This window comes from Lithobates pipiens, unplaced genomic scaffold (assembly GCF_037356315.1).
Source record: "Lithobates pipiens isolate NorthernLeopardFrog02 unplaced genomic scaffold, aLitPip1_a1.2 Scaffold_1, whole genome shotgun sequence".
NCBI classification, from domain to species: Eukaryota; Metazoa; Chordata; class Amphibia; order Anura; family Ranidae; genus Lithobates; species Lithobates pipiens.
This window is the reverse complement of record NW_027507685.1, coordinates 78,272,084-78,407,609: the sequence shown is the minus strand read 5'-3', so window position 1 is coordinate 78,407,609 and position 135,526 is coordinate 78,272,084. Positions and strand designations below refer to the sequence as shown.

General features: G+C 47.2%; 1 protein-coding gene and 1 long non-coding RNA gene across 2 annotated transcripts in view; both read right to left on the bottom strand.

Moving 5' to 3' along the window:
* Positions 1 to 35,221: 35,221 nt before the first annotated feature.
* Positions 35,222 to 93,854, bottom strand: LOC143988231 (uncharacterized). Its single transcript, XR_013276796.1, has 3 exons — positions 93,796 to 93,854; positions 88,424 to 88,504; positions 35,222 to 35,374 (listed from the first exon to the last, which is right to left on the bottom strand). It is a non-coding gene; the product is annotated as an uncharacterized LOC143988231 (long non-coding RNA).
* Positions 93,855 to 129,538: 35,684 nt separating this feature from the next.
* ABHD16A (abhydrolase domain containing 16A, phospholipase) overlaps positions 129,539 to 135,526 on the bottom strand; it is a gene marked incomplete in the record, with an annotated part of 96,222 nt that continues 90,234 nt past the window's right edge. The window contains 1 exon segment of the mRNA XM_077460436.1: positions 129,539 to 131,795. Coding sequence (XP_077316562.1) covers positions 131,712 to 131,795 — 84 coding nt within the window.

Genomic DNA, 135,526 nt, shown 5'->3' with positions numbered 1-135,526 from the left:
ACTGTGGGTGCAGATTCCAAAGTCCCAGGCCTTCACTGCCTAATTCCTTGACTTTTTCAATCAGCCCATGTCAGTTCTGGAAAGTGTCTCTCACTAGGTCCTTGGACACATAGCAAGTTTATGGAGAAGCACTACTGGGTTGCACTCCCTTTGCTCACTCACAATCGACAGTCCATGTTTCCCGCAGAAGGTCAATTCCCAGTTTCCTCAATCCGCTTTACTCCTACTTCCTCCTCCGCATGGTCCGGTGCATCCCCGGTTGGGACGCCGGTCCACATAGCGACGTCTGCTCAGGCTATCCAGCGCTGGGGTCTCTGAAGCCCCAGACTTCAAGCCTGCTTCTGCTGCACTCTCTAAATCTTGGGTTCTCTCCTCCTCCCCAGAAGCATGTGACCTCCAACTTGTATGCAAGTCCTGCCCCTACCAATACAATTTAATGATTGGTCCAGAGCTCTCCACATAATCTGCCTGCCACTCAGGTCCCAAATCCTGCCTCCCTTCCAGAACATTTCCACTGGAAGAATGAGGTGACTTCCTTGAGCCAGCGTATAGGTGGCCACACCCCCCTCTATTATAATACTGCCATCTCCCAAAGCAGGCCTGGAAAAAAATGCAAGGCCCTGGCTAAATTTACCTATCGCTAAAAACAAGAACACACCAAGCACCCACCTGAATGGGGTGGGCACTACACTTTTAATGCTGGCGGACATTCGGACACTTTTTGGGGACGAATACAGTGATCAGTGCTAAAAAGAAACAAAAAACTATACGCTGTACTAATAAAACTGGCTGGGAAGGGGTTAACATCAGGGATGATCAAAAGGGTTAATTGCGTGCCTAGCCTGTGTTTTTCTACAGTGTGGGGGGTGCTTTTACTAAGGGAAGATATGGATCCATGTCCCCGCTTTGCAGAGACACAGGAACTCGTGCCTTCCTTCCTGTCGGAACATTGATCTGCCTTGTTTACATAGGCAGACCACTGTTCTGCCACTCTGCTGGATGATCACGGGTGTGCACGGACATGGAGTCTGCGGGAAACCCTCCGTTGGGCTCCCGCTATGTGTGATCACAGTGGGAAAAAGCTACTGCTGGCAGCGCACATGCGTGCCCCCCTGACCTGGAAGAGACGGTTCAGTAAAACAGTAAAACTGCAACAGGACGGCCCTTAAATAGTAAAAGAAGTTTTCCCGATATGGATATTTATACATAGTTACATTGGTCCAGCTTAGACCAAGAGAATTATGCATATTTCATACCCATGGAATCCCCCTGGAAGCTGCAAATCACTGCTACTCCTTTGATCTCCAATTTCGTCTAAGTCCTGTGCCAAGCAGCTGCCCTGTTTCTTGCATTGTAAACAAAAAAGGTTGGTGTCACTGCCTCGCCTCTCAGCATACTCCAATCAGAGAAAACTTTGCATCCTTTAATAAAATGCAAAGCAATCTCTGAATGGAGCCTGTGCCGTGCAGGTAACACTTGTGTTCACAATGCAGCAGGGCAGCGGCTCAACACGGGACCCAGAAACAAGTGGAGATCACTGTATTAGTGATGCCTACTAGAATGACCTCCAGCTTCTAGAGGGATCCCACAGGTATGGTATATGTATATGCATAGTTACATAAGTCCAGGCCGTACTTTAAAAAACAAACAAAAAAAAAACAATTACTAGAATTCTTCTTTAATCTATTCTTTTGTCCCTGGAAGTCAGCACTCTCCTTTTCACCCAAATGCTCCAGGTTGTGGATGGGCCTTCAGCATCCTCACTTAGTCCCTGTTTACATTGGCGCGATTTTACATGCGATTCGCCACCAATTGGTGCTACGCTGACTTTGTGGCGCCACACCGATTACCAAAAGTAGGTACTGCACTACTTATGGCAAGTTTGGGGGCGATTTCAATATACATCGGTGAAAGAACCCACACAGATGTCTTTCAAATCATCCCCAAACTCAAACTGAAATGCGGCTTTGAATTTGTGCAAGTTCAGCTGAACACGATTTCAAACCCGCGTTCAGTGTGAACGTACCCTAAAAGCAGAAGGAAGGAAAAAAAATCAGCAGAAAATCTGATAGTGTGTATGGGGCTTAAGTATTGGATTACATTATCGCGGGTCTGCAGGCTGCATTTGTGTGGGCACAGAAGCTTATTAATTTGAATGGGCTGCTGTGCCTGCGTCTCATGAAGGAAAAAGGTTCTTGCACGATTTGGAAAATGCAGCTGGTCCTGCAACAGGGCCGGACAGGGAATAAAAACCAGCCCTGGAAAAAATGTCATACCAGCCCCACAGCATAACATCATTTTTTTGTTCATGAAAGGGAAAACCATACATTTTAAAGCACATTTGATGAAGAGCGAATTATATATAGATATGAAATCACATAGGGATATATATATATATATATATATATATATATATATATAAGGAACTCAGAACGTGGGGGGGGGGGGGGGAGGACCACCTTCCACAGACAGAATACACTAAGGCCCACCAAATGCAGCTTTACTCTGCCCATGAATGCAGTCTCACTGTGCCCACAAATGTGGCCTCACCGTGCCCACCATTGCAGCCTTACTGTGCCCATTGCAGCCTCACTGTGTCCATCAAATGCAGCTTTACTGTGCCGTGAATGCAGTCTCACTGTGCCCATGAATGCAGCCCCTCCTGTGACCCATGTCCCAGTCTGCAGTCCCTGTCTGTGGGAAGGTGTGTTGTTGATGCTCGGTACGGTACTGTTAGAAGTTTTTGAGTTAATTAATATTTTAAGTGATAAAAGTTTCTGAAAATATATGTAAGTTATATGTACGGTAATAAGTATTGGTCTCTGAAGGTCACAGAACAACACCGAGTACAGAGAGGAGTGGTTTTGCTGAGTAGGTACTTCTATTTTTGAGTTACTATGTCAAGACAATGGGTGGAGTTATGCTACTTATCTTTAGACTGAACCATATTAGGTATATATGCAAATATGGGTGTTATTAGGATATGCTGACATAACATCATGAAAGAGTATAAGAATGGAATGGATTATGGAGAGTGAGGAAAGAGGTGGGAAGAGAAAGAACTCACAGTTTGGAGAATGTAGATCAGATGTTCCTTTCCTCTTTCTGAGACTATAACGATGCCATATGTTACCAGATGTCAGTCTTGTCTTTGCTTATCTTTCTGAACAATAAACCAACTATTGTTGAAGTATTGAACGAAGGATTCTTCAATTTCTACTCCTGAAAGTACGTTGGAAATGCGGCCTTGGATGAAGACATACATATTTCCGCTACACACCCTTTAGGAGAAGGGATACTGATTCACATATTACACAAAGACTTTGCTATTCATTAAGAAATGCCCCTGTGAGTATAGTAGAATGCTAGAGTAAAATGTATTTTACTAGGAATTGTTGTGTATGTAGAGTTTTTTTACTTACTACTCTACCTACACACTTTCTTTCAGGTACCTTGCATGCCAGCAGGATATCCATGACGGGCAGCAGCAGGCAGGGTCTGTTCTCGTTTTGGATGGGAATGGTGCTCCTTCCAGAGGATCTGTTTGGTGTGAGATGGAGTGGTCCCTGGCCAACTGCACCTTCAGCCGTCCCCATTTTACGGCCCCAGTCAGCCTGTCCTCTGGTCCTGGGGAAGTGGAGAGCACTGGGTGGGAGCTGGAGAGAAGGGGGAGCAGAAAGTACTGGCTAGGTTGGAGAACACATGGGTGGGGGCAAAGAGCAGGGGGTAGTGGAGATCACAGGGGTGGGGAGCAGAGAGCGCTGGGGGGGAAACCTGAGAGTACTGGGGGGCCAAAAAGAACAGGGGTGGAGAGCATGGTAGGCTGAGAGCACTGAGGGGGCTAAGAGTGTGGGGTGGTGAAGAGCACTGGGGGGGGGCAGAAAATCAGGGGTGGAGAGCATGGGGGCTGGAGAGTACTGGGGGGTACGAAGAGTAGGGGGGAGAGCTTGAGAGCACCAGTGGGGGCCAGAAAGAACAGGGGGAAAAGCACAGGGGAATGGAGAGCATTATGGAAGGTGGAGATCATTGGCAGGGTTGGAGAGCACATGGGGGGGGGGCAAAATGCAGTGGGGAGTGGAGAGTGCTGGAGGGAGCCAAAAAGAACAGGAGTGGAGAGCACGGGAGGGAGGTAGAGAGCACTGGCGCGGGGGGGGGCTGGAGAGCGATGGGTGGCGCTTGAGAGCACCAGGGGGCCAGAAAGAACAGGGTTAGGGAGAATGGAGGGCTGGAGAGCACTGGGGCGGGGGCTGGAGAGTGATGCGGAGAGCTGGAGAGCACTGGGGGGGTGAGAAAGAACGGGGGGAGAGCACTGGGGGGGAAAGAATGGGGGGAGAGCACTGGGGGGGAAAGAATGGGGGGAGAGCACTGAGGGGGGAAAGAACGGGGGGAGAGCACTGGGGGGGAAAGAATGGGGGGAGAGCACTGAGGGGGGAAAGAACGGGGGAGAGCACTGGGGGGGGAAAGAACGGGGGGAGAGCACTGGGGGGGGGGAAAGAATGGGGGGAGAGCACTGGGGGGGGGAAAGAATGGGGGGAGAGCACTGGGGGGGGGAAGAATGGGGGGAGAGCACTGGGGGGGGGGGGGGGGAAGAACGGGGGGAGAGCACTGGGGGGGAGTGAAGAGCACTGGGGGGAAGAAAAGGGGGAAGCACTGGGGGGAAGAACAGGGGGGAGAGCACTGGGGGGGAAGAACAGGGGGAAGAGCACTGGGGGGGGAAAGAAAAGGGGCGAGAGCACTGGGGGAGGGGAAATCTCACGGTATCCCAGTCCGGCCCTGTCCTGCAATGTACTGTACATGAATATGTCAATGTAAACATATGTAAAAATATCTATAACTGAAATTCCTCTTTAAAAAAAAAATTTTTTAATGAAGAATTCCAGGTATAGATATTTTTACATAGTTGCATTGATCCAGCTTGGACCAATGTAACTATAAATATAGCATACCTGTGGGATCCATTAAAGTCTATGATACTCGAACGTTCAAAATCAAAAGTGCTAATTTTAAAAGTCTAATATGCAAGATATTGTCCTAAAAAGGGTTTGGGGACCCGCCTCCTGCCCCTGGGGACATGGATCAATTTTTTTTTAAACTGCCATTTTTTCGGGAGCACTGATTTTAATGATGATTAAAGTGAAAAAGAAAAAGGGAAATATTCCTTTAAATATCGTGTCTGGGGGGTGTCTAAAATATGCCTGTGAAGTGGCAAATGTTTCACGTGTTTAGAACAGTCCCTGCACAAAATGACATTTAACGGGAAAAAAAGTCATTTAAAACTGCTTGCGGTTTTAATGTAATGTCTGGTTCCGGCAATACGGATGAAAATCATTGAGAAAAATAGCATGGGTAGCCCCCCTGCCCATTACTAGCCCCTTTGGGTCTTGTATGGATACTAAGATTATATTATATTTTTTTGCCGTCCGTCTTTTTTCATCTCCCTTCCTGTTGTCTCCTTCCGTTTGCAAGTAGGAGACGTTTGTAAGTTGGATGTTTGAAAGTAGGGGCCTGCCCTATATGCTCTGCAGAAACGTGGGCCTGAGGTGTTGGTGTTGCCACAACACTGTAAGCCCTCAAAATGACTCTTGGTGGACGCTGGAGCGCCCTGCTGTGAACGATTATATCAAGAATTGTAATTACATGCCATTGTTGAACAGTGGTAGAAAAATTGGGCCTTTGGTGGTAGTGATGGACGAACTTCCGACGGGACGTTTCATGCAGTAGCACTTTTGTTTGCAGGCTTGTTAGGCTTGCGGTTCCAGGGATGTTTCTGTCCTTCCGGACCCATCTTGTCGGGGGACGTTTAGCCAAAGCTCCGGGCAGACGAAAAAGCCATTTGTGCGTGGAAAAAGAGGACCCTTGCCTACGGCGTGGCTCCTTAGCTTTCCTGGCCTGTGGGAGCAAACCAGCATTTTAACCAAATCAGGCGCCTCAGCACCACTGCTGACACTGAAGCCCTGGATAACAGAGGAAGAGTATCCAGGGCTGCGTCACAAATGTACTTAAGGCCTTGCACTAGTTGGTCTGCTAGTTCCACGCAGACAGGAGAAGCCTGTTGCCCCCCCCCAACTCGCGGTGCAACAGTTTTGCCCACTCAGTTAGTGTTTGCGACACAAGTGCGGATGCCAGTACTGGTTGCACGGTGGACCTCACCACCGTAAACAAGGAACGAGACACTGCCTCGGCCTTCCTGTTCGTGGAATCCTTAAATGCAGGAGTCCCCTCTACCGGGATCGTAGTTACTTTATTTAACCTGGATACTGGGAGTCCACGACTGGAGGAGCCGACAACTTCTTGAAAAGGCTCTCTTCAAAGGGACAACGCGCCGCCATGGATTTGGGGACCGAAAAGGTCCGTTGCGGGCGACCTCATTCCTTGTAAATTAACTTGTCAAAATAAGTCAGATGCGGGAACACCTTAGGTGAACGTGCTGGCTTACGGGACCCAAAAGGGGCCGCTACCTCAGCGGAGGAATCTGCTGGCTCCTAAATCTTCAGGGTATCATGCACAGCTGTGATAAGTGCTCCAACAAGAGCTTTGTCGCGCATGGACCCGGACGAGGACTCATCCTCACTGTGCGAACGGTCCTGGTCAGCGTCGTCCGACAAGACAGAACAGGGGTCACCAGCCTCAGTAGGGCCCGGGTCTACGTCAGAGCTTTCCCCAGAGGACGGGGGGGGGGGCAGGGGCCACTTTTGTGCACCTTTTTGCCCACGTACCACCTCCATCTTGGCTACGAACGAATTGAGGCCTGCCATGAAGGTGTCCAGGGGCACCGCGCAGTCTGCAGGCGACCCGATTGCAATTGCTTGGATTTTCGGGGAAGAAACACCAGTTTCTGAAGCCATGCTGATCCTACCCTGTCTGCCACCTGAAGGGGACTTAGGACAGTGACAGTCCCACCCTCCTTACTGCTGCTGGCTGAGGGACTCTTTCCCGCAGGACTCACCACCCTGAGGGGTTCTGCGCTATCCAGCAGGTAGTGCCTGTAGTCGCTGTTGGCTCCCAGGTGTAGAGGAAACAGTACTGTGTCGGTGGAAGCAGCTGCTAATGATGCTGAAACTGCTCTGAAGTAGTGATGTACGAACTTCCAATGGAATGTTTCGCGAACGCGAACCACAAGCGTGGCCAAAAGTTTGCGAACCGCAAAGTTCGCGGCAGACCCCATTGACTTTAATGGCAGGTGAACCTTAAAAACCTACAGGTCATATTTTCAGCCACAAAATACTTACTAGCTGTGCACACATAGTCCCACCACATGGACACTGACATAACAAAAGTATTAAGTGAATCTGGGATCGACAACTACAAGCATTCTTTTTTTATCTGTGAAATTTTGACAATTTAGGAGCGCATGAAGGCCATGGAGGAGAGGCAAGGTCAGGGCAGGCTATGAAGGGGGTGCAGGAGATGATCAGTGCCACGGTCAGGGCAGCGCAGTCCTGTGCCAGTGTGCCAACCTGTGCTTGAGCCCCTCCCTCTGCCCGGCCCTTACCCCCACCTATGCAGGGCTTCACTGCGGTGGTCCGGAGGTGCCAGTCCAGTGCTGATCCTCAGCCATGGTGCTGGCACTGCCTGCTGATTGGCTTCTCCGCTGCTATCTCCCTCACTGTCTGAAACCAGCACCGTGATAGAGACTGAGCACTGACACCAGCACCGTGATAGGGAGCACTGACACCAGCACCGAGATAGAGAGCACTGACACCAGCACCGTCATAGAGAGCACTGGCACCAGCACTGTGATAGAGAGCACTGACACCACACCAGCACCGTAATAGAGAGCACTGAGACCACACCAGCACCGAGATAGAGGGCACTGAGACCACACCAGCACCGAGATAGAAAGCACTGACACCACACCAGCACCGAGATAGAGAGAGAGCACTGACACCAGCACTGATACCAGCAACTCTCTGCGGGACCCAAAAATATGACACTGCTCAACCTCTTCAAACAGGAGGGTACGGGCATATAGTACGGTGTGCTTTTTTTGTACAAGGAAGTGAGCCAAAGGTAGAAAAAAGGTCCGTGTGCTTGATTAAATACATAGTTTATAGAGTTATGCGTATACACGGTCTACTGGTCACATGTGTTGAATTCCTCTGAGATCCATGCCTCATTCATTTTTATAAATGTGAGGTAGTCAACACTGTCGTGAGCTAGGCGAGTGCGCTTATCGGTCACGATCCCCCCTGCTACGCTGAACGTCCTTTCAGACAGGACACTGGACGAGGGGCAAGCCAACAGTTCCATTGCAAATTGGGCAAGCTCTGACAAGAGGTCAAGCCTGCCCACCCAGTAGTCCAGGGGTTCATCACTTCTCAGAGCGTCCACATCGGCCATTAACCCGATGTAGTCGGACACCTGTCGGTCTAGGCATTCCCTGATGCTGGATCCGGATGAGACCTGTCGATGGGTCGGCTGAAAGAATGACCTCATATCAGAAGTCACCAACACATCTTCAAACCGCCCTCTTCTAGCAGGTCTTGTTGGATTGGTACCCGCAACTCTCTCTCTGGGAGTGGGAATTCCTCCTCTGCCAGCGCACGCAAAAGCAGAATGCAGCATTTCTCGAAGCAAAGCCTGGAAGTGCTCCATTCTGACAGCCCTCTGTTACTGTGGTAACATTTCCACCATTTTGTGTTTGTATCGGGGGGTCTAAGTACGTTGCCACCCAGTACTGGTCCTTGACCTTTATTCTTTTTATACAGGGGTCCCTATTAAAACACTGGAGCATGAAGGCCCCCATTTGCACTAAACTGGAAGCGGTGTGGTGGCCTGGCTCCTGCTCATCATCCAGGATAATGTTGTCCTCCTCGTTCTCCTCTCCCCATCCACGCACAATAACAGGGATCCCAGAAAAGTTTGAAGCATGCTCTTCTTGCTCCTCCTCATCCACCCCGACACCATCCTCCTCTGACTCCTCTTCAGACTCCTGTTGTTGACTTGTCTCAGATAGAGTAGCCCCCCGGGGAATTCATCCAGCATTGCAACTTCCTCATCTTCCTGCTCCTGCTCCTCCACGGCTTGATCAATGACACAACGCAATGCATGCTCTATAAAGAAGGCATACGGTACCATGTCACTGATGGCGCCATGGCTGCAACTGACCAGTTTGGTGATCTCATCAAATGGCTGCAGAAGTCTGCATGCGTCGCGCATGAGCAGCCACTGGCGTGGTGAGAAAAAAAAACAAGCTCCCAGTACCCGCTCTGCCGCAGAGTTCGCACAGGTAGTCGTTAACTGCACGTTTCTGCTGGAGCAGCCTATCAAGCATATAGAAGGTTGAGTTCCATCGCGTCGGGCAATTGCAAATAAGACGTCTGAGCGGCAGATTGTGTCGCCGCTGAATGTCAGCAAGGCGAGCCATGGCCGTGTAAGATCTTCTGAAATGGACCGAGATTTTCCTTGCATGCTGCAAGATGTCCTGGACCCCAGAGTATTGGACAACGAATCGCTGCACGACCAAGTTTAAGACGTGTGCTATGCATGGCACGTGTAATTTTGCCCTGTTTCAATGCGCTAAGCAGATTGGCACCGTTGTCACACACCACTTTACCAACTGTCAAATTGAGCGGTGTTAGCCACTGATCTGCCTGTGAACGCAAAGCTGAAAGGAATGTAGGGCCAGTGTGGCTCTTGGCTTCCAGGCACAACAGACGCAGCACAGCATGGCAATGTCTCACCTGGCATGTCGAATAGGTTCAGGGGAGCTTGGGTGGCACAGCGGAAGAGACGTTATCAGCGGAAAAGGAGGAGTCAGCCGAGGAGGAGAGGGAGGAGGATGGAGTAGGAGGAGAAGAAGAGGCAGGCCTGCATGCAATCCGTGGCGGTAAAGCCAAATCTACACGGGCGCCATGGGTTACATGCTTGATGGCCGTCAGAAGGTTCGCCCAGTGGGCAGTAAAAGTTATATACCTTCCCTGCCCATGTTTGCTAGACCACGTGTCTGTGGTCAGATGTATCTTGGCACTGACACTGTGTGCCAGAGATACATTCACTTGCCGCTGAACATGGCCATATAGCTCTGGGATGCCCTTGTGTGAGAAATACTTCCTTCCTGGAACCTTCCATTGTGGTGTTCCAATGGCCACAAATTTTCGAAAGGCGATGGCAGCTCATGTGCCTTCTTAAGGCGGTCGTCCCTAGGTGAGTGTTGGGCTTACCGCGACTTATGCGTTGACTGCAAAGATTGCAGATGGCAACACTATTGTCAGCAGCGTCACCTTCCCCACCGCTATAATTAGAGATTAGGCAGCAACAGCGGGGACCAACCTCCTCCTTGGGCTGCTCTGGGTACTGTCATCAGACTGCTGAGGGGCAGTTGTTGCTACCTCCTCTTCCTGATCCAATGCCAAGAATGGCTGCGCATCGGAAATTTCTTGTGATGGATCGTAAAATAATTCCTGTGACTCAAGCAGAAGGTATATGGTGGTGGTGTTGGTGGTAGTGTCTTTGGGGGTGCACACAGCAGAGAGTGAAGAGGGTGCAAATCAAGAGGATGAGGAGGGTGCAGAAGAGTAAGGCTGAGTGAGCCACTCAACCAAGTCTGGTGCGTCCTTTGACGTAATCGCACGCACCTTCTGCAATTTGCCACTTTGGCTCAAGTCTGTTGCTCCTGCCCTATCCCTACTACCCCTGCGGAAGGGCCTGCCTCTTCCTCTGCCTGTCATTTTTTTTAAATGACCCTGTGACAAAAGTCTCTAGAGAAGTGCAATATGTGTGTGGAAGAAGGTATATAACACCCCGCTTCAATCTGTAGTTTTTGGGGGCCACTGGTCTATCACACCAGTTATAATACTTTTTTTTTTTTTAATTACCTTTGTCACTCTTTGTAGTATCGCTGCAGAACCACTCAGCAGTCACAATGCTGCACAGTGGAAATGCACTATACTATGCTTTCTATATGTGCAAGTATTTTATACGTGCATTACACCCCTATATACTGCACACCAAATAGTACACCTATACCAGTCCTTAAAAGGACCTTTGTGGACCTAGTAGCTAGTGATTTGCAGACTGTCCCTCAGTCCCTACACTGATAAAAGACAGCTGCAGAATCGGTCAGCAGTCAAGTATAATAGGCTTTCTATATTTGAAAGAAAGTATATTATACGTGTACAACCCTATATACTGTACACCTATACCAGTCCTTAAAAGGACCTTTGTGGACCTAATAGTAATAGCTAGTGATTAAACTGACTGTCCCTGCTCCACACAGTGTCCTGTCCCTACACTGACAAAAGACAGCTGCAGAATCGGTCAGCAGTGCAATCAGCAGCACAGCAGTCAGCAGCAGTGCACCAGAACCCTATATACTGTACACCTATACCAGTCCTTAAAAGGACTTTTGTGGACCTAATAGCTAGTGATTTGTGTGACTACAGTCTGTCCCTGCTCCACACAGCAACCTCTCCCTACAATGACAAAAGACAGAATGTAAAATGGCCGCCAGATCAGGTCTATTTATAAGTTAGGGGGAATGTCCAATTGTCCATATGCTGAAATGTTTCAATTAGCTGTCCTGTACCCTATGATGGATGTGTCGTCATGGGTCAAAGTTCTTTCACAATGTAAACGCATATGTCCGCCATGCGAACAGTGCCAGAAGTCCGCCGGTTTGACGAATCGAGAACACGCAAAATTTGCCGCGAATCACAAGGCCATCCCTATTTGGTCGTTGTGGTGGTGGTCCCACAACACTAAGTCCTCACAGTTACTCTCGGTGGCCGCAGGAACAGGCTCTGCTGTGAAATATTATATCAAGAACTGTAATTACATGCACCTATTAAACAGGTGCTCAAAAATTGGGCCGTAGGCGCTGGTGCCACGACACTGCAACCTCTCCCAGATACTCTAGTTGGAGTGCAGGAATGAGCCCTGCTGTAAAGCATTGCATCAAAAAATTTAATTACATGCCCCTGTTAAACAGGGGCTGAAAAATTGGGCCTTAGCCACTGGTGCTGGTCCACAACACTGCAACCCCTCACAGATACTCTAGTTGGAATGCAGGAATGAGCCCTGCTGCAAAGCATTGCATCAAATAGTTTAATTACATGCCCCTGTTAAACAGGGGCTGAAAAAAATGGGCCCAGAACCAAAAATGTTCTTCCAAGCTATCAGCAGGATCATTGAGGAGGAAGAGGATAGTCAGTCAACATAACAGGACAGTCACTCAGCATCAGCATAGGCAGTCTTGAAGGGATGTGACATTTAAAAAAAAAATATTCGGTTACATCAGCTTTAGGTGCTTGGTGATTCATCTTTATGAAGGTTAGTTGATCAACCGAGTCGGTGGACAGGCGCACCCTGTGATCGGTTACAAAGCCTCCAGCAGCACTGAAGGTGCGTTCCAAAAGAACGCTGGATGCAGGACAGGCCAGTAGCTCAATTGCATACTGTGCAAGCTCTGGCCAGTGATCCATCCTCAAGACCCAGTAAGCCAGAGGATTTTCGGTGGGAAAGGTGTCCAAGTCTGACCTTGCCCCTAGGTATTCCTGCACCATGTAAATCAGACACTGGCGATGGTTGCTGGAACCGATCATACCTTGGGGCTGTGGACTAAATAATTGTCTGAACGCATCGTTCAGACACCCACCTTCTCCACCGCTCGGCTCCTTCTGTGACTGACCAAAGCCTCAGCAACACGTTGTCCAGGACCAGGAATTTGTAACCTCCCAGTCTCTGGGAACGCGTTGCACAGACCTTTCTGCAAGGCCTCCCAGAGATGTCTTATCTTTTGCTCCCTCTGCGACGGCAAGATGAGGTCCGCAACCTTATCCTTGTACCGTGGATTAAGGAGAGTGGCCAGCCAGTAATGGTCCCTCTCCTTGATCCGAAGAATACGAGGATCCTTCCTCAGGCTTTGCAGGATCAGGGAGGCCATGCAGCGTAGTTTAGCTGAGGCATTCGGTCCGGAGTCCTCTGGGTCACTAAGGACAACATGATCCGCAGCCACCTCCTCCCAGCCACGTACAAGTCCACGGGTTTCTTGGGACTCTAAATCATCCCTAAAAGACTGCTGCTGCTGATGCTGATGCTGAGTGCCAGACTCCACCTCCACCGCTGACACAATCCTCCTCCTCCTCTTCCTGTGTGATGGGTGGGACAGCAGGAACACTGTCTGGATAAAGGGGGCCTTGAGAGGCAAGGAAGTCCTCCTCTTCCTGCCTCAGTTCTGCCTCAAGTGCCCTGTCCATTATTCCACGCAGCGTATGCTCCAACAGGTGGACAAGAGGTACAGTGTCACTGATGCATGCACTGTCACTGCTCACCATCCTCGTGGCCTCCTGTGGTGACAGGACAGTGCATGCATCCCTGATCATGCTCCACTGGTGTGGTGAAAAAAAAACGAGCTCCCTTGACCCTGTCCTGGTGCCATAGTCGCACAGGTACTCATTGATGGCCCTCTGTTGCATGTGCAGCCGCTGCAGCATGGCCAACGTTGAGTTCCACCTGGTGGGCATGTCACATATAAGGTGGTTCTCTGGCAGGTTCAACTCCTTTTGGAGCTCAGCCAGCCAAGCACTGGCATTATATGATTGGCGGAAATGCACACAGACTTTTCTGGCCTGCTTCAGGACATCCTGTAAGCCCGGGTACCTGCCCAAGAACCGCTGCACCACCAGGTTAAGGACATGAGCCACATGGGGCACATGGGTCAGTTGTCCCTGTCGGAGGGCGAAGAGGAGGTTGGTGCTGTTGTCACAAACCACCATTCCTGGCTTAAGCTGGTATGGCGTCAACAACCTCTCGGCCTGCCCCTGCAGAGCTGACAAAATATCTGCCCCAGTGTGGCTCCTGTCCCCCAAACAAACCAGCACAAGCACAGCGTGGCATCTTTTTGCCTGCGTACTTGCATAGCCCCTTGAACGCCTACGTATCACCGCTGGTTCCAAGGACAAAGCACTGGAAGAGGCCATGGAGGAAGAAAAAGAGGAGGGGGTGGAGGAGAGAGGTGTGTCACAACCAGTAGTAGCATTTTGGAGGCGTGGTGGCGGAACAACCTCCAACACTACTGCACCTTGTCCTGCATCCTTCCCAGCTGCCAGAAGAGTGACCCAATGGGCCATGAAATATAGGTAACGTCCCTGTCCATGCCTGCTGGACCATGAGTCAACAGTAATAACCATCTGACCGCCCTGTCCAGCGATGCATGGACATTGCCTTCCACATGCCAGTAGAGAGCCGGAATTGCCTTCCGTGACAAAAAGTGGCGTTTGGGAACCTGCCACTGAGGAACCGCACATTGCACAAACTCACGGAAGGGGGCCGAGTCTACCAACTGAAAAGGCAGCAGTTTAAGTGCTAGCAATTTAGCCAAGCTAGCATTCAACCGCTGGGCATGTGGATGGCTGGGAGTGAACTTCTTTCGATAGTCCAGAAGCTGGGGCAGGGAAATTTGCCTGCTACAATCGGACGTGGGTGTACTGCTAGCAGAGTGCCTGCAAGTACTTGGCTTTGACACACCCAATTCTACACCTTCATTCCTCTCAGTGCAGGTTTCAGAGAGGGCTGAAGGTCTAGTGGGGTTGGAGATCCCAGCTGATGAGGAGCAAGGAGAGGTCCACTTTGTTCTTTGGTGTGGGTTTTTGAGGTAAGCTTGCCAACGAGCTGCATGGAAGGTCAACATATGTCTGGTCAAGCATGTGGTGCCAGAGCGGCTGATGTTTTGGTCACGCGAGATACACTTGAGACATATGTTGCAAATAGCAGCGGTGCGATCTGATGCACTCGTCTCAAAACAGGCCCACACCAAAGAACCTTTGGAATAACGGGCAGAGGCAGCGCCCTGCATAAGCGGAGCTCTGCGGTGTGATTTAGTGGGTGTGCTGCCCTTAAGCTGGCCCCTGGAGGGCATCCTGCCTCATTGGAGATGTGCCTCCTCCTCCTCTCTCCTACCAGGCACCCACGTGGAGTCAGTGACCTCATCATCCCCTCCCTCTGCATCACTGGAGCAAACCTGGCAGTATGCTGCAGCTGATGGAACATGACTGCCAGATTGCTGTCCTTCTTGAGCATCCCCTCTCTCTGCGCTCAGACTACTGCCTTCCTCTAGCTGGGTATCATCATCAGAGCCTTCAAAACGCTTGGCATCCTCCTGGAGCATGTACCCAACACTGTGCTGTTTGAGCAGCACAGTGTTGGGTACATGTTGGGTACATTGAGGGGGACTCCTCAGGAGGACATGGTGGGTCTAGGGAAGGAGTGACTGATGGCATTGAGACGAAGGAAGAGGACGCGTTGGCAGCTGCTTTGCTAGTCCCCTGAGCCTGGGTGAGAGAGGATGAGGAGGGCTTGGTCGTCCACTCTACCAAGTCTTCGGCATGATGCGGCTCAACACGTCCAGCTGCCGAAAATAAGGACAAGCATGTCCCGTGGCCACGTGCTGATAATGATGCACCGCGTCCATGACCAGCACTGTTTTCTCTAGACACAGAGCCTGCTTGCCCTCTTTTATTGGCTCGTGACTGTCTGCCTATCCTTGTTGGCCTTCCAGACATAGTAATGGTCTGCAAGGAGATGGGAAAACCAGCAATTGGAGCAGCTTTAGGTGCACACTGAGCAGATGACACCGACTGTAATTACTGCAGCTGCCTGCCTGTGTTACAGAAACAGAACAGCACCAGCAATAAGGGGTAGTTTCAGGTGTATACTGTGCAGGAGGCACACTGCACCCACTGTAAATGCTGCAGATGCCTGTATTACAGAAACAGAAAACCAGCAATAAGGGGTAGCTTTAGGTGTATACTGTGCAGGAGGCACACAACACCCACTGAACAAGTGCTAGGTTCCCAAGCAACAAAGACACTTTCCCTGTCTATCGTGCTCTTTCCCTGACTGCCGCAACACACTACCCAAGGCCGCCGCGCTGGCAGCCTTATATAGTGTGGGGCGTGTACTAAACCCCCTTGAGGAGGCCTGTGGCCAATTATGGCTCTCCTCGCTGCCGATGCTGTGATTGGCCAAGCATGCAGAGTCACAGTGCTTGCTTGGCCAATCATGAGCCAGCAATGTACTGCTATGGCGGAGTGCATTGTGGGCCGTGAGCGCCATACAAATATGGCGCGAATGGCCCACAAAGTTCTGTATTCGCCGAAGAGTCGAAGATGTGTTCGACTCAAACACCAAGCTCATCCCTACCTGTTCCAGCAACATATGGATTGGGGACAGTATCAGAGAAGACAGGATCAAACCATTTTACACAATACAGAGGATTAACCCCTTAGGTTCCACAGTGAATATAACAAGCATGCTTTACTGCTTATATAGTATAGTACTTTGGTTAGGTAGAAAAGGGAAATCTGTGGTTTTGGAGCCTTCAATTTAAATCAGTGATGTGACAAACTGCAAGACTTCTGCTGAATGGCAGAGGTACTAGAATGATTATTGTGGGTACACACTCGCGAGGAGCTCGCTGTGCTAACTATGCGATGTTAGTACAGCGTTTTGCCCCGCTGTGCTATATGTTTTAGACAGGGAAGTGCCCCCCCCCCCCCCCGCCAGAACATACCGGTGTGTTTGCAGTCATTGGTTGCCAGGGTTCATCAGATGCCAATCGGTTGCTGGTTTTCTAGCATGCCTGTTCAACAGGAACTGGCCATTCAGCCTGCTTCTTTTTGGACAGGCTGATGTACACACGGGCCCAATGTTGTCAGTTTCTGTTGACCTGGCTGATATTCAGCCCATGTATACCAGGATTTACTAAAGCTATGTAATATGAGGGTTCACCTCCATTCAATCTGTAGCAAATCAGGCAGGCCTGGAAACATTGTATTGTAGAGCTAAAGGAGATTGTGCAATTAGATTGTAATGTACATGGGAAGAAAGCTGCATGGAGTGTGGATCTTTGGGCCTGGTGGATAGGTATTAAACAATATTACCAACCCTGAACTGGATTTTTAAGATGTAAAAGAATGTAGACAATGTGGGGGAGATTTACTAAACCTGGTGCCGCTGTGCATAGTAACCAATCATTTTCCAGGTTTTAGTTCATATCGGCACAATCTGAAAAAGCGATTTGACAGGGCAGATCAGGAGCCTGTTGCTGGCTACTTTGCCGCGCCAATTTCCAAAAGTTGTTCCTGTACCACTTTTGGTGACTTCGGGTGCGAATTCAATAGACACACAGATGTCTTTGAAGTCTCCCCCAAAGTAGGACTGAAATATGTTTTTTAAATTGTGTGAGTTTAGATGAACTTGCACAATTTCAAAGCCAGGCTTATTGTCAAAGCTTTATTGAACAAGCTGAAGTTAGAAGCCGATTACTATGCATAGCCACACCAGATTCTGTGTGCATCAGTTTTGGTAAATCTCCCTCTGAGAGACTTGATTATGTTATATACATTTATAAACTGCTGAATATTAAAGACTAGGTTTATCTTTAAAGAAAAAAAAAATTATTGTGCAGGAAAAATTGTTTTTTTTTATTTTTTTTTCCCTTTTACACTGTAGCCTGCAAAGCTTTGCCGATGCAATGCCAGGGCAGACTATCACCAAGCTTTCTCCAGCTCCTACTCATGCAGAGGCACATGTTTTAAGTTGCAAAGCTGAAGGAAGTGTGATTACTGCACTGGTTATTCCATTAACTACAAGTCCGTCTGCCATGGTGGGAGATGGGATTTGTTGTTCATCCATTCATAGATTTCTAAATTAATGATGCGGCTGTATGGGCAGAGCCTGACACAACCGCACCAATTTCAAAAATGATGTCGGCTGTGGCGGAGAAGAACCCTGCTTTACATTGGGGATGCTCTAGGTTTGGGGGATACGATCAGCAAGCAGCATCTTACATCCTAACATGTTGAAAAAGGTGGAGCTGGCCTTTAAAGCTATCCAAAAAAACTAAAATATATATATTGTAGCTTGTAACAGTATTACAGTAACACGCTTCCTGTCCTAGGGTGGCTACACTAATTCCTCCACTCTACCTATGGAGGGACAGCATGGTCAACCTAGGTTGGTCTCCTGATTTGGACTACAAACACATCTCTTTATCTCCATTAGGGTTGAGCTTCGAGTTCGAGTCAAACTCATGTTCGGCGAACAGTGGACAATTTGGGGTGTTTGCGGCAAAATTCGAAAAGCCACAGAACACCCTGTACAAGTCTATGGGAGAAATCTAAAGTGCTAATTTTAAAGGCTAATATGCAAGTCACTGTCCTAAAAAGTGTTTGGGGACCTGGGTCCTGCCCCAGGGGACATGTATCAATGCAAAAAAAGTTTTAAAAACGTCAGTTTTTTCGGGAGCAGTGATTTTAATAATGATTAAAGTGAAACAATAAAAGTGTCATATTCCTTTAAATTTCTCTTTCAAATAACATTTTATTTGAGTCTTATCAAGCAGTACATGTCATGTATTTCAATGCAACATTGGTGAAACCAAAAAGTTAACGAGAAGTTAGCAAACAATTAGGGCATATCGGCCTGTGAAACAGGGCCACCTGGAGCAGGTACTAACCAGGTCATGTATTGCCGTCCGCAGGCATTAGGATCATCCTCAAGAGTGAATAGAAAGTAGAGATCAACCAACATTAAACAGATCCTCAAAACACTTTTTCTAGTGAAGAGTTACTAGCGGAGACAGCAGGTATCAATTTAAAGTGCCATATACTTGTACATAACATTATCAAACATGTATTCCTGGGAGAAGTTTAGGTTTAGAAGGAGAGAGAGTGACGTGAGAAAAGAGCAAGAAGCTGGGAAAAGATAGGGATACGAAAGGGGTGATAGAAAGAAAAGAAGAGGGGAAAGGGGGGAGTAGGGGAGGGTAGTCACCGTGAACACTCCGCAATTCCGCAGGTCCGGCCTTCCCTGAGGTTCCAGAGACCCCACACCACGTCGTGCGCCTCCAACCGGTCCTGTATCCTTGCGGTCATCTTTTCCATGAGTTCCACGTCCCTGATTCTGGCGTGTAATGCACCCGGGGCAGGGGCTTGCGTCTTTTTCCGCTGCCGTCAGGATGTGTCGAGATAGTTTTTGCATGGATTTAGACAGTTTGGGAAAGGGGAGACCCAGTAGGAAAGTTTTGGGAGTGAAGTCTAACGGATGGTCCAGGATATTGGTCAAGAGACGTTGAACCTCCGTCCAGAAGGGAACTATACGGGGACACTGCCAATAGATGTGTAGGAGGGTGCCCTTGTGTTCCCAGCAGCGCCAGCACCTGTCCGTTGCAGAGGGGTAGATGGCATGAAGAACGTCCGGGGTCATATACCAGAAGAATAATATTTTGTATGTGTTTCCCCGATAAAGTGTGCACATGGAGCTTTTGGATGCCTGTGACCATATCCTCCGCCATTGTTCCTCCGTGAGCACCTCACCCAGTGCCTCCTCCCACTTAAGCATGTATGCATGTTTGCCTTTGGAACCCATAGGGAATACATTAAGTATTTTGTAGATATCGGAGATCATCCCTCTCTGGGCCGTGCGTGCTAGAATAATGTTTTCAAACGAGGTAGGCGTAGAGAATCGTAGGTCGGAGGAAATGGTCTGGGCAAAGTGACGGATTTGCAAATAGCTATAGAATCCCTGACGGGGGAGGTCGTATTTGGCTTGGAGGTCAGCGAAAGACAGAAGTCTTCGCGATCTGGGGTCCACGAGGGCCCCCAGATGGAAGAGGCTCCGGGAGGACCAGGGGTGCGACATCTGGTGGGATAAGCTATCTGGCACCTGGGGATTGCTTATGAAGGAGGTCAGGGGCGATTTATCCGCCGTCAGGCCAAACTCTTTAGAGAGCTTACGCCAGAGGCGTTGCAGATGGGACATGGATCCCAACAGTCGAGACTGGGGGACCAACGTCGCCGCACTCCAGAGCATGCTATTAGGGTGAATTGGGGCCAACCATAGTATTTCAACTTCTGACCAGCGGTTGTGAGGTCTTTGGGTATACCAGGAGGCGACTGCGCGGAGTTGGGCCGCCTGGTGGTATTTAACCAGATCAGGGAACGCTAAACCCCCATCCGACCGGGAGGCAGTCATAACAGATCTAGGTATTCTGTGCCGCTTGTAGTTCCATGTAAATTGGAGTAGGTCGCCTTGTAGTTTCTTCAAGTGTGATGAAGGCACGGGGACGGGGAGGGTCTGGAAAAGGTAGAGGAGTTTCGGGAGAATTGTCATTTTCACAGAGGCTATTCTACCAAGGAGAGAGATTTGGTGTTTCCGCCACTGTAGGAGAAGTTGCCTAATCTCTCCGTAAAGGGGTGGGTAGTTTGCCTGGTACAGGGAGGCGAAGGATGGGGTAATGTTTATCCCCAGATATCTAAGGGATGTAAGTTTCCAATTGTAGGGAAAGTTGGATCGTAGATGGTCCACCTCCCGAGGCGGGATGTTAATTGGGAGGGCCTCCGACTTTGAGGCGTTAATTTTATAGCCCGATATTGCACTATAACGATCTAGCTCCATATGTAAGTTGGGTAGGGATATCCCGGGTTGGGTCAGGGTGAGGATAACATCGTCTGCAAATAACAAAATCCTAAATTCCCTACCCCGGACCGGGATACCCCTGATAGCCTGGTTCCGCCGGATGGATGCCGCCAGGGGTTCTATACAGAGGGCAAACAGTAGGGGTGACAAAGGGCAGCCCTGACGTGTGCCATTGGAGATAGAAAAGGTCAAAGAGGTGGCAAAGGGGGTCCTCACCTGAGAGGATGGGTTGGAGTAAAGATGGTGTATGGCCCGCAAAAAGGGCCCCCCTATCCCAATCTGGGTCAGCGTGGCGAACAGGAAGGGCCACCCCAATCTATCAAAGGCCTTCTCCGCATCCAGGCTCAGAAGCAAGGACGCCAACCCCTCCCTGCTCGGCATGTCGACCAGGTCTATTACCCTCCTAGTGTTGTCCCCCGCCTGGCGGAGGGGGACAAAGCCCACCTGATCCCTATGAATCAGGGATGGCAAGATCCTATTAAGACGCAAGGATAGCAGTTTAGTAAAAAATTTTAAGTCTGCGTTCAGGAGCGCTATGGGCCTATAATTGGCGCAGAGGCTGGGATCCTTATCTGGCTTAGGGATCAGGGTAAGGAAGGAGCGTTGCATATCCGAGGGGACGGGGGTATCCTGTAGGAAAGCAGGAGGGGCAGAAAGGCTTTATAATATTCGTAGGGCAGGCCATCCGGACCCGGGGATTTGTGCGCAGGGAGGGATTTAATGGTCAGTTCCACCTCCTCTTCCGTGATGGGCACGTTTAGAGATACCAAGTCTGACTCTCTGATACGAGGGATATCACTGTCGGCGAGGTACTGCTGCATACGATTCGAGAGCTCTGCCGATACAGGAACGCTGGGGATGTCAGGGCTGTTATAAAGTTCCGCGTAGAAGCCCGCAAACGTATCAACTATATCTTTGGGGTGGGAGACAAGCTCATTACGTTTATTTTTGACCTGGTGTGGGGCTGACAGGAGGGTTTTGTCCCTGAGTTTCCTAGCTAAGAGAAAGTGTGCCTTATTACCCTTATCATAGTACGTCTGTTTAATCCGCAGTAGGGCTTTCTCGACTCGACGGAGTGCCAAGTCTCCTAGTGCCGCGCGTAGGTTAGTGATTTTTCTGAGGAGTGGCAGGGACAGAGACGTCTGCAGTTTCTGTTCTAATTGTCTGAGCTCCCTTTCCAGTCGTAATTTAGTGGCCGCTACATCCCTTTTCATGGCTGAGGAAAGTGCTATGCACTTACCCCGTATAACCGCCTTGTGGGCCTCCCACAAAGTGGGGATCGTGACATCCGGGGTCATATTTTCTGTAAAGTAGTGGCTGAGGGTCAAGACTAATTCCGAGTGGGAGGGGAGGTGTTGTAGGAGGAAGGTGTTCAGCTTCCAATTATAGGGCCGAGTTGCCGGGGAGCCCAAGGCCAGGGTAAGCATGATCGGGGCATGATCCAACAGGAGATCGGCAGGATAGACGCACTACGTATCGCTCTCAGTGTAGCGTTATTAGTGAAGAAATAGTCTATGCGGAAGTGTATTCGGTAGGGGGCCGAATAGTACGTATATTGCCGATCCCCCGGATGGAGAGCTCGCCAGGCGTCAAATAATGCATGACGTCGGGTAAGTTGCCGAAAGAGTTTCGAGTCCCTGAGGACCCTGATTGAAGGCACACGGGTGGCCGCCATCAGGCGATCCGCCGTAGCCGAATGAGCCAGGTTAAAGTCCCCTCCCACCACCAGGTAACCGGGATCGGTTTTAAAAAGACATGTGAAGACTTTGGAGAGGAAGCTATGCTGACGGACATTTGGGGCATACAGAGTACACAGGGTAATCGGTTGCGACTGCCACACCCCTTTAAGTATCAGGAAGCCCCCCTGAGGGTCGCTGTAGTGGTCAGTGTAGGTAAACGGTGCCCCATGTCGGATCAGGATAGCCACCCCCGCTCTTTTATGGGACCCCGAAGATTGGTATACAAGCGGAAAATTTCTGGAGGCGAAGGCAAAGGATCCCCCTTTATCAAAGTGCGTCTCTTGTACTAGAACAATATGCGCCCCTGATTGTTTAAACTCCCGTAGTGCCAGATGCCGTTTCCTATTTGAATTTAGGCCATGGACGTTCATGGATAGGATCTTGGCCATCAGTCAAGTCGTGAGGGGGGGAGGGGGGGGGGGAATAAGTGTGCAGGCTGAATCTTACCCGGTATCGACGTCCATGAAGACCGCCAGGAGTCAGGAGCGGGTGTGCTCCAGCCGGAGGGTCCGGCCGCTGCGTTTCCGGAACCTGTAGATTGCGGAGTAATGACTTAAGAAAAAGGAGAGGGGAGAAGAGGAGGGGAGAGAAGAGAGAAGAGAGAGATAGGTTAGAACAACAACATCGAGATCGTAAGGCAAACTTGGATCCGTTATCGGACCAGATATAATACAACAATGGACCCTGAGTAAGTGGATCACTTGGGTCTACTCGGATTCCCAGGGGGCCACCCGGCCCGCGCAAAACGCGTGAGCCGGGTGGCCGCATGGGAGTCCCGGTCTCCTCATTTAGCACCCAAAGGTGAGTAGAGGAGTACGGTCTAACTAAAAATAAAGAAAAAAGGAGGAACAAGCGTATAAATCGTAACAATAACTACAAGGAGGAGCCTAGGGCCCCAGGCACACCACTCGTGTACCCGGGGGGGGGGGGGGGAGCAAAAAGGGGGGGGTCGCGAGAGCGAGGGGAAAGCTCACTCTCCCGAGTCTTCCAAATGCCAGCCTAAAAGTAGAAAATCAGTAGTGAGGCACCATGGGGGGAGGGGGGAAATAGGAACAAACAAGAACAGATAACAACGGGGACCAGTGCTAGTGTAGTGTCCAGGGACTAGACCGCCGACCGGTCAAAGAAACAGCGGACCTTCATCTCCGCCGCCAGTCGGGCCGGGAGGGCCAACTAGCAGTAAAAAAGAGTCACAAGAAAAACAAAACAAAAAGATGGAGGGCTGGGCGTTTCAGCCAGGGTTCTGTCTGTTAGGTTTTTTCGGTGCGTCCTGATGTCTGGGTCGTTGGCGGGAAGGAACCTTCTGCCACAACGTCGGAGGTGCAGGCTAAGTAGCCACGAGGTCCCAATCGGGGATCTGGGGGGGGGCGGATGCCCAAGTCCTCACAGAAGGCCTGTAGATCCTCAGGGTACTTCAGAGTGGCCGATTTGCCTTGATGTTTGGCAGTAAGGCTAAACGGAAAACCCCAGCGATAGGGAACGTGGGCGTCTTGCAGGATGCGGAGCAATGGTTGGAGAAGTCTGCGTTTCTGCAGGGTCATCCAGGAGAGATCTGGAAAGAGTTGCACGGAATGGTCCTGGAAGGTCACCACGCGGGCCAGACGGGCCTGCCGCTCGATGTCCTCCTTGAGGTGAAATGAGGTAACTCTGCAGATAATGTCCCTGGGGCCGGTATTGGCATTTTTGGGGCACAAGGCCCTATGAGCTCTGTCCATCTCGATAAACTTGGTGGTGGGTTCCCCAAGGAGGGTGTTAAAAATCTCCTACAAAATAATCTGCACATCCTCCGGGCCATCGGATTCCGGGACCCCCCGCACCCTTATGTTATGCCTACGCCCCCTGTTATCCAAGTCTTCCACATGACGTTGCATATCTCTCAGTAACAGATGATGATCCGCCCCCTGTGTTTGGGCCCAGTGGACCGCTATCTTAGTCTCCTGGATCTCCTCTTCGGCCATCTCCACCCGGTCCGCAAGATGCTTGACACCAGAGTGGAGCATTTGTATTTCTGCTCTGCATGTGGACTTGACGTCTTCAATCAATTGCTTAAAGTCATCTTTGGTAGGGATTGCTTGCAAATACAACTGCCACTGTGGGTGTAGCGGCGGGGGGTATGTTTCCTCAATAGCCCTCTGATCCGGGTGAGGGCGGGGGGGCAATGGTCTGGGGCCTGCGGGCCCATCAACATGCGTGGGGGAAGTAGTCCCAGGAGCGGAGTCCCACACCCCTGCCCATTCTGATGTCGGGGCCCGGGAAGGGGACCTGTGCCGCCCCTCTCCATGATAAGGGGAGGCTGTGGGGTCCCCAGAGTAAGAAGAACAGGTCGGGGATCCCCCTTGGTATTGTGGGGGGCTGGAAGCCCTCGGAAAGGTCAGTCTTTGGGCCTTGGGTGGCGGAGACTCTGGGATGGAATCTTACCGGGGTATACCCTTTCCTCCAGGCCTCTGGTACACCCAGGATGAGGGCTCCCCAGGGGGGGGAGGGCAGGGAAGTCCCCAGCGTCCAGAGGGGGGGAGATCCCAACGACACGGAGGATATGAAGGGGTCTGGGGCCGTCTGGAGCAGCCTGGTGTCAGATGGAGAGGGGACCCCCCCCCCCGAACTCCTCGGGCCCAGTTCCCTCGCCTCTCGGTCCAGTCCATCTCCAAATAGAGCCCTTTTGTCGGTCACAAGCGGACGGGAGGGGGACTGGTGTGGCAGGTGGTGTGGATGCTGGGTAGGTTGGGGGAGAGCGTCCGTGCATGACAGCTGCGGTGGTGGCAGCGTGGGTAGGCCTCAGGCCTAGCTGGGCGGTATGGCTGATGGCCGGAGCTGGGGGTGGACTCACCGCGCCGGAGGTCACCGGAGCCGAGGACGTCTGCTGCGCTGCCCCTTTGTGTTCGGGTCCTCGGCGGCTTTAGTGGGCACCGCGATCCGGGGATGCGGCCCGTGACGGCGTGGTGGTGGAGGTCGGCGCCATTTTAGGAGGCTCGCCGGCCGGGAGCTCCGTCGCCTGGAAGAACGAGCGGAGGTCCGTGGCGGAGCTCGGCGGAGCTGCGGAAGGTCCCCTGGATGTCGAGGAGCGGGTGGCTCTCGATTTCCCCATCTGATGGTGTTGGATTGTCCCCTTAGGTGCCCTGTATCGGCGGCTGGCTGGAGAGCACGGGAGCTAGGCGTCCATCAGGGTCGGCTTCCGGTCGCGCCCCCCATTCCTTTAAATTTCATACCTGGGGGGTGTCTATAGTACGCCTGTAAAGGGGTGCATGTTTCCCGTGCTTAGAACTGTCCCTGCACAAAAAGTGTCATTTCTGCAGGGAAAAAAAAGTCATTTAAAATCAGTTGCGGCTATAATGAATTGTCGGCTCCCGTAATACAGAAAACACTCATTGAAAGTCATTGATAATAATAAAAAAAGCGTGGGGTTCCCCCAAATTCAATTACCAGGCCCTTCAGGTCTGGTATGGATATTAAGGGGAACCCCGCGTCAAATTTCCCCCCAAAAAATCCATACCAGACCCTTTATCCAAGCACGCACCCTGGCAGGCCGCAGGAAAAGAGGAGGGGACGAGAGAGCGCCCCCCCCCCTCCTGAACCGTACCAGGCCACATGTCCTCAACATTGGGAGGATGCTTTGGGCCTCATCCCCACAACCCTGGCCGGTGGTTGTGGGGGTCTGCGGGCGGGGGGGCTTATCAGAATCTTGAAGCCCCCTTTAACAAGGGGACCCCCAGATCCCCCTGTTTGAAATGGTAAGGAGGTACTTCCTACCATTTCACAAAGAAAGTGTAAAAAATAGTTAAATAAAACAAACACACTTTTGAAAAAGTCCTTTATTAAAAATGAAAAAAAATAAAAAATTATTCCAGCGGTGGTAATCCACTCTTGCTATCCAGCAACGGATGATCATCTCTCCGGGGTCCAGCGATGGCTGATCTGATCCAGCGACGGGTGATCTCTCCGTCCGGCACAGAAATCAGAATTTTAACATTTAACTTTAACAAAGGGACCCCCAGATCCCGACCCCCCCTGTTTGAAATGGTGAGGGGGTACAAAAGTACCCCTACCATTTCACAAAGAAAGTGTAAAAAATAGTTAAATAAGACAAACACACTTTTGAAAAAGTCCTTTATTAAAAAAAAAAAATAGAAAGATTTCAGCGGTGGTAATCCACTCTTGCTATCCAGCGAAGGATGATCATCACTCCGGGGTCCAGCGATGGCTGATCTGATCCAGCGACGGGTGATCTCTCCCTCCGTCCAGCGCAGTGCAGTCCATCCATCCTTCCTCTATCTCTGCTGGTGGAGACACTGCGGGATCCCGGCAGCTTGACATTTCTTATATGATTAGGACGGGGCCACCCGTCACCTGAGCCTGACTTCCCCAATGACGTGTGGCTGACCCCGCCCCCCTCTGATAGAAACATGCGTTACATCAGAGGGGGGCAGGGTCACCCATACGTCATTGGGGAAGCCAGGCTTCCCCACAAGCATTAAAGGGGAGCGGGGTCAGGTGACGGGTGGCCCCACCCTCCTCATATAGGAAACGTCAGGGTGCCAGGATCCCGCAGTGTCTGCTGCCTTGCCCGCAGACCCCAACAACTTTCAATGAGTGTTCTCTGTATTACGGGAGCTGACAATTCATTATAGCCGCGAGTGATTTTAAATGACTTTTTTCCTGCAGAAATGACACTTTGTGCAGGGACAGTTCTAAGCACGGGAAAAATGCACCCCTTTACAGGCATACTATAGAAACCCCCCAGGTACGAAATTTAAAGGAATATTACACTTTTATTATTTCACTTTAATCATTATTAAAATCACTGCTCCCGAAAAAACGGCTGTTTTTAAAACTTTTTTTTATTTTATTGTATTTTTTATTGAAAATAGAAAGATAACAAGAATACAGTATCTTACACTTGTACAAGTGTACATAGAAACAGTAAGTTTGACATATGAGACAAATCAAAAACAAGGGAAGGGGGGGGGGGGAGAAGGGTGGAAGGGAGAAGAGAGAAAGAAAAAAAAAAAAAGAAGGAAAGGGGGGGGGGGGGAAGGAGGGTGGGGCATAATAGTTCAGCATATTTATTATGTCTTCAAAAGATTATCAGTTATTTGCAGTACAGATCCGTAAATGCCACTTTCAAATAACCAAGTCTCAGTGAGCCGGGGGCGTGGGAATTTCTTCCTTTCAGAATTATATGACATGGTTTGGTCGATTTATTTGAGCATTTAAACTCATCGTAAGAGGGCGTGGAGTAGTAATCTGAATTACGCAGCAGTATTCAGTTTGGAGCGGTTCCACAGATCCCAAATCTTAGAGAACTGGGGCATAGTATCGTGGACTATGGCTGTAAGCTTTTCCATACGGCTAATATGTTCTAAGTTCTGCAAAACCTGGGTGAGATCGGGCGGAATATGAGATAACCACCGTGTAGGGATGGCTCTTTTAGCCGCTAGTAAAATGAAGGTAGCGAGCTTCTGAGCATGTTTAGAAAGTCCAGGAATCGGTAACCCTAATAGGAAGTACAGAGGATCTAGTGGGAGGGAAATCTCAAACAAGTCTTGGATGAAAGATTGTATTGTCAGCCAGAATGGGCTAATCAATAGGCATTCCCAGAAAATATGAAAATGAGAACCTGTATCTCCTCGGCATCTCCAACAGACCGCAGGGGCCGTGGGGTCATATTTATGTAGAATTTCAGGCGTTCTATACCAGAAAAGCAATATCTTATAAGCCGTTTCCTTCTGTTCTACACAACGCGACGTCTGAGAGACAGCTGCCCATATTCTCTGCCACTGTGGGAGCAATAATGGATGTTTTAGCATTTGTGACCACTTCCGCATATAGGAATGGGAAGATTCTGTAATGGGTACCGATTCCTGGAGTATTCAGTATATGTCAGAGATTAAATGGGCCTGGTATGGGCCTTGAGCGCATAAAAGTTCAAATGGGGTTGGCTTGTCGAGACTTAGGGTGGGGGATTTATAAGCAAAATAATGTCTGATTTGGAGATAGGAGTGAAAAAGTTGTTTGGGAATCTGGTGCTGTTTCTGCAATTCCGCGAACGATAGAAGTTTCCTGGTGAGAGGATGCACCATGTTGCAGAGCTGAAAAATACCAGCTTGGGACCAAGGAATAATCCTATCATAAGCCAGGTTGTCTGGCATATCTGGGTTAAACAAAATGTTTATCAAAGGAGGGCATTGGGAGGCTAGAGAGAACAACTTTAAGCATTTCCTCCAGACATCCAGGGAGAATAACATCGGGGCTAGACAAATGCTGCGAAGTGGGCCCATGGAGGTTTTTTTTTTTTTTTAACCAGAGTAAAGTTTATTGAGCATACATGAAAAGAAAAAGGTTACATAGCAATACTCGAACAAAAAAAGGGGGTAGGCGCAACAAGCGCCAAGCACCATAAAGAAAGACACAGTCCATGTCCAGCAGGATAGACTAGAAAATACAGTGTACACAATAGCATGACCACAGATAATATACATAAACATATAACAGAGTCCCTAGGCGAATGTATTAAAGGGGAATACTGCCACCAACAGCACATAGCGCCTATCCCGTGCAGCTATGAGGACTATTCATCCATCCATCCCAAATTTTGTGAAATTTCATAGGGCAACCTCGGTTGGCATAAATGAGTTTTTTATAGGGTAGAGTTTGGTTAACAGCTCTCTTCCACTGCTGGAGCGTTGGGGGATCAGGTCTAAGCCACAATCTGGCTATCTGCATCCTAGCAGCGAAGAGGGTCTCCTGTAAGAATATTCTAAGATATTTACTTTCATCTTGAAGGGGAAGGAGACCAAGTATACATTGTCGTGGGCAGAGCGTGAGGGGGGGACCCCATATGGTCATGTAGGAACTGGATTATCTGAGCCCAATACCTTTGGATGGGGGGGCAAGTCCAAATGAGGTGATAGAATGTACTGGCCAGATCACCACAACGGGGACATACAGGGTCAAATCCTTGTCTGTACTTAGATAACCGCCCAGGGGTGACGTAGGCCCGGTGAAGCACGTACAAGTGCGTCAACCTATCCGACATTTTTGGGGACACCTCCGTCGATACCGACAGAACCTCTTCCCACTGCTCATCCTCCAACTGGCCTACATCGACCTCCCATTTAGGTTTGAGACTATATGCGTGGGTCGTAACCCGAGGAGTGAGGAGTTGTGCATAAATAGTGGAAGTAAGCTTATAAGAATCATCGCCCAAGACCAGGCTCGCCAGGGGGGTGCACACCAGGAGCGGAGGCGAATTCCCAAATTGAGCCTGCAAGGCGTGGCGGACCTGTAGATAGCGGAAAAACACCTGGTTCGGGAGGTCAAACTCGTCTTTAAGTGCCTGGAAGGTCTTAATACCCTGAGGTGTGTAGAAGTGAGATAAATAGATAACCCCCTTACATATCCACAGTTTATAATCCGGGATCCCCAGCAACTCCGGGATATCAAAGTTATCCCAGAGAGGCGTATGTGCATGCAGAGGGGGTGCCCCGGACCTAGACCACACCACACTCCACAATCGGCAGTGGTGCGCAATCATGGTACGCTTGCAGTTCGTGACAGGGCTAGCTCTATGTTTGCAAAAAAGTATTTGGAAGGGGTGCGCAATGACATCCGCCACCGAGGTACACACCAGGAGGGAGTACCTCAGCTTGTCATGCGTGTTCAAGTAGTAAAAATGAGAGAGCTGGGAGGCCAAGTAGTACGTTTCTAGGTCGGGAAGCGCAGCGCCGCCAAGACGGACCGGACACTTGAGAGTCTGCCAGGCCAGCTTATGCCTGGAAGAGCCCCACACAAAGGAGTTAAGGATCGATTCCATATCACGGAACAATCGCGACGGTATACGGATTGGGGCATGCCAAAAAACGTAGAGGAGTTTGGGGAGGAGAATCATTTTGAAAAGACCCAAGCGGCCCATGACCCCGAGGGGGAGCCTGGACCACACCTGGGTCTTCCGCTTCAGAAGGTGGAAGAGGGGCTCGACGTTAAGATTAATGTAGTCCGCGAGGGAACGAGTGCAGTGAATGCCGAGGTACTTGATGCGGTCCGTGCGCTCGAGAGGCAAGGAGGCCTGCGTACGCGTGGGGGCGGTGAAGTCAATAGGGAGAATTTGTGATTTAGACCAATTAATGCGGAGGCCCGAAAAAGCCCCAAAACGACCCACCACCTCCAAAACCGCCGCCAAGGAGGGGCCGGCATCCTCCAGATATAGCATCATGTCATCCGCATAGAGGCTGAGCACCTCCGATAGCTGGCCCCTGCGGAGACCGTGGACATCCGGGTGTGCTCTAATGGCCAGAGCCAAGGGCTCCACCGCCAACGCGTACAGCATGGGCGAGATGGGGCAACCCTGGCGCGTGCCCCTCGTCAAGGGAAAGGGACTAGAGATCTGACCATTGACAAGGACTCGGGCAGTGGGGGCCTGGTAGAGAAGCTGTATCCAGCGCACAAACCTAGGGCCGAAGCCATAACTTTGTAAGCACTCCCACAGGTACCCCCACTCCACCGAGTCGAATGCCTTTGCGGCATCCAGACTAACAACCACCCTAGTACCTACGTTGTCATGGGAAGCTTGTAGATTCATAAACAGTCTACGTAAGTTGAAAGCCGTGTTTTTGCGGGGCATAAAGCCGGTCTGATCAGTGTGTATGAGCTGGAGGATCACCTTATTAAGTCTGAGGGCGAGGATTTTGGCCAAAATCTTCACGTCCAACTGCAGGAGCGAGATGGGGCGATAGGATTCAGGGTAGAGAGGGTCCTTGCCAGGCTTAGGAATGAGGACAAGCAGCGCTTCATTCATGGAGCGGGGTAGTACACCAGTGTCAAAAATGTGTGCATACAGCAGGCGGAGCTTAGGGAGTAGGGTCTCCTGAAACTGATTATAAAACTCCCGAGGGAGGCCGTCTGACCCCGGGGCCTTAGAAGGTGGCAGGCATGCTATAGCCTCCGCTATGCAGTCCTCGGTAATGGGAGCCTCCAGAAGCTCCACCTGCGAGTCAGTAAGGACAGGGAAATCCACCGTCTGCAGCAGGGCACGCAAGTCGTCCAAGGAGCCAGAGGCCTCAGAAGTGTACAGGTCAGCAAAAAAGCGCCGAAACTCCTGAGCTACCTCCCCCGGATCCGACAGCGTGACTCCCGCCGCAGACATAAGCTGGACCACAACCGGGGGGCCGTGATCCAGGCGAGCCAAATAGGCCAGCAAACCACCTGCCCTCTCCCCATATTCATAGACTTTCTGTTTGGTGAAAAAAACCTTTCTCCCCGCTCTTTCCAGGTGTAATTGATCGGTGAGCCTAGACTGCAGCCGTAGTTTAGTGGAGTTGGACGGGGTGGGATGCGCCAAAAACGCGCCCTCCAGCTCCACCAGCAACTGCTCAGCTTGCTGAACAGCAAGCCCCGAGGATTTCTTAAACTGGCTAATGCGCAGGGACATAAACATACGGGCATGCAATTTAAAAGCCTCCCAAATCATCCCGAATGGTGCAGAGTCCGCATTTGTCTGAAAATAGTGAACCCATTCCCTCTGGACGGCCTCCAAATCGGGGAGAGCCGTCAGCCAGAACGGGTTCAACCTCCACAAGCGGGAAGCCGGCGCGGAGGGCAGGCGAAGCCGAGCCCAGCACGGCGAATGATCAGACAAGACCCTAGTCCCAATCCCCGCATCCAAAAGACACGGAAGCAGGGTAGGGGAGAACAGGATCAGGTCTATCCTGGACATTGCATCATGCGCTGGCGTGAAACAGGAATACTCCCTGCGGGGGGGGGTGCTTATACCTCCAAACGTCCGTCAGAGCAAACTCGGCTAAAAAATTGCCGAATCTAGTCCGATCCGGGAGAGAGGAGGGGGCGTGGGAACGGGTGAGTCTGTCCATGGCAGGGGACACTACGGAGTTAAAGTCACCCAGCCATAACGACGGCAACGTGGGATGCCGCAACATAAAATCAACACCGTGTTGGAGGGCCTCAAACTGGAAGGGTGGGGGAATATAAAAAGCTAATAGCAAAAATTCAAGACCCCCTGCCGTGATGTGCAGAAATAAATAGCGACCCCGTCTGTCAGAGTGTAAATCGTGAAGGCAGAACTGAACTGACTTGGCTACGAGGACAGCTACACCGCTGGAGTTATTAGTAAAGGGGGCATGATACATCCACCCCACCCAAGGTTTCTTAAGGGATAGCTGTAACTGACCCGTGATATGCGTCTCAGTAAGTACCATGATGTCAGCCCGCATCTGTTTGAGGTGGGAGAGCACCGCAACCCTCTTAGATTTCTCCCTCAGGCCACGCACATTCCACATGACTACCTTAAGGGTCGCCATAACAATTGGAAGGTGCAATACAGGTATAAGGAGACAAATGGTGGCCATAGAGACCCAGCAACCCCCGTCAGGGAGCCCCAGCGAGGGAAAGCAGACAGGGCAAACACGCCACCACCACCCCGCGCAGGGGCTACCCCCTCAACACACACCAAGGGCAGGGACAATCTCCGCAGTATTGGAGGCAGGGGGGCGAGCAGCAGGACAATTGGCAGACATGGATCAGAAGACACAAACATAAAAAAAGCATGGTGCATAAACTGTAAACAAAAACAAAAACAGATAAAACAGAGCAGAACAGTGCCCACACTGAACCGGCAAGGCAGGCAGAACACACAGTAGCCCACTAACCACAGGGGAACTGAGGCCGGCCAGGGAAACACATCTTGAGGTAACATGAGGGGCCATGCCCAGCCATCCCGGTCTGCAGGAGAAAAATCCAGAACCGCAGAACGAGAAAGGCCAGACACACTCCCAGGCGGGGGAAGGGGCGAACAAGAGTCAGCTGTGCTGTGCAGCCAGGTAGGGGGACACGGCCTGGAAAAGTCTCAGTCAAAACCGGTGTCCATTTTCCCGGCTGCCAAAGTATCTAGGGAACGGTGGGACCCATGTGTAGCAAAACAAAAAGGGAGAACATGCGATTGAAGCAGGGGCATGCAGATGTTGATCAGGGGGGCACAGGAGCATGAAAGAGGCAAACAGGGATCAAGAAAAAGGGATGGGGCCAGCAAAACAGGGGAGGGTGGCAGAAGTATAAAGTTACTCACTACATGGGGTGAAGCCGGCCATCATAAGTAAGCATCACAGGCAGGGCCAAGTCACGCAGAGGCCATCAATCAGGCAGGGGCATCATCCGGGCGCTGTTCCAGCCAGGCAAGGGCAGCCGAGGGATCTTCAAAAAAGTGAACTTTGCCATTGCGCACTACTCGGAGCCGTGCAGGGAACATCATAGCATACACCAGGTGGCGGACGCGGAGCTGGCGTTTGACTTCCGTGAATTTTGCCCTCTTCTTCTGGATCTCTGCGGAAAAGTCCGGGAACACCGCGATACGCTTATCTTCATAAGGGATGTTACCTTTTTCTCTGGTAAGGCGTAGAACCGCGTCCCGGTCACGGTAATTAAGCATCTTCGCGATGAAAGTGCGCGGTGGAGCACCAGGAGGCGGGGGTCTCGATGCCAGGCGGTGGGCACGCTCGACCGCAAAGGTAAGTGAGAAGGCCTCGCGACCAAAGTTGGTGATCAATAGGCGCTCTAGGAATGTTGGGGGGTCATTGCCTTCTGCCTTCTCAGGTAGCCCCACAAAGCGTAGGTTGGAACGTCTCATCCTGTTCTCGAGCTCGTCCTGCTTAGCCAGGACAGTGGAGAGCTGATGCTGCATTCTTTCGGCGGATATTTGGAGGGGGGGGATGTCATCCTCCACCTGGCCCAGCCTGTGCTCCGTCTCCCCGACCCTCTCACGCAGCTTATGCAGATCCTGACGAATGAGGGAGATGTCGACTTTCACCTCCTCAATCCTGGAGGTGAGAGAAGTGCGGCAGAGGGTTACAGCCTCAAGGATTCGTGCCGTGTCGCCTGTAGGAGGATTGTCGGCAGCCGGGCCCGGAGCGACGCCATCTTCCTCCACGAGGTCCGGAGCATCAGCACGGAACCTTCCCAGCTTCGCGAGGGCCCCCTGGGACGGCGGCGACATTCGGGCACACGGTGCTCCCGAAGGAGATATCGCTGTTCACAGGGTGAAGGAACCGATGGGGTCCGCAAGGATGGAAGTACGGATAGTAGGCAGCCGGAGCTCACAGAAAGAGCGTCCTACTCCATGCCGCTGCAGGCCACGCCCCACGGCCCATGGAGGTTTTAAGGTCCGTCCAGAGCATGGCACAAATGTGTGCAGGTCTGGTGATGCTCATCTCAATTTCTGCCCACACTGTAGGGGCTTTCCTGGATGACCAGGTAATAATTGGTTTAAGGTGTGTAGCGTAATAATATTTAATCAGATCTGGGGCTCCCAGACCTCCGTGCCATCTTGGAGCTAACATCACCGGACCTGCAATCCTATGCGCTCGATAATGCCATATAAAATTAAGAAAAGTTCTCTGAACTGCTTTTAGTTGGGACATAGGGAATGAGATCGGGAGAGTGTCAAAAAGGTAGAGGAGCCTAGGCATCACCGACATCTTCAGGACATTAATACGGCCCAGAAGTGAGAGGGGAAGCGAATCCCATTGCTTCAATAGCCTATCAATGTCGCGAAACAGTGGAGGGTAATTAGCCAAGTATAAGGTTGAATAGGAGGCGTGACATTAATCCCTAAGTATTTAATGGAATCTGTACACCAGTGAAAGTTTTTAAAACTTTTTTTGCATTGATACATGTCCCCTGGGGCAGGACCCAGGTCCTTTAGGAGAGTAATTGCATATTAGCCTTTAAAATTAGCACTTTAGATTTTGAACATTCGAGTCCCATAGACTTTAATAGGGTTCTAAAGTTCACACCAAACCGGGTAGTGTTCGGCTCATCCTCATTAATTTCCATGAAATAAATATACTAACCTAAATATGCCCTTCTTCAATGGACCCATGCATCAAAGACAGTTGCGGTTGCAGCCAATCCTCTACCCTTTGTTTCTCTCTACCCATCTGTTCATTTACTTTTGTACAGTGTATATTCCAGAAAAACTCTCCAATGCTGTAACAAATGTTTTATTCCAAAACAAGTATTTTACAGTGATAATGGATAATAGAAATATACATTATCTCCATGTTTACTTCAGTCTTGGTTCATTCTGATACAGCCGGGGCACTGCCTTCTTCATTGGCTGCAGTGTCAAGGTCACATGACTCAGGTATGTATTCCAGGGTGTCATCCAGATTATCAGGGCCTAAGCGGTAGTGAGTCTTCTTATCAACAGAGACCTGTAACAGAGAGTGGTAAGTGCTGCATTATGTTCCAACCACAACTGAAAAGTACACAGGTGTACATAAATAAAGCAATCCCACCCATGACTCGAGAACCAGATCAGACACTTGAACAAGGTCCTGGTTCCTTGGAAAAAGGGGTGGATGCCAATGTCTAGCATTAACACTTCCACGCAGTATTTATATTCTGCTCAGAGTTCATGTGTGGAAAGTTTTAGGGGCCCCACAAATCGTTGCACAGGTGTGCATTGTGTTAAAGCAGCCCAGGTGTGTAACGCAATCATTGGACCCCATAGGAAAACATTGATGGGACCTTCTGGCTAACTTTGTACCAGCTAGCGGTATACACTGACAATACATGCCATTAAACTTTTAGCCCTGGTTCACATTGGTGCGTTTTGACATGTCAAATTGGCGGCAATTGCATCATCCTAATTGGTGCGACACTGAATTTGTAGTGGCGCATCGATTTGAAAAAAGTAGTTTCTTTACTCTACTACTTTTTGCGATATTCATTGTCATCTTTGCAGAAACGTGCACAGATGTCTGTGAAATCGCCACCGAAATCGGGACCGACATGCGGGAGTGAAATTGTATGGCTTCATTTCCACAGCTCAGTGTGAACCTGGGCAAAAACAAAGATTATATTGCAGCTTACCAATTCTTAGATTAGGTGGCTGCATTATTTATTTTTTAAGGCTTCACCTAGTGATCTGGCCAGTAAGCCTAGGTTCACATTAACAGCGGAATTGAAATCGTGCCAGTTCAGCTGAACTCGCATGATTTTATACCCGCATATCGTGCACAGATATCTATTGAACTCACACCCCAAAAGTTGCCAAAAGTAGTGCAGAAACTACTTTTGGGCATCAGTATGGCATTGCACCGATTCAGACAGTGCCATTGCTGGCAATAGTAACATCCCATGCAAAATTGCATTAATATGAACATAAGACTGTTATTTCTTTCTCGTACATCACGGGACACAGAGACTCAGTAATTACTGGTGGGTTATAGGCATCACTAGGTGATTGGATACTGGCACACCCTAGACAGGAAGGTCAATCCCCCATATAACCCCTCCCCCTACTGAAGGTACCTCAGTTTTTTCGCCAGTGTCTTAGGTGTTGGTCACAAGTACAGATATGCTGTGCTGAGCTCCGCTGGAATATCCTTACTGGGGCCAGCTATCCAACCGGATCCATTCAAAGTGTCTTTTTCAGCCCGAATTGGATGGTACCCGGGCCTTGTGTCCGAAGAAACAAGGTTTTACCTGTAACACTTCTCTTTTTAGAGAGCTGGATCCTGGGATCCAGTATTTGTTTTTTTTCAGCCACATTCCTGGCATAGTCCTTTATGGGCCCAGAACTGGGGATCCCCCTATTCAAGGGGGCACCAGTCTCTGAAGGTTTTTTTCCTAACGGAGCCCACTGTGAACGGTGAAGATTGGGTCTGTTATTCAGACCCTGCAGCTGGATAAGGCAAGGGAGACTCCTCAAGAATTTTTCTCATTTTAAAGTGGGGTTCCACCCCATCAGAACCCTCCGCCCCCCTCCGGTGTCACAGTTGGCACCTTTCAGGGGGGAGGGGGGTGCAGATACCTGTCTAAGACAGGTATTTGCACCCACTTCCGGGCATAGACTCCCACGGGAGTCTATGTTTCTTCCTGTCCCTGCGCGCTGTCTGCTGGGACACACATGGGTCCCAGAGACAGCACAGACAATTCCTATTGCGCTGCGTGACTCGCACATGCGCAGTAGGGAACCGGGAAGTGAAGCCGCAGCACTTCACTTCCGGATTCCCTCACCTAGAATGGCGGCGGCAGCAACCGAGAGCCGAATGATCGATCGGCCTCGGCTGCCGACATCGCTGGATACTGGGACAGGTGAGTGTCCATTTATTAAAAGTCAGCAGCTGCAGTATTTGTAACTGCTGGCTTTTAATAATTTTTTTCACAGTGAAATCCCTCTTTAGGTAAGTGTATGCTATGCTTATAGTCGCCACCGGGGGCTGCCAAGAGCACATAACTTTTCATGCATGATCTGTCTGCTTGGTGTCCACGCTCTATGCTCCTCCAGCCATGCTCCAGGAAGGATGAAGGTAAGGGTTTTTTTTCCTTCTGGGATTCTCCCTCCACGGATTAGGGGGCTGAGACAGGCCTGGGCAGAGAGCGGAAATATACCCCACCACCCGCCGCCGCCGTCCACCCCGTCCACCACCGCCATTACAGCGGCTTCACATCCACCGGCCTTTCCCTCTCCTCTGTCCCAGCCTACCCTCCATGCTTGCCAGCAGGGTTAGAGCCTCTGCATCGCGCAGGAAACGCTTGTTTTTAAAGCGAGCGGAGCAAGTGGTCGGAGGAGGGGGGCGGAGCACTAGGCTTCACAGGCTTTAAAGTGCACTCTTTTTAAGATGCACACAGCCTATAGAGGGACACAGAGCTGACATGCGCATGTGAGTGTGAGAGACACAGGCATTCCCAGGCAGCATTTACTTTTCTTAAGTAGCAGCGGCAGTTGCTGAACTACAGGGCTCAGCAGTCAGTGCATTTTTGTGTGTGGTACCTCTATCTTTTGTTGCTTTGCACTATGGGTAAAAGAGGTACAAGTACCCAGAAGAATAGGGGCTCTAAGGGGTCCCCTTCAGGCTCTGAGGACCCCCCTCTGCAGCACCCTTTCCCCCCTGCAGGATCCGGGGAGGCTGGCCAGGGAGAGCCGTTGGGATCAGGGGCTGCAGCTGCTTCTGGCACTTTAGCCCCTGTGTACATTACACAGGAGGTTTTTTCCTCAACCATAAACGGTTTAGAGGAAAGATTAGTGGCCTTAATCGCATCTTCGCTCAGTGGAAGAAAATGCACTAGGCCCCCCTCTGTCACCCAGGACCCTCAGAGTGAGGAACTCTGAGGGGGATTCCTCTCCTTTATCCCAGAGGATCAGGAGGAAACTGATGATTCCACTTCTGAGGAATCTAGTGGAGAAGGGCCCTCTTCAGCTTCTCAGGATGAGAAAACGTTGGGGCAAATTCTTGATGGATTGGTCCGTTCCACGTTTAAGTTACCCGTCCCTGAGTCAGTTAAAGAACCCACTTCTTCTCTGGGTTCACTGAAACCTACTCAAACTGCACATGCTTTTTCTGTTCATGGTTTGCAGGAATAGCTTATCTATTCTGAGTGGGATCACCCAGATAAACATTTTTTTCCTCCTAAAAAGTTTTCTACACTTTATCCGACGGAGAAAAGATTTTCTAAGATGTGGGGTATACCTGCAGTTGACGCCGCCGTAAACAAAAACCTGACTTGTCCTGTTGACAACGCTCAGATGCTTAGGTTTTCAACTGATAAGAAAATGGAATTCCTATTAAAAAATGTTTTCTCCTTGGCAGGTTCAGTAGCACAACCTGCAGTGGCAGCAATTGTCAATATTTGAGAGACCATGTTAAACAGGTGCTTAAAGCCTTACCCGAACAGCAAGCCCGGGGGTTAGCTAACCTTCCAGCGGCTCTGTGTTTTGCTGTTGATGCTATCAGAGATTCTATCCTTCAGGCCTCTCGTCTTATGCTTGGATTGGTACACATACGTAGAATCTCGTGGCTGAAAAATTGGTCAGCTGAATCCCCATGTAAGAAACTTCTGCCGGGATTTCCCTTTCGTGGTGCAAAACTGTTTGGAGACCGGGCCGGACTGGAAATAAAAACCAGCCCTGGAAAAAATTTCATACCAGCCCCACAGCATAACATTATTTTCGTGAAAACCACCAAATGCAGCTTTACTCTGCCCGTGAAGGCAGTCTCACTGTGCCCACAAATGCGGCCTCACCGTGCCCATTATTGCAGCCTCACTGTGCCATGAATGCAGTCTCGCTATGCCCATGAATGCAGCCCCTCCTGTGCCCCATGTCCCAGTCTGCAGTCCCCATCTGTGGGAAGGTTTGTTGTTGATGCTCGGTACGGTACCTTGCATGCTAGCAGGATATCCATGACGGCAGCAGCAGGCAGGGTCTGTTCTCGTTTTGGATGGGGACGGTGATCCTTCCAGAGGATCTGTTTGCTGTGAGATGGAGTGGTCCCTGGCCACCTGCACCTTCAGCCGTCCCCATTTTCTGGCCCCAGTCAGCCTGTCCTTTGGTCCTGGGGAAGTGGAGAGCACTGGATGGGAGCTGGAGAGAAGGGGGAGCAGACAGTACTGGTGGGGTTGGAGAACACACGGGTGGGGGCAAAGAGCAGGGGGTAGTGGAGATCACAGCGGTGGAGAGCAGAAAGCACTGGGGGGGGGGGGGACTTGAGAGTACTGGGAGGGCCAAAAAGAACAAGGGTGGAGAGCATGGTAGGCTGAGAGCACTGAAGGGGCTAAGAGTGTGGGGTGGCAAAGAGCACTGGGGGGGGGGGGCAGAAAAACAGGGGTGGAGAGTACGGGGGGTACAAAGTAGGGGGGGAGAGCTTGAGAGCACCACTGGGGGCCAGAAAGAACAGAGGGAAAAGCACGGGGGACTGGAGAGCACATGGGTGGGGGCAAAATGTAGGGGGGAGTGGAGAGTACAGGGATGGAGAGTGGAGAGCCAAAAAGAACAGGAGTGGAGAGCAAGGGGGGGGGGGGGTAGAGAGAACTGGGGGGGGGGGGGGGCTGTAGAGCGATGGGTGGAGCATGAGAGCACCAGGGGGCCAGAAAGAACAAGGGTGGGGAGATAGGAGGGCTGGAGAGCACTGGAGTGGGGGCTGGAGAGTGGGGGGGGGCGAGCACTGGGGGGAAAAGAACAGGGGGGAGAGCACTGAGGGGAGGGGGAGAACAAGGGGGCATAACAAGGGCAGAGAGCGCTGGGGGGGGGGAAGAACGGGGGGAGAGCACTGGGAGGAGAACAGGGGGGAGCACTGGGAGTGGAGAGAACTAGGGGGGAGAACAGGGGGGGGGAGAGCACTGGGGGGAGTGAAGAGAACTGGGGAGGTTAGTGAAGAGAACTGGGGGGGGGGAGCACTGGGGAAGTAGAGAGCACTGGGGGGGGGGTGAAGAGCACTGGGAGGGGAGAACAGGGGGAAGTGGAGAGCACTGGGAGGGGAGAACAGGGGGAAGTGGAGAGCACTGGGAGGGAGGGGAGAACAGGGGGAAGTGGAGAGCACTGGGAGGGAGGGGAGAACAGGGGGAAGTGGAGAGCACTGGGAGGGAGGGGAGAACAGGGGGAAGTGGAGAGCACTGGGAGGGAGGGGAGAACAGGGGGGAGTGGAGAGCACTGGGAGGGGAGAAAGGGGGGGAGAGCAGGGGGGAAAGAACGGAGGGAGAGCAGAGCACTGGAGGGAGTGGAGAGCACTACGGGGAGCACTGGGGGTGAGAACGGGGGGGGGGAAGAGCACTGGGGGGAGTGGAGCGCACTGGGGGAAGAGCACAGGGGGAGTGGAGCGCACTGGGGGAAGAGCACGGGGGAGTGGAGAGCACTGGGGGGGAGAAAAGGGGGGAAAGCACGGGGGGAGAACGGAGGGAGAGCAGAGCACTGGGGGGGAAAATGGGGGGAGAGCAGAGCACTGGGGGAGAGCACTAGGGGGAACACTGGGGGGAAGAGCACTGGGGGGAGTGGAGCGCACTGGGGGAAGAGCACTGGGGGGGGAGCACTGGGGGAAGGCGAGAACAGGGGGTAGAGCAGAGCACAGGGGGGAGTGGAGAGCACTGGAGCGCACTGGGGGGAGAACGGGGGAGAACAGGGGGGAGTGGAGAGCACTGGGGGGAGAACAGGGGGTAGAGCAGAGCACTGGGGGGAGTGGAGCGCACTGGGGGGGAAAGAACAGGGGGTAGTAGAGAGCACTGGGGGGAGAACAGGGGGGAGCACTGGGTGAGATCACTGGGGGGGGAGTGGATAGCACTGGGATGGTGGCTAGAGAAGGATGGGGAGAACTGGAGAGCAGGTTGTGGGGGGGGGCAGAAAGAACAGGGGTGGAGAGAACTGTGGCTGGGGGGGGGGGGCTGGAGAGTGTGGTGGGGGAGGCGAGCACTGGGGGGGGGGGGCAGTAAAAAGTTGGATAGGAGGATCAGCAGGGGGGCTGCATATAGAGGAAATGATCTTTCTATATTCCTCCATGCAGCCGCTGAATGCTTGATTCTCCTCCTCTCACTCCTGCAAGCATTCAGCGGCTGCATGGAGGAATATAGAAAGCTCATCTCCTCTATATGCAGCCCCCTTGCTGATTCTCCTATCCAGGCACACAGGGCAGGCTGTACGGGCGGCATCTCATCCTCTGGATTACAGCACTGGTTGGCTCTGTGTTCGGCGGATGCTCTGTAACACGGCCCCGCCCCCCTTAGACCGGCTTGTGCGATAGGCGGAACGTTGATTCTATCTACTATCACACGAGCAGGTCTGGGGGGGTGGGGCCGTGTCACAGCGCGGCCGCCGAACACAGAGCCAGCCAGCGCTGTGATCCGCAGTAGCAAGCACCAATGCAGCCACAACTAAAGGGCAGGCGGCCTACCGGGAAATCTCCCGGTATCCCGGTAGGCCAGTCCGGCCCTGTTTGGAGAGGATTTGGACAATTATATCCAAAGGATCTCCAGTGGGAAAAGCACCCTTTTACCAGTCAAGAAAAGGAGTAAACGTCCCTCCTTTAAACGGGCGCTTTCTCCAGTACCAGGGGCATCAAACTCCAGGCAGTCACGACGGCCTCCTCCGTCAAGCTCTAAGGTTAAAATTCAGAGTCAACCCCAGGAACAAAAGAAGTCCTGAGGGAGAAGGTCTTCAAGACAAAAACGCTAAGACCTCCTTATGAAGGGGCGCCCCCGCTCACTAGAGTGGGGGGGGGAGACTACTAAAGTTCTCAGGGCTCTTACAGGAGGAATTTCGGGACAAATGGGTGGTCTCCACAATAACTCTAGGTTACAAACTAGAATTCCCTTCTCCTTATTTCCACAGATCAAATGTACCCAGAGACCCAGAGAAAAAGAAGTCTCTCCTTCTACCATTGGAGCAACTATTGTCGCAAAAAGTTATCATGGTAGTTCCCATGCAAGAGCAGGGAATGGGGTTTTATTCAAACCTTTTCAGGGTACTGAAGAAAAACGGAAATGTCAGACCCATTCTAGAGCTCAAAGATCTACACAGATTTCTAGAGATACGGTCCTTTTGCATGGAATCGATCCGATCGTTAGTCTCCATCCTACAAGGAGGAGAACTTCTGGCATCAATAGACATCAAGGATGCATACCTACATGTACCTATTTTCCCTGCTCATCAAAAGTTCCTGCGCTTCAAAGTAGAAAAACACCACTTTCAGTTTGTAGCTCTGCCTTTCGGGCTAGCTACTGCACCTCGGGTGTTTACAAAGATCTTGGCCCCTCCTCTGGCCAGATTAAGGGCTCAAGGTATAACGATAATAGCATACCTAGACGACTTGCTCTTGATAGACCGGTCGGTAGCCCACCTGGACCAAAATTTGGTCACCACAATCAACTACCTGGAACGCCTAGGTTGGGTCATCAACTTAGAGAAGTCTTCTTTAAAACCAGTAAGAAGACTAGAGTATTTGGGTCTGGTCATAGAAACAGCCCAGCAGAGGGTATCCCTACCCCAAGCAAAGATCAGTGCTATAAGAGAACTGATTCAGGTAGTCAGGGCAAAGAAGGGTCCTTCTATTCGTCTTTGTATGAGGTTGTTGGGGAAGATGGTGGCTTCAGTCGAAGCAGTTCCCTACGCTCAGTCTCATTCAAGGCTACTGCAAAACAGTATCCTATCAGCCTGGAACAAGAAGGTTCAGGCGTTAGATTTTCCAATGCATCTGTCCCCTACAATGCGTTGGAGCATCAGCTGGTGGTCGATACCCGAAAAACTGCGGAAAGTTACCTGGACAGTGGTAACAGATGCCAATGTTTCGGCTTGGGGGGCAATCCTGGAACAGTCGACTGTCCAAGGGAGATGGTTCAGAACCGAGCGGGCCTTACCCATCAACATTCTGGAGATCAGTGCAGCGTATCTAGCCCTAAAAGCCTGGACACTCAGGTTGCAGGGTTGCCCTGTCAGGATCCAGTCCGACAATGCTACAGCAGTGGCTTATATCAATCACCAAAGGGGGCACCAAGAGTCCTACAACTCAGGAAGAAGTAAACCAGATCTTAATCTGGGCAGAAAGACATGTGCCATGTATATCGGCAGTCTTCATTCCGGGGGTAGAGAACTGGCAAGCGGACTACTTGAGCTGCCAGCAGTTAGTGCCAGGGGAATGGTCTCCACCCCAAAGTCTTTTTGGCCATATGCCAGAGATGGGGAGTTCCGGATGTAGATCTTTTTGCGTCCAGGTTCAACAACAAGATCGACAACTTTGTGTCAAGAATGAGGGATCCTCTTGCATGCGGGACAGATGTGTTGGTTACTCCATGGCATCAGTTCTCTCTGATTTATATGCTCCCTCCTATTCTGCTACTGCCAAGACTGCTTTGCAGGATCAGGCAGGAAAAGAAGTCAGTGCTTCTGGTGGCCCCAGCATGGCCCAGAAGAGCTTGGTATGCAGAAATAGTGAAGATGGCAGTAGGCTCTCCTTGGACCCTACCATCACGTCCAGACCTGCTATCCCAGGGATCAGAATTCCATCCTACCTTAGAAACGCTAAATTTAACGGTTTGGCTATTGAAACCCACATTCTGAAGAATCGTGGGCTTTTGGGCCCTGTGATATCTACCTTGATTAATGCAAGAAAGCCAGCTTCCAGAATGATTTATCATTGAGTCTGGAAAGCATATGTCTCCTGGTGTGAATCCAGGGGTTGGCACCCCAGAAAATATGTCATAGGCAGAACCCTTGAATTTATGCAAAATGCATTAGAGATGAAACTGGCCCTGAGTACCATCAAGGGCCAAGTCTCGGCCTTATCGGTTCTGTTTCAATGTCCACTTGCTTCACATTCTTTGGTCCTGTTGTGAATTCATTAAGGAAAAAAAATAATAATAATACATTTAATATTTACTGTCAGAGAGGTGAGATTTGTTTAGGCCCCAAGAACAGATGAACCACGATTTTGCTATTATTGAACTGTGACCTCTTGGAGACCTTTAACCACTTGAGATCCGCGCTATAGTAAAAAGACGTCTACAGCGCGGATCTCAATTTCCGGGACTACGTCTATTGACGTCGTCCCCTTTAAGAGTTCCCCGCGCGCTCCCGGGAGCGCGCATCGGGGAAAATCTGTGTTGGCCGTGTCCGCTGGACACAGCCAATCACAGATCGCTGTAAACGGCCAATCACAGCGGCCGTTTACAGCGCGATCGCCTCCTCCAATGGGTGATGATCTCAAATGTAAACAAATGAGATCATCACCCATTGCCGAACGTGTCTCCTCACACAGCGATAGCGTGTGAGGAGACCGAAGGTTTTTGTGAGTGTGTGAAGTGACAGTAAACTTATAAAAACCCGACCTGTGCCCAGATCTACCCTGCCAGTGCCCAGATCTACCCTGCCAGTGCCCAGATCTACCCTGCCAGTGCCCACCTGTGCCCACCTGTGCCCACCTGTGGCCACCTGTGCCCACCTGTGCCCACCTGTGCACCGCCAGTGCCCACCTGTGCACCGCCAGTGCTCCATCTGTGCACCACCAGTGCCCGCCAGTGCCCTGCCAGTGCCCGCCAGTGCCCGCCAGTGCCCGCCAGTGCCAGCCAGTGCCAATCTGTACCAATCGGTGCCCATCTGTGCCGCCTAAGCAGTGCCCATCTGTGCCGCCTCAGCAGTGCCCATCTGTGCCGCCTCAGCAGTGCCCATCTGTGCCGCCTAAGCAGTGCCCATCTGTGCCCATCTGCTGCCTTATCAGTGCACATCCGTGCAATAAATCAGTGCACAATCTTTATGATTTGCACCATAGCTTGTAGACTCTATAAATTTCACACAGATCATATAATATGCAAAAATTTGGGTTATTTTTACCAAAGATGTGTAGTAGTATAAATTGTGGCCAAAATGTATGAAGAAAAATTGCTAATTTGCTAAATTTTGTCACAGAAACGAAGAAAAATTCATTTTTTTTCAAAATTTTCGGTCTTTTTTCATTTATAGCGCAGAAAATAAAAAACCGAGAGGTGATCAAATACCACCAAAAGAAAGCTCTATTGGTATGAAGAAAAGGACAAAAAAATCATTTGGTTACAGTGTTGCATGACTGAGTAATTGTCATTCAAAATGTGAGAGCACTGAAAGCTGAAAATTGGTCTGGGACTGAGGGGGGTTTAAGTGCCCAGTAAGCAAGTGGTTAAAGCAAAGTACAAGATCTCACAGGTTTTTCCAAATGTTAAAGGGATTAGCTATCTTTTAAAATTCTACAAGTCTGTATTGAGAAATGTGTGGCCTAAACAAAAGGGATGTTTGGTCACAAACACAAAAAAAAAATCTTATCTAGCTCCTTGAAGGGTCAAAGAAGGCCATGCAAATATATATGGCAAGGTTTGGGCTATACCTAGGAGTACCTGCGACCAACAGCCATTACACCTGAATGACCAGAACAAATATCCCATTGTCTCAGAAAGTGAGAGATCAATAAGCCAAGTAGTCAGTATTGTCCTAGCTTCTCATGAAACAATGGCAGGAGAGATTTACACGCTAGGAAGATAACAGTTATATCAAAAGTCAAATGACAGGTGCATATATCTGGGGTGTTGTGTCACAATGTTGGAGTAAGATTCATATACCAGTATCATCAATATTTTTCTAAGCCATTCAAATTATATATATATAGGTCACAACAAGGAGATATTGTGGTTTGGTATCTAATGATCTGGGGAACTTTGTCATAAAAAAATTATATATGAAAGTGTGATTATAAGTAGAAGTGTTTTAGCAACAAATTAGTATTATGAAAAACTTATAATCATGATTATAATTGTATAAGAATTTAACCTATGTTTAGATAAACAAATATTGATTGGATACCCGAATTATACATGTATCCATATAGATAATAATTGTATGTGATATTGTTTGATATATATCTAACCTGTGTCCTTTAGAAATGGACTAAAGATTAGCAGATATACATTGATATGCATATATATCACCATTTTATGCAAGTGATTATTCAAAATTATGTTAAGCGTAATTTTATATTATACTATCATTCCTGAACACTCAAGATATATTCGTTAGAACATATATAAACAACAAAGGCATATTATAGAAATAATAATATTAACTTAAAGAAATAAAACACCAAACACATGTGAGACACCTGGTGGTTGAAGGTGCTATTACCTTAAAATCACGAGACTACTGGGAAAGGTTCATTAAGTCTGCCTGCCAATAGGAAAGGGACACATACCCTCTGGGCAGAACTTAGTATAATTTTATGACCTTTTTGTTTAAGAGGATATTTAAGAAACTAAAAAGATGGAGGAGGAAAAAAAAAAAAAGCTTGGAGGAGAGCTAAGGGAGAGCTCAGGGGGAAGCTTAGGGACCCCCCCTTAGAAGGGACACTGGAAGACTCCCAGAGACTGACCCTGCATGAATACATTTTTACATTCATGAAGATCCCTGCTCCTTGGAACTCGGAGGTCACACAAAGTAATTCCTCTGTAAAAGGATCCATGTTGAAGCCACGGCAGCCATCTTAAAATTCCTGGTAACCAACACTCCACACTAATAGCCATATTGGAAATGGGTAAATATATGTTTATCATCTATTCTATGTTCTCTTAAATATTGATTTTTTTTAATATTCTATTATTAAAAATATTTCTCCCGAATCAATAACCGCCTTTTAGATTTTTCTCTAAATTAAATTTTTCATTATAAATTTCTTTTTGCATAGATGCCAATTTTATTGACAAACAAATGTCTAATTTATTTCACATTGTTAACCACTTACTTACCTGCAGTATAGTAACGGTTGGATGTGTGAAATACAGACATGCTGTTTAATTGTCAATTATCAAAAGGTTATTGATTCTACCGAGAAGTGATAATGATGATAATTGTGTCCAAGGTACTACTACGCCCAGTCTGAGGGTGTTTCTATTAATTGTCAAAATGATCAAGTAATGCAATCTGTATTTTAATATTTCATGTAAATATTTGTCTTTTGTCAACCAATAAATGTAACTATTTTGTATGATCACTCGTCTCCGTGAATAAGTTTCACATATATAGACTGTGTCATATAGACTCATTCTGTATCTTAAAAATATCTTCGTTAAAAATTACTTAGTAAATATTGTGCGGGAAAATTTCCTTAAAAAGCACAACATATATAAATGGAGGCACTGCTGAGATAACGTCGATATTTTGTACAGGATCAATCATAGTTACGGTGGTGACAGGAATAATATTTTGCATGAAATTATTAATTATTAATTTAAAAAAAAAAAATTTTTGCCAAGAAAAATGTCTGGTCAAAGTGAATTTTATGTTGATGGGGATTATCAAGAGTCAGCCCTTAGTGGTAATATGAGTACTCAGACAAAATGGATACAAGTACAGGAAATGTTGGATATAATGTCAAAAATTAACATGATAAATCATGCCGAAAAAAGTTTGTCTAACGAGACTGGTCTAGAAGCATGCATTGAAGACCTTATAAACCACGCCTGTCAATTAATAAAAGACGTGTGGAATGTGGAAGGTCAAAGCGTTGAACTCACAGACAGCTCATCTGAGACAAAGGAAATAGAAAGGCCTGATCACATGCATTTTGAATTAAGCACTAACCTGATGTATCTTTATAGTGAGTTTAAACGTCAGTATACCCAACAAGAGAGTGATATCTTAGAATCCCATTTAATAGAAGGGGAATGTGAGCCCACTAAAAAGCTAAAGGAGATTAATGACAAGGCAGATTATTATGATGAATCTATAGTGACAATGATGAAATATGAAACAGGACAGATGCAAAATAATGCAATAATGCTGGACGAATATCACCAATTAAATAAAGAGTATAAACAATTAAGAGAGAAGGAGAGGTTTTTACCGGAAACCTTAATTAAAACAGAACAGATGCAAAATAATGCAATAATAATGCTGGACAAATGTTACCAATCAAATAAAGAAATAATAAACAATATAAAAGAGGAGAAGGAAAATTTTCTGCAGGAAAATGAGTCTCCTGACGAAAGTTGCTGAGTAATAGGCTGTGGAAATTTAAAAAGTTGCCAAGTAATATGCAGTGGAAATTTAAAAGAAGAAACAAATCAGCTTAGGTCAGGACAGGAATCCCTAATTAAGCAACCAGAAGAATTAAAAGAACAAGGGAAGTGTATGCCCCAGGATAACGCTCAGATGCTTAACCCTGAAAGTATAGAGTCTGACAATACTCCAAAATCTGACTCTCAACCTAAAATTTGGGAGTTACATAATGAAAAAGAATTAGAAAAAGAAACCATATTCTACCCCAAGCCATCTGTAGAGCAAAGGGGGGTAAACATTGAACCACCACATGAAAGTATGCCTAATCAGTTTTCTTTGGGATCAGAGAAAAATACAGGCACCCCTAAACAGGACGCCTCAGAAATAATAAAATTTTTAAAAGATGCTGTCCCGGTGTTGAAGGAAGAGGGATCCATGTGCATTATTGACCACATTGAGACCTATGAAAATGCTTTATCAGTTTTAGGCCTAAATGATGACCAATCGAGGATTAATTTCTTACCGTGGGTATTTGAAACCAAACACCGTCCATTCTGCGAAGATGTAAAAAGTCTGTTGGGTACTGCCTGGCAAGCAATTAAAAACGCCTGTCATCTAGGATTTGTCCCACACAAAAATGTTAATGCGGCTAGAGTGGATATACACAATATCACATGTACCAGTGATCAAAGCCCCACCGAAGTTATGGCTGTGCTCAAAAGGTGCTGTCCACTTAGCAGAAAAGGAGCCAAGTTATAATAAACTTGGGTTTGAACCCATGTTCTTCGAGGCCCCGCCTACCCACATAAAAGTGAATTTAGCAAAAGACTACAAAGGGGGGTGTTCACTGGAGTCTTTGGTAAAAGAGAGTAACAATTTGTACTCTATCCAACAAACTGGTGAAAACAATGGAAGGCCTGAAAGCCCTATAATGAAATTTGTGGATGAATTTTATGCATCTCCTCAATCATTACAGTCCAAAACCAAGAAAAAGAGATGCGCTGATATAGTCAGAGGAGAGATGCTACTGAGTTTCCCCAGCAGGAGACCAATGTCCCCACACATCAGAAGGGGGGAGCAGAGACCACCCTTTAGAGGGGGAGTTCAAAGACCACCTCAGGAGTCTCATCCAAAGGATCCAGACCCGAGGTTTAGGAGAAACTATAGGGTATATCTCCAACGGGTCAGATTTAAACCTAAGGGTAGACACCCTCACCTTTACCGGTGTAATTGGCTTCGGGGGCCTACACGGGTAAATAGGGAGAAAATACAGGGTAGAACACAAAAAAATCCCCAGAACAATAGGGAACAACTAAGGCCCAGACAACTATCCCAGAATCAAGACAATGTTTCTGATGGGGATATGTCTGATCAAACTGAGCCAGTAGTCCCCAGAAAGTACAGAAACCGGGTCCCACGACCCAATTCTGATCAGCCTGTAAGCAATACGGAAACCAAAATAGACAAAATTATGGATATATTACACGGTTTCATTGCTATACGGAACATGAATAACACTTCTTCCAGGGGCAAATCCTGTGGCCAGCCCAAGGGCCACAGAGCCTTTTAAGCGCCTATGTTAAAATAAATCAGAGGAATGCACTGAATAAAGATATAGGAAGCAGAGGTTCTAACACCATGTTTTTCCACAGGTTACAGTAATGAGGATCCTGAAATCCCTACCGAGGGATTGTGGTTGTTAGATATTAATTATTCTCCTATTTTTCAGTGGTCACTTCATTCCTCTGACATAAACAGGTCGCTCCAAACAGCCCAATTTCAAGAAGTCCCGAAGGCGGTAATTCCAGAGGAAGACCGAATCCTAAAGACATTAATATCAGGAGGCCTAAATGGTTTGATATTTTGGTAAAAGATGAGGAGTCACCCGCATAAGGTAGTTTGATTGCCTTAAATGAGTTGTATTGACACCCCAAAGGGGGGAGATTTTATTTGTTTTATTCCTCACAAGTAGAAGGTTTACTATAATGCCAAATATTTTGTTACTGACAGTAAGTGTCACATGTCAAACTGAAATGTTTTTAATTGTTATTATTCCAGAACCACTACAATTAAGCTAAAAAAAAGTCAGTCAGAAATGTCTGGTATCCACAGATATTAATAAATGGCCTCATGATAATGTGCCCTGGAGCTTGGTCTCCCATAGCAAATGTGTCATACATTGTCTTGATTTCCAGAGTGTTTAGTTAAGGGACTGATAACACAATGGGAAAGAGGGGGGGCTCTGAGGAAGCCCAGGATACCAGCTTGACACTGAGATCTCAAACACAGATCATGTAAAAAAAAAAATATATATATATATATATATGTTTCTTTTCTCATGCAATTCCTTTTCCTTTACAGGACTAAGATGTCCATGAGCCGGTCAACAGAACCGAGAGTCCAACATGTGTGAAACATCCAGAGAAGGAACCGTATGGGGGATCCAGGGACACCACCGATGGCCAGTCTACATGGACAAAACCCACCAGGACGGCCAAGACTAAAGGTGCCCGGAATGATCCATTTCCCGCCAAACAACAGATGACGGCCCTGAGATGCACACATCAATCACAAACCCATTTTGTTTTTCAAAGAATTACACCCATCTGCAGGTGTCTATACCTCTGCAATATATATATCCACAATCCGGATCCATCTTCACAACTCAACTTACAAGGCCCGAGCGAAGCCATATTTCTTCAACCTTTTGCATTGGTGAAGTCTTTCAAACGACTTCCGGCATTTGAACACTTCACAAGGGAGGCTTTGTTGTGAATTCATTAAGGAAAAAAAATAATAATAATACATTTAATATTTACTGTCAGAGAGGTGAGATTTGTTTAGGCCTCAAGAACAGATGAACCACGATTTTGCTATTATTGAACTGTGACCTCTTGGAGACCTTTAAAGCAAAGTACAAGATCTCACAGGTTTTTCCAAATGTTAAAGGGATTAGCTATCTTTTAAAATTCTGTATTGAGAAATGTGTGGCCTGAACAAAAGGGATGTTTGGTCACAAACACAAAAAAAAAATCTTATCTAGCTCCTTGAAGGGTCAAAGAAGGCCATGCAAATATATATGGCAAGATTTGGGCTATACCTAGGAGTACCTGTGACCAACAGCCATTAAACCTGAATGACCAGAACAAATATCCCATTGTCTCAGAAAGTGAGAGATCAATAAGCCAAGTAGTCAGTATTGTCCTAGCTTCTCATAAAACAATGGCAGGAGAGATTTACACGCTAGGAAGATAACAGTTATAAAAACCAAGAGTCGAATGACAGGTGCATATATCTGGGGTGTTGTGTCACAATGTTGGAGTAAGATTCATATACCAGTATCATCAATATTTTTCTAAGCCATTCAAATTATATATATATATAGGTCACAACAAGGAGATATTGTGGTTTGGTATCTAATGATCTGGGGAACTTTGTCATAAAGAAATTATATATGAAAGTGTGATTATAAGTAGAAGTGTTTTAGCAACAAATTAGTATTATGAAAAACATATAATCATGATTATAATTGTATAAGAATTTAACCTATGTTTAGATAAACAAATATTGATTGGATACCCGAATTATACATGTATCCATATAGATAATAATTGTATATGATATTGTTTGATATATATCTAACCTGTGTCCTTTAGAAATGGACTAAAGATTAGCAGATATACATTGATATGCATATATATCACCATTTTATGCAAGTGATTATTCAAAATTATGTTAAGCGTATTTTATATTATACTATCATTCCTGAACACTCAAGATATATTCGTTAGAACATATATAAACAACAAAGGCATATTATAGAAATAAAAATATTAACTTAAAGAAATAAAACACCAAACACATGTGAGACACCTGGTGGTTGAAGGTGCTATTACCTTAAAATCACGAGACTACTGGGAAAGGTTCATTAAGTCTGCCTGCCAATAGGAAAGGGACACATACCCTCTGGGCAGAACTTAGTATAATTTTATGACCTTTTTGTTTAAGAGGATATTTAAGAAACTAAAAAGATGGAGGAGGAAAAAAAAAAAAGCTTGGAGGAGAGCTAAGGGAGAGCTCAGGGGGAAGCTTAGGGACCCCCCCTTAGAAGGGACACTGGAAGACTCCCAGAGACTGACCCTCATGCACCATGCATGAATACATTTTTACATTTATGAAGATCCCTGCTCCTTGGAACTCAGAGGTCACACAAAGTAATTCCTCTGTAAAAGGATCCATGTTGAAGCCACGGCAGCCATCTTAAAATTCCTGGTAACCAACACTCCACACTAATAGCCATATTGGAAATGGGTAAATATATGTTTATCATCTATTCTATGTTCTCTTAAATATTGATTTTTTTTAATATTCTATTATCTCCCGAATCAATAACCGCCTTTTAGATTTTTCTCTAAATTAAAATTTTCATTATAAATTTCTTTTTGCATAGATGCCAATTTTATTGACAAACAAATGTCTAATTTATTTCACATTGTTAACCACTTACTTACCTGCAGTATAGTAACGGTTGGACGTGTGAAATACAGACATTCTGTTTAATTGTCAATTATCAAAAGGTTATTGATTCTACCGAGAAGTGATAATGGTGATAATTGTGTCCAAGGTACTACTACGCCAAGTCTGAGGGTGTTTCTATTAACTGTCAAAATGATCAAGTAATGCAATCTGTATTTTAATATTTCATGTAAATATTTGTCTTTTGTCAACCAATAAATGTAACTATTTTGTATGATCACTCGTCTCCGTGAATATGTTTCACATATATAGACTGTGTCATATAGACTGATTCTGTATCTAAAATTTCCTTAAAAAGCACAACAGTCCGAAGCTTTATACAAGGAGTACATGCCTCTGAACCCTTGGGATTTGAATTTGGTTCTGTCTGCTTTACAGAAGCAGCCTTTTGAACCAATACATCAGATTCTCTTAGTTCTGTTGACAAGGAAATTCATTTTTCTGGTGCCCATTTCTTCTGCCAGAAGAGTATCAGAACTAGCGGCCCTCTTTTGTAAAGAACCGTATCTGATAATGCACAAGGATAGAGTGGTGTTATGCCTTCATCCTAGTTTTCTACCGAAGGTGGTCTCAGGTTTTCATCTAAACCAAGATAATTGTTCTGCTTTCCTTTTTTCCAAATCCCTGTTTTATGGAAGAGAAGTCACTACATTCTTTGGATGTAGTGAGAGCAGTCAAAGCCTATCTGGAAGCGACGGCTCGGGTTCGCAAAATGGATGTTTTGTTCGTATTGCCAGAGGGTCCTAAGAGAGGACAGGCAGCATCAAAATCTACCATTGCTAAATGGATTTGACAAGTAATTGTTCAAGCTTATGGTTTGAAGCAGAAGATTCCGCCTTTTCAGATCAAGGCGCACTCCACTAGGGCTATTAGTGCTTCGTGGGCAGTGCATCACCAGGCCTCCATGGCTCAAATCTGCAAGGCCACAACCTGGTCATCAATCCATACATTCACCAAATTTTATCAGGCGGATGTGAGAAGGCATGAGGACTTTGCCTTTGGGCGTAGTCTGCTGCAGGCTGCGATACGGGGTCCTCAGGTCTGAGTACACCCCATGTTGTGTGGTTCCCCTCCCCTCAGAAAGCATTGCTCTGGGACATCCCACCAGTAATTACTGAGTGTCTGCGTCCCATGATGTACGAGAAAGAAAATAGGATTTTTATAACAGCTTACCTGTAAAATCCTTTTCTTTTGAGGTACATCACTTATATTGCTTTGCTGCAAAACCGAGGTACCTCCAGTAGGGGGAGGGGTTATATGGGGGATTGAACTTCCTGTCTAGGGTGTGCCAGTGTCCAATCACCTAGTGATACCCTATAACCCACCAGTAATTACTGAGTCTCTGTGTCCTGTGATGTACCTCAAAAGAAAAGGATTTTACAGGTAAGCTGTTATAAAAATCCTATTTTTTCAAGTTCATTTAACAGACTAAGCTGTCCAGCAAAAGTGGCAGTTAGAGGGAGGAGACAACCCACCCACCATAACAAGGATACTTACAATGGTCAGCTGTTATTCAGTCATGTAAAACCTTTATCCCAAAATAGAAAAAAAAAATAAAAAAAAGTTTCTGTTACTGCCTAACAAGTGTTACCTGGGGTTCAGATTTAATTATTTTTCCAAGTCCAACTAAATCTGCTAGTGCTCAAATGGTAACCTATGTCCATTAAAATAGAACTAAAAGCAAACTTTGATTTAAAAGTTTGGATAGAGTGAGGGAGGGTTATAAGTTATAATACACCCGCCCCCCCCCCCCCCCCCGCACACTCTATCCAAACTTTAAAAAAAATGTTTGCCTTAAAGTTCTACTTTAAATGGACATGGTTACCATTTGAGCATTACCAGATTTAGTTGGTCTTGAACAAATAATAATAACCCCTGTAATCTTTATTGTTAACATCTCCGTCCCATTGGGGAGATTCCCCTTCACTTCCTGTCCCGTAGTCAAAGCAGGGACTCTAAAGTGAGGGCATCCCCGATTGTCAATAGAACTTGTGTCCCCATAGGAAGATATCCCGACTATTACTGTTCCAGGCACAACCCAAAATTTGTGATTTTGTTTTACTTTCACATGACAAGTGTAATCTCTTCAACGGGGGGCACAGAGAGCAATAAAAACCTGACAGGTGTTCTAATCCCTCTCCACTATATACAAAAATTGCCTATGTCTATGACAACACAACATTTTCTTTTTTTTTTCACGTTCAAATTTTTATTTTATGTTAAAATAAATTACATGTACAGAATATAAGACAAATTATGTGATACCAGAAATAAAAAGTAGACATATTGAAGTACGGATGATACAAAGCAAAGAAGAATTTCAAGATATTCTCGTGGGAATGACAATAAATGGCCTTATATATTTTAGAATTTGAAAACATTCTTATATAAATATGTCTAAAAGAAAATATATGATTTTAAAGTTTTGACCATAACTTCTAAAGTATGTTTATAGTAAGTATTATATAGTAAGGGAAGAACATAAAAGGTATATAGGAGGGGAAGGGGAGGGAATAATTCTCCGGAGGAGGTTTTATATATCATCTAATGTTGTAATTCTATAAAAAATCGTAATCACCATAACAATAAAACTCGGTTGTCAATATTATCTGACGTATAATATTTAATCCAGGGTTTCCATATGATATCAAACATTGTCATCTGGTTTTTATCTATAGCGTCCATTTTAGCATGGATGAAAGATTGATTCATTCTACGTTTGGTTTCTGCAATATTCACCACATCTGTTTTCCACGCATTGGCTATAGTCTGCTTTGCGGCTATCAGGAGTGTAAGAACTAATTTGAATTGTTTCTGATTCAGAAAGGCTGGTTTTAAATTAAGGAGAGCTATAATTGGGTCTGGAAAAATTGGACGATCAAAAATTTTTGTAATTATCAGAAAGATCTTTTTCCAAAATGATTGTACAATTGAGCAATGCCACCAGGTATGTATATAGGTACCTTTTTCTGGACAGCCACGAAAGCAGAGGCCAGTGTTGTCTGTTGAGAATTTGGCGATTCTCGCAGGAACCAAATACCAGCGTGTGAGAACTTTATATGATGATTCAGACGCCAATATATTTATAGAGGAAGATTTTGTGAAAGACCATATGTTGGACCAAGACCTAGAATCGATCGTACAATCCAAATCTTTTTCCCACTTGGCCACATATTTAGGTATAACAGTATTAGAATTAGATATCAATTGTGTATACAATGATGTAATACGACCTTTAGCATGTGGTTCCTTGAGACAAAATCTTTCAAATTGAGAAATATTATGTAAGTTTACATTTAAATTGAGAAGAGGAGTATAAAAATCTTTGATTTGGAGATATCTGAATATTTCTGATTGTGGAAGCTTATATAATTCACATAGATCTGTAAAAGATTTTATTGATGTAGTTGAAGTTAAATTATATAGACAAGTGATACCAGCCTTAGACCAAGCTTTAAAGGTTTTGGGATATTTCCAGGCTGGGTAAAAAGTCGGATTCTTGTGGAAAGATAATAGCGGATTTTGTGGAGATTGCAGACCATGTGAATTTCTATACCTATCCCATATAGATAGAGAGTGCTTAGAGATGGGGTTATTTATAGACTTACGATTCGCAGGTTGTAACCATAATATATTGTTTATAGGAAGAGGATCACAGTCTACAGCTTCAATGAGGACCCATAAAGGAATCTCTGTAGAAGAGTGATATTTTGTTAATTGAGATAATTGAGCTGCCTTATAATATATGTTAAAGTCTGGGAATCCCAAACCACCCAAAGCTTTGGGGAGAACAAGTATTTTTTTGTGAAGTCTGGGTTTTATTTTCCCCCAAGTAAAGTTCGTTACTTTTTGTTGAATCAGCCTAAGAAAATATGCAGGAATATGAATCGGGAGAGTTCTGAATAAATATAAAAATTTCGGGAGAACAGACATTTTTATGATATTGATTTTCCCAAACCATGATATCGGCATTGATGACCAATTAGATAACGACCTTGTAATATTTTTTAATAGAGCTGGGTAATTAGCTGCAAATAAATCAGAGGGGTTAGGAGTAAACTGCACACCCAGATATGGGAGGCTATGATCTACCCACTTAAAGGGTAGTGAATTTTGTAAAGATTGTTTATCTTTTTCGACAAGTGAAATGTTTAATGCTGAAGATTTTTGAATATTGACCTTAAGGCCCGAAATAAATGAGAATTCTTGTAGTACAACCATAGGATTTGGGGCCGAAACATGTGGAGAAGATAGAAAAAGGAGAATATCGTCTGCGAATAAACAGAGCTTATGATGAAAGCCACCCATTTCAATTCCTGTTATAGTGGGTTCCATCCTAATTCTTTGTGCTAAAGGTTCAATGAGTAAAGCAAATAATAATGGCAAAAGTGGACATCCTTGACGAGTCCCCCTCAGTATATTAAACTCGTCCGATTTGTACCCTGCATATCTGATATAAGCTTTGGGATCTTGATACAAACTAGAGATCCATCGTAAAAAATTAGGGCCAAATCCCCATTTGGAAAGGGTATAGTTCATATATGACCAAGATACTGTGTCAAAAGCTTTCATAATATCAAAAGAAAGAAAACAAGTGGGAATATGTCTTTTTTTAGCGGCATGTGACAGGAGAGTTGCACGTCTAATATTATCTCCTGCTTGACGTAATGGAATGAAGCCCACTTGATCACAATGTATTAGATTGCCTATAATAGTATTTAATCTGTTAGCTAGAATTTTGGCTAAAATTTTTATGTCCAAATTTAATGACGAAATAGGGCGATAATTAGACCATATTGAATAGTCTGTGTGAGGTTTAGGGAGCATACAGATAATTGCAGTTAGGGTTTCTCTTCTAAAAGAATGACCTTCCAAAAGGGAATTAAAAGTGTTTGTCAAGACTGGAGATAGGGTGTCTACAAACGTTTTGTAATACAGCGCAGAAAAACCATCAGGATCTGGCCTTTTATGTAGTTTTAGATTTTTGATAACTTCAGATACCTCTATAATTGACACTGGTTCCGCCATCATTTCCATTTGTGTTTTAGATAGTGTCGGTAGAGATATATGAGAGAAAAAAATAATTTGCTCTAGAAGGGTCCAACTCATTATTAGAAGAGTATAAATTTTTTAATTGTGTTTTGAATTTTTGTAATATTTTTAAAGGATTATTTGTGTATCCCCCCTAGAGATTTTCAGACGTATCGGTTTCGTTGGGTTCTGGCAGGATTTTAATGCCCTGGCTAATAGTGTGTGAGGTTTATTCGTATTGATATAGAAATTGTGTTGTGATCTCTTGATGATTTTATCCGCTGCTTCAGTAAGGAATAGATCAAATTCCAATTTAGCTTTGTCAAGATTTATTTTAGATAAAGAAGAAGGGTTATTTTGGAATGCTGTGTGACATTTATTGAAATTTGTTTCTAAAGTCTGACAAAGGATTTTCCGCTCTCTGTTGAATATGTTTGCTTGCTGTAGACATATGCCACGGAGAACAGGTTTGTGTGCTTCCCATAATGTAGTCGGAGAGACGTCAGGTGTGGAGTTATATTTTATATAATCTTTGAGCGCAATTTCAATATTATTTTTATGAGCTGGATTTTTGAGTAGGAAATCTCTTAATATCCATGTTGGATCTTTTTTTTTTGTAATTATAGAGGCAACAGTAATGTAGCCTGCACTATGATCGGACCATGGGATGGGAATAATTTTTGTAGATATTATTTCTGGAATTAGCCCTATGGACATAAATATATGGTCTATCCTAGAGAATGAGCGATGAGGGAATGAATAATGTGTGTATTGTCTCTTGGTTGGATTCAATTCTCTCCAAGTATCTACTAGGTTATGTTTTGTAATTAGTTTTGATAAGAGTTGTTTGTCTGCTGTATGTGACTGTGGGATTGGTGATTTATCCAAAAATGGGAATATGGTCTGATTAGAATCTCCACATAGAATTGTAGTACCTATTTTGTGGTGTTCTATAGTTTGAAATAAATGAGAAAGAAAAGAAATAGGATTTTTGTTAGGAGCGTAGTATGATGTAATGGTGATAGCGGTATTAAGTAGGTGTCCTTTAAGAATCAAGTAATGACCTTCTGGATCCTTGATTTCCTTCATTAGTGAAAATGGTGTATTGCGATGGAAAGCTATAAGCACGCCTCGTTTTTTAGAGGAGGCCGAAGCTGTGTATACTTGGGGGTAGTCTTTACTGAAAAATTTGGGAGTGGATTGTGACGCAAAATGAGTCTCTTGGAAGCAAACTATATGTGCTTTCTTGGATGAAAATGTGCGGAAGGCTTTAGTGCGTTTGTGTGGAACGTTTAGTCCCTGAGTATTTAATGATATGATGTTTAATGGGGCCATGGAGTTGGTAAAAGTAAATATGTGTTGGTGTTTATGTTAGAACGTGTGTCATATAAGAAATTATTTGTCTCCAGAGTATAAGGGTGGAGGGAAAGGAGATAATGACTGAAAAAGAAAATACAATTAATATACAATATTGAAATATATCTTAACATATCTATGTTCTTAATGTGTCCATTGGGAGGAGAAAATCTCTCCCTCCAAGGGTACATGAGCCACTGTCAACTGCCCGGTGTACACCGAGCTGCTGAGGGTAGCAAGAGAGGGTGCAAGGAACTTCCCTGCAGGACACCAAGAGCCAATCATATAATTTCATTTTTCAAGCAAAAAATAAAAATGTAAGATTAAGGCAACCTCAGAGACAAAGAAGAGAAGAGAGAGAAAAAAAAGTTATAATAACCACTTCAGCTCCGGACCAATAAACACCTTAAGGACCAGAGGTCTTTTTCCAATTTCGCACTGCGCTGCTTTAACTGGTAATTGCGCGGTCATGCAATATTGCACCCAAACGAAATTTGCGTCCTTTTCTTCCCACAAATAGAGCTTTCTTTTGATGGTATTTGATTGCCTCTGCGATTTTTTTTTTTTGCGATATAAATGCAAAAAGAGCGAAAATTTTGAAAAAAAAAGATATTTTCTTCTTTTTGTTATAAGAAAAATCGAATAAACTAAATTTTAGTCATACATTGAGGGCAAAATTTATTCAGCCACATGTCTTTAGTAAAAAAAATGTCAATAAGCGTATATTTTTTGGTTTGCGCAAAAGTTATAGCGTCTACAAACTAGAGTACATTTTCTGGAATTTACACAGCTTTTAATTTATGACTTATCTCATTTCTTGAGGTGCTAAAATGGCAGGGCAGTACAAACCCCCCCCCCCCAAATGACCCCATTTTGGAAAGTAGACACCCCAAGGAAATTGCTGATGGGTATGTTGAGCCCATTGAATATTTATTTTTTTACTCCTAAGGGATTGAATAATGACAAAAAATAAATAAAAAATTTACAAAAAGTTGTCACTAAATGATATATTGCTCACACATGCCATGGTTATATGTGGAATTGCACCCCAAAATATATTCCGCTACTTCTCCCGAGTATGGGGATACCACATGTGTGGGACTTTTTGGGAGTCTAGTCGCGCACGGCACCCCGAAAACCAATCACCACCTTCAGGATTTCTAAGGGTGCAAATTTTTGATTTAACTCCTCACTACCTATCACAGTTTCGAAGGCCATAAAATGCCAAAATAGCACAAAACCCCCCAAAATTACCCCATTTTGGAAAGAAGATACCCCAAGCTATTTACTGAGAGGCATGTTGAGTCCATGGAATATTTTATATTTTGCCACAAGTTGCGGGACAATTACAAACTTTTTTTTTTTTGCACAAAGTTGTCACTAAATGATATATTGCTCACACATGCTATGGGCAGAAGTCAAATTACACCTCAAAATAAATTCTGCTGCTTCTCCCGAGTACGGGGATACCACATGTGGGGGACTTTTTGGGAGCCTAGCCACGTACGGGACCCCGAAAACCAAGCACTGCCTTCCGGATTTAAATATAAAATGCTACCAAAAAAACTGTTAGCGATCGCAGGGATCAGGCCTGACTCTGCGATTGCTGCAGTTATGTGTTTAGTGTTTTGTAAGTGACAGTGATCGATCGATACTGCACTTGGGTGGGCTGGGCAGAGGGGCAAAACGCAGGTGCTAGCAGGTATCTGTGCTGATCCCGCTAACAATGCGTTTTTTTGGAACCCTGAACTGCTGGGGACGCTAGTAAAGATCTGATCAGATCAGATATTGATCTGTTCAGATTCTATACCACTACGGGAGGTGTATGCTTTGCGCGTGGGTGTTAGCGGTACTGGCACTAACCTAGCGCTGCCTGGGGCGACGCAGACCCTGACCCTAAAACCTAATTGATATCACCCGCCGGGTGATCAGGGGGTTAAACCTTTATTAGGTAATAAATGGTGGGTGCCCTGATGCTATAAAAAGCAAACTAACCAGAGTCACCCGTAACACTTATACGGTGATCAGTGGTGAAAGGGTTAACTAGGGGCAATCAGGGGGTTCAAATTTTTATTAGGTAGTATATGGGGGTCCCTGGCGCTATATAAAAACCTGACGGGGAACCTAAATAACTAACTGGCTAACCAGCGTCACCAGTGACACTTATACTGTGATCGCTGGTGAAAGGGTTAACTAGGGGCAATCAGGGGGTTAAAACCATTATTGGGTAGTATATCGGGGTACCTAGCGCTATAAAAACCTGGCGGTGAACCTAAAAAATAACTAGCTACCTAGCGACAGTAGCGACACTGATGCAGCGATCAGAAAAATTATCGCTTAGTGACACTGGCAAAAGGGGGTGAAAGGGTTAACTAGGGGCAATCAGGATGTTAAAACCATTATTGGGTAGTATATCGGGGTACCTAGCGATATAAAAACCTGGCGGTGAACCTAAAAAAATAACTAGCTACCTAGCGACAGTAGCGACACTAATGCAGCGATCAGAAAAATGATCGCTTAGTGACAGTGGCAAAAGGGGGTGAAAGGGTTAACTAGGGGCAATCAGGATGTTAAAACCATTATTGGGTAGTATATCGGGGTACCTAGCGCTATAAAAACCTGGCGGTGAACCTAAAAAAATAACTAGCTACCTAGCGACAGTAGTGACACTGATGCAGCGATCAGAAAAATTATCGCTTAGTGACAGTGGCAAAAGGGGGTGAAAGGGTTAACTAGGGGCAATCAGGATGTTAAAACCATTATTGGGTAGTATATCGGGGTACCTAGCGATATAAAAACCTGGCGGTGAACCTAAAAAAATAACTAGCTACCTAGCGACACTGATGCAGCGATCAGAAAAATTATCGCTTAGTGACACTGGCAAAAGGGGGTGAAAGGGTTAACTCTAGGGCAATCAGGGGGTTAAATCTTTATTGGGGGGTGATAGGGGGCTACCCTGGACCTAACACTAACTGCCCTGACAGTTTTTACTTTTACAACTGACACTGAATGCGTTGATCAGTAAAGAAATGATCAATGCAATCAGTGACACTGTGACTGGGGGGGGAGGGGGGCGGGGGGGATCGGGGGGCGATCGGGGGGGGGGGGATCGGGGAGGGTTTGTGTACCTATGTGTACCTATGTGTCAGTGTAGTGTTTTGGTGCACTTACTTTTAGTCTTCTCCTCGTAGTCCGGTCAAAAAGACCGCCCCGAGGAGAATGACATCACTTCCTCCTTCCTGTGTAAACAATACACAGTGGGAGGAAGTTCGTCATTGGCCAGGAGCGATCGAGAGGGGGTGGCCAGAAACCAACAGCCATCCCCTCGTCACGGATCGCTCCCGGAGGGAAACGGACCGCCGTATCCAGCGGGAGGGGGTCCGATCGGACCCCCCACCCGCTGGAAGGCAGGCACGTACATCTACGTGCTTGTGCCTGCCTGTGCCATTCTGATGACGTATAATGGCAATACGGCGGTCCTTAAGTGGTTAAAGTGCCTAAATTATTAGGAACATTTCTTAAATAAAATTATGATAAAAATATTGATTGGAAGTCAGAGAAAAAACTCGGCAGTAGCCATTCTGTTGAAAAGGCAAGATAGTAGCCTCAGTACAAGTGTTTATCAGTCCATAGTGTCAGCCAGATCTGGAGGTGGAGATTGTATGCGACTTCTTTTCTGTGGATTGTAGTCTTCTTCTCTTCTGGAAGCAGAAGAGGGAGTATCAGCATATGAGGATGATTTTTGGCGAGTGTCCGCAGCATCTCTTGATGTGTTTATCATCCCTAGTTTCTGTAAAGTAGTTTGCAGGTCCTTAGCTGTTCGGCACATATATTTGCGACTTTGGAAAGTAAAACGTACTGAGAAAGGAAAGCCCCATTGGTAGATTATGTCATTTCGCTGTAATATTTGCAGTAGTGGTTTCAGGGTTCTTCTTTTGTTGACTGTAATCTGTGAGAGGTCTGTGAATAATTGATATTTATGACCCTGGTAAATTAGGGGATCTTTATTTCTAGCTGTATTTAGCAGTAGTTCCTTAGTGCGGTAGAAATGCAATTTTGCGATAATGTCACGGGGAGGACCATCTATTTTCTTTGGTGCTAGGGCTCTATGAACTCGGTCCATTTCAAGACGCTCTAGTGGGATAGTTGGTTGTAATTCTTGAAAAAGTGCAGTAATAGCACAGTTTAAATCAGTCACAGATTCGGGTATTCCTCTAATACGTATATTGGAGCGTCTTGCACGATTTTCGAAATCCTTCAATTTGGATTGTAATATGTAATTTTCCTCTTTAAGAAAATCAATTTCTGAGGCAATGTTAGATGTATAATTTTCCAGATCATCTGCTCTAATTTCCAGTGCTGATGTACGCTGACCAAGTATTCTAATTTCTTTGGTAAGGTTTGTGGTGATGATATCTGCAGTGGTTTTTAGTGATTTTTGAAGCAGATTTTCTATTTGTTTCAGCGTTACAGGAGGGGAGAAGTCTTTTTGTGTGGAAAGTTCTAAATTCTCCAGAACTGACATATTTTTCTCAGGTATTTGGTTAGAGAGACTATGTGCCTTTAATGAGAGAACATCTTTATGTAAAGCAGCAGAAGGGGCTGTCTGTATGTTCTCCTCACTGTGTCTCCCCTCAGAGGGGGAGGGTTTCAGTGCCATACTGCTGTGTGTGAGGCGGCGCTTTCTTGTTAATTTTCTGCCTCATGAGTCTCCTCTGACCCCCCCGAATGTCACCAATGTAAGGTAGTGATATTTATCTACCGTTTGGTATGATATATATGCGGAGGGTCAAGTTACCTCCGCCGTTATATGGCTCCGTTGTCCTGCTGAGAATGGAGCTCTAAGCCAGCATTACCTCTTGGCTAGGCTCCGCCTACTCCCTCCGACAACACTACATTTTCATGATTCGGACGTATCAATCATCATTTAAATGGATATCCTGACTAAGTTGGTATACGCCAGGCATGTCCAAAGTCCGGCCTGCGGGCCAATCGCAGCCCGGTTTTGGGCGGCCCGCCTGGTTATCTAAACATATATATCTTTTGTGGCCCCCGACGATCTCCCAGCGCCAGGGGCCACAAAAGATATATAGTCTCAGTCTGGCTGCCTCGTAGATGGGAGGAAGTACGAGCGCCATGCACACAGGAGTATTTCCTGTTTACACGGCAGCCTCTGTAATAGGAAGTCCCGTCTCCGCCATTGGACGACTGTTCTGTCCATCAAAGGAGGCGGGATTTTCTCTTAAGGAGGCCGCTGTCTAAACAGGAGATTCTCCTGTTCTTTGGCACTCGTCCTGCCCCCTCCAAGGCTGCACTGATGGCAATGGTGAGTACATTTCTGGCTAATGGTGGCTGCATTCCTGGCTAATAGTGAGTGAAATCCTGGCTAATGGTGGGTGCATTCCTGGCTAATGGTGGCTGCATTCCTGGCTAATGGTGGCTGCATTCCTGGCTAATAGTGAGTGAAATCCTGGCTAATGGTGGCTGCATTCCTGGCAATGGTGGGTGCATTCCTGGCTAATAGTGAGTTAAATCCTGGCTAATGGTTGCTGCATTCCTGGCAATGGTGGGTGCATTCCTGGCTAATAGTGAGTTAAATCCTGGCTAATGGTGGCTGCAATCCTGGCTAATGGTGGCTGCATTCCTGGCTAATAGTGAGTGAAATCCTGGCTAATGGTGGCTGCATTCCTGGCTAATAGTGAGTGAAATCCTGGCTAATGGTGGCTGCATTCCTGGCTAATGGTGGCTGCATTCTTGGCTAATAGTGAGTGAAATCCTGGCTAATGGTGGCTGCATTCCCAGCAATGGTGGGGGCTGCATTCCCAGCAATGGTGGGGGCTGCATTCCCAGCAATGGTGGGGGCTGCATTCCCAGCAATGGTGGGCGCGCAGATGGGTACTGACCCTTATTTTGCGTCACAGTTTTTAATTTAAAAAAATTTTCCTGAAACTTCCCTCTTAAAGTGAAGTTGCATGCTATTCGCCAATAAATACGGTATATCCAAATAACACACCCAGGCTCATCTCTTCAACACACACAGCCACAAAGGCAAGAGAATTCTTGTTGGGCCGTGTATTAGTGTTCGAACGAACACACTTAGACGGAATTTTAATGGTTCAAAGAATGTCAGGCAAAATGGTCAGCCCTCGCGCATTTTCACTTCATCAAATCTGGCCCTCTTTGAAAAAAGTTTGGACACCCCTGGTATACGTCTTTCAGACGATCCCTGTTACCCCTCCCAAGAGATTTACCTGAGCCGAATCATAGCTTATAGGTGAAATCATAAAAGACACAGAATAAAGGACACGATCGAACGTCAACACATGTACAAGGGTGGCATATGTCAACCAAATGTGAAGCCCTGACATTCTAAGATGGGAGGGGAGGGACACCCTTTAGCAAAAAGACGTAGGCATAGAACATACCCCCCTTAAGAGAATTATAAGAAGAAAAAAAAAAAGAAAAGTTAAACCCACGGGTACCCTTTTTTTTTTAATCACCATTTTTCCATGGTGAATTTGAATTTACAAATGCAGCAATTTACAGTGTTTTCACCCCCCCCCCCCCCCCCTTGGCTTTTTACCTATTTTGTTACATTACAGCCTTTAGTTCAATGTTTTTTTAATCTGAATTATATATGTGATGGATCAGAACACAATAGTCCAAGTTGGTGAAGTAAATTAGAAAGATATATAAATAAAGCTATTTTTCAAAAAAAAAAGGATGATGATTGGCATGTGTGTATTCACCCCCTTTGTTTTGAAGCCCATAAAAAGCTCTGGTGCAACCAATTACCTTCAGAAGTCACATAATTAGTGAAATGATGTCCACCTGTGTGCAAACTAAGTGTCACATGATCTGTCATTACACACACACACACATACATTATACAGTATATATATATATATATACACTGTTTCCCCGAAAATAAGACCTAACGTGATTGTCGGTGATGGCTGCAATATAAGCCCTATCCCCAAAATAAGCCCTACCCTGTTTCCCCCGAAAATAAGGGACTTTAACTAGGGCTTATTTGAGGGGTAGGGCTTATATTGCAGCCAGCACCGACATCACGCTAGGTCTTATTTTCAGGGAAACAGGGTAAACACACACACACCCCTTTTTGAAAGGCCCCAGAAGCAACACCTAAGCATGAGATACCACTAATCAAACATTGCCATGAAGACCAAGGGACTATGTTGTTGAGAAGTACAAGTCAGGGTTAGGTTATAAAAAAAAAATATCCAAATCTTTGATGATCCCTAGGAGCACCATCAAATCTATCATAACCAAAGGGAAAGAACATGGCACAACAGCAAACCTGACAAGAGACGGCCACACACCAAAACTTGCAGACCGGGCAAGGAGGTCATTAATCAGAGAGGCAGCACAGAGACCTAAGGTAACCCTGGAGGAGCTGCAGAGTTTTACAGCAGAGATTGAAGTATCTGTACATTGGAGGACAATAAACCGTACGCTCCATAGAGTTGGGCTTTATGGCAGAGAGGCTAGAAGAAAGACATTACTTTCAGCAAAAAACAAAATGGCCCGTTTTGAGTTTGCGATAAGGCAAGTGGGAGACTTCCAAGGTGTATGGAGGAAGGTGCTCTGGTCTGATGAGACTAAAATTTAACTTTTTGGCCATCAAAGAGAATGCTAGGTCTTTGCGCAAACCCAACCCAACACATCACCCAAAGTACACCATCCCCATAGTGAAACAGTGGTGGCAGCGTCATGCTTTTGGGATGTTTTTCAGCTGCCGGGAAAGGGAAACTGGTCTGAGTTGTGGGAAAGATGGATGGTGCTAAATACGGGGATATTCTTGAGCAAAACCTGTACACCGCTGTGTGTGATTTCAGGCTAGGACGGAGGTTCACCTTCCAGCAGGACAATGACCCCAAACACACTGCTAAAGCAACACTTGAGTGGTTTAAGGGGAAACATGTAAATGTGTTGGAATGGCCTAGTCAAAGCCCAGACCTCAATCCAATAGAAAATCTGTGGTCAGATTTAAAGATTGCTGTTCACAAGCGCATAGAGACTTATCCAAATCGACTTAGAGCTTCGATAGCTGCAAAAGGTGGCTCTATAAACATTTACTTTAATTATGCACAATGACTTTTTCTGTTATTTTGTCCTATTTGTTGCTTGCTTCACAATAAAAAAAATTCTTCAAAGTTGTGGGCATGTTCTGTAAATTAAATGATGCAAATCCTGAAACAATCCATGTTAATTCCAGGTTGTGAGGCAACAAAACACAAAAAATGCCAGGGGAGGGGTGAATACTTTTGCAAGGCACTGTAGATATTGAATGAAAAGCATTGTAAAATAATTTGGATAGATAAAAAAAAAAAAAGAGCATTTTATATACAGCTTTATAGATCAGACCAAAAATTAGGGACAAATGAGGAAGAAAAGAGGGACAAAAGGAAATTGGTCCAAATGAGGGACAGTCCCAGGAAATCAGAGACAGTCGGGAGCTATGCCCTCATGCTTCGTCCTCCACTAGAATTCTGGATTGGCATCATTGTAAATCAACTAAACGCTGGATAACTTTAGAGGATGACCTCAGTATCCCCGTCTCTCTACCATGGTCTCCAACTGCTTTCGACCACCTAAGAAATCCCTTCCTCTTTAATTGGCACAATGGAAATTGTATACATCCACAGGCTTATTTTCACCAAGGCCTAGCCCCTTAACCTCTTTGAGCTGGTGCCTCCCGCCATCCTAAACCCCTTAAAGGGGGCGGGGCATGTGACTGCCATGAATATTGGTCGGGAGCTTTCCAGCTGGTAGCTATGCCGGGAGCATGCTAGGTGCAGCTGTATTAACACTAACCAAATACCTTCGAAGGCATAACTGAAATATTCACAATTGCAACATTTTCTGAGGTCTATACCTTTTATAGACTCCATTAATAAACAGTATTTGGAATTGTATTACTACATACCACCAGGTCAAAACACTCTCTCTCTGTGCCGAGGGAATCGTACCCTCAAACTTTCTCCTTAAAAAGGAAGGAAGTGCTTGCAGTACCTCACGATACTTTAGATTGGGAAAAGACGTTAACCCTCATAAGAAGAAAAAAAAAAAAATTAAAACACCCAAAGAAAGGCACTTGGTAACTGGAGTGCTGTTGGGATCTGTTTAAGCTCTGAGGATCTGCACGTTTCCATTGCTGGCAATGATAGTAGCAATGAGAGATAATGATTATTATGGAAACGAGTGTTGCACAGGAAGTGTTACAAAGTATAACAAGAATCCTAAGCCTGGTTCACTGTAGAACAATTTCAGCCACAAAGTCACATGGCTTTCAATGGTGCTAGTTAACACCAATGCAATTCAGCATGGAGCGATTTTGTTCTACCTTGGTGTGATTCCAGTGCTATTTTGGCTCAATAGAATATGCTAACCACAGCCAAGTAACAATACATAAATCACACTGAAAGCATACCTCCCAACTTTTTGAGATGGGAATGAGGGACACCTATTAGCAAAAGTATGTGGGCATAGGACACACACTCTGCCACGCCCCCTTAACCACGTAACCCTTGGACCATTTGGCTGCCCAAAGACCAGAGCACTTTTTGCAATTCTGCACTGCGTCGCTTTAACTGACAATTGCGCAGTCATGCGACGTGGCTCCCAAACAAAATTGAAGTCCTTTTCCCCCCCCACACATAGAGCTTTCTTTTGGTGGTATTTGATCACCTCTGCGGTTTCTATTTTTTGCGCTATAAAACAAAAACAAACAAATAACAAATAGACAATTTTGAAAAAAATAAATAAAAATTTATTTTTTACTTTTTGCTATAATAAATATCGCCCCCCCCCCCCCCCCCCCAAAAAAATCATTTTTTTCCTCAGTTTAGGCTGCTATGTATCAGACACTTTTGACGCTATTTTGGGACCATTCACATTTATACAGAGATCAGTGCAATTAAAAATGCATTGATTACTGTGTAAATGTTACTGGCAGTGAAGGGGTTAACCACTAGGTGGCACTGTAGGGGTTAAGTTTCTCCTAGGGAGTGATTCTAACTGTGGGGTGGGGGGAAGGGGCTACGTGTGACACGACACTGATCACCGCTCCCAATTACAGGGGCGGTGATCAGTGTCATGGGCAGAAAGGGGAAATGCGGGACCCGCGATCACACTCATGGAGCTCGAGGCAGACGCGCGTGCAAACCACTTCTTAAAGCGCAATGTACAGGTACGTTAATATGCCTGTAGGTGCCCTTCTACCAACCTATATTGGCGTGAGGCAGTCGGCAAGTGGTTAAAGGAGAATTATACAAGAATAATTATTAGTTAAACCCACAAGTACTTTTTGTTTTAACACTTTTATTTATTTATATTGGCTTTTGAAACACACAAATGCAATAATTTTGAAATTGGATGAAAGGTTTAGCACTGGGAAACGCTTTTTGATAGATGTATAGTGCATTTTGTATACAGGTATATGCATCAAACCAAAATGAGGGACAAATGAAGAACAATAAGGGACAGAGGGACTTTATTCCAAATCAGGGACAGTTGGGAGCTATGCTGAAAGCCTGTTCATGGCAGTGTGACCCTATCTCATGGATATATTGCCCAGGAACTAATTTAACATCACACTAACATAGAACTGTTGGATGGGAACTCCATAAACAAACAATACAAGAAAGTGTGTTAGCCCTTGTACACACGGTCGGATATTCCGACGGAAAATGTCCAATTGGACCATGTTGTTGGATAATCCGACCGTGTGTGGGCTCCATCGGACTGTTTCCATCTGAATATCTGACCGACCAAGTTTGAGAGCTGGCTATAAAATTTTCCGACAACATGATCCGATGCGCGTCATTTTCGATCGTGTGTAGCCTAGTCCGACGGACAGGGTGCCACGCATGCTCAGAATAAATTCTGAGACGGAAGCGCTCGGTCAGGTAAAACTACCGTTCGTAATCGAGATAGCACATTCATCACGCTGCAATGTTAAAAATTCTTTAATGCAGTGCATTCTCTTTTTCTTTAGAATGCTACAAGAATGAAGTTGTTTTTCTGCTCATATTCACACACACTTCTCCAAAACGTATTTCTTTATTCTTTTTCCTCATTTCATGAATACAATATTTTAATTCGTCACATCTCCCCGAATCGTTTTTTTTTTTGTTTTAAATTTTGTGGTCATTTTTTTTTAATCAAGATCTTCTTTTTTGACAGTTTGCTCATCTTTGGAATTTTTGTGGTGTGTTGTGTGTCAACTTACCACAACACCATTATTATCTTTTTATTTTATGGTTTTCTTTTTTAATCTCTTGGAGGTTGTTTGGTGTTGGTGCCCCTTGTTATTCATTTGACTTTGTATTTTTGAAATGTACTTGCCTACTCACAAATAAACTGTCCTTTTTGAAGTAAAACACATAGGCAAGTATTTCTTGAACCAGCAACAAATAAAGAGGGAGGCAGCGCTGGAGAAACTGGGGAGATTAGCGAAGCCTTTTGCTCCCAGGGCACACATCAACTATTTAAATGCAAAAATTGGTGGCCTGAGGAGTACATATCTGAGGAGAACAATCTGGTCCAAGAAACCCGGAACAGCAGCAGATGACATCTGTGTCCCCAGGCTGTGGTCCTACAAGAGGCTACATCTTCTGTCAGACCAGACTGAACCCAGGCCATCACTCTCTGGTCTTCCTTCCAGGCTTCCTTCCAGGCTGTGGCGCTGGAGGTGTGGCAGAAGGAGGAGGAGGAGGAAGAGCATGGTCCAAATCACACGAGTGTGTTGTTTGTGTGATTTGGCCCAACAACCCCTTATTCAGTGTGTGGATAATGAGCTCCTCACACCTGAGGTGTTGTCCCTCCTCCATTTGCTGGAGTTTGCAGGCAGCCAAGGCGGCAAAGGCCTCTTGATATGTGGGGGTGGCTTTGAGGGCCGCTGAAGGCTCCCCAATTAGCTTCAGAGCCGACTCCTCCGCATTCCCCCCCCCCCCCCCCTTTCTGGCCCTTTTGGGTGGAAGGCGGAGGGGAGGGACCTATGATTGATTCAAGCTCCTAGGCCTGCCCACCTCTTGGCTGCCACTTACCCGCCTCCTCCTGGCTGCCACGTTCCACAGCCACCTTCTGGCTGCTGCATTCCACACCTTTCTCCCGTGTATGAAAAAGAGACCTAGTTTTAGTTTTTGGTTCATCAAACACACACAATTTTCAGCTCTTGCCTATTGCGAATTGTTAACAACTAGAAAAGACCATCATTCTGAGCCCAGCATTTTTCATTCTTGGCCCAAATGTTTTGGCCACTACTGTCTATTGATATTTGAAACACTTCAGCAATTAGGGAGCAAAAATCAAGTTAACGTCATACATTTTTACACCAAAAATATGTAGAACAATACTATATCTGGCTCAAGCTGTGCTTTTCCATTTCTTCCTGTCTGTAAGGCCCAGATTGGGCGTCGGAAGACTCAGCAGGGGTGGAATGAAGCGTAGAAGGAAGCATGGAAGGAAGAGTAGAGAGGGATTCCCTGACATCAGCCTGGTCTGACAGAAAATGCATCCTCTCATAGTGCCACAGCTTGGGGATATAAACTTCATCTGTTGCTGCTGCAGTTTGCATGGACTTCAGCACCTTCTTGCGCTCCCTCAGATATGTACTCTTCAGGCCACCAATTTTGTTTCTTAAATAGGTGATGTGTGCCCTGGGGACCACCGGCTTCACAAACTCCAGCAGTTTCTCCATCGCTGCCTGCCTCTTTAATTTGTTACTGGAGATGTGTAGCTTGCCACAGACAGGGCAGCTCCCTGTACTTGTCAATGAACAGGGGGAGAAAGCGGTGGTCGTTAAACCCATCCATATTATCTGCAAGACACAACACCAGACAAACCCTAATGTCAGTCTAAACTCTCTTAATCTTGTCCCAATATAGGCCTCAATCTAGAAGCAGTATAGGCAAGTGATATACCAAGTTAAAATTGTACCTTTGTTTAAACGATCTGCATGTTAGCTTCTCCCTCTGCTCACAGATCGTACGTACGACACACGCATGTTGCGTTTTATATACAGTGCGCATGCATGAAACTCCGCCCGCCCCTGACGTTCTTTCTAGTCTATTCCCCGCCCCTTCTCTTTCGGCGCAGTGGGGAGAGCACATGGCGGAGACACAGCAGGGGCATGCTAATTCTACTAACGAGGAGGAGGACGAGGAAAGCCCGGAGTCTGAAACGTCCCAATCCTGGAGGAGAAGATTTAAGGCCTCAAATATGTTTTTTGGAGAGATGTTGGAGATGGTGGACATATTGAAGAGGAACGACTATGATGGGAAGTATGGACCTTACCCAAAGCCAAATGTCAGAAAGGCCAAGATCATAAAGTTGTGAAGAGTCTTCAGAAGAATTTTGGGGTATGATGATCCAAGGATCAACTGAGAAAACGCTGGTCAGACCTGAAACTGAGGAAGCACGATCAGTACAGAAGGATCAAGCGAGTTCTTCAAAAAAGTAAGTAGTTGTGTGTTCATATAATTATTATTGCTTGCATACTGCTCCATGTGCTTTGATTTAATGTTGTACAGATTAAAATGGCCACATTCATGGGTTCAATCGTTCGTAATAAACATTGTTCGTTAGCCCACTCCAAAAACAAGGTTTTGGCAAATTGCACTTGACTACATTTGTTCACACAACAGGTAAGTATTCCAGCTTTAGAAAGTGTCAAAAATAATGTTTTCACCTTTGAACTCTGCCAAAAAACACAATTGTACGACACACCAAACAATGTTAAAATATTCCTATTTCTGCTCTCAAATATCTGTGTGCTAAGCATTCCTTTTTTATATTCTCATAGGGGATAGAAGACTCGGGACGTCTGAGGACACCAGGGACCCCACACCTCCCAAAGAAGGGGAAATAGCAACACCAGAAGCAGAGGAGGAGGAGGAGGAGGAAGGAGAGATTGGCGAAATTGGCACCACAACAGGTGAGTGTCGGTGACCACAGCTTCAGGTAAGCTAATCAATGTATGCCTGCATATTGAAAATACAGTGTGTTTTTTTGGTTTCTTTTTAGGTGATGTGGATGTTGTGGAAGAAGAATCACATTTTACCAGTGAAAGTGCCCAGATCCTCATTAGGGAGATAATGGAGTGCAATCGCGATTTAGAGCATATCCAGAAAAACATCAATGATGTTCTGCAAAAAATGAAGAACATCATTGATGTTTTAGGGAGAGTCTGAAACACCCAAAACTAGCTAGCATCCATTTTCATTTTTCAAAAACGCTTTTATATTTTTAGAAAAGACAAATTTGGAAGTGTGTCAACATGTACTATTTCCCATCATGGGGGATCAATGTACGCGTTTTGCACCCTGAAAACACGTACATTGATACCCCATGATGGGAGATAGCACATGTTGACATTAGGCATGGGAAGAAACTGGCCACTTTTTGATTCTCGATTTGTGTGAATCTTCCAAATTTGGCTTTTCCAGGGGTGACACCCCATCTGATGAAGGTAATATCAGCACAGTTTGTACATATTCATGTCTGATATTGTCTTCACTTTTCAAAGTTGAACTTTGTAAGTTCCTATGTTCTGTACGTTATGCTTTGATACATGCCTGTTTACACAAAAACGGCAAGTTCGAAAAATGTTACCCAAAATAATGTTTTATATACACCAAATATGTTGGTTTGTTGTAAAAAACCCTTTTCTAAAACGGACATGTGAATGTGCTTTGAGTAAAAAGTTAAATTATCAACAATGTGTGGCTTCCTTTTTCAATGCTTTTACAGCGCCTAGAGGCGATTCAGTTCGCGTTGTGCGCTATACAAGTATTTCATTCATTCATTCAATGCGCAAAAGCAGTATTTGTAGTAAAGTTGTTTTCTGTGGCAATGGGTGGTATTTACTAAAGGCAAATCCACTTTGCACTCCAAGTGCAGTTTCAGGTGCACTTTTGCAGTGCAGTTGTAGTGCATAGTGGATTTATCTTTAGTAAATAACACCCACAGTGATGTTTAAATTTCCCCAATCACACCATTTTCATGACCCCACATATTTCTGCCATGGTAATGAAAATTAGCAATATTTTTGTCAGTAATGCACTACATACATTAACAACAAAAACAAGGTGTGTGTGTGTGTGTGTGTGTGTAGCAGACCCACAACATAATAAGATTATCTGAAGAAGAGACTGTCCCCTCATCTCACTCTGAAATTGGGTTTGCACTGTTGTAGAAAAAGGCCCAAAAAAACCCAAATAAAACCTAGGAGACACCTAAAACAAAGCCAAGCAGTAAATGAAAACAAAGATTATTGGAGTTTCAAAGAAAAATGTATTAAAAAAATGCCTCTCAGACATTGTCTGGCATATCAATGGCCGCCCTACCCACAAAGTACTCCACATATCTTGATCTGACCTGGCGGGCGCTTTGGGGGGGCAATCCAGGACAACCAGCTTCAAGGGCCGTGAGGTTGACATTTTCAGGCAAGTCTGCATCAGGCCCAACTGAGGCAACATAATTTGCTGAGTGTTTTTTCAAAAAATTGTGCAGAACGCAGCACGAAAGCACAACATGATTTAGTTTATATTCTGCCATGTGGATTGGAGTCAAAAATAGGTGGAACCGGCTGGCCATTATACCGAAAGTGTTCTCCACTACTCTTCTGGCTCTGGCCAGCCGCAAATTAAAGATTCTCCGATCCGGGGTGAGGGTCTTCATCGGGAAAAACCGCATCAGATGGTTTGCCAGAGCAAACGCCTCATCCGCAACGAAAACAAAGGGGAGTACTTCGACATTCTCCTCTGGAGGTGGCAAGCCCAGACTGCCACTCTGGAGATGCCAGTAGAACTCCTTATGCGCATACACTCCACTATTCGACATTTGGCCATTTTTGCCCACGTCCACATACAGGAAGTCATATGTCGCTGACACCACCGCCAACATCACAATACTATTATACCCCTTGTAATTATAATAGTAGGACCCCGAGTTGGGGGGTGGGATGATGCTGATGTGTTTCCCCATCAATTGCACCTCCACAATTGGGAAAGTCCCAATGGCTGGCAAAGTGGGAGGCCACAGTCTGCCATTCCTGTGGCGTTGAAGGAAACTGTGGAGTCAAACAAGAAAAAAAAATTGTCATTTTGCACATCAACATTGCAAGCAGATTAGACACAAACATTTTTGGCCAAGATCAGTATAACATTTTGTGAAATGAGTATTTAAAGCCAAAAGTATAAAAAGGTCCCCTTATCAGAGTCCCCCCCCCATCTGATGGCCCATTGCAAAAAAATAGGGGGGGGGGTGTTTTTGACAGGTAACCCTCTCCACTTCATTGAGAGCTGAATGCATAAATAATGTGTGATACTTTGGCCAGCCCCCTCCTTACTTACACTATTGGCAGCCCACCGGACAGGTAAGAAGTGTCATAATACAAAAAAAGGAACAAATAGAAGCATATTTTGACATTCTGTTATTACCTATCAAGATAATAATAGGAGAAAAAATACTTTAAACTGTAGCATTTGAAAGTATTGAGGCAGGCCCTTGCACTACATGCTTTGGTGAATTCATCCATAAATCTGACCAGAAAAAAAAAAAAAAAAAAAAAGGTAGGCATAGCGTGTATTGGGTTTGGCAAAGTCAGCAGATAGAGGATTGCTATCAGCTGACCTAGCAGTTGAGGGGGATGGGGTTCCTAATGAGTTTGGCCCACAAAAAAAAAAACACCTCTGGCACTCTGCATGAATTTAAGCACACACAACATTTGTACACATTTTAGGGGTGTTTAGGGGAAAGCAATGCTATGAAGCTGACAAAATACATTGCTAAGTGACTAGGCTATAGGTTTAAGGGCCCAGAAGAGCATGCTGGGGAAGTTAGTGAAGGCAAATATGCATGAAGGACAAAAAAGGAACTTGAAAAGCTTCCAGCATGCATGAGGACAAAGGGGCACAGCATATCAATTACAGCATATTGCAATCATGGTAATTAGGGAATGAGGAAAGAAACCCAATACATTAGCAAACATTAAATATATAGAATGTGATGTTAAAGGAGAAAACTTGCCTTAATATAGTCCTTCTGCAGGAACTGTATGATAGCAGAACAGGTCTCTGGAATAATGATTCCCAGAGCCTGGGGGGGAGAGGCCTGTCGAGAACTTGAGGTCCTGAAGACTTCTCTCTGTCGCCAAGTACCGCAACATGGCGATGAGCCTCTGCTTCAGAGTGATGGCTTGCCGCATGCAGGTATCCTGCCTGCTGATATAAGGGGACAGCAAAGCCAGCAGACGGTGAAAAACAAGGTCTGTAATCCGGAGATAATTCCTGAAATCACCAGGATTATTCTCCCGGATCTCACGAAGCACAGGCATTTGCGAGAACTAGTCATGCTGGAGCAACCAATTCTTGGTCCACGAACTCCTCCTTGCCCTGTTCATGGAGTGGGCTTGTGTCAAAGCTAAAAGCCCAACACCAAGCCCCTGCACAACACAAACTCTACAACGAGTACGTACACGAAACATGGCTTAAAACGGTTGGCTGGTCAGAACAGACAACAGAAAGCACCGATAAACAGCAAGGCCTGAAAGAACGAACTGGAAACCAGAAACGAGAGGACAATAAGCACTCTATATCAAAGCGTACTATATACCAAGATACAGTCTGCAATGACCAACAAATGCGAACTGACAACACGCACTCATAATCAGATACGCACCGACAAGCACAAACTGAAGAGCAGTACGATCTGAAGCACAAATCTGAAAAGCACGAATCGTCTCTTACCAAACTTCTACTAATATGCAATAAACACGAGATTAGCAGAAGGAGCCCAAAGGGTGCCGCACGTGGCGCTGAACTTCCCTTTTCTAGTCCCGTCGTATGCGGTTTACGTCACCGCGTTCTTGTCGACCGGAAATTCCGACAACTTTGTCTGACCGTGTGTATGCAACACCACTTCCGGGAGAGGGAGAGAGGGGGAAAGGGGGAGAGAAAAATGCACAACCTGATATGCAGTATATTTAACATTTTATTGAACACATGAATAAAATACATAGACAATAGGAACTGCACTCACAAATGTGGATGGGAGTGCATTAGTAATGTATGGCAAGCAAAGCTGTGGAAGGGGTGGAGTCTCCCAGAAACACTTCCTGTATGCCATATGAGCGGGGAGGAGAACGCAGCGCTGTTCCTTGGATCACAGTGGACTGACCGGCTTTTATGCTTGTGCCCACTTCCAGTGTATACAGGCGGCTCCACACAGACTTGCAGTGACTGGTGTTCCAGGAGTATACTCATCCATACATCACTGCTTTACCCACATCCAAATTTGTGAGTGCAGTTCCTATGGCCTATGCATTTTTATTCATGTGTTCAATAAACCTTTAAACTTACTGCACTATCTGGTTCTGGCTTCCATATCATATCAATTAGAGTGTAAGTGCTCAATTACAAACTTCTATCACGATGGTATAGGTGCCACCATGTTATTAGATTCTTCCATCTCGAATACCTGCTGGAGGGGCCTTTCTGCCCCAGGTACCATGACTCGCATATGGGGCACATGCCCCTTGATCCTCACCTTTTGGGTCAAAATACGATCTGATAAGTGCACACCATCATTCCTCAGATAGAGCCCGATGTTGATCTCCAAATCCCTGTGCCGAATGATGATCCCACCATTCTGTACCACAAACCGGCCACCTTGTTGATCCTGACCCAGGTCTTGTTAATCCTATCTACGGACCTTGCCCATCTCCACACTGTTCTGGCCACTATGTCGGACCATATCACAATGGTATCCGGGAACTGTACCCTCAGCTTCATAAAGTCCTCCTTTATGTCTCCAATAATGTCTCTGAACTTCCGGATCCCCAGATAATTCCCACCCACATGGATCACTAAGATGTCCGGGGCCCTGTCCCGCAGCGCAAACCTTTCCACCTCCCTTATCACTCTCTCCCACTTCATCCCGGGGAAACCCAGCAAACACAGACAAGCATCCTTCTTGGAAATACCCAGCTGCCTGCCATCCGGTCTCGCATCTCCCCTCCTGGCCCCCCAACACACATAAGAGTGCCCCAAGCCCCAAGAGCCGAACCTCCATCTGGAATGAAAAATTCACAACAAACCATAAGAGTAAGCAAAACATAACCACCGCACATTAAGTACCGAACCACAGCCCCCTACCCGGCTCACACTCCTCCCCCCTTTTTTTTTTTTTTTTTTTAAGAACATTATTCCAGCACCAACTGCAGCCTGATAGAAGTACGAAATCTCCTGGATTCCCAACGCCCAATCCTACGGACTGCTGCCTCGTCCAGTCCGCACCTGGCCGGCATCCTTGCTGTCCAGCCCGATTGCACCGAAACATTTCCTAAATACCGACACAAATTGAAATTTGGACAGATACAACCCGTCCTCATGCCGCAGGAATGGTCCTGCCTCCCCCAACCTAACCCTCCTAAATTCCTGGATTGCCCTAACCGGGCAAACCCTTGATCCTGGTAATGCAAACAAGGACACTACCGTCCCTTTACCCTGCTGGTCAGTTTTTGACCTACGCAATCGAAGGCTCACCCTAGCCGCTGACCACTGTACACCCTGCTCCAATAGCCCCCCAGCAACGTTTTTGGACGGGATGACCAATTCCCCAACCCTAATAGCACCATAAAATGCCAAAGAGAACGCCGCCGTGAATAGCAGCGTCTCGTAATGAGATGAACAAATTGACCCCAACCGTTCACATATCACCATCAGGTTCACAAATGTGACCGTTCGCCTAGCATCCTTCTTTTTGTACTGCTTCCAATATCCCTTTAAAGCTTGCCGCACCCAAAAATCCTTCATCCAATCTCCCCCCCAAGGAGTTTAAAGAGAAACGCCAATCCTGCAAGCTTTCGATCTATCGAAGCGACAGACAGCCCCCTCTCCATGTCTCTGGCCACAAAGTACAACACCAGCAGACGCCGGTCAGATTCCTGCCCACTTACACCTGTTTCCTGGATCAGTGCCAACCACTCCGTCCATACCTTCGAGTATGCGGACCAGGTAGACTCATTCAAGGACCGCCGGATCTATTCCACGGCGATGCCAATGGCAGCTCCCACATCCATGCCGGGCAAGCAGCCCCTGCTTCCTCCTCACCTGGCGCCAATTCCCTGAACTTGTCCCACTGAAAACAAGACAGGGAGTCTGCCAGTAAGTTCTTAACCCCCGGTATATTCACAGCATAAATAAAAATATTTAACTGCAAACACTGAAAAACCAACTGCCGCAAGAGCCCTATGACCGGCGGGGATGATGCCGACATCCGGTTGACCACCTGGGCGACCCCCATGTTGTCACAGTTGATCCTTAATTTCAGGTTTCTGAATTCCTCCCCCCACAGTTCCAGAGCCAAGACCACCAGGAACAGCTCAAGTAGCACCAAATTCCCCAGCAGCCCTGCCCCATCCCATGTCTGCGGCCATGGTTCTGCACTCCACTTGCCTCAAAAGAATGCCCCATAACCCCTTGAGCCTGCTGCATCAGTGGCCAAATCCACGTCAAAATTGCTCACTGGGCCTGACATCCACATGGCCTTACCATTGTAGCCAGACAGGAAGTCATGCCAAACCCGCAAGTCCTCCCTGTGTTCCTGCCGCAGGCAAACTAAATGGGTCTGGACCCTCACCCCCGCTGTAGCTTCCGACAGCCGCCGGCAAAAAACCCTTGGGGATGATCCTGCAAGCGAAATTCAGCTTGCCCAACAGTGACTGCAGTTTCTGCCGCCCTTGGATCTCCCCAATATCCCTCTACAAGTCCTCCAATTTATTCTTTGGCAACCGACACTCCATAGCCCTGGAGTCAATTACAATCCCCAAGAAACTCAGCTCCTCCGTCGGGCCTTCCGTTTTGTCTGCCGCCAACGGGACCCCAAATCTGCCTGCAATGTGCTGCAACATGGATAGAATAATTGCACACACAGCAGAGGCAGAAGGGCCCATGCACAGGAAATCATCCAGGTAGTGGATGACCGACTCCAGGCCCGAAACATCCCTAACCACCCACTCCAGAAAGGAGCTAAACGCCTCAAAGAAAGCACACGATATCGAGCAGCCCATGGGCAGGCACTTATTGACGTAATCAGTTCTACGTGGAAGACACCCCAACAGCTTAAAGCTCTCCGGATGCACCGGGAGCAGACGAAATGCCAACTCAATGTCGGCCTTCGCCATCAAGGCCCCTCGCCCATATCTTCTCACCCATCGCACCGCCGCGTCAAAAGACGTGTACGAAAACCTTAGACTTACCAGTGACGGTATTTCTACGAGCCTTTCAGGACAGCACCTTGAAGTGAGCATAGCTCCACCTCTTCACAGGAAACACTGCATGACAACGCCCCTTTTAAAAGAAGCTGCTTCCACCATGCCATCAGTTGTTACCAAGAAATCCTCCGACATGCTGGAAAATATAAGCAGACAGTTACCATGCCCTATAATTATACATAATCACCTAGGGAGGGAAGTAGACTGCTGTCCTGAAAGGCTCGTAGAAATACCGCCACCGGTAAGTCTAACTAAGGTTTTCTCCCTTCGCCTTTTAGGACAGCACCTTGGAGAGGATAACTGAGAAACTTACTTCAGAGTGGGACTGCCAACTGTAAAACCTTCCTACCAAAGTATTGGTCCGAGGCTGAAAGCAGATCCAAGCGGTAGTGCCTTATAAAAAGGTTGAAAAACTGGATCACGTGGCAGCCTTGCAAATTTGCTCAGGAGATGCCCCGGCCCTTTCTGCCCATGATGCCGCTACTGCTCGAGTCGAATCAGGAAAGATCCCTTCTGGAGGTTTCAGACCCAAAGAGGTGTATGCCTCTTTAATGGCTTGTTTTAACCATCTTCCGCGGGTGCTTTTGGAAGCTTTACATCCCTTGTGAGTACCTTCCATTAAAATAAAGAGGGAAGATGATTTTTTAAAGTCCTTTGTTAACTCCAAACAATTAAGAATACACCTCCTGACATCAAGAGTATGGAAGGCTTCTTCCCCTGGCCCCGAAGGTAAAGGGCAAAATGTAGGGAGAATGATCTCCTGTGTACGATGAAAGACTGAAGCCACTTTCGGCAGGAAGGCTGGATCCGACCTTAAGACTACCCTATCTGGTAGACATCTCATAAAGGGTTCTTTAATTGATAGAGCTTGTAATTCACTGATTCTACGGGCAGAATTTACCGCTACTAACAAAACTGTTTTGAGTGTCAAAAACTTTAACGATGATCCTTCCATAGGTTCAAACTGAGTCATAGTCAGTCCCTGAAGAACTAAAGATAAATCCCATTTGGGAAAACTAACAATAGGTCTAGGTTTTACTTTAGCCATAGCCCTAAAAAATCTGATTATTAAAGGTTCCCCGACAGGGTCCTTTCCAAAAAAACTGATAAAACAGCTACCTGCGTCTTGAGCGTACTTGCTGCTAACACCTTCTCCAATCCTTCTTGAAGAAATTCCAAAACCGAAATTGTACTAAGCAAATTAAAGTTTTTTTCTGGAACCCCAGGTATTATACACCTTCCAGACTTTGAAATAAATGTCTTGTCACTTTTTTCCTACTTGCAAGAAGGGTAGTAATACGTTTCTCTGATAAGCCCTTCTGTCTTAAGATCTGTTCTTCAGAATCCAGGCTGTTAAATTGAGATAAGCTGGATCTGGATGGAGGATCTGGCCCTGACTCAGCAGCTCTGTCCTGCTTGGCAACTTCCAAGGAGGTTTCACTGAGAGGTTCATCAAGATTGAAAACCGTGGTCTTCTCGGCCAATAAGGTGCTATTAAGATTAGTTCCATGGATTCCATCCTGAATTTGGCCAACACCCTTGGAATCAGCTGAAATGGGGAAAAAGCGTAAGACAGCTGGAAGTCCCACTTGTGGGCCAATGCATCTATTCTGAGAGCTTGATCTTGCCTCTGAAGGGAGAAGAAGTCTGGTACTTTTGCATTTTCTTGCTTTGCAAAGAGGTCCACCTGAGGGGAACCCCATCTTCTGGAGATCACTCGGCTTCCCTTATTTCTCTCCTACTGAGGAGATCTGCCAAGGTGTTTTCCGTCCTCTTCAAATGGACTGCGGATAAAGGGGTCAACTTGTTCTCTGCCCATCTGAGGATTTGGTAAGCTAGCTCCATCAAGGTTCTGCTTTTTGTGCCCCCTTGCTTTGATAAATACTGCCGTCATATTGTCCGACAATATTTGGACATGCTGTTTCACTAGAACTTCCTGGAAGGAGAGAAGGCTTAGGTGAATAGCCTACAACTCTCTCCAATTCGACGACCTTCTTGCCTCTGGTTTGGACCAAACCCCCTGAACCGTTTGTTCTTCTAGGTGGGCTCCCCAGCCCCATGCGCTGGCATCTGTGGTCAGTCTTCTGGTTACCAGGAGGGACCAGAGAAGCCCTTTTGAGATGTTTCTTTGGTTTCTCCACCACCAGAGCGATCTTTTTGCTCTTGCCCCTATGAAGAACTTCTTCTCCAGAGGTTCCTGGTATGACCAATTCCTCAAAATATCCGCCTGCAGTGGATGAGCATGGAACCTGGCCCACTGTACCGAGGGAATTGCTGCTGTCAACAGGCCCAGAGCCGACATGGCTTGTCTTACGGAAATCTCTGAGTTGAATTGAAGTGCTTTTAGAACTAACTGCATCTTCTCTGTTTACTCCTGGGGCAGAAATATTCTCTGTTCTAATGAATCTACTTCGTACCCCAGAAACCTTACCCTTGGAGATGGTATTAGGTTTGACTTTTGAAGGTTGAGAAGCCAACCCAAACTCTTTCGATGTGCTTGAGTTATTTGAAGAAGATTGACTTCTACTTGACCACTTGAGTCGGCAAACAGTAGCAGGTTATCCAAATAGGGCACTATTGGAATCCCTTTCAGCCTCAGGGGCTCCAAGGCTTCTGCCATCACCTTCGTGAATACTCTGGGAGAGGAGGAAAGGCCAAAGGGCAGAGCTTGGAACTGCAGATGCCAAACCTCCCCTTCCCCCAGATTGACTGCAAGACGCAAGAAACTTTGTGATGGGGGTGCTATTGGAATATGGAGATATGCATCTCTCAAGTCGATGTCGCATGTAACACTTGGGGGTCAGTAAGTTCCTCACCGAGAAAATCGTATTGATCCATAAAATACAAAAAATTCAGGATGTATTCAGAACTTTCAAATTGAGAATCAGGCGGAACTTTCCGGATGTTTTTTTGACCAGAAAAACGTGGGCGTAAAACCCTTTCCCCTCTTGACCTTTTAGAACCTGGGAGATGACTTTCTGTTGCATCAGCTCTTGTAGAAGAGATTTCATAGCCAAAGCCTTCTCCTGATCCCTTGGCAGGTTTGTGATGTAAAACCGACTTGGGGGACTTTGTGAAAATTCTAGATGATAACCCTGTTTGATTAACCCCAGAACAAATGGACTTCTTGTCGTTTCTTCCCAAACTGGCAAGAAATCCTGAAGTCTCCTGCCTACTGGGAGATCGTCATTGTTTTTTAGGGGATTGCTTGGGGTTTCTAAACAGTACCCCGCCTCTGCCTCTTCCTCTCTGAGGATTCCAGGGTCTTTTCTTTGTCTGGTCTTTTTCCTTATTGGTTTGTCGAAAATTCTTCCTCTGCTGCACCACTTTCTTTTTCTGTGGGAAAGCTTTCTTTTTGTCTGCAGTCCTGTCAAGGATAGCCTCCAGTTCTGGCCCGAACATCAGGTCCCCTGAAAAGGGAATTCTGCACAGTTTTACTTTAGAAGCCGCATCCCCTGACCAAGTCTTTAGCCAGAGGGCTCTTCTCGCTGAGTTAACGAGCGCTGAGGATCTGGCAGATATCCTGATAGACTCTGCAGAGGCATCTGCCATATATTTGACGGCCTTAAGCAATGTAGGGAAGGACTCCAATATATCTTTTGGGGAGGTACCTGCTACCACATGACTCTTAAGTTGGTCTAGCCAACACTCTAAATTCCTAGCTACAACTGTAGCTGCCATTGCAGGGTTTCAGATTGGCTAAAGATGAATCCTAGGCTTTCTTCAGTAGCCCATCTGCCCTCTTGTCCATTGCATCTTTGAGAATCCCCATATCCTCAAAGGCTAAATCAGTCTTCCTAGACACTTGTGAAAAGACAGCATCTATTTTTGTTTTTTTATTCCACACAAATTCCTAATTTCCTAATTCCTCAAAAAGAAACCTCCCTTTAAGGGCTTTAGAGAAGAACTGCCCTTTTTCTGGATCCTTCCACTCCTTTTTAATAGTGTCTGTTAAAACTTTATGCACAGGAAAGACTGTTTAATCTCCTCCAGCCCCCGGTACATCTTGTCATGTACCGACAGCTGGGTTTTTTCTTCCTGGATTTCCAGGGTAGTATAAGTTTCCTTGAGTAGATCATCCACCTCCTCAAGTGAAAGTTTGTATCTTGATGATCTGGCTTCTTCTTCCTCCTCCTCAGAATCAATGGTTGAGGGAGGAATGCTTTCCCTTTCTTCCTCAGACTCACTTTCCACCTGTATGGAAGTGGATGGAGGGAAACTGGACTGAGAGCTCTGTTCTTGGCTGGAACTCTGGCCACACTTTTTCACAAGGGAACACACTGTCCCTAGGGCTTCTGCTATTTCTTTTTTTTACATAAGATAAGAGCTCCTTGCACTCTTGTGAGGACTCTTCTTTTACTAAATCCGCAATGCAGGATCTGCACAGGGGTTTGGGCGAAGAGTCCCTTAAAGGATTTTTGCATGAGGGGCATTTTTTCCCTGATTTTCTCTATGACTTGGCAGTAGCTTTCTGAAACAACAGAAAAACAAAAATAACCCCAAGGTCCTTCTTTAGCTATAGCCTCTAAAAAGGAGAACGGATAGCACCCACAGCCAACACCCTAAGTGCCCAGAGTCTCTCTCCTTGTTGAACTGCTAATGGAACGTTTACACCAAAGCAGACAGCTGCAGGTTTTTGTTTCAACAAAAAGAAAAAAGAAAAACACCCAGTGATATACAAGGAAAGACGCACTGCTGTACCTCTCCTACCTGGGACTGGCCGGGAACCTGGGCGCCTGCATCTGCCATTGCTGCTGACGATTCTTCCTCCATAACAAACGTTGCAGCCACTGCCATGTGCTTTTGAATGGTGTCCTCCATGTGCCAAACAAAAGAAAGTCCTGGCCATAGGACCCACCCCTTCCTCCTGTATTCCAGCAGCCGGAACCAATCGCTGCTCTGCCCTGCCGGAATTCTCCCAACAGAACAGGCGTCACTCGCCATCCAGGATTCGACACTGCCATGCCGAGGCCTGGCATGGAATGCTCATTCTAAGCACAACCACGGCCCCCCAAACACCATGGGCGGACGACCTCCAGCAGTCCATTACTCCTGTGAGCCAATGAAGGAAGGGACACCGGAACACCCCCTCACGTGCGGGAAGGTGCTGGGCTGGACTTGAGCATAAAATCTGAAGGTACTGCCAAAACCCACTCCTTGGAGAGAGCGCAGCCCCTCTGGTTCCCCAGCAGTGCTTCCATGGCAGAGGAAACATCAAAACTGATGGTATGGTGGAAGCAGCTGCTTTTAAAAGGGGCGTTGTCATGCAGTGTTTCCTGTGAAGAGGTGGAGCTACGCTCTCTCCAAGGTGCTGTCCTGAAAGGCGAAGGGAGAAGGGAGAAACCGTGCACGCTTCTGGGTCAATGAAATCTTTTGACTGAGCCCCCTTTTGGAAAGGACAGGTGATGTATCAAACGAAATTTAGCCGCTTCCTTCTTGGGGACAACCCCCAAAAGGTGAAACTACTAAATCTGGCCATGGTTTCGTTGCAAACGGTCCCCCCATGCTCCCTAAGGCTACCTCCTTGACCAACTTTTCGTCCATCACCCCCGGGTGCAACAACGCCGACTTCAGATTCCTTGTCACCGGCGGAGTCACCCCCAGAGAACAAGATATCTTGAACCCATCCCGAAAACCTGAGGCCAATAAACGAGCAGCCTCCCTATCCGGATACTTACTTAGGAAAGGAAACATCCTTTCCAGTTTCACCGGCATCATACCTCTTTTGTGACCAGGGTCCCCGGCCTTCTTCCCTCTTTTGAAGCACCTGGACAGCATGTGGGCTCCCCCACAACCTGAGCATTCCTGCTTGAACCTGCAGGTCCATCCGAACTTACAGGCTCCCTCGTTAAACTGCCAACATACACCCCACTTCTTTCCGGCCCGCAGTCTTGAGGCAGGCGCACTCCCGGCCCCCCCTGAAGAAACTGAGGCGGGGCCCGTGCCGATGACATAGGCCTCATCCAGAGGCGGATGTCCTTGTGGTCCCAGCACAGTTCTGGCCGAACCAACTTCCTCTGCCTGAATTGCTCATCTTAGCGGAGCCAATTTGGAAAAGTGTGCGGTATCATCCGATACCTCCGCTTCTCCTCTTCCTTCTTCTTGGAATCATCAGGTTTCACCCTATCCAAGTTGAATTTCTCTAATGGGAGTAACGAGAAGATCTCCACATACTCTCCTTTCTGAATCTTCTTGCGCACTTCTGGTTTCAAATGTGCTCCCAGCGGGCCCTCGAAGCATATGTACACTTCGCACCTCGCCACATCCGCAATCCTTACCACATCGGTCCGGGCCAGATTCCTTAGCCCCTTTTTCAGCCGGGTGCTCAGCGACCCCCCCTCCCGTCACTACCAGAGCCGCAGCGGGGGCGACCGCAGGCGCGGCCCCAGCCTCCCCCCCGGAGCCCCGGGCACTGTCCTGGCCCGGCTGCCCCTGTCCCCCTTCAAACTTCCCCACCAATGCCCGCAACCAACTCGGCAATCTGTGTAGCGGGTCCCGCTACGGCAGGGACATTCCCGGCCTGCGGCTGGACCGTGGCCCCCACTTGTCCCGTCTGCACCACTGGCACCCCTGCCTGCACCACCCCCAACAGATCATGCAAAGCATTAGACAAAGCAGTGTTAGAATTGGACACTCCAGGCTGCCTCGGAACCCTGCCAGCAGCCGAACTGTTGCTCTCCCTCGTTGGCACCTGCAACTCCTCTTCCTCAGACAGCTCGCCCTCCGACCGCTCTTCCCTCTCCCAGACCGGCCACATCGGAAGCCCCCCGGGTGACTGAACTCCGGAGGCCGCGCGGCCGGACTCCTCGCCGGGGTGCCTTCCGCAGCAGTCCGGCGGCCCGAACCAACCCTGCTGCCTCCTCTGCTGTCCTCTGCCCGCGTTCTTCCCTCCTCTCTCTGGGCCGAACGTCCGTCCACAGGGCCCGCCTCTTCTCTGAGCACTTGCCCCCACCGCCATGTCTCCCAGGCCCAGGTGACTTGCCGCGTGGGCTGCCATCCCCCTGAGCCTCTCCCTCCATGCTGCTGGGCCCTGCTAAGGAAGCCTCCCCCATGGTGTGCTCACGTGGCCCTGGCGGGGAAACAGCACCTTGCCGGCCTGTGGTCCCGCCTCCCGCAACATGCCGGCGGCGTGTGCACAGCCCGGGTGCCAGGGAGTCCCTCTGGGTCAGTTTATCAGGGGGTAGTGAACCATCCTCCCCCGGGCTGCGCACTACACGAGGTGGCTGAGGTGCAGGCCCTGGTGAAAAACACGCCAGAGGCCGCGACCTACGCACGCGCTGCTGCCGCTCACCCGATCTCGCCGCCACCTCTGCCTCCACGATCTCTCCCACCTGCCTCTGTAGCCATGCCACCACACGCTTGGCTGCCGCTCACTTTAGCTGCTACAATAGTGCCTGGATGTCGGCCATTGCTGCAGAATGGAGGAGCACTGAAGTAAAACTGCCTCCTCCTTCAGCTTCCTTCGCACGAGTGACTAGCTCCGCCCACCGCCCCTTTCCATGTACTTTCCTTCTTCTGCCCAACCCCTCTCTCTTCCAATACTCCACCTACTAATCCTTAACCCTTTCCTAGCCTTCTTAGTCACTACTATCATGTCCGGCTACTGCATTTTATTCTTTGCAGCCCTGACATTCCGTGCCTCTCTATAACAGCTGTACTGTAATTCATCTACAAGGCAGTCACGCCATTATTTACAGCTGATGAGGAGAAACTTTCTGCAAAATTAATCAGCCCGTGAAGGTGGTGGCAGCTCACCTCTGGGTCCAAACTGTCTTCGTCTTGCAGGATCCAATCCGCTTCCTCCATGTGGAATTGACCAGTCTGTGACTCGTTTGACTACACAAATGAGGTAAAATGGTTAAAATTATTTTCTTTAAACATTTATACACAGTTATGGGGTGACAAAACAAATGTACTTTACCTGAAATGCAGGGCAATGGCTACAGTATTCCTAGTGATAATGGAATCCAGGATCCCAGTTTTGCTAAGCAAGTGTGCAGTACATCTAGTCATATTAGATATGTTGTTTAGCTTAGATCACTTAACCACTTAAGGACCACCGCATGGCAATGTACGTCAGCAGAATGGCATGCACAGGCACAAGCACGTACATGTATGTGCTTGCCTTCCAGCGGGTGGGGGGTCCGATCGGACCCCCTCCCGCTGGATGCGGCGGTCCGTTTCACTGCAGGAGTGATCCGGGATGAGGGGGATGGCCGTTGGTTTCTGGCCATCCCCTCTCGATCGCTCCTGGCGAATGAGAAGCTTCCCCCGCTGTGTATTGTAAACACAGGCAGGGAGGAAGTGATGTCATTCTCCTCGGGGCGGTCTTTTTGAACGGACTGCGAGAACACAGAAAGTAAGTGCACCAAACACTACACTGACACGTAGGCACACATAGGTACACAAATCCCCCCCGATCGCCCCCCCCTCCCAGTCACAGTGTCACCGATTGCAGTGATCATTTATTTACTGATCACTGCATTTAGTGTCAGTTGTGACAGTAAAAACTGTCAGGGCAGTTAGTGTTAGGTCCAGGGTAGCCCCTACCCCCCCCAATAAAGGTTTAACCCCCTGATTGCCCCTAGAGTTAACCCTTTCACCCCCTTTTGCCAGTGTCACTAAGCGATCGTTTTTCTGATCGCTCCATTAGTGTCACTGGTGCTGCTAAGTAGCTAGTTATTTTTTTAGGTTCACCGCCAGGTTTTTATAGCACTAGGTACCCCCATATACTACCCAATAATGGTTTTAACCCCCTGATTGCCCCTAGTTAACCCTTTCACCAGCGATCACCGTATAAGGGCCACTGGTGACGCTGGTTAGCCAGTTAGTTATTTAGGTTCCCCGTCAGGTTTTTATATAGCGTCAGGGACCCCCATATACTACCTAATAAAGATTTTAACCCCCTGATTACCCCTAGTTAACCCTTTCACCAGTGATCACCGTATAAGTGTTACGGGTGACTCTGGTTAGTTAGTTTGCTTTTTATAGCATCAGGGCACCCACCATTTATTACCCAATAAAGGTTTAACCCCCTGATCACCCGGCAGGTGATATCAATTAGGTTTTAGGGTCAGGGTCTGCGTCCCCAGGCAACGCTAGGTTAGTGCCAGTACCGCTAACACCCACGCGCAAAGCATACACCTCCAGTAGTGGTATAGTATCTGAACAGATCAATATCTGATCAGATCTATACTAGCGTCCCCAGCAGTTTAGGGTTCCAAAAAAATGCATTGTTAGCGGGATCAGCCCAGATACCTGCTAGCAACTGCGTTTTGCCCCTCCGCCCAGCCCACCCAAGTGCAGTATCGATCGATCACTGTCACTTACAAAACACTAAACACATAAATGCAGCGTTTGTAGAGTCAGGCCTGATCCCTGCGATCGCTAACAGTTTTTTTTGGTAGCGTTTTATATTTAAATCCTGAAGGCAGTGCTTGGTTTTCGGGGTCCCGTACGTGGCTAGGCTCCCAAAAAGTCCCCCACATGTGGTATCCCCGTAGTCGGGAGAAGCAGAATTTATTTTGGGGTGTAATTTCACTTATGCCCATAGCATGTGTGAGCAATATATCATTTAGTGACAACTTTGTGCAAAAAAAAACTAATTGTAATATTCCTGCAACTTGTGGCAAATTATAAAATATTTTTTGGACTCAACATGCCTCTCAGTAAATAGCTTGGGGTGTCTACTTTCCAAAATGGAGTCATTTGGGGGGGGGGGGGGGTTGTGCTATTTTGGCATTTTATGGCCTTCGAAACTGTGAAATCAAAAATTTGCACCCTTAGAAATCCTGAAGGCGGTGATTGGTTTTCGGGGTGCCGTACACGGGTAGACTCCCAAAAAGTCCCACATATGTGGTATCCCCGTACTCAGGAGAAGCAGCAGAATATATTTTGGGGTGCAATTCTACATATAACTATGGCATGTGTGAGCAATATATCATTTAGTGACAACTTTTTGTAAACTTTTTTTTTTTGTGTCATTATTCAATCACTTGGGACAAAAAAATAAAAAATATTCAATGGGCTCAACATGCCCCTCAGCAATTTCCTTGGGGTGTCTACTTTCCAAAATGGGGTCATTTGGGGGGGGGGGGTTTGTACTGCCCTGCCATTTTAGCACCTCAAGAAATGAGATAGGCAGTCATAAATTAAAAGCTGTGTAAATTCCAGAAAATGTACTCTAGTTTGTAGACGCTATAACTTTTGCGCAAACCAATAAATATACACCTATTGACATTTTTTTTTACTAAAGACATGTGGCTGAATACATTTTGGCCTAAATGTATGACTAAAATTTAGTTCATTCGATTTTTCTTATAACAAAAAGTAGAAAATATCTTTTTTTTTTTAATTTTCAGTCTTTTTCCTTTTATATCGTAAAAAATAAATATTGCAGAAGCAATCAAATACCATCAAAAGAAAGCTCTATTTGTGGGAAGAAAAGGACGCAAATTTCGTTTGGGTACAATATTGCATGACTGAGCAATTACCAGTTAAAGAGGAAGTAAACCCTGATGGGTTGCGCACGGGAGCCGACACGCGCGGCAGCTCCATTGTTGGAAATGCCGCGCTCAGTGCGCCTGTGCGCCGCTGTCTACGGCACATGCGCTGTAGACAGCGTTGCCTGTCTTCGGGCAAATATCTCCTAAACCGTATAGGTTTAGGAGATATTTATTGGACCTACAGGTAAGCCTTAATCTAGGCTTACCTGTAGGTCAAAGTGGTTTGTAAGGGTTTACAACCACTTTAAAGCAGTGCAGTGCGAAATTGTAAAAAGACCTCTGGTCCTTAGGCTGACAATTGGTCTGGGGCTGAAGTGGTTAATGCGTTTGTTAGCCCTGATTCACATGTTTTCAATCAGAATTTATTGCAGATAAATGATTAAAGAGTTCTTTAGCCCGATTCACATCTGAGCATTTTGTAGCTTGAAGCTCAAAGCACCAAAGTCCCAGGCTTATGAATTGTGTCTGTTCACATACGAGCATTAAGGGGCCTGTAGCTTGATGTCTGGAGAATAAAAATGTAAATCAGATACTTTAGAAGTGGAATGGTATGTTTTTGGCCCCATTGACTTAATGGAAACGCCTGAAAATGAGTGCTTTCCAAGTTTACAATCATCTCCTCCTCCTCCTAGTAACTAGTATTCCACTGGCTATATTATTTTCAGAGACAGTACTGCACAAGACAATACAACTAGTCAACGTTATCTGTTGTCACTGACCAATCATTGAGGGCTTATTTAGGTTGTTAGGGTTTATGCACTTTACAACACGCTAAAATGTGTCCAAGTTGCCTGTAATAAAATGGCAGCATATTCCAAACTAAGTGCCGCAGTGCAATGCATTTTTAAAAATGCTAAAATGCTGAAAAAACAGACAAGTTGTATTTTTAGTCAATGGCAACAGATAATAACATGCCTTGGTCAATCACTGTTATCTCTATCCTTTCCAAATTCTAAATTAAAATATGCATTGAAAAGGCACATCAACATGTGTCAATAACACACACAAAGGAAACGCATGTTGACATATGACAAGGCAAAAAAAAAGAAAATGCACCATAGATCTAAATGGGTCCTCAAACTCTATGACAGATTCATCTGGTAGGTAGGTTCATGAATTTGATCCCCCATCTCATAGCACTTTCAGGGCTCATTTACACAAGTTTTGCCCTCTGAAGAGTAGCTGATGGTGGATCACTTTTTACTGAGTGTTTGATAAGCAATTGCCTCATCATCGCTTGTTTTAATCCCTAAAATCCCACACCACCATGCTACAACAATGTGATTGCGGAGAGGTTACGACACAGCTCCATCTGAGGCTGGGTTCACATGGCCATGTGTAGCAGCTCACAGCAGGGGTCTGATGCATCCATGTTCACCGTTTCAGGTCCGAATTTGGTCCACATTTTTGTTTGAATTCAAATCGAAACAGACCAAAAGATGCACAAGACTCCTGTGCAACTGGCCCCACAGCTGTCCTGGAGCTGTGAGAACCGGCTCCATTGAGAGAAGGTCGCAGTCTCCTGACATGCAAATTGAATGCAGGCAAACCCGTGTGAACCCAACCTTATGCAAAGCATTTTGGCTGTATTGTGTGTATGCCCTCATATGACTGCCTTTGCAGCTTAGGGAAGGGGAGGTACAAACATGTCTCAACTGAATTTTTACCACCCCCAAGTGTAAACTCAACCTTAGTGAGCCTGTGGTCGCACAGTTTTTGTTAAAAGCAAGGATTCCATTCACTGCTGCCATTGCCAACTTGTGGAAGCAGTGCTGATACTGATCTGTATGTAACACTATAGAGATGTGCTCGGTCTAGGAACATTGGGCCCTACAATACAGGATAAGGAACCCTTGCAAGGACAAGATGCAACTGTGCCAATAGGGGCACTATAAACACAGTCACATCTCCCTGTCCAGTAAGGATGAGCTCGAGCGTGTTTGCACAGCCCACCAGGAAGTCAGCACGGTGCTGCGCTAATTACAGGCACCAAGATATTTTCCCGATGTGCAGCTGCAGTGATCGAGAAATGTCTCAATGCCTGGGATTAGCGCAGAGCTGTGCCGACTTCCTGGTGGGCTCTGCACGTGTTCCATGTGAACACACCTGAGCTCAACCCTACTGTCCAGTAACACCATACCTACCAACTTTCTGAGATGGGAATGAGGGACACCTATTAGTAAAAGTATGTAGGCATAGGACCCCCTCACAATGAGAATTCTACCAAAATAATGGATTAGTTAAACCCACAAGTGCCTTTTTACCACTACTATTCTTTTATATTGGCTTTTGGAATTTAGAAATTGCATAAAGGGTTTAGCACTGGCAAACATTTTTTGAAAGAAAAGAAAAAATGCATTTTATATACATCAGACCAAAATGAGGGACAACTGAGAAGGAAAGAGTGACTGGAGGACTTTGTTCCAAATCAGAGATAATCAGAAGCTATGTGTAACACAGTAATAACTAATGATTGATCTACTGCACAAAACCATCCAATATACATGCTTCACAACACTGGGGTCTCAAATATGTCCACAAGTTATAACAATAATACGCTGGTCCCTGGAATACGCTCATGTTAGCCATTTTGGGATCACAAATCAAAATATAGGCACTCACACTTCTGTTTGCTGATCTTCACGTGCTCAGAGCTGGAATAGACGTCACTCAGGTGTCAGTGATAGAAGGTGATTATCAGGAAGAATCTCACAGGCAGATATCACATGTGGCAATCATCTGCAACATGCAATAACCACTGGGTGACAAAGGCTAAGGCTGGATTCACACCTATGCAATTTTACTGCTTTTTGCATTTTGCAGCTTTGGACTACAGTCCATTTAACATGGTTTCCTATGGAACACGTTCTGTAGTGCAAATCTGCAAAATGCAAAAAGCACTAAAAATGCATAGGTGTGAATCCAGCCTATAGCTGGTCATAGATGGATTGAAATTTGACCAGTTCAGAGGGAACCAGGTGAATTTTCGATCCATTTATGGGGTGGCTGGTTGTACAGAACTCGCTCTTTCAATCAACTTCAGTGCAACCAGCCTGTCATGTTTTTTACATTTGATCACTGCCGGCAGGGAAACCTCCACATCAGGAGGAATTCCTCCACCATTACTGATTGTGTTGATGGGGGAATCAAGCAATTTTCTTTCCTTTGACCCGTGATACACATTAGCTGTCAGGAATTCAGGAGGCGATCTTCCTCTGAACAGGGATTTTGAATGGGAAAACCATACTGTACCAAGTGGTTGTGGTTGTGGTGCTCCCCCATTTATGTGAATGGGTCACGTTTGGCAGTGGTACTGCCAGTTGAAAGTGACACAGGGTATCATTTTCATAGCACCTCAATTGCATTAGTGGGTACTAATATGCAGTGGCAGCCCTTCCATAGGGGGTGCATGGGCGCCGCCCCCCAAAGCTAGTCACAAAAAAAGGTCCTTTAATTGTGTGTATGGGTGCTCTACACAGCTTTCTATGGGCAGCGTGACGCCTATGTAATCACATGATTGCAGGTGAGATGCTTCATTTGCTTGCTTTAAGCATTTTTAGTGCTTTTTGCATTTTGCAGATTTGCACTACAGAACGTGTTCCATAGGAAACCATGTTAAATAGACTGTAGTGCAAATCTTCAAAATGCACAAAAAAATGCATAGGTGTGAATCAGGCCTTAGTGAGTCCTTGTGGCGCAGAGCAATGCGCCCAAACACTCCCCTCTAAAATTATTCTCCTTGTTGTGGGGTTTGTGATTGGCATGGGCGGTGCTTTCCACGGAGCTGCAGCGTCACTTCCGTTTTCTGTGCCAGTGGGAAACCGGAAGTGACGCCACCTCTTGGTGTATGGAACGCACGGCCCAAGCAGCGCCTTCTCTTTGAATCTTGGCTGGACCAGTAGGTTGGGGCTCTGTGACATTAGCTATAAAAAGACTTAATAGACTTCAACGGAGAAGCTGCAGAAAAAGCATGTAGTGCGTTTTCCCCACGATTTTGCGACAATTTGCATTTTGCGATTTTAAATCTGCCCAACAACAAATTTGCTTTAAAAAATAAAAAAAAAGCATAAGACCCGCAAAACCCAAATCTTGGCAAAATAGTGATAAAAAAAAACACAAAAAGCACTGCAGTAATGCTCAAAAGCAACATGCATAGATGGAGCCTAATGCTTAGTTCCCGTTACTGCTTGTCATGAAATGCATGTAAAGGAAATTTATAACATACCTTCAAACCTTCTGACATCTTTTAGCATGAAATATATAGGCAAAGGACATGCTTCTTGTTACTGTCCTGGCTGGACAATAGATCTTCTAAGACTAGATACTTCTTGCCATATGGAGTCTATGGAACAAAAGCAAGAATAATGGGTGTTCTAGATTTTCAGACTTCGCCTAGAAGTTTTAAAGACTGAACGTTTACATGATTGCAGCCCATTTGGGATGTTACAAGATATCCAAACTACCAATTAGAACTACCAAACTACCAATTAGAACATTCAATTTATCTCAGAAATTGAAAGGATAATTTACGATATTTATCGTCGTATAACGCACACTTTTTTCCCCTTAAAATCAGGGGGAAATCGTGGGTGCGTGTTATACACCGATCCCTGCTGTCTTTGAGGGAAGAGGCGCATAGAGCCATGATCTCCTGTGTAACTGGCGCTCTCTCACTCACAGCCACGACTCCTGGCCCCGCATTGAGCCACTGTTCTGTCTATCAAATGAGTAAGGCCAGGAGGCGAGGCTGTGAGTGATGGAGCGCCGGTTACACAGGAGATCGCGCCTCTATGTATTTCAGTGGCGCTCGCTCCTCCTCTTCCCTCGAAGACAGCAGGGATGATCAAACACCGCCAATGACTCGGTTCTCACAGTTCCCCAAGCAGAGAGCTGTAGACTGTCAGTCACAGCTCTCTGCTCTCCTTCCTCCTCACTCATTGGAGCGCAGAGCTGTGGATGGTCAGAGAGTGGCTGTCTTAAGCTCTTAGCAGGCTGCTGAGAGGCTAATACGGGTGTCAGTCCAGGCACCTGACAGATCCAGACTCCCATTATCGGGATTACGTGGTGCCTGGACTGAAATCCGTGATGTCAACAGAGAGCGGACTTCAGCCTGCTCTCTGCTGAAAACGGGTCACAGCAGTGCAAAACTAATTGCACTCCTGTGATCTATAGGAGAAGTACAGCCAAACGAGCTTCGGCTATAGTTCTCCTTTAAGGTTTTGAGGTTGACGTTTGGTTACTGTTACCTTCAGCTCCCTCCACATATTTTCGATTGGATTAAGGTCTGGAGACTGGCTAGGCCACTTCAGGACCTTAATGTGCTTCTTCTTAAACCACTCCTTTGTTGCCTTGGCCATGTGTTTTTGGTTATTGTCATGCTGGATAACCATCCACAACCTATTTTCAATGCCCTGGCTGAGGGAAGGAGGTTCTCGCCCCAAGATATATGGTATATGGCCCCGTCTTTCGTCTCGTTGATGCAGTGAAGTTGTCCTGTCGCCTTAACAGAAAAACCCCCCAAAGCATAATGTTTCCACCTCCATGTTTGACAGTGGGGATGGTGTTCTTGGGTCATAGGCAGCATTCTTCCACCTCCAAACACGGCGAGTTGAGTTGATGGCAAAGAGTTCGATTTTGGTCTCATCACTTTCACCCAGTTCTCCTCTGAATCATTCAGATGTTCATTAGGAAACTTCAGACGGGACTGTAAATGTGCTTTCTTGAGCACGTGGACCTTGTGGGCATTGCAGAATTTCAGTCCTTCATGGCGTATTGTGTTACCAACTGTTTTCTTGGTGACTATGGTCCCAGCTGAGATCATTGAGAAGATTCTCCCGTGTAGTTCTGGGCTGTTTCCTCACCGTTCTCATGATCATCGAAACGTCACGAGATGAGATCTTGTATGGAGCCCCAGACCGAGGGAGATTGACAGTTAATTTGTCTTTCTTCCATTTGTGAATAATCGCTAATCGCACACAAACTGTTGTAACCCTCTCCCCACGCTGCTTAGCGATGGTCTTGTAGCCCATTCCAGCCTTGCGTAGGTCTACAATCTTGTCCCTGACATCCTTGGACAGCTCCTTGGTCTTGGCCGGCCATGGTGGAGAGATTGGTATCTGATTGCTTCTGTGTACAGATGTCTTTTATACAGGTGACAAGCTGAGATTAGGAGCACTTCCTTTAAGGGAGTGCTCCTAATCTCAGCGTGTTTACTGTATAGAAGACATCTGGGAGCCAGAAATCTTACTGATGGAGAGGGGATAAAATACTTATTTCACTCATTAAAATGCAATTCAATTTATAACTTTTTTGAAATGTGATTTTTCTGGATTTTTTTTGTTGTTATTCTGTCTCTTTCTGTTAAAATAAACCTACAATTAAAATATAGACTGATCATTTCTTTGTCAGTGGGCAAACGTACAAAATCACGAGGGGATTGCCTCACTGTATATGAAATTGCTATATTAACTGGGAAAAGGAATGTGGGTGGTTCTGCAAAAATGGCTGAATGATTTAGTATCTGCTGCCCCTACAGATACAACCACCTAGGTGGAGTACAGATAAAGTTGCAAAGGGTGTACAGTAGGTGTGGCGCTGTTCCATGTTTTATAATATGTGTGTTCCCAACTGACCTACTATTTTGCTTCAGATACATTTCTGTACATTGTGCTGCATGTGCAAACTCTGCTCATATAAAAAAGTGACTGTAATATACAATAAAGTGAATGTAATAAACAAATAAATAAATAGGAATTCAAAGTGACAAGTGTTATTCATTCATATGTGTCTTCAATCCTTGAATTAGCCAAATGATGCAGTCCTTGAAAATAATCCAAAAAATGACAGATGTGCTTCAGTTGTTGGGCTGGTGCTCCTTACAGTGCCCCTATAGAAAATGCACTCACTGGAAATCCTTACCCCTCACAGGGGTATTGCGCTTTCACAGTATCTGCCACTGTACAGCAATATGAAGATCAAAGCCGCGGATCGTGGATTATCTGGGCTTCCTGTTTTTAACTAGCTTTTAATACACAGTGTAAATGTGAATATATCTCCACTGTTTGGCACAATAAAACTTTTTTAAAAACACTGTGAGAACTTTCTTCTTCTACATGTGGGTGGCATAAAGGATTGTGGATCTTCATATTGCTGCACAGTGGCAGATACTGTGAAAGCGCAACACCCCTGTGAGGAGTGAGTGCATTTTCTATAGGGGCACTGTAATGCCATGTACACCCGATCAAACAATCCGGTGGAAAAGTCCAGCGGACAATCCCCCCGTTTTTTACCCAAAAGTCCGGAGGACTAAGAAAGTAGTTTTGCACCAAAATATGTCCGCCGGACTCGCATTCCGGCGGACAATACAGCCATGTGTGTGCTAGTACTTTTGAAATGAACGGACTTTTCCTGCACGTAGAAAAGTCCGTTCATTTTGAGCGTGGCTCAAGGTAGCCGGGACCAGCAAAGGAAGCGTTGCTGGCCCCGTCACCTGGTATGGAGTTAAAGGGGAAGCCCTAAGCTGAAAAAATGGCATGGGGGTCCCCCCCCCAGGTCCATATCAGACCCTTATCTGAGCACGCAATCCGGCCGGTCAGGAAATGGGGTGGTGACGAGCGAGCACCCCCTTAGCCATACCAGGCCACGTCATGCATCTGTGAAGGTTTCAGAGACTACATTGATAATAGTGGTGAAGACATTCCTGAAAAGCTGAAACCAGTGGGAACAGCACTTAACAGTCTTCCAGTGACATCCGGTGATTGGGAAAGGGGCTTCAGTACAATGAATTTGGTGATGTCACCCATTAGGAGTGGGCTTGGCATTGAACGCCTGTCTTCTCTTTTGATTATTAGTCTCATTGGCCCCCCTGTGCATTTATGGGATCCTTTGCCATATGTCACAAAATGTCTGACCACACATCACAGTGCAGATGATACTAAATCTCATAAAGTTGATAATCTTGCACGGCAAGGGCAACATTATTCCAGTTTTTAGGATATTTTCTAATGGGCTGTGTAACATAGAATTTGCATAATAATTTGGAACAGAATGTATTTGTGTTAGAAATTCCCTGTGAGGTAAAGATTATCACCGATTGTGGTGATTATTCTGTTAGTTTGACAAGTTAACTTATTTCGTTTTTGTAAACTGGCACTTTACAATAAATGTTGCGCTGTAGTTTCTGTGAAATATATATGCATATGAGCGTATCATTTTTTTTTTGGTGGGGGAGTGGATCTTGGGTGGGAGTTCTCACACTTTTTTTCCCCAGGACTTGACCCCTGATTACAATCACTTTTTTATATGAGCAGAGCACATGCAGTACAATGTACACAAATTTATCTAAAGCAGAATAGTGAGTGAGTTGGGAACACACATATTATAAAACACGGGAACAGCGCCACACCTATACCCTTTGCAACTAAATTTTTAACCAGAATGTGCTGCTATGCTGACTGTATATATGAATTCAGGGCCGTTTGAAGGAATTTTGGGGCCCCAAGCAAAATGTACATGGAGGCCCACACAAGCAATACAACCACCCCACCCCCACCACGCAAAGACTACAGGAATCACAACATAGCAATACAGTTTAAGTTCACCAACACTTTATATAAATAAAGAAGTTTTACAGTGCAAATAATGCTGTTGCATATAATGTGCATAAAATTTGAACATTTGCTACATTGTACTGTAGAGTCTTTTCTCTGCTTTGTAAATGTTTGCAAAAAGCTTTTATAAATATTACCTGATTCAAAAAAGAAACAATAATGGAAAGAAAGCTATGGTAATTTTTTTTATTATGGTCAGCAAGCTACCATATTTTTATTACTAAATGGGTCTTGATGACTGCCCCCCCTTACTACTCCCCCCCCCTGTTCCTTTTAACCCACCTCCCTACCGCATACCGCATGGCAGTTTTCTGTTCCCAGGCCGGCCCGACTGAAAGGAAGTGAGCACTCAGTGTGCGCACTTCCTGTCAGTCTGGCCGGGAACAGGAAACTGAATCTCCTGTACCGCACGGACTGCAGGAGGGAGGAAGAGGAGCTAGGCCACGCTACAGGCTGCAGCTTATAGGAAGCGGCGGCTGGGGCCCCAGGCCAGCTTAGGACCCCAAGCAATTCGATTCGATTCCGCGATGCATCACGATTAATACCCAAGTGCCCATGGTTTTCAAATTTTCATCAAAAAATAAATGCAAGCAGTCAGAAATTGAAGAAATATATTTATTTGTATCTGCTATTTAGTATTTAAACAAATCACACAAACCTCCCTGCTTATAGCAAAGTCTGAACATGAACAACATGAACAGTGCAGCAGACAACAGAATTTATTTAAAAGAGTACTGTGACATCAAAACCTGTTGTGTAGTACAGTGCTGGCCTGGTAAAGTAGTTTACATTTTAATATTTGTTATGCAGAAGTAAACTACTTGTAACAGTAACACTACCACCTACATCTATAAAACTGAGCACTTCCACTTCCTGACTGAGTGGCAAACACAGTGAACCTATAACACAGTCACACAGTGTGTTGCAGAACTTGCTGGTTCACCGTGATGATTGTTTGCCAATGCCACCACCACCACCACTGCCCAGTGAATCAACAGCACAGATCACCTAGATCTGCGTTATAAGCTCTCAGAGTTGTGTCACCCAGTCACTTTACAGAAAACGTTACCAGCACTCTACCACGATATACCTGACTAGTGTAGTCTGAATGTTCCCCTTATATTATTCCTTACCCATACCTTCCCCTATTAGAAACGAGACCACACCATAAGTTGGAGTAAACTGGCCACAACAGCCTTTATTAAACATAACTCAAAATTCACTCCAATAACTTGTAAATATGAAAATATCTAAATATATATAGATATATAAATATAAATAACTTTATTACCATTAAACCACATTAAATAACATTAACTGCCCATTCTGGTGATCTCTGACGGTGACCCCACTTAAGCCAATACCAAATCACTGCGGTACACCTCACCAACTTCCCAAAGGCCTCCACCTGTGACCGGTCGGAGACAACTTCCGCCAGTGAACATAACCGTATTCCCTCCAACGTTCAGGAATACCCAGAGGGGCCGATCGTTAGATGAGCCCCCCACACCCTCAGATCCCTTCTGAGTACCTGTCTACCGTCAGAAACCACCAGAAAACACACCGCCACAGCCCGAAAGGGTGACCCCCTCAACCTTGAGGGCCACCCCACACCCTAAGAGCTATTTTGTATACCCTCCTGCAGACCCAATGACCAAAGGTCAATACCCACGTCCGACCCCCATCCTGGTTTTGTTGATGCTTACCATGGACCTAGCCCACCTCCACACCGATCTGCCCGCAATGACCTACCAAACCAAGATGGTACCCGGGAAGCGGACTCGTAAGTGCAAAACATCCGCCCTAACATCAGCTAAGATGTCCCTTTCCTTCCGTATGCCCAGGTCGTTGCCCCCTGCGTAAATGACCAACACATCCGGGGGCCTGTCCCTCATTGCAAAGCGCTCAACTTCCTTCATCACACGCTCCCACCGCATGCCCGGGAATCCCAACCACATCAACCTAGCCTCCCCCCAGGAATTCCCAACGGCCCGCCTGCTGGCTGAGCATCACCTCTCCCGGCCCCCCAGCACACGTCCGAGTGCCCTAGGATCCAAACGAGGCGTGAGGAACCTCCATCTGGAATGAAAAACATAACACAGAACACATAACAACCAACCAACGTAATATACCATAACACCTGTAACTCCCAACCCCATACTGCAAAACACTCCCAGCCGCGCCCCAGCTCACCCCAGGATCAACTGCGGCCGGACATACGAACGGAACCTCTTAGATTCCCAACGACCGATCCGGCGAACAATCGCCTCAGCCAGCCCACATCGGGCAGCCTCAGTGGCCGCCCCAATACGGAAGGAGTGCGACGAGTACTCCCGGTCGTCCAAACCCACAGTCCACAGGCACCGTTGAAAACTGACACGAATTGCAACCTAGAGAGAAAAGAGCCCCCCGCATGCAGCAAGAAAGCCCCCCCCCCTCCAGCCGCACCGCCCGAAAGGCCCTTACCGCCACCACAGGGCCCACTGCCGAGCCCGGCAAGGCAAACAGTATAATCACCACTCCCCTGCCCAGCTGGTCAGGCTTGGACCTCCGCCACCGTATACTCACCCGATCAGCAGCCACCTGTACATCCTGATCCAACAGCCCCACAGCACCCCGTTTAGACCGACACACCAACTCCCCAGTCCCAAACGCCCCATAAAACGCCAATGAAAAAGCCGCTGTGAACAGGATGGCCTTGTAAGCGGAAGAACAAACTTCCACAAGCCGGGAACAAATCGCCACCAAGTTATCACACTTCACCAGCCTGTGCGCCTCCCGACCTTTCCGTTCCCTCCTATACCCCTTCAAGGTTTGCCGCACCCAAAAAATCCGCATTCCCGTCCGGCTCTCCCCACAGCTTAAACAAAAATGCCAACCCCGGCAATTTCCGATCAATCGACGCAGGTGCCAATCCCATCTCAATGTTCCGTGCCACCCAATACAGCACCAACCAGCGCTGGTCGGAGCCCCGACCAACCGCTCCAACCCAACCATTCTGACCACACCCCAGAATAGGCCGCCCACGTGGACCCACTCAAAGACCCCTGAATCCAACCTGCGGCGACTACAAGGGCATCCCCCACATCCACCCAGGGCAAGACGCCCTCGACTCCTCCGTTCTCGGCGCCAGATCCCGGAACTCGTCCCACTGAAAACGAGAGAGCGAGTTAGCCAAAGAATTAGGTATGTGCACTGCCGAAACGTAAACATTGAGCCGTAAGCACCGAAACACCAGCTGCCGTAGCAGCCAAATGGTTGAGGACCTGAACCACCCCCATGTCGTCTCAACTAATGCGCAACTTCATATTACGGAACTCCTCCCCCCACAGCTCCAATACCAACACCACCGGGAATAGTTCGAGCAGAACCAGGTTGCCCAACAACCCCGCCACCTCTCAATATCGCGGCCAAGGTTCAGCACTCCACCGTCCCCGAAAATACGCCCCATAACCCGCCGACCCAGCCGCGGCAGCGACCAATTCCACATCGAAATTGCTCACTGGCCCTGACATCCACATGTCCCGCCCGTTACAAGAGGCTAGGAATTCAAGCCACGCCCGCAAGTCTTCCCTGTGTTCCTTCCCGCAGACGCACAAAATGGTTAGGCACACTCACCCCGGCCGAGGCTGCCGACAGCCGACTGCAGAACACCCGCCCCCATAGGGATGATCCGGCAAGCAAAATTTAGCTAGCCCAACAGAGACTGCAGGGCCCTCAACCAGACCTTCTACTATCCTTGCATCTCCGCCAATTCCATCTTCAGATCAAGTAATTTATTCTCGGGCAATCGACACTCCATTGCCCTCGAATTGATCACTATCCCCAAAAAACTCAAGTCCGTAACTGGTCCCTCCGTGTTATCCCCCGCCAACGGTACCCCGAACTTACCTGCAATGTGCTGCAACGTAGACAGAAAAATCGCACCCACACTGGAGGCAGGCGGGGCCCACGCACAGAAAGTCGTCCAAATAGTGGACGACCGACTCCAGGCCCGAAACGTCACTCACCACCCACTCCAAAATGAGCTAAACGCCTCAAAGTAGGCGCAGGAAATGGAACAACCCATGGGCAGGCACTTACTCATATAGAACTGGCCCCGCCAATGGCACCCCACATCTGCCTTGGCCATAAGAGCCCCGCATCCAGAAAGCCTGACCCACCTCACCGCCGCATCAAAAGACGTGTATGAGACCGTACACGCATCAGGGCCGATGAAGTCATTGACCGACCCCCCTTTAGGAAATGACAAGTGATGAATCAAGCGAAATTTCCCTGGCTCTTTCCCAGGAACTACACCCAGCGGGGACACCACCAGGTCGCCCCACGGTTGCACTTCGAAAGGCCCACCCATCCGGCCCAACGCCACTTCCTTGCCCAAGTTTTCGCCTACCACCCCCAGGGTATACCAAAGCCGATTGCAAGTTCCGGGCCACTGGCGGCACCTCCGCCAATGAACAAGGAATCCTGAAACCATCCCGAAACTCCGAAATCAACCCCAGCGCCGCCTCACCATCCGGATACTCACTTAGGAAAGGAAGCATCCTTCCCAGGGTTACCGGCGTCATCCCTTTCGTGAGCAACATCGCCGGAACGCTTTCCTTTCCTGAAACAGCGGGACAGTGCGAGGGCGCCGCCGCAGCCGGAGCACTCGTGCTTAAATCGGCACGCTCTCCCGAATTTACAAGCCCCCCGTTAAAGGGCCAGCACACACCCCACTTTTTCCCGGCCGGCAGCCCTGAGGACAACACACTCCCGCCCCCCCCTGAAGAAACGGAGCAGGAGTCCGAGCCGCAGACATAAGCCTCATCCAGCGGCTGATGTCCTTGCGGTCCCAGCGTAGTTCCGGCCGCACCGCTTACCGCTGCCCGGACTGTTCGTCATAACGCAGCCATGCCACCCCCCCCATACACCCGATAAGCCCCTCCAATCGCGTCCATATAGCAGAACAACGCCGAGCTCGGGGTTCTTCTCCCCAATCACGCTAGCTAAGCCAGCGAACACCTGAAGCCAAATGGAGAAAGTGCGCAGAATCAGCCGATACCTACGCTTCTCCTCGTCGTCCTTTTGGAACCGTCCGGCTTGACCCTATCCAAGTTGAACTTCTCAAAGGGGAGCAACGAGAAAATCTCCACATACTCACCCATGCCAATATTCTCCCGCACCTCCTGCTTCAGGCACGCCCCCACCGGGCCCTCGAATCAACATATGCTGCGCACCGGGCAGCATCCACAACCCTGACCACATCGGTCCACGCCCCAGGTTCCGTGACCACCGGGGGGACCCCCGTGCCCCCAGGCCCCATGTCTACCACCCCCCCAGAAGCCGCAGCGGTCGGGGGGTCCACCACCGGCGTGGTCCCGGACCCCCCACCCCCCGACCCTGGGCCCGCAGCCATCCAGGGACCCACTTGCGGTGCCCCCGAACCCCCGGCAAACTTACCCACCAGGGCCCGCAGCCCCTCCAAGAAGGTCCTGCAGCTGTCCGTGGGCCCCCCCCCCCAGGGCGACATGCCCCACCCCCGCCGACCGGCCCTCTGCCCCCATCCCCTTGCCGTTCTGGGATACCGGGTCCCCCAGGAAATCCCCCCAAGGCTTCCGTCAGAACCAAAGGATCACGTGACTTACCTGGCCGCACCGGGGCCTTGCCGACAGTCATGGTTCCGTGCGCTGCATGTGAAAATTCCTCCTCCTGCGACAGCTCACCCTCGGACTTGTCCTCCGCGGTGCGCGCCGGGGGCACCGCCATCCCCCTGGGCGAATCGCAGACCTCCTGGTCAGCGCGGTCAGGCGCATCCCGCAGTGCCTGTGGCCCCCGACCACCCCCGGCATGCTGGCGTCCAAGACCAGCCCTGCCAGGCACCTCGGTGGCTCTCTGCATCCCACCCGCCCCATCCCGGGAGCAGCGACCCCCCCCCCGTGCCAAACCCTGCCCCCCACCGCGCGTGTCCCCATGCTGAAACCCCCAGTCCGAGGATCCCCCCTTCCGCCGCACCCCCAAGGTGGCTGGACCCAGAGCCCCCCGCCCGTTCCCCCCCCGTACCCGGGTGCCGACCCGGAGCCGGCGCCATTTTGCCGCGAGGCCCCGCCCCCCTCCGGTCGGCGGCGCAATGACCACCCAGACCAGGGAGAGCCAGGCACCTTCCTCTTCGCCGGGGGGACCGAGCGGTCGGCCCCCGGGCTCCGACAGTCACGAGGTGGACGAGGGGTAGGCCCCGGGGAAAAAACGCGCCGGAGGCCGAGACCTCCGCGCATGCAGCGGCGCCTCACCTGCATCACCGACATCCTCCGCGGCGTCCTCCTGGTCCCCGCTCGGTCCCGCAGCCACTCCGCTCCGCGCGCCTCCGCCGCCCGTCTCAGCCTCTTGAAAATCCCATCCAGGTCGGCCATTACAGAGGAGCAGAGAAAAACTGCCTCCTCTGTGTCACGCTGGGATCCGAATGATCCCCTAAAGCCACACCCCTCCCTTTTATATGACCCCTCCCCTACACTGAACTTGCTTCCTGCAAACCTTTTTACTCAGCTCCACCCATAAAGCTTAACCCTCTGTGTCCCTCATCCACACTGTCATGTCCAGCACTCCTTATATCATTGCATTCATAATCCGTGCTTCTCTTGGCTGTAACTGAAGCCAACCCAAGCCACCATTAGAGGAAGCAGCAAAATCCTTGACATAATAAATTGAAGCTTAAAACCTTGATCCAAACTGTTATGGGATCAGAAATACACACGTCAGAATCAGAATCATGTGAAAGGGTGGGCCATAGTCAGGTAGGTAATGGGCATTGGCACAGCCACTCATTGTCATCAGGTCAGTGAGTGTGTCGTTTCTCTCTTGTGTGTGTGTATTTGTGTGATCCAATAAAGATTAAATTTCCTCCAGGTTTTAAGGTTCAGTTTATTCTCTCAAGGATTTGCCTTCCTCTGGTGGCTTGGCAGGCGTCAGTTGTCTGGAATTAAATATAATTTTAGAATTTATTTAGCTGAGGGCTAAGTTGAACTTGACCCCCCCAAAAATTGACATTTGACAATTATCATACAGTTTATTTTACACACATCAAGTGTGAAAATTTAATGGACACATTTTTGAAGATTGTGTCTGACACAATTTTCAAAAATAAACCATTCTCCATCTCCCCACAGTGCTAGAAAAGCTTGTTGACTGACACTAAAGTCGTCACTCAGTAAATACCTGCACTCTACCACGATACACCTGTAACTGAAGCCAAGCCACGCCACCATTAGAGGAAGCCCAAAAATGCTTGACAGAATAAATTATTAATTGAAGCTTAAAATCTTGAGTTAAACCGTTATGGGATCAGAAATACACACAATACCACAAAGAAAAAAAACACACACGTCAGATGGTGTGTGATTTTTCTTTTGTGTGTATTGGTGTAATCCAAATCCAATAGAGATTTACTCCAGGTTTTAAGATTCAATTTATTCTTTCAAGGATTTGCCTTCCTCTGGTGGCTTGGCGGGCGTCAGTTGTCTGGAATTAAATATAGAATTGGTTGAAGGTTAAACCCCTAAAACAGACAGACAGTCACAGAGCATGACAGACACACTGTGACAAACATGCCATTCAGGGCCGCTGATAGAAATCATGGGGCCCCGTACAGCCTACCTGACGGGGCCTCCCTTCAACCTCACCCCTGGTCCCTCCTTCAGCCCCACCCCTGGCCCCGCCCCTATACAGAGAGGCTAGGGTATACATAAAGGCTAACTTGTGGGCGTGGCTATTTTAAAAATATGCGCTACGCGGAGCTGGAAAATGGACATGGTTTAAATTACGCTTAATTATTGGGTGTGGTTAGTGTAAGATGACTGTGTGTAGGATGCAGATGATACTGTGCTGCGTTCATAACTGCACGGTCCAATTTGTCACAGTCAAACAGTTCTACATGAAAAAGAAGAAGATACCATGTCACCCTTTAAAAAATAAAATTATTCTAAACTTTTAAGGAGAAGTAATAGGTCTAAGGGAGCAGTTCACACCATGGCTGCATCTGAATTGGGAATAAATGTGCTGTGGATTCCTGTAAAATTCAACCTGCATGCAAAATGCACTGCTTTTGTGATCTGCACCAGGTGTCAATAAAAAGTCAATGAAACCTCAAATGCAGGTTTCCAAACGTAGTGTGTTTGCCCTGCCCCTGCCGGCCCTGGATCATGTGATCTGGTTGCATTGCATTTTAAAAAGTAGTGCATACACTACACTACATTTTGCACTACTTTTGATGCATTGCAATTTTAGCCCATTCAAAATGAATGAGCTTGAAATTGCACTGCACAGACCTGCATGTGAATTGCAAAGGAACACAGTGCATTCCTGTGTGATTCGGCTCCAGGCATAGTGTGATCCAGTGATTTAAAGCGGGATTCCACCCTAAAGTGGAACCTCCGCTGATCGGATCCCTCCCCCCCTCCGGTGTCACAATTGACACCTTTCAGGGGGGAGGGGGGTGGAGATACCTGTCAAAGACCCAGTGACAGCGCAGAGATTTCCTATTGCGCGGCGCGGCTTGCGCATGCGCAGTAGGGAACCGGGAAGTGAAGCCGATTCACTTCACTTCCTGATTCCCTCACCTAGAATGGTGGCGGCAACAGCCGAGAGATCGATCGGCCTCGGCATCGCTGGAACCCGGGACAGGTGAGTGTCCATTTATTAAAAGTCAGCAGCTGTAGTATTTATAGCTGCTGGCTTTTAATATTTTTTTTTTTTGGTGGAATCCCTCTTTAAATAGAAAAAAAGTGGGGTTTGCTGACATTGATGGCATCTCTTTTTTCATGCAGAACTGCTGTGAGAAATATGGCAGTGCAGTATAAAAACCAATTTCTCAGTCAGGACAGCTGTGCTACATGAAAAGCAGACATTACACTTTACATTGCAGTTAATGTGACTGGGCTAACCTGCAGTCCCCTGAGAATCCAGATCCACTGCCACCATAATGCAGCTCATGTGTGCACCTCAGAAGAAGCCAGGAACGATCATCCTCCAAGCCGGCCACACCCCCTCCCGCCCACTCAAACTACAAGATCTCACAGTCAGGCTCCACCTTTCTGCCTCTGAGATGTTTAGCCCCAATGACTGCTCATTGAGAGCAGTTGAACAGCTGCTGAGGGAGGAGCAGAGGGAGGAGTTGGAGAAAGACTTTTTTTTTCTTTCTTCTGCAATCTGTTCAGATTGCTCGGGCCCCCTGGTGGCCGGGTCCGGTATAACAGGGCCAGTTGTACTGGCTTATCAGCGGCCCTGATGCCATTAGTTAGTTACACGACACGAAACTAAAAATTCAAAATGGAACTGGACACACAATAATAGTAGAACTAGAAAACCATTCTCCATCTCCTCCAGTGCTAGAAAAGTTCTAACAAATATAATATATATCATATATTATATAATACTCCAGGTTGAGGTTCACTGTGATCATCATTGTTTGCAATTGCCAGTGCCACTGCCACCTTGCCGGCAAGTCTGCTGCCAGCCTGCCACCACCAATGAGTCTGAGTCAACAACAGTGTGACTGGCTGCGTTGACGGCTCGCTAGACTAGAGTGGCATAACTGTCGTTATAAGGTCTTCTTGACAATAACATACGGATTGGGAATAGATTAGGGACTCAGGAGGGTGACGGGGAAAGGGAAAAGGGGAAAAAGGAAGGGAGGAAAAGGGAAAACGGGAAGGGGGGAAAGGGAAGGGGGGTAAAGGGGAAAGGGAAAGAGGGAGAAAGACAGAAAGAAAGGGAGAGAGAGAGAGAGAGGGGGGGGAGAGAGAGAGAGGGGGAGAGAGAGAGAATTAAAGAGAGAGATAGAGAGAGAAATAAAGAGAGAGATAGAGAGAGAAATAAAGAGAGAGAGAGAGAGAGAAATAATGAGAGAGAGAGAAGGAAAGGGGAAAAAGGAAAAAGTGGAAGTGGAAGGGGAAGGGGAAAAAGGCAAGGGGAAAAAGGCCAAGGGGAAAAGGACAAGGGGAAAAAGGGGAAGGGGAAAAAGGGAAGGGGAAAAGGGGCAGGGAAAAGGGGCAGGGAAAAGGGGCAGGGAAAAGGGGAAGGGGAAGGAGAAAAGGGGCAGGGAAAGGGGGGAAGGGGAAAGGGAAAAGGGGGATAGGGGAAAGGGAAAAGGGGGATAGGGGAAGGGGAATAGGGGAAGGGAAAAGGGGGAAGGGGAAAAGGGGAAGGGGAAAAGGGGAAGGGGAAAAGGGGAAAGGGGGAAGGGAAAGGGGGGAAGGGGGAAGGGAAAAGGGGGAAGGGAAAAGGGAAAGGGGAAGGGAAAAAGGGGAAGGGGAATAGGGGAAGGGGAAAGGGAAAAAGGGTAAAGAGAAAAGGGGAATAGGGGAAGGGAAAGGGGGAAAGGGAAAGAGGGCCTTTTAATGAAAATCTGCAAAAAAACAAAATCATTATCTCAATGGCAGACAGTGCTATAAACAAACAAATATATAAAATTAACACCGCTGGTGTGGCAGACTGACAGTGGGCACTGGGCAGGGCACTGGCAGGGGCACTGGCAGGCAGATACGTAACAACAGTACAGCATCACTTCCTGGATGTGACTAACATCACTAAAAAATGACAGAAAAAACAAAAAAACAAAAATGGATCACCGCAAGGCGCAAGCAATGCTGCTTAGCATTTGGGAATGTGTAGATTTTTCTGTAAGAACACTAGCTGATCCACATGCTCTGGTTTGAGGGTGCTTCTTTTTGCAGTTACCACATCTCCTGCAGTGGAAAAAACCCTCTCTGCAGACACGCTTGTGCCTGGAATACACAAGTATTGCTTTGAAAGCTGAGAAAGGAGGGGAAATGTGACCTCATGCTCACGCCACCAGTTCAAAGGGTACTCGGTGAGAGGCAGAGGTGGGGCTTTACAATATTTTTCCATTTCCTATTCAGCCTTGGCATAGGGGGTCTTGGGTTCTATTGTACCTTCAGTGTCAGTGAAAGACTGTCCGAGCAAAGTCATGAGCAGCGATCTCTTTCTTTTGTGAGGAGATGGAGAATGGTTGTCCTCGATGGGTGAACTTTCTTCTTCCAGAGTTTCTTTTCTTCTAGGCACTGCAACTTCATCCTCATCATGTGTCATAGATGTAATCTGTGTTTGAACAAAAAAGAATAGAAAAAAAATAAATAAAACACATTGTCAATTGCCTATGATTCTGATGGGGTATTGAAAAAGCACAGGAAATGGACGGTGCAGTTCCCACACCACATCAGATTCAGAAGCATGACTTACAAGTTACACCAAACCACACAGTTCCAGTTTGTTTCAAGAAACATGATGAAATTCAAATTAAGTTTAATTACCTCCAATGATGCAGCCTCCTCAGTCGCTCCTTTGTATATCTCCAATCTCTACTCCTCTGTGAGGATAAAAGGCCCTTAAAGCGAGGATACAGTGCAGAGGCTGTATGAAGGATCTTCTTCTCTGCCTCACTGTTGTACCTCTTCAGGAGATCTGTTCTGATGGAATTCTTTATCTCATGGATCATGGGTGTGTCTCCCATAGTGTCTGTCATGCTCTGGAGGAGTTGTGCATTTAGAGGGGCAATGAGAGAAACTGTTGGATTGCGCTCTTCTGACATCAGCATGGTTGCATCCTTCGTTGGCTTTAATGCACTCACAGCGTCCTCTGCATTTGACACATCTGTTTCGTTGAGAGTGCAGAGATCGGACTCTCCTTTTCTGACTTCTCGAGACAGCAAGGTGGCACAGACTGCAGGTTGTTGTTCTAAGAACCTCTCGACCATGTCGTATGCACTGTTGGCACATCAGTTATCAGCTTATGATTCTTTAGGCCAAGACATTTCTGTTTCTCTTTTAGACAGTGGCTTGCTCTAGTGCTGCGGTGAAAGAATGTGGATATCCGTCGCACTCTGCCAAGAAGCCTGGAGAGTGTGGCCACTTTCAGCGCTCGCTGGGATACAAGGTTTACATGGGCGTCCGCAGAACTTTTTCCAAGGGGGGGCATCATTTCAAGGCCACTCATGCTCCGCCCCTTTTCGACAATCTCATGAAAATCTTTCCACTGGTAATACATATTTGTTATATAAGAGATAATTCATCTTCACTTTGTATTGGAAGTTACTCTGGCGGCTGTGTTCCATGGCCATATAGCCTAGAGAATGTACATCTTTTTACATTGCAATACATCTGTTGTGGCCATATTTTGATCTCATACTGTCACTGTATAGGCTGTTTTCATCAAGATAAAAATATGGCAACAACAGATGTATTGCAATGTAAAAAGATGTACATGCTCTAGGCTATATGGGCATGGTACGCAGCCACCTGAGTAACCATTTATATATATATATATATATATATATATATATATATATATATATTCAAATTCCAGTTAATAGTAGTAAGTGATCAATCATCAAGGGGGACCCCAGAAACTCAGAACGTGGGGGGGCCACCTTCTGCAGAAAGAATACTCTTAGGTAAGGGGGGTGGGTTACTAATATATGGAGAAAACCCTTTATATCAATGCCCCTTACATTATCGTATTCACTTTCCCCTTACATCAGTGACCCCCGACTGGCCTGGCGGTGCTTTCACTGACCTCCTCTCAGGTGCACTGTGCAGGGCTCAGTCAGTTGACTCCAGCTTGGAGGTTTTATCCTATAGCAGTGATGGCGAACCTTGGCACCCCAGATGTTTTGGAACTACATTTCCCATGATGCTCATGCACACTGCAGTGTAGTGGAGCATCATGGGAAATGTAGTTCCAAAACATCTGGAGTGCCAAGGTTCGCCATCACTGTCCTATAGTCTCCTGTCCACAGTCCACACAAGTCTGACTTCTCCCATGACCCCCATCCCGGCGGTGCTCCCACTCTTGACTCCTCTCCAGACTCCCTCAGAGACTGCAGACATGATACAGGAGATGGTCAGAGACTGCAGACTTGATGCAAGAGCTCAATGCAGCCTCACCAGTGCCCATCAAATTCAGCCTCACTGTACCCACCAAATGCAGCCTCACTGTGCCCACCAAATGCAGCCTCACTGTGCCAATCAAATGCAGCCTCACTGTGCCCATCAAATGCAGCCTCACTGTGCCATCAAATGCAGCTTTACTGTGCCGTGAATGCAGTCTCACTGTGCCCATCATTGCAGCCCCTCCTGTGCCCCATGTCCCAGTCTGCAGTCCCTGTCTGTGGGAAGGTGTGTTGTTGATGCTCGGTACAGTACCTTGCATGCCAGCAGGATATCCATGACAGCCAGCAGCCGGGTCTGTTCTCGTTTTGGATGGGGACGGTGCTCCTTCCAGAGGATCTGTCTGCTGTGAGATGGAGTGGTCCCTGGCCACCTGCACCTTCAGCTGTCCTCATTTTCCGGCCCCAGTCAGCCTGCCCTCTGGTCCTGGGGAAGTGGAGAGCACTGAGTGGGAGTTGGAGAGAAGGGGGAGCAAAGAGTACTGGCGGGGTTGGAGAACACATGGGTGGGGGCAAAGAGCGAGCGGGAGTGGAGATCACAGGGGTGGGGAGCGGAGAGTACTGGGGGGGGGCAACAAGAACAGGGGTAGAGAGCATGGTAGGCTGAGAGCACTGGGGGGGCTAAGAGTGTGGGGTGGTGGAGAGCACTGGGGGGGGGCTAAGAGTGTGGGGGGGGCAGAAAAACAGGGGTGGAGAGCACGGAGGCTGGAGAGTACTGGGGAGGTGCAAAGAGCAGGGGGGAGTGGAGAGCAATGGGGGGGAGCTTGAGAGCACCAGTGGGGCCAGAAAGAACAGGGGTGGAAAGCACGGGGGACTGGAGAGCACTATGGGGGGTCGAGAGCACATGGGTGGGGGCAAAATGCAGGGGGAGTGGAGAGTACAGGGATGGGGAGTGGAGAGTGCTGGGGGGAGCTAAAAAGAACAGGGGTGGAGAGCACGGAGGGTAGAGAGCACTGGGGGGGGCTGGAGAGCACCAGAGGGCAGAAAGAACAGGGGTGGGGAGAATGGGGGGCTGGAGAGTGATGGGGAAAGCTGAAGAGCACTGGGGGGAGGAGAAAGAACAGGGGGGAGAGCACTGGGGGGAGTGGAGAGCACTGAGGGGAGAGCACTGGGGGGGGGGGAAGAACAGGGGGAGAGAGGAGAGCGCGGGGGGAGGAGAGCACTGGGGGGAGTGGAGGGCACTGGGGGGGAAAGAACAGGGGGGAGAGCACTGGGGTGGAGAACGGGGGAAAGCACGGAGGGGAGAGGACTGGGGAGAGTGGAGAGCACTGTGGGGGGGAGAACAGGGGGGGAGCACTGGGTGGAGTGGAGAGCACTGGGGGGTACAGGGGGGGAGAACAGGTGGGAGAGCACTGGGGAGAGAGCACTGGGATGGTGGCTAGAGAAGGATGGGGAGAGCTGGAGAGCAGCAAGAACAGGGGAGGAGAAAACTGGGGGGGGGGGCAGGAGAGTGTGGTGGTGAAGGAGAGCACTGTGGGGGGGCAGGAGAGTGTGGTGGAGGAGAGCACTGGAGGGGGTGGCAGGAGAGTGTGGTGGTGGAGGAGACCACTGGGGGGGCAGGAGAGTGTGGCGGTGGAGGAGAGCACTGGGGGGGAGTGCGGTGGTGGAGGAGAGCACTGGAGGGGGGCAGGGGAGTGCGGTGGTGGAGGAGAGCACTGGAGGGGGGCAGGAGAGTGCGGTGGTGGAGGAGAGCACTGGGGGGGAGGAGAGTGCGGTGGTGGAGGAGAGCACTGGGGGGTGCAGGAGAGTGTGGTGGTGGAGAAGAGCACTGGGGGGGCAGGAGAGTGTGGTGGTGGAGGAGAGCACTGGGGGCAGGAGAGTGCGGTGGTGGAGGAGAGCACTGGGGGGGCAGGAGAGTGTGGTGGTGGAGGAGAGCACTGGGGGGGCAGGAGAGTTTGTGGTGGAGGAGAGCACTGGGGGGGCAGGAGAGTGTGGTGGTGGAGGAGAGCACTGGGGGGGGCAGGAGAGTGCGGTGGTGGAGGAGAGCACTGGGGGGGGCAGGAGAGTGCGGTGGTGGAGGAGAGCACTGGGGGGGGGGGCAGGAGAGTGCGGTGGTGGAGGAGAGCACTGGGGGGCAGGAGAGTGCGGTGGTGGAGGAGAGCACTGGAGGGGGGGCAGGAGAGTGTGGTGGTGGAGGAGAGCACTGGGGGGGCAGGAGAGTGTGGTGGTGGAAGAGAGCACTGGGGGGGCAGGAGAGTGTGGTGGTGGAGGAGAGCACTGGGGGGGCAGGAGAGTGTGGTGGTGGAAGAGAGCACGGGGGCAGGAGAGTGCGGTGGTGGAGGAGAGCACTGGGGGGGCAGGAGAGTGTGGTGGAGGAGGAGAGCACTGGGGGGGGCAGGAGAGTGCGGTGGTGGAGGAGAGCACTGGGGGGGCAGGAGAGTGTGGTGGAGGAGGAGAGCACTGGGGGGGGGGCAGGAGAGTGCGGTGGTGGAGGAGAGCACTGCAGCCCCCCCCCCCTCGGTCCTCCTATTCAGGCATTGTGGCACGGATGGGCATCTACTCCTCTGGATCACAGCGCTGGATCTGCTCATGTGATAGGCGGAACGTAATTATCTCTACTATCACACAAGCTGGTCTGGGGGGCGGGACAGTGTTACAGACGGCTGCCGAACACAGAGCCAGCGCTGTGAACCAGAGGAGAGAGCGGAGGATGCAGCATTGCGGTGGCGGCGGCAACACTTTGGGGATTCCAGGGGGGGCACTTGACCCCCCTTGCCCCCTGCTGCGGACGCCCATGAAGGTTTAGTGTATGGGCGAAGCATTTCACATGGGGGAATTTCCCCAACTTGAGCTGCAACTATCATGTTTGACGCGTTGTCGGTCACAAGCACTACAGATTTATTGGACAGTTGTCATTCTTCCACAACACGAGACAGTAGCTCTGCCAGATAAGCACCCGTGTGATATTGTATTGTAACATAAGACTCCGTCGTGACTGAAGTCCATGAATCACACGTTATTGCGGCATGACTTGCTTGGCTCATTGACGCAATTATCTGAGCTTTGGTTTCGTGTTAGAGTGCAGGTATAACGTTTTCTGTAAAGTGACTTAGTGACGGGATCTTGGAACGTGGCTCTATCGTCTTCAACAGGTAGCGAAACCCAGTGCTGTCCACAACAGAGTAAGGGCGCAGGTCCTTAGCTATGAAAGCTGCTACAGCTTTTGTTATTCTCTTCCCCTTTTCAGAGTTGGGCAGCAAAGTTGAGATTATTGCTGCATCAATTCTTGGCTGAGCTCAGTCTTTTTCCTTGGCACTGGTGGTGGTGGCAGGTTTTAGCATCTCTGAGTGAAAACGGGTAGCATGGTTTCTCAAATTAGTTTGTGTGACAGGCTTTACACACAGCGTATGACTTGTCCAATTCGTGCTTCCCACTTTGTTCATGTTCATAAAAGCCAAAATGTGCCCAGATGTTTGCTTTTAAAAAGCTAGGTGCATTTTTTATTTCTTGTTCTTTTTGGTCTCCTTCTGCCATTTTTACTAGTCTAGCATCATGCCATGTAATTGTGACAGGGATGATGACAATGTTGTCTACAAACTCTGTCAGTATTAAAAAAAAAAAAAGAAAAATAAATTTAAGTGGTTAAGCCTAAAGCCTGCCACAACAAGATCACCAGAAAAGTAACAAGTTTCCTCTACTAGTATATGATGTATGAAATTGTATATGTCATATACAATTACATACATACATCATACTTGTAGAGTAAACTTGTTACTGATATGTTAAACAAATAGTTGAGAAAAATCCTATTCTACCTCACGCTGTGACTGTCCCATTGTCCCTGTGTCCCACCAACATCCTCCTGCCCCCATTTCATTAAATTATGGTTTTATGTATTTTAAAAAAAAAACAGTAAAGTAGTTAGTTAGCCCAATTTTTTAGTATAATGTGAAAATTTGACATTTATATTAAATTTACACTGACGGACAGATACAGAATAGATTTTGATATTTTTATTATTTTAGATTATATACCGTATATACTCGAGTATAAGCCGAGATTTTCAGCCTCTTTTTTGAGGCTGAAAGTGCCCCCCTCGGCTTATACTCGAGTCATCGCTGTCTGCCTGCTCGATCAGCGTGTCGAGCAGACAGACAGCGGACATTCTACCATTCAAACGCCGCGCCTCCGCCTCCGCCTTCGCCTGTGATAGGCGGAACACTGAATTTCCCAGCAGCCTGTGTTCCGCCTATCACGGACATCGTCTCATCCTCGTACTACGGACGAGGATGAGACGATGTCCGTGATAGGCGGAACACAGGCTGCTGGGAAATTCAGTGTTCCGCCTATCACAGGCGAAGGCGGAGGCGGAGGCGCGGCGTTTGAATGGTAGAATGTCCGCCGAGGCGCCGACGAAGAGCGGCGATCCTGGCAAGGCACGGGACGGAGGCAAGGCAAGGCACGGCACGGGACGGGACGGAGGCAAGGCACGGCACGGGACAGAGGCAAGGAGGCAAGGCACGGGACGGAGGCAAGGAGGCAAGGCACGGGACACAGGCTCGGGACACAGGTAGGCTGGACACACACACACACACACACACACACACACACACAGGGATGGATGGATACACACACACACAGGGATGGATGGATGGATGGAGACACACACACACAGGGATGGATGGATGGAGACACACACACACAGGGATGGATGGATGGATGGAGACACACACACACAGGGATGGATGGATGGATGGACACACACACACACAGGGATGGATGGACGGACACACAGGGATGGACGGACACACAGGGATGGACGGACACACACACAGGGATGGACGGACACACAGGGATGGACGGACACACAGGGATGGACGGACACACAGGGATGGACGGACACACACACAGGGATGGACAGGCATGTCTCACCCTCGGCTTATACACGAGTCAATAAGTTTGCCAGTTTTTTTGGGGGTAAATTGGGGGCCTCGGCTTATATTCGGGTCGGCCTATACTCGAGTATATACGGTATATTAATTTATCTTAGTTTGGTAGTACCAGACCCTACCCTACCACCCATGGGCGTCCACAGAACTTTTTGCAAGGGGGGGCATCATTTTAGGGTCACCCATGCACCGCCCCTTTTCAACAATGTTATTCACATTATCATGGTCAGAAACTGCAGATGTAGTACAGTCAATAGGATAAGTAATAGATAATGACCAGCAGGCCCTCTTACCAGACCCCGCAAAACTACAGCAGTGTTTCCCAGGCTGCAGTCTCTCAATCTCTCTCTTGATTGAGCTGTAGCCTCCTCCCTGTGGAAAATGGGGCCACCAATCTTTGGAACTACATGTCCCATGATGCTCTCCTCTCCTAGTCTCCTTTGATAGCCCCTCAGTTATGGCCAATAGGGAGGAAACAGAGCGGGGGAAACCTCTGATAGCCGGCAGCTCACCTTTCTCCTGTCACAGCGCCGCCGAGTTCCCTGCTGGACTGAGCAGGGAAAAGAGCCCGAAGTCACACTACACTGATGAGGGGGCTTGATAGCACCTTGATGGTGTCACCCCACTGGCGGGTGGCACCTGGGTGCGGGCTGCCCACACGCCAATAGCGACGCAACTGTGCTAAATTTAAGATCCAATCCCTGATTCCAGGGGGGGGGGTACTTGGGCCCCCCTTGCCCCTACCTGCGGACGCCCATGCTACCACCTCTTTTAGACCACCGGTCCTCTTTATAGGGCCCAGCCACACATGGGGCCAGGACAGCAGGAGGATTGGTGGAGCAGGGAATATGAATGATGACAGAGCATTCCCCTCTGTGTTTCCCACCTAGCAACTGAAAGCCGGTTTCTTCCCCTCTCCCTCCTGCTGGCTTTTAGCTGCTGGGTGAGAGTTACAGGAGGCCCAGGCTGGCCTTTCCTTGGATGAGCCTGGCTGGCCTGAGCCTTACCCCACCCCCCTGCCAGCCCTCACAGCTGGGACAAGGAGACAGGAGGCTGAAGCAAAGAGAGAAGAAGAGGCAGAGAGACAAAACATCCAGGAGGAGGTGCGCTGTGTTGTGCTCTCCCCTCCTGTCAGAAGAGTGCTGGTCTATGCAGCATATGAGACTGGTTTGCTCTTACTGTATTGCATTGCCAATTTTGTTTGGGAGCCACGTCGCACGACCGCGCAATTGTCAGTTAAAGCAATGCAGTGCCGAATCGCAAAAAGGGGCCTGGTCCTTTGGCTGCAAATTGGTCTGGGGCTTAAGTGGTTAAAAAAAGAAATGACTACTTCTGCACTTAACATTGCAAGCAGATTTGACACACACATGCTTAGCCAACATAAGGATAAAACTTAAATGAATATTTAAAGATTGAATGATTCCTCACCCCCTCTGGTGGCCCATTAGACAAATTTTAGGGTGGGGGGAGGTAATGGGTAGATTTTTTGGACAGCTAACCCTCTCCACTTCCATGAGAGCTGTTTGCTTATATAATCTGTGATACTTTGGCCAGCCCCTCCTTACTTACACTATTGGCAGCCCAGTGGACAGGTAAGAAGTGTCATAATCTAAAAATCTGGATACACACTGTCCAAATTGCAGCACTAATTACGAAATATCCTATCTGTATAATAGGAGACAAAAACTTTCTATGTTACTGTATGGTAATCAGGCAGACCCTTGCACTACATGGTTTGGTGAATGTATCCAGAAGGATAGTGTGCATGAGTTTTGCAAAGTCAGCAGATAGAGTATTTGTATCTGTTGACTTTTTTGGGGGGGAGGGTTCCAAATGAGTTTGGGCCCCCAAAAATGGCCTCTTGCACCTGAATTTGAGGACAAAAATAACATTTGTACACATTTTAGGGGTTGTTTAGGGTAAGCCCCAAAATGTAGCTGACAAAAAAAATTGTTAAGTTACTAAGCTAGGTGTGTATGGATAGCATGCTGGGAGCAGGAAAAGCTTACGGCATGCATGAGGACAAAGAGGAAATTCACAGCATATTACAATATTGATAATTATGTAATCAACAAATTAATACAATACATTAGCAAACAATACATAGAATGTGATCTTAAAGGTAAATACTTACCCTAATATAGTCCTTTTGCAGGACTTGAATAATGGCTGAGCAGGTCTCCGGAATAATGAGTCCCAGAGCCTGGGGGGGGGGGGGGGGGGGATCCCAATCATAAACTTGAGGTCCTGGAGACTTCTCCCCGTCACCAAGTACTGTAGTTATAAGCATTTGCTCAGGAGTGATGGCAAGCCTCATGCATGTGTCCTGCTTCTTAATATAGGGAGTCACCAATGCCAAGAGTTGGTGAAAGCACAGGTCCGTCATCTGGAGATAATTCCTGAAAATCATCCGGATTATTCTCCTGAAGCTCCCGCAACAATGGCAGATGACATAATTGGTCACGACTAAGCAACTCATTTTTGGTCCAAGAACTCTTCTTCCTACTCCTGTTCCTGGGGCTGGATTGGGTCAAAGCAATAACTCCAAGCCTAACAATAACAAATTAATTAATTAATAATAAGTCTAATTAATAATAATAATGATGAACGGCTGTTCAGAAACTAAATGAAAAGCACAAACTGAAAAGTGCAAATCAACACTCACCAAACTTCTACTAATACAAAAGCAGAAGCAGAAGGAGCCCAAAGGGTGACACTTGAGAAATTAACTTCCTCTTTATAGTCTCATAGTACTTCTAGTACGTCGCCACGTTCGTCTTTGTTGGCTGACAATTATGTACCATTAGTATGCAAGACAAGTTCCTGGCATACGCCCTTTGGACAAAAATCAGATGCTTGTTGACCAACAATCGGATCGTGTGTACAAGACTTAATAATGATTTTCATGTATTTTTTGTGTAGCGTTGCCCCGTCCTCTAGAGGCCTGAAAGTGACCTCCAGAGTCAGGGGCAGCTGACATTCCTTCTCAGGATGCAGATCACTGGGCATGGTGGGTGTAATGCAAGTTGAAAACATGGGCACCAGTCACTTTTTGAATGCAACAAAAGAGATTTTATTGTCTCTTAACAAGAACTGGGGAAGAGAGGGTTTAGGGCCAGGACACCCTTAGGCAGATGCAAAAGCAATTGGCAAACTCTGTAGACCAAATATAGTAACAGGCAGACAGCAATACGAGTAAAGGGCCTTTAAGCTGAATGCAGTGTACCATATTTGTAAAACCGCTGTCTCATATAGCAACTGACCTTTCAACAGTCAATATAGATCTGCACACGTAACTCACAGTATCCAGTTGTAGATCTTCTCTCACATCTCACACTATCTTACTGTAGATCTTCACACTGAGCTCCCAGTCTCTCACTAGACTTCCAAGATCCCAGCCACCTCTGGATCCCCTGAGCTCTTCCACCGCTAACCCTCTGTATACTCCTCAAGCTTTACCCACACTACTCGCTGGGTCCCGGACTTGTCTCTGCTAAAACTTTCCCACTTCTTCACCATCCCCGACAAGTGAAAAAGACTGCTCTGGTACTTCTTCAGACTTCATGCTTTGGCCTCTAATAACAGGAGAGGTTGTCCCTTGGTGGCAATGGTTTCCCCTTTAACGCTGACCTTCATCCTCCCTTGCCTCTAGTAACAGAAGTGGTCATCCCTTATGGCAACTACTTCTCCTTCACCTCTGGCAACATTTGGTTCCCCCATGCAGCTGAACCTTTGCAACTTGGTTAGACTCCTGACCTGAAGCCCCAACCCTGCATTGCTTCTCACAGTCCTGGATAGGCCTCAGACAGTCTAGCAGCCAGGTGCTCCCGGATAGGCCTCAGACTTCTGGCCTAGCAGCCGGGAGCAATACAACACACGTCCTCCCATACAGCCGTCCAGGTGGCACAGAACCCCAATCACTTGACTCCTTCCGAATAATTAGGCTCTCCCAGCAGGCCATGGGGCCAAAGAGACTTCTACCAATTGGCTGGGACAACCTATCCACTCCTAACCTGAATTCACTATTCCCTTGTCATTTTAATACCACCTAGTGACAGAAGAGAGAGGTGCATCAAATTCAGGTTTAGGGAAAAAGTCAGTGCATCACCCCAACAATTAGCCAGGCTAGTTACCACCTAGCAAACAAAATTTGTGGGCAGCCCTGTTTAGGACCAGCAAAGATTTGGGGGGGGAACACGATAAAAGATGCATTAAAGATAGTGCAGCCATAAGACCATACAAACAGAACAAATTATTATAGCGCACACCTGCAAAAATGATATTTAACTCCTGTAAGGCTAGTTAAAACACCTGAACATTTTCAAAAAATATGGGGATTTAGTTACACCATATGGCTATATGGTGCTAAGCCCACTTACTGCGTCAAAGTACCCCATTATCAATGGGTCCTACGCTATACATAGAATGGAAGATCCTGCTTCTATGAACCAGGGGATAAATACACTCCTCTATATGGGAGAACTAATGGACTCCTCCTATAACTCAGGTGGACACTAATAAGAGGCAATGATGGGGGCGTGGGGTGCTCCAGCCCAAAGGAATTTGGTCAGAAGCCATACAATAGACAAAGGTTTGGGGGGCACACCTTAAAAGATGCATTAAATATGGTGCAGTCATAATACCATACAAACAGAACAAAATATTACAGCGCATACATGCAAAAATGACATTTAACTCCTGCAATGCTATTTAAAACATCTGAACATTTTCCAAAATTTGGGGATTTAGTCACACCATATGGCTATATGGTTCTTAAGCCCACTTACTGCATAAGAGTTTGAAAATGTTCAGGTGTTTTAACCACTTGCTTACTGGGCACTTAAACCCCCCTCAGTCCCAGACCAATTTTCAGCTTTCAGCGCTGATGCACTTTGAATGACAATTGCGCGGCCATACAACACTGTACCCAAATGAATTTTTTATCATTTTTTTCCCACAAATAGAGCTTTCTTTTGGTGGTATTTAGTTACAGCTCGGAGTTTTATTTTTTGCTAAACAAACAAAAAAAGATGCAAAAAAAAAAAAAAAAAAAATCATGTTTTAATAGTTTGTTATAAAATTTTGCAAACGGGTCATTTTTCTCCTTCATTGAAGTGCGCTGATTAGGCGGCACTGATGGGCTGCATTGGTGGGCACTGATGGGCTGCATTGGTGGGCACTGATGGGCTGCATTGGTGGGCACTGATAGGCTGCACTGGTGGGCACTGATAGGCATAGTTAAGGCGGCACTAATAGGCACAGATAAGGCGGCACCGATGGGCACAGATAAGGCGGCACTGATGGGCAAAGATGGGCACAGATAAGATGGCACGGATGGGTGGCACGGATAAGTGGCACGGATGGGTGGCACGGATGGGCACTGATAGGTACCACAGATAGATGGGACTGATGGGCACTGATAGGTGGCACTGATAGGTGGCTCTGATAGGTGGCACTGCTGGGCACTGATGGGCGGCACTGCTGGGCACTGATGGGCGGCACTGCTGGGCACTGATGGGCGGCACTGGGGTGCAGCACCTGAGGCAGATTTTGGGTGGCACTGTGGGTGGCACTGCTGGGTGGCACTGTGGGCACTGCTGGGTGGCACTGTGGGCACTGCTGGGTGGCACTGTGGGCACTGCTGGGTGGCACTGACAGGGGGCACTTACTTTATTTCAGGATGGCACTGCGGGTGGCAGGTGGGCACTGGCAGGGGGCAGGTGTCCTTTTAAATTGCTGGCCGTGATCGGGACTGATGTCCCGAACACGGCCGCCGGCGATCGGCTTTTTTTTTTTCTCCTCGTGCTGTCAGCGCGAGGAGGAATACTAGCCGATTACCGGCTCCGTTTTATCACATGATCAGCTGTCATTGGCTGACAGCTGATCACGTGATAAGGGGTCGGGATCGACCCCTTACACGGATCGGTGATCAGGCGAGTCTCACGGACTCGCCGATCACAGAGCGCGCCGCGCGCGCCCCTCAGGGGGCGCGCAGGCCGCTCGTAACCGGGACTACGTCAATAGACGTAGTCCCGAAAATGTGGGTCCGCGCTATTGCCGTCATTTTGCAATAGCGCGGATCCCAAGTGGTTAAATAGCTAATCACATGGTAAAGGGCCACCTGATGTGTGCTGAAGTATAGGGGGTAGGGGCCGGAGGTTCTGAGATGACATCTATTGATATGCTCCCAGCACTGCACTGTAGCTGTCTTTTGGCTATAGAGCGGTCGGCAAGTGGTTAAAGTGTAACTAAAGCCAAAACGTTGTTTTCATTTTGGATAGAGTAAGGGAGGGTTATAACCCGTAACTTTTTTTGGCCATCTGTGTCCTATTGGGGAGATTTACGTTCACTTCCTGTCCCATAACCAAACTGAAAGTGAGAGTAAATCCCTGCAAATTAAAGCAGGGTTCCAGCTGTTTGTTTTTTTTAAAACACCCCGTGTTGTTTGCTACTAATGCTATGACAAACGGGATTAGTAGTTAATGTAGGTTTCCTAAATGTTGTCTTTTTAAAAAAAATGACTTTGTTATCTCCACCGAGGATGCTCCCATCTTCAGTGTGGGCTTCTGAAGCCCACTGGTATCTTCTTTTGGGATACGGTGCTGCTGGCTATCCAGCATGCACCTCCGGATCTTTCACATGCGCGGTGCATACAAAGCATGGCGTATTCATTGAAGCGGAGGATGCCCATTTGATTAATGACACTCATATCCCAGGAGCCTATGGGCGGACGGATATGATGTGCCTCGCCACAGTGAGATAATGCAGAAGAGGAAGGATTTACAAGAAAAAAAATAAGGCATGGGAGTTGATAAAATGCCTGGAACTCCACTTTAACACCCCTTTCACACCAGGGCATTTTGCAGGCGCTATAGCGTTAGAAATAGCGCCTGCAATCCGCCCTAAAGAAGCTGCACCGTTGCGTGTAGTGTGAAAGCCTGAGGGCTTTCACACTACAGCGGTGCGCTGGCAGGACGTCAGAAAAAAGTCCTGCCAGCAGCTTCTTTGGAGCGGTGAAGGAGCGGTGCATTTACCGCTCCTCCACCGCTGCTCCCCATTAAAGCGGCGCTGTAATACCGCCGGCAAAACGCCGCTATTGCGGCGTATTGCCGGCGGTTTTAACCCTTTTGAGGCAGCTAGCGGGGGTAAAAGCGCCCCGCTAGCGGCCGAAATGCGTCGCAAATCCGGCGGTAAAACGCCGCTAAAAATATCGGCGTTTTACCGCCGACGCTATGGGCGGTGTGGTGTGAAAGGGGTCTAAGGGAAAATCTCTTGGGGGGTCCCCCTACTAGGTCACTAGAATTAATGTTCCCATTGGAAGATTCTCCCTCTATTACTGTTCTAGGATTTTCTTTTACTTTCACTGCTAAAAGGTAAACAGGACTAACAGAGAGGGACTCCCTAACAAGGGCACAGACAGCAATAAAAACTGACAGGTGTTCTAATCCCTCTCCTCTCTATTCAAAACTAAAAAAATAAAACGTTTTGCCTTTAGTTACACGAGGCTAAGTTCACACTATTGCGATGTGGATGCGGATTTTTCCAGCATCCAATTCGCATGTCAGGAGATTGTGAGCCGTTTCACACATCTGCACATCAGCTCAGTTGCCAATTGCACAGGTGCTCTGTGCATCTTTTGGTCCGTTTTTCAGGTCTGAATTCGGACCTGGAATGGTGAATGGAGACGCACTGCACTCCTGATGTGAGCCGGAGCATGCTGCAGTGTGAACCCAGCCATAACTTCCATGGGCTACCAATCATTAATGCACGACATAACACGTGTTATTGCACCACAAATGGGTAAGGGGCAGTTACACTAAAGTGTAATGGGAATACAATGCATGATATATTGCATGTAACATGCATTATTGCATTGCAGTATTTTTCCTTTAAAATGGTACTTCAACGCATGGTAGTGCCTTGTGATACATTACTGAAAAGGGTTATGTGTAATTTTTGGCATTATAGGGTGCGTTGGCAGCTCGTTCATGGACTGCCTTAATGCAACATGTGTTAACGGCGCACTGAAATAGGCACTTAATATTTCCTATTGTCATAACAAAGCAACATGGCAAATTATATTTAACATAGTCTTGCACTTTGTTACTGTGCATTTACACCCCAGTAGAAGGTACTCTTGGAGGATCTTGTTTTGTATACAGCTGTATGTCATTGTTCAATGTCTTTAGTGTGAATTCCATATTATCTGAGGGAGTACAACCAGTTCCTATACAGCAAAGGCTACTGCAACTAATGCAACTACCACATCTAAGGGCTGGTAAGCTGCAATATATGACATTTTTGTTCTTGATTTTAGATAAACTTTAATTGCATAATTAAATACGTTGTTTGTAGACTCACACCCATTCTTAGAAGTGTATAGTATATCCAGGACAGGCTTGATGTGGTTACAGATTGAGTAATCAACTCAAACATTCCCACGGGGAGTAAAATATTCACTGAAGACACCATGTGGTCAATGCTGGTACAACAGGTATCATTTTTCTTAGACAACTGACAGGCTGAAGAAAGTGCACAGAATAGCTCTAGCGTCCTCAGGTGGTATTTTAAAAGAACCGGTCATGTAAATGCCAACAATTGGCTTTAATATTATCGAGTGCACTCTAATAAGGTGCATTGTGAATCCTCTTTGTACCCATTGCTAGGGTACCCCTGCTAGGAGAAAGTGGAAAAATTAAAGCTGGTTGCATCCTCACTATGGGATCATGGAGGTTAAAGTGACACCCCCCCCCATGCAGAAGGAAACAGTACCAGACTCCACCTTTGCATGCCATGCATTAGGCTTAGTGCACGTCAAAGATTTTTTTTTTTAGCGATAGGCTCTCTCTTTAAAAAAAAAAAAAAAAAAAAAAAAAAGGATAATCAGGAGATGGTGGAGGCAAAGTTTTTGGTCATATGCACTTTATTATATCTTATTGCATTTGTAAGTCATGTGCATGTCATTCTGTGTAAGGGATGCCAAAAAAATGGAATGGTATAGAGAGCAGGTGGTAGAGCGGATTCTTGATTCGAATGATCTTGGAGTTATCATGTTTAAAGTAGTACTCTATAGAATAAATACAGGTTTACTCTGTCAAAAGATTTTAGTTCTGTACAGTCAGTCTTGATAGTTATACACTTCTGCCACACTGCATAGCTAGGCAGGTGACAAACTTTAAAAGTAAGCCAGACTTGGCTTTAAGGGCCCATGAACATTTTTGCGGTGCTTTAACATAAGTAGTATTAATGCCCAATACAAATTTTGTTTGGGTCAAGCTGGCCAAAACAAACAATTTACTGATTGCCACACCCACTGTCAGTGCTGTATATAAACCAGGGGTCTCAAACTGGTGGCCCTCCAGATGTTGCGAAACTACAAGTCCCATCATGCCATTGCTTTTGGGAGTCTTGCTCTTAACTGTCAGCCTTGCAATGCCTCATGGGACTTGTAGTTTTTCAACAGCTGGAGGACCACCAGTTTGAGACCTCTGATATAAACCGTATGGTGGCTCAGCTACATACTGTACACAGCACTGTGTTCAGGCAATGGTACGGGGACTTCCCATTTGCTGTTGGAAAAAAATTGAGTTGGGCTGTGGGATACTCAGCCATTCACAGGAAACTTTGTATTTTCATGAATGAATGTAGGACACACCCATGCATTGGATAGAAGACAATCAGCAACTCCATACATGCTCTTCCATAAGTCCAAATTCTGTGAACAAGGCCATTATGGCTGAAATGTGTCAACATCTGCTTTACATACTGTATTTATTGTTTATGGCATTACAATCAATTTGGATTTATTGAAGAGCATGTATGGAGTTGCGGATTGTCTTCTATCCATTTACTTTGTTAGCAGCTGAACAACTGCACATCCTGCACCCAACAGTTAGGAGGATCTCTACATAATCTGGGGTAGCAGCACCTTTTTCTTTTGAGACCCATGTGACACATTCACATTTCTGCATTTTCTGCCAGCGAGTTTTTTGGAAAGGGTCAAGGACTTTTTATGCCCACAGCAGAGTTTTTGGTTCCACAGACTTCAATGGAAACGCATCAAAAAAGCGCTGCTTGCATTTTTGATGCATTCTTCTGCGTTTTTGCTGGTTACTCCTGCATGACAACAGACACCTCCCAAAAAACATAAAATACATTGGGAAATTGAATCAACCGCAACCTGCATTAGGTGTGAACTAGGCCTAAGTGCTCTTTCACGTGGGTGGTTCGCCCAACGAACTCCGCCTTTCTCAGCAGGGGTAGGGGAAAATAGATTCGCTGTTCGGACACAGACCTGTCAGAGCCCCGCTCTCCTCTATGGGGAAATCGGATTAAAAAAAAAAAAAAAAAAAAAAAAAAAAAAATCGGGACCGCCTGTCCGTTTTCATCCAATCTTCCAGACGGATGGAAAATAGGGTGACCATCTGTCTGGCTTTTATGGACAGGATTGGATGTCAGCAGACATGTTAGCGCTCCTGAGAATTGAATGGAGTGTCTGATCAGGTCCACCTGAAAAACTGACAGGAGGACCTGATCAGAAAGCCAGTGTGAAAGGGGCCGAAGGCTTCCTCACACAGCTCTGTATACTGTATGCTGCTGATGCTACATCCAGATTATATGGAGCCGACAGTGGCCATGCATCTATTAGTAAAGGAAATTATTTGGAGAAAGCTGGCCCACACAGACTACTTCGAGTGATAGCAAAGCTCGAGTTAGGCTTTAAAGCAGAAGTAAACCCATCCATAAAACAGTTTCATTTCTAGCACGTGCCGAAAATGTAACACTTCCATTGGCTGTGCTCTCAACCAAACTGTCAAACCATCCAATGGCTGGTGTCATAACTGATCACATGTGCAGCATCATGGCAGTTGTATATTAAACAGAGGCCAAGAACTTTCTTGGTTGAAAATGATAGGGGGGGTTCCTTACATTTTAATGCAACATAGGTGTGTTGAGAGTGCCATTCAAAAGGGAATAGCACTGTAACACAGGTCACTGCAATTCAGAAGTGTAAAGGAACCCCAAGGCCTCGTTTAGGCTTGTGGTTGGAGCCAACAGCCATCCTGCTTAAGCTGCAACAGCGGCAGACGGCAGTGTTTACATATCATGCCCATGGCAAAGTTGACCTGACCACAAACACCCCACAACTGTGTGCAATGCACACGGTTGCGGCATATTTATCAGAGGAAAAATGGGGTTAAAACATACAGTATGGAGGCACTGAATCACTTCTTCACTGCCCATCAGTAACCTCCGGAGCGTGATTAGGCTTCAGAGACTAGAGAGATTTAGACGCAGGTCTAACTCTATCCTAAACGTTTCCAAGGTGACAACACTGAACTTCAGTAACCTTGTGGTGCTTATCTGCATTTAAAGCATTCTTTGTGGTCCCCTTGTAAATTCCAGGCAGTACACCTCGACTGTACTCCGGTTCAGATTATGCCTTACCCCATACTAACACTAAACCAACCCCCTGTCAATCTACACTCAAATGCCAGACCATTCAAAGGTAGAATCATTTGTTAGTTGAATGACAGAGCAGAATTTAGGAGGTGAGGCTTTATCCTAACCTGGCCAGAATTCATGACTCCATGTACAGCCTAGGGCCCAAAGTGCCCCACAAGGATACAGGAATCAATTTGAAGGATAACACAGGCATTTGCAGTGCATTACAAGGTGATCTGGAATGTGTAATTCCCTTTCAGTCTTGGCTCATGATGTATAGTAACCCAAAGCAATGAAATCATGCTAATACCAGAAGATCGTTTTTAATGGGCTGCTCTTTGCCTTATTAAATACCCCCATCAGTTTCTCTAGGTGTAGGATATAACAATCTATTCCAGATCACGACCGCAGACAACACATGGTGACATAATTGATTCTGCATGATGTACCCCATCTTCCATATCCAACACACACAAGGCTTGTAGTGGAAAGAACACCTAGGAATTTATTAAAAATAATCTATAACCACCAAACGATGACAACATGCACATGATTACTGAGAGAGTAAAAGCCAAAACTGCCATATCACATAATGGAATGTTAGACGAATGTGAAATGATAGATATGACACTTGAAAGTAAAGTGCAGTTACCAAGAGCAACCAATCAGAATTCATTTTTCATTGATGTGAAAGGTAAAACAGTTGCTATGGCTTAATGCACACTGCTGCTCTTGAAAAACAAATAGAACAAACTTGTTTGCAGAACTTGACATTTCTCATCATTGCTTTGTTTCACCCTCATACCTATACTGGCCTTTGAAGAGCAGCAACTCTGAAAAACCAAAAATACAGTAATCACTTTGCATGCTGAATGTAAAGGGACTACACTGGTACAGACGATGGCTTGTGAACTTCACACCAGGTTATAATTCCATGTAAAACATGTTTTTGATGCATTCTAGTGCTTTGTTTTGATGCTTTTCAATGTATTTTTCCACCCAAAGTGTACTGGGCTTTTTTTTTTTTGCTTAATTTATTACAGTTCCTTATATAGTGCCGTCAATGTACACAGCCCTTTTACATATATATTGTACATTCCCATCAGTCCCTGCCCTCAAGGAGCTTCCAATCTGAAAGTTCCGAACTCGCATTCATACATACACACACTAATTTAGAGAGGAGCCAGCCAATTAATGTCTTTGGAGTGTGGGAGGAAACCCACACAGGCACAGGGAGAACATGAAAACGACAGCTAGGTAGTGCCACAGGTTGAGAGTTTCAATGCACTTAGATGCATTCCAGTGTGGCTTTGCCATGTTCCAGTACAATTCTGTGCAGAAAAAAAAAAATGCAGCATATTCTTTTTTTTTTCACTGCACTGAAATTTACCACACTGATGTGAACTAGGCCATTGCAACCTATACACCCTACTGTCCATGCATTTTTGATGCAGAAAAAAAAACAAACACATTGGACTGCATCTGGTGTGAACCCGCCCCAAGGGTCAACGCACAACCCACCCAACTTCCTCTCTCTGATGTTCTTCACTCTGTGTTTATTTGTAGTTTTACATGGCATCATAGTCTAGTATGCAGCTCACAAGTTTGCCCATTTATAGCAACTGATTTCAAGTAAATGGTGGTCAAGTGAACCTGGCTCTGATCTACTAAAATATAAAGGGAGGCAAGGTGAACCCACAAACATTCAAATCAAGAGAAGTAGCTCATAATTTTCCCCAATTTTCTTGGCAGTTGGATATTTGGAGGTTCACTTTAGCAAATCAGGCCCATGTTGTACAGAAGTTGTTGCATGATGCTACAGCTTAGCTGTGAAAGGAGAATCTTCCAAGATGCCCAGCTCTGCTGTCAGGGCAGTACAGTGACTTGTGCATTTTGCATTGGCCTTTTTTCCCACGAGATTCCTTATTCAGTAAGTGTTCAACTACCTTGTGCACTCAATCCCTCTACCAATCAATAGCGTTTGGGAGTGACCATGCTGTGCAGATGGTTAGCCTCATTGGTTGAACTGCAGGACACTTTGCTGTAGTTTACACCAGATCTTTTTTATCCAGAATTTCTGATCCATTCTGATAACAGCATAGACTGATCATGCAGCTACAAGAAAACAATAAAATCTTTATAAGGAATCTACATACAGCTTGCAAGACCCACTTGAGCTGGATCACAGCTTCTGGAAACAAACAGGCAGCTATGACAGTACGAGAACACAAAACAGATCCTAGTGCATATTACTGGCATTTCTTTGCAGCATTTTCCTGTATTCAATTTCTAAAATTAGAACCAAACTAAAAAGGTCGGCATGGCAGGGACATCATTGTAGACGCAAAAGAACAGCCAGTGGTTTAGCTCCATGCCTCAACAGTGACAAACTAATTATACAAGCAGTATTCACATTTTAATAGCGTTTTTTTTTTGAAAATATCGCAGGATGACATTACACTCTTTCCTGCTCAACAAAAGTCCATTAAAAAAAAAGAAGACATCCGAAGAGGTATGAGAGTTGGGTGGAGAGGCGACCATCTTTAATTCATTGGTGTTAGCTGCCGTTCACGAGGAGCGGAGAATGATATTAGGACAGCGATTGGGTGTAATCCATAGACATCAGAGTGTGTGGATGGTATAGAGGCATCAAGGGTATTATAGTGTCCAGGGCATGTGAAAGGCGCTAGCTGGGAGGGGAGTACAGTGCGTGGCTTCAAAGCTTCTCAGATGTTTCTGTGCCTAAAGAAAAAGCAAACCGGGTTATAAAAAAACACCACATAAGATTGTGCTTATACCTGAGCGAAGCTATAAAAGGTTTGTAGACACCCGTTCATCACACCTATATGAGCTTGTGGGACAGCCCATTCAAAAACCATGGGCATTAATACAGTACTGATATAAATAAGAAAACCTGGATCATAATCAATAAACAATTTGGTTTTCACCTTTAATTTCTTAGTGCCAAGGTCCTTTTACTGATGTCCTGCACCCCCTTCTATTATAGTTTCTGGGAGTGTTACTGCCTAACTGCATCTCTTTGAGTGACGGTACCCCTCATTTATCCAAATTTCAGCCTCTATGGTTTTGGAAGCTGTAAGATTTGTTGTTATCCTTCCTTTCCAATGGTGGGCAAATGCATTAATGCTTCCTAATATCTTACAACAGGGCCTGTATATCCGCGTGCCCACCCCCCCCCCCCCCCCCCAAAAAAAAATGGTGGTTTAAGCACCCTGCTTATGTGCCCCCCAAATGGTAGTTGAAGCACCCTGCTTAGTCCATTTGCGGAGCAAGGGTATATCTATGTTATTGAGTATAGTTTTTTTGTTTGGCAGTGGCATCCTGCACTGCCATTTGTAGTAAACTTGAACGTTCAATAAAAAATAAAAATAGGATTTTTTTGTACCATAAAATCCTTTTCTCTGTAATTCACTGACCGACACAGCTCCTCTCTAACTAAATGGGTTGTATAGCCTGCCATTAGGAGAAACTAGGCAAAATTGTTACACAATACACAGAACTTTAATCCCGCCCCAGGGGGGTAGGCCCCGTGCTATCAACCCTTCCCACTGCTCCTAGCAGCTTCGGTACGTCAACAAGCAGTAGAACATAGAAGAAAAAAAAAAAAAAAAAAAAAAAGGAGGGGTGGGTGCTGTGTCGGTCGGTGAATTACAGAGAAAAGGATTTTACGGTGAGTACAAAAAATCCTATTTTCTCTTATATTTACTGACCGACACAGCTCCTTTCTGTAACTAAATGGGACACCCCCAAGCAGTGCCAAATGAGGGGTGGGAAAAACAGCATAAAAACGTCATTCACTATGGCAAGTGAGAACTAGTGAAACTAAACCCACCAAAAAACAGCAGCGTGTGGAAAAACACCACTATATAACCGGGTATCCTCAACAGGAGTGATCCCCAAGACCGCAACATTGCGGAAGTAATGCAACAGTGCATTAACCAAAACAGTATGCGTTTTTTCGAAAAACCAGGAAAAAAATTCAATTGCAACTACATGGCCGCCTGCAAACTTTGCGGCCAAAACAGGCATCAGCCGATGCACTGATGTCTTCCTTGTAGAACTTGGTAAACGTATGGACAGACGACCAGGTCGCCGCCTTACACACCTGAGCGACAGACGCTTGGTGTCGGAAGGCCCATGATGTTCCGATTGCTCTTGTAGAGTGGGCCGCGACTGGAAAGGGAGGCACCTGCCCCTTCAAGGCGTAGGCTTGGACTACAATCTGTCTGATCCACATGGAAATGGTGGCCGACGAGACCGCCATGCCCTTCTGAGGACCAGCCACTGAAACAAACAGCAAGTCTGACTTCCGAAAGGAAGCTGTGGCAGACAAGTACACCTTCAGAGCCCTAACCACATCTAGAGCGTGAAGGGCCACCTCCTAGGGTGCTTCAAGCTTAGGACACAATGATGGCAATACAATATCCTCATTGATATGAAAGGCCGAACCACTTTCGTTAGAAAGGACGGTTGCGGACGCAACACCACCTTATCCCTGTGGATGACCAGATAAGGCGACTTTGCAGGACAAGGCCGCCAGTTCCGAAACCCTCCTGGCCGATGTGATGGCCACTAGAAAGACCACCTTCTGTGAAAGGGTCAGCAGAGGAATCTCCCTGATATCCTCAAACAGTGGCTTCTGAAGCGCTGACAACACCAGGTCAAAATCCCACGGAGGTAACGGACGACGCACCGGAGGGACTACATGTCGCACCCCCTGCGCAAAGGTGCTCACTAATGAGCGAGATGCCAGGGGGCTTTGAAAAAAAAAAAAAAAAAAAAAAAAAAAAAAAGACAGCCAGAGCTGAAATCTGCCCCTTGATGTGCTCAACGCCAACCTCTGGTCTACACCTTGCTGAAGAAACAGCAGGATCCTGGATATAGAGAAGGAGCGCGGATGCCACCCTTTATCCTCACACATGGAGATGTAGGTCTTCCAAGTACGATGGTATATCTTCCTGGAAGAAGATTTCCGCGCCCTCAGCATAGTTGGAATCACCAAGTCCAACAGAGCCCGGTTCCTCATTACCTGGCTTTCAATAGCTAGGCCGTTAAAGCCAGCGATGGTAAAGCAGGGTGAAGGATTGGACCTTGAGATAGGAGGTCCTCTCTCAACGGCAGTCGCCAGGGAGCGTCTGCCACCAGGCGCACATGGTCTGCTTACCAGGCCCGTTGAGGCCAATCTGGGGCAATCAGGAGTACTGGAATCCCCTGGGCTTCCACTCTGCGAAGCAGACGTGGCAACAGTTTTAGCGGAGGAAAGGCGTAGATCAGCTTGCACTGATCCCACGGAGCCACCAGCGCGTCCGACGCGTCTGCCCACGGATCTCTTGTCCTGGACATGAATCTCGGCACCTTCCGATTGAGCCGGGAGGCCAATAGATCCTTATCTGGTGTGCCCCATTTCAGGCACAGCAGCCTGAATATCTCCCGATGCAATGCCCATTCTCCTGGGTCCAGCATCTGTCGACTCAGATAGTCCGCCTGCCAATTTTCCACCCCTGGGATGTAAATGGCCGACAGGGCCCGAACGTGTCGCTCTGCCCACCAAAGTATGTGAGCGACCTTCCGAGCAGCGGCTGAGCTTCTTGTTCCCCCTTGGTGATTTATGTATGCCACGGCCATGGCCTTGTCTGACTGACTGTATCGGACGCCCTTGAAGACACGTCGACCACGTGTAGAGGCACAGCCTGATCGCTCTCAATTTGAGCAGATTGATCGGCAACTCCGATTCTTCCATCGACCAGAGGCCCCGAGCTGACTGAATCCCCATCACTCCACCCCAGCCGGACAGACTGGCATCCGTAGTGACCACCACCCATTTCAGAGGAAGGAACGATTTTCCGGACTGAATGACCGGGGACCTCAACCACCAGATCAGGGAGCCCCTGACTGGCTGGCTCACCTGGATCTGCTGATCCAGGGACAACAGATTTGTCACATTTTGTCAAGATCTCCTTCTACAGGACTCTGGTGTGGAACTGGGCATAAGGTACTGCCTCGAAGGAGGCTACCATGAGTCCCAGCACTCGCATGCAAAAGCGGAGTGATGACCACTTGCGGTTCATCAGTAGTTTGACCGCAGATCTGAGAGTCAGCAATTTGTCTGAGGGGAGAAAAACCCTTGCTTCCCTGGAGTCCAATAGTAACCCCAGGTACTCCAGATGCTGAGTTGGTACCACCACCGACTTCTTTAGGTTCAACAGCCACCCAAATGCTTGCAGGGACTGCAAGGTGATCGCCACATCCTCCTCCAATTCTGAGGCAGAAGAAGATCTCAGGAGGAGATCGTCTACGTAACCCACGATCGCGATCCCACGGTGTCTCAACAACGCCAACACTGGAGCTAGTACTTTGGCATCAGCCTCCCGAGTCTTTACCAGGCCAAAAGGAAGAGCCACAAACTGGTAGTGGGCTTCCCTGACTGCCAAAAGCAGACACTTTTGATGCCG